Genomic DNA, 144,179 nt, shown 5'->3' with positions numbered 1-144,179 from the left:
TCTACTTTGAAGCTTCTGAAAAGGCTGCTTGTTTATGGAGAGGCACAAGGAAGTCAGCTTTGGGCCTTGGCCTGAGTGGCCTTTCATCAATTAATCAACTGACTTAGTTTTCTTAGTAGGAAAAAAACAAGGTATTAAGATCAGGTGCCAAATATCAGATCAACTAAAAGTGTGTTTTTAAAAACCAGTAACTCCAAAGTAAATACAGTATTAAGTACATGCTTTCTCATCTAAATTGTTTTTCCTGTCTGAAAGGTCTGAAGGCAGGCTGATGGTAGTCACAGGTACAAAGCTGACTTGATCCAGGAGAAGGATGCCTCTGAAAGGTAAGGTTACCTGGCATTAGAATACAATACACAAAACAATTCTGTGTTCTAAAAATTTTACTTAAACTCCCCAAACTTAGTTTAAATCAATGCATCAATTAAGTATTACCCTCATAATATCTCTTATATGAAGTTGCAATGAAAAATGCTTCCAAAATGTGCTGGCTGTGGTTTCTGAGGGCTCCCTTTGCCCAGTTTCTACATCCGAAATGTCAGCAGTGTAGGCTCTAGCTGCTCAGTTTCATAGTAGCCTAGAGCTGTTTGCTGTCAGGACCTACAGCTGATTCTCCAGGACTCAGCAACAGCTTCCAGTTTTATCAGTGGAACGTAGAATGGCATGAAAGACTTGGGATGAGGCCCCAACTCGCATCTGAAACTGTCATTCACCAGATGAGATGTCCTGCTCATTCTTACTGGTTTACAATCCGGAGTTAAACCTTCACCATTTTTTAGAGGACCACTTACACAGGTAGCAAGAAAATAACTGTGTGGTTTAGGGGTTGTTTTTTGGGGGTTTAGTTTGGTTTTTTTCTTAATGGAGGGGGCAGTTCAATTTCTTCATACACTCTAACAAGGCATGAGCAAGCCCCATGTTCCTCAACTGGAAGAGAAATTACTGCAAGCTGGTTCCTCTGCTCTGTACTGACCTCTGCTATGGACAGGTTATCATCCATTTTGCTGAACAGTTTGTTGGGATTAGAATTTTCTTCCCAGTTCCACTTAGTTCAGTTTCATACACACAGTGTTAAGCTACTTACTGCCAGTGGTAAGCTGCTTACTGCTGGGGAAAGTACAAAGTGTTTCTCCACTGTTTCTGCTCTAGCCAGGGGAGCCCTCCCATCTGACAGCACGCGGTATGAAATGCCAGGGGAAGCACTGCCTCTTTTGTCACTACACTTTCCAACCTTCCTGATCTTCCAACCCTCCATTTTCCTGCTTTGTCAGAAGGACCAAGAACACTTGCATATAAATTGTGGAAACATAAATTAACTGCACGCAGGGCCATTCAGAGGCACAGCTGATCGGCTGCATTTGAAGGCATCAGCTGTGCTTGGGGCTGATGAAGCACAGTGCGCTGTCAGTCGCTTCCCAAAGAACATGAAGTTCCTAGGGACACCTCTTCCAGAGCTGACCTGGGTTGCTTTAAAGTGCATGTGCTTGCCCATTCCAGCACTAAATCTACAATGATTTATGAACTGCAGTTACTAATTCATCTTTCTGCCCCTTGCTCTGAGACCTTGCTTTGCCAAAAATATGTCGCTATTGCTGATGACACAGCGAGTGGATGCAGCCCTTACAGGCAATCAGCTTTATTTGTGGCCTCTTGCCACCTCTGCCAGCACCAGTCACTATGGCTTAGAAGCTGCCTATAGAGGTAGGTCCCCCTTGGAGAATTCCCATGCAAATTTGCAAAGCCAAATTTGAGGCCTTTCAGAACTACTGTAAAACTCCAACACAGAATGAGTATGAAAAGATTTGGAGATGTTGGAATTGTTTAGACCTAGTTTCTACGCTTTCTTGGAACTAAGTTAATAGCATCTCACAATGTAGTCCTTAGAAGACTTGATAAAAATTTGGCAGTATGACAGCTCAGCTAAAGACATTTCCAATGAAATACTTTCCCATGTCTCTCTGAAATGTCTATGTGTCAGAAGTGCACTTGGAATGGAAAGTTACCAGTAGCTTTCTCATTGAATTCTTGATAGAACTATCCTACAGAATGAGCCTGCTTCTTGGAAGATTCTTTTAGTCAATATTTTGCCTTCATCAAAGCAAAAAAAGAATTACAAAAATTACTTACTTATTTTCACAGGAAGGGAGAATCAGCTTTAAGACTTTGATAATAAGAGCTGCTCCAACAATTCCAACAACAACAACTTCCATGAAACTAAACAAGATAGGTAAAGATTGAAACCAGAATCTGCACAACCCTTTTCTCAAGTCTTCCACCCACTGGCACATCACCTACAAAACAGGTAAAAATAAAAAGATTGCAAAACAAAGCAACTGCTGGGTTTTGGGTTTGGTTTTTTTTTTGTTTTTTTTTTTTTAACTACTGGTAAATCACATTACATGGTGATAGTTTTACTTCAACTCATGTATGTTTAAACATACATAAAAGCACAATGGAATTGACTGGTGGCTCAGATATCTTTATTGTTCAAAGTTAGAAACAGGTGAAGGTTTAGTTCTTTGTTCATTAAAGGCCACTTTGGAAAATGAAGGACACTTGAACAGAGCAGACAGTGGGTTGTAACTGTGAGTGTTTTGGCCCCAGAGGAGGCCATGAAACCCATCCCTGCCTAAGCTGGAACAGAACTTCTCCAGCTGTTACTGTGTTTCCTACAGCAGGTGAGACCAGTGGTCCATTTCTCAGAGGGGTAAGCACTTGAGCAGAGTCAGGAGAAGATGAAATTAGGTGAAATTTAAAGCTAAACAATATTTGAAATTGTCATAAATGCTGAGCTCAGTATAATGCAAATGTCACAACTGACTATTGTGAAATATCTGTGTGGTCAGAACATGGCAAGATTTAGAAGCCCAATGGATTCCTACTGGACTTGTCACTGCTGAATGGTAATTTAGGAGGGGTCATTTTTTGGTTTATTTAGGGTTTATCTGCAAAAATCCACTGGTCTTAGTGGTTGTCTGTCTTTAAATAATTGTATTTATATACTAATAATTATACTAATCATTAAAACAAGCAAACAAACAGCAAAAGCACCTTGTAAGAAGATGGAGGCTCTATCCTAAGAGGGGTCTCTGGTAACTTGCCAGGTAATGTCTCTTCATCCACTGTAGTTTCTACTTGCTGGATGAGGTACTGACTGGTAGTCTGCAGTGGATCTTGAATATCTGAAGAAGAAGAGCTAGATTTAGGGCAGAGTTTGCTTTTTGTTTGACCCATTCTGAAGGAAAATAAAGACATGCAATGTTTCTCTGCAGAGGGTACAGTTCTCACACATTTACAGAAAGAACACAGAAGGCTTTTTTTGACTTGAGCAGTGAACTTGATAAGAACCAGAAACAGTGTGTTACAGTACAGCCTTTAGCTATGCCCTTAGCTGTAAATTTCAGCTGTCATCAGATTAAAAGGTGACGGACTAGATTAAAATATTCTACTCCAATTAAAGCCTTGACAGTTTCAGATTAAACAAAACTGAAATAAAATTAAGGAATCAAGTAACTACTATTGCTTTTAAGTTATTCAAGTTTAATAACAGAAAACTGTTTGGAATTGACCCAGACAGGTACTTCCTCTACAGTTTTCTCTTTCATTCTCAGGAAAAAGGGGGAGCTGTAGAGAAACTTCCATCACAGATCTGAGAGAGAAATTTATTCCTATCAGATGTCTGGATTGAAGACTGCCAAGTATCAAGTACTTCAAATGAGAAAAGATTTGAAAACAAACAAATAAAATACCTAATATGAAGAGCTGAATTTAGGTGTTTAAAAAAAATAAAAACCAATACATATAAAATAAAACAAAACCCATTCCTGTTAAAGAAGAAACTCTTTCACTATGTAGAACAAGGGATAAATGATGCTCTGTAAAGCAATACATTGAATATGGATGAAAATGCTACTAGACAGCTGAGAGATACCTTTTCCTGAGAGGTTGGGCAGTGTAAACAACACGTCGTTGTCCCTTGGCATGGAGTACAGCATGCTCTCTTTCAAAGGGACGGTGTAGTTGGAATGTCTAAGTACTCTCAGGTCCTTTACTAAAATATCTATTTCTGTTACTTCTTCCTGCTGAACCTACAAAAGATGCAAACATGATATTACTGAGTTTAAAACAAGACTGAAGCAGCCTGGCAGAGGGCAACAGTACATCCCAGAAAACTACAGGCCACTAAGACGTACACATAGAACTGGTATTCTTTGTTTTCACATATCACACTTCTGTAGGCCATACCACATCAGAAGATATGCTGAACAGACTGGGTCTTGCTCCCTGCAAAAGCACATGGCAGTCAATCCATGGGCTTTTCTAATCACTTACATGGTCATCACTGTCCTCTTGCAGGGAGGCCTTTTAGGGCATGGAAAACTCAGGTATGTAGTGAAAGTACTTGCAAACATTGAAATTCTTGCTAAGGCAAGACTGACATTTCTGCTTTTGCAGGAACATTGCTTGTTTTCAACAACTGCAAGCCAAGTGTCACAGCATTTGACAGTGTCCTCTTTGAAATCCTTGTCTCCAACCAAGAGACATGCACTTGACACATGGACCAGGCAGTGGATATGGCATTGGCTGGATGTTTGCACTCTAGAGATGCCAATGGCTCAATATCCAACAGTGACAAGTGGTGTCCTCAGGGATGGGTATTTGCACTGCTCCTGTTTAACAACCTGGCTGGCACTATGGACAGTGAGACTGAGTGCACCCTCAGCAAGTTTGTTGACAACACTGTGTGGTCAACTTCCTGAAGGGAAGAGATGCCATCCAGAAGCAGCTGAACAGGCTTGAGAGGGACCCCTCACAAAGTTCAGCAAGGCCAAAGGCAAGGTGCTGTACCTGAGCTGGGGCAGCTCCAAGCCAAGTACAGGCTGGGCAGCAAATGGATAAAGAGCAGCCTTAAGAGAAAAGGACTTGGGAGTGCTGGTGGATAAAAAGCTCAACATGACCTAGGAATCTGCACCCACATTCCAGAAAGCAAACTCTGTCCTGGGGCTGCAGCAAAAGCAGTGTGGCCAGAAGGTTGAGGGAGGTGATTCTGCTCCCCTGCTGTGCTTATGTGAGACTGCTTTTGACTTAAAGGAACAATCAAGGAAACAGCATTGGCTTTCTGGTTGTTTTTACTAGGTCCCTATGAAAACCTGAAATGCATTGTGGTGTCTAGTTTGAGGCCTGAAATACAATGCCACTGTTGTGTAACAACTGAATCCAACCATGATTCTTAGGCTGTTATCAGTGGGATAAAGACCTCATTGGAAAAGCTACAGACCTCTCAGTGGGGCTTTTCACTAACAGACTAAGATTTGGACATTACACAGATTCCTGTAAAAACTACTATATACTACCATGCAACTAATCAAGAATCAATGGTATTGTGATTATTATCCTTTAAAGAAAGAAAAAGGCAGCAGAACATAAGCCAGCTTCAAAAAAGCCTGGCTACATGTAAGATGCAGACATGCAGAAACAGAAATATGACACAGAAATAAGCCAGTTGCTGGCTTCAGCAGCTGGATCTTTTTTACAGAATCTCTTTGGTTAGTAAATCAACTACACCATACAAGTGATTTTGAGAATTCAGTTCTGCACAATTCAACCTCAAAAAGAATTGCAACCCCTCACATTGATTGACCAAAACTGCTGTTTGTGCAAATACAGTTAGAATCAGAGGGTTGGAGGTGTTTGTTCATCTCAAAATCCATGTTCATTATCAAGATTCAAATTATCTTACATGCAAAGTCTTCCAAGACTAAGCTCTCAGGTGTGGTGGGCTTTCACAGTAAGCATACTTGCCGTAAGAGTATCCTGCTGCAAGCTGTTCCCCATGCTACCTGCTTGAAACCTTTTGCTAGCTTGGAATAAACAATGGGGAAAACCCCAAAACACAGAATGAGCCTATGCCCCTTTTATTAGTTTTGTACATTTTTTTATAAGTCAGCTCTTGCTTGTGAGTCTGGCATTGGTCGCACAAGTTCATTTATTCAAAGTGCATGTGATATAGTTCATGATAATTATTAAAATATGAAAAAAAGCATTAAAACTCGAAGTTTCCTCATGAGACACCCCCACTATTTTGCTGCCAACTCTGCTGTTGTCTCCCTCAGCACTGTTAGTTAACATTAATTATATACTTTGTGTTCTAATCACCAGCCAGAGACATGTAAACCTTGTAATCCCTGGGAACTACTTGCCTCTCCTAAATTAAAAAACAAGCAGAATGTTGTAGCAGGGCCTTTTTTACCTGTTTCCCATCAATTTCTGTCACTTCTTCCTGAATGACAATCAGCTGCAAATCAGATGTGGATGCCAAAGGCCACTCGTGAACCATGATTCGAACGCTGACGGTTCCCAGGTGCTGCTGATCCGGTAAGTTATCCAAGCTTCTGTTCTCCACTGTTAACACACAATGTCATGATTTTCAAAGAGAAACCACCTCAACCAGAAAGCAGTACCCAGCCATCCAGAAAAGAGGTGCAACTCTGACACAGATGCCTCTGCACATGCAGCAGCTGAATGGAGAAGTCAGAGTACCACCAGCATCAAGCCAGAGATGCCAGAACATCTGTGCTATGCTGATGTCCTTAACACTTCCAGTAACTGCTTTTACAGCCAGTAGTAATTTGGGCCAACAGCTAAAACAGGTGCCATGATTTTTTTACCAGTGTACCACCAAATCAGACTCAGAGCAGGCCTCATAACACAGCAGAGCTGTACAGTCCCCTGACTTAGGGAGCCTACAAACAGTGTCACATCCCTGTCTTTGAGGTTTGCATTTAAGCACTCTAAGCAGAGCTCTTTGGCTTGGTTATTGCTGCATTCTTATTTCAGTTGTCCAAAGGAGTTCATGAGAGTACTGTCACAGCCTAGCCAGCCACCTGTGCAAACATCTTTGTTTGCACATTCCCCTTCCTCTGAATACAGAAACAAATGTGGTCTTTTTCAGGCACACTGCATCTCCTGCTCAAGATGAGTGCCAGTTCCCTCCTACGTATTTTTCGTCCCCCTCTCTGTTTTCATATGTGACTGGTGACACCTCAACCTCTCTTCCTACCCAAAAGCTTTCAGCTACTTCAACAACTTAATATTCTACAAGTACACACAGAACTGCCTTTCTACCCTGGCTGTTTCTGCATGGTCCCAGTATCCTTCTCCCAACTACCACACCTCTGCTTCAGGTGAGGGCATGCTAGAACTGAAGTCTGGAGAAGCACAAGAGTGGAGGTGGGGGATCTCTCCAGCATGCAGATACCAAGGGACATGAACTGAGACCAAACCATCCCTGCTGCTAAGCCACTGGTGCTGTGTGTGTGTGTCACCTGCAGTTCTGAGCCTGCCAGGTAATGTGAAATGAGGCTCAACTTGGGTCTCTCAGTCACACAGTAACTACTCAGTAACTACACATTAAAGTGTCCACTACTTTTATGCTGTGATCCCTGTCCTCATAAAGCCATTTTTCTTATTTAAAATATAGAAAAATACTTTCTGGCATAATTTAGTAATGTCTTACAATGCCAAAATAAGTGACAGAAGGGAAGTTCCCTACAGGTGTGAGCCAGGACACTACCCTGGTTGCTGAATGTTGTCTGACTTGGAGCAGCAAGCATGTACTAAAGGCCCAAAGCCTCTAAGATGCCAAGCAGATGGAGCTCCCTGTTTTACCATGCGTCAGGCTGTTCAGCCACCACTACATTCACAGGAGTGAATACACTTCCAAAACTGACTTTTGGGGGAACTTCAAGTGGGATGTAGGTGCCAAGAATGATCTGACAGCGATGTCAGAGTATGTGGTCTCCAATGTTCAAAAGCATTATTATTAAGTTTTGGTTTTATATGCATTCAGGAGCATTTCCGCCCTCTATTATTTCTTTTCTATTATTTCTCCCCTGTATATTTTGTTTAGCATTTTACAAACATTACCTAAATCTGTTGTCAATAATTTAGTAAGTAAATAGTATAAACATTACATTACAGGTAACACAGAGAGGTACTGTGCTGGGGGCTCAGACCCAAACATGGAGATAAAGAGTCTCAGGTTTCTAGCTCCCACATCAAATCAGTATTTTCCTCACTGTTTCAGATTCAAAACCAGTCACTGCAAGCACTACAACTAAAATTTAGGAAATTATAAGAACTACAGAATAGTGCTCAGAAGCTCTCAGAATTAGCCAATAAAATCATATCTATTTTTCTGGATTGAGTTGTTTTGCAATTAAATGACATTTTGCCATGGTTCTGTACCAGAAAAAAAGAATTTGATTACTGCTCTCCCTCTCCAGAAAAGAAATACTGTCAAATTAATAATTGATCATGCTCGGGAAAGAAGGGTTCAAGCAACAAGGTCACAGCTCAGAGAAGCAATTTGAAAAAGTGTTAGTATTCTGTAAGTGCCTGATGAGGATGACCTCAGATATCAACCTAGAGATTGACTGCATCTCATGCAGCAGAAGATTGTTCTCAATACAACAGAAGCTTAAATCAAATAAGCCTAATGGTCCTTGTTTAATTAATTATACAGTATGCTCTGTGGATCTCCAAAAAAAAAAAAAAATCACACAGTACTTTCTGTTTTTCACCAGAAAATGTAGCATTAAATCAGTGGAAAAACAGCAGGTTCAAGACAATTTAAAATCATTAACTACTGCAGTCATTACAGTTCAGTATTTGTGCTATAATAACATATCCAGCAGAACCTTGTTTGTCCAATAGACACAGAAGTGATATCATTAGAAGATCTTCCTGACAACAATTCATACTTTTATTATTGAATCTCCTTCTGGATATATGCCAACCAGCCTAGGGACACAGCCATTAGCAGGGTGGAGTTGCATCCTTCTGTTTACATTGTCTAACTTGTAGTGCAAAAAATGTTTTTGAAAAGATGGGCAGGGTCTGGATTTCAGATTAGACCATTTACACACAAACCTGTTAATGTGGCTTGAGATGAAGGTGGCAAGGTTTTTTTGATCCATTTTAATACCAAAATTGTACTACCTTGGGAAATGTTTAACTTCCACAATGCTCTGGTTTACAAAATACAGAACACATAGTCATTGTAAGCTTCGGTTACCAGACAACAGGGAAGCCAAATACCTCAGGGGAGGGAGGAAAATTTAAAAAAAAAAGAAAAGAGAATACTCACATATTATTGTTTGGCATGTTAGGTGGGCAACCCCGCTTTTCATAGGAAAGTCATTTAGATATACCTGTCCATTAACATAGGTGATGTTAAAAAGAACCTGAAAGAAAGACAGCCAGAATGAGTGTATGTTTCCTGTCCCTGTGCTGCAATTCTGCTCTCAGAGGAACACACTCCATACTGACTGATGTCAGAATAAAGGATATACTTGCAGCTGCTGCATACTTTGTTTCACTGCATATTAAATCGCTGAATAAATAGAAAAACCGGACAAACCTGTACTTTGTGAAGTTCCCCACTGGTGTTCAGCATCATAACACCAACTCTAATTGCTTCCTGGAAAAAAAACAGAAGAGATGTAAGTTTGAAAAAACACATGAGCCACTGCAGGTAACTTCCTTGTACTGTCCTGGCAGAATGACTTCATGCTAACCCCAGAGCGCATTCCCAGGCTTTCTATCCAGCAGACAGAAGGAAAAGGAATATGCTTTCTTGTTTCATGAACAATTAGTCTGTTTTTTTCACCTTTCTTTTTAATAAAGAGGATTGATGAGAAAGAATGACATCTGCATCCCCCTATGTATAGTTTGTGGTTTTTTGTAATAAAGATAAAATAATGATAATTATCACTTCTTTCACACGGATATAATGGAAGTCTCTCATATTAGCTGAAAAATAATAGACCACAAAAGGTAAAAATCAGATTCTCTGTAAATGTTTTTTTAGCACTCCAGTTAGTCTTCAAAGTGAAGTTAGTTTATACTAAAGAACATTCAGTTTTGTCAGCAGAAATTCTGTTTCTTTGATTATGATTCCCAAATTATGCAATATAGGACACCTCAAACTCACAGGAAATGGGGATTTGCTTCTTTCTTTCAAACCCTAATTGCTGTAAATTATTGAATCACTCATTCTGTCTTCTCATTTCTCCCTTGTAATTTTAGGTGCTGCTTTGCAAATGAGACCTTAAGTCTCCCAGGTCTGTCCCTGAAAAAAAACTGCATACAAAAAATCAAATCTTGCTTGCACATAGCTAAAAGTAATGACTGCCACACTGCCTTCCTCAGACACCTCTTCAAAAATAATGTTAAGCTCCATATTTGGCCTGTGGGAGCCTTAAATCATTACAATTTCATTTCATTAACACCTGGACATGGCACTTAGTGCTATGGTCTAGTTAGCTGGGTGGTGGTCAGTCAAAGGCTGGACTTGATCTTAGAGGTCTTTTCCAACCTAAATGATTCGGTGATTCTGTGGATCCATTTTCCTTTGGAAAATATCTCCACACCTTCAGCATCTTCTTTAGCTCTGTAGTTGAGTCATTGTTTCACAACCAACAGTTAGAAAGTGAGTCATGTCTCAATAAAAAGTTGAACATGCTCAGAATTTAAAATAAATAAAAACGTAAACACACAAAAAGACTTTTCATTTCGTATTTTTACACAACACTAGTTTTTCAGCCAGAACATATATGAAATATACAATGCCTAACATAATACAGCCCAGTTCAGGAACAGAAAACTCTAAAGCGTGACAAGAATGTCAAAAAATCATTGAAACAATGAGTGTTAATGAGCATACTCAAGTAGCCAGAACTGTCAAAAAACTGAAGAACAACCTCCAAGTCTGATTCAGCTGGAATCTGGCATCACGAGAAGGATGGTTTCAGACCTAGCACAGATAACCTTTTGGTTCAAAGTGACTTGGAAATAATTCAGACCCATCTGGCATATCAGCAGGAAAACTCTCTGGCCACCGAGACCAAAGTGAAATCTCTTCCTCAATGCCCCTTCTATAAAACAGGTTTTTATACTGACTTTTTTTCAAAACTTAAATCCTAACTATTCAAAGGAAATTGCCAAATTAGTCAGAGAAGTGAACTGTGTAACTGAAAATATAAACTGGATTAACAGTGTAAACATAGGATATATTCTATCCTGTCTTCCTGTAATTTCCTCAAACCACTCATTTCCTTCTCATATTTTAAGAATTGTGTATATTAATAATAAAATAAAAAATCCACCAAACTTTTAGATCTTTTAGCTCTTAGCATTCAGAACTGTAAGTCTTTTACACTCTCAAACTGTTTAACAGATCACCAAAACTTTGTTCCTAGGTTTTTCTGGGAATTCAAAGGCCACAAAAGATGGATTTTCCGGGAAGTCTTAACAGTCCTTCATTTTTAAGCCATGAATTACGTCTGTAGTTTTCTCCCCACAGAAAGTATTTCACAATCATTTTTCAACATCTACAAAGAGACTCACTGAGATTACAAGAAAAAGGAAATGACTGATTGACTGATGAAAAATAGGAAAATCCCCTCCTTTTTTTTTTTTTTAATCAAATGCTTTATTTGAAAGTGGAGGGCATGAAGGAAGCTAGATATGCTCAACAATTGACTGTTAAATGCGCAACGTTAGCTATACATACAATGATTAATTTCCTTCAAAACAGCTGTCAGCTCTGTTGACACAGTATCCACAAGCACAAGTTATGAATTCTGGAACATACTTAAAACTTGCACTTGAAGAACACATTACATGTTTAAGAAATGAAATATTTCAGTGGATCACTTCTGTGCTGTCAAAGGTTCAAAAATCAGATCGTAAGGTGCAGACAAGTAAGACAGTTTAACCACTTGCTGCCTCTGCCACTGAAAGAGAGTGCAGATCTCTCCTGCACATTATCCTTCTCTCTCATCCATCCCAAGTCAGTGAGGTAATTTAGCTCATTAAATTGGCACAAAAACTTTCACTTTTTTGTCAGACCATTTTTCTGTCCGTTGAACAAGGAAGAGCTGGACAAGCACAAGAGATCCAAGAACACAGCTGGGAAGACTGAGCTGGGCTCCTTGTTCTGATGCACAGATTGTCAGACTGCCTCTGCTGCGTGATCTGTCTGTCCTTGCAGCATCTCCTTGGGAGACATCTGTCCTCACCACCATCTCAGGTGATGGTGATGCATCTCCTTAATGGTACAGATTCATAAAGCTCCTCAGTAACTCAGAGCAATGATCAGTATTCCCCTACAGCAGCTGTATCATGACCCTTGCAATTTTGTGTTCACACACAACAGGGAACTCATGCTGTTGCTATTTCTGGGACTAGGCTGTTCACATCCAGATCCAACAAATTCTACTGAGATCTTCCCATATTCTGTACATCCATTCTACTCAGTTGTCATACGCTCTCATTTTGCAATTTATGAACAGGTTGTTCATTACTCTTCTTACTGTCCCACAGAAAACAGCAGTGTTCCAGCTCAGTCTTAACCCTTCCTTGAAGGTGGGTTTCACACTGCTGTCTTCCCATGGCTTTCCACTGGTGTCTCCTGCAGTACCACACTCAAAACTCAATGGGTCCTGCTGTGGCCAATCTTCCTGACCCTACACATACCCCATAACAAAATCTACAGGATGGCAAGAACAAGATGCATGCCAACTGCAATGAAAAGCTGGGCAGGAGTGCTGGGGAAAGGAAGCAGCAGCTCACAGGAGAGCAGAGCTCCATCCCAGCTAAGCCACTTTTACCCACAGCAGGGAAGAAGTGATGCATGGCACTGCCCGTGTCATCACAGGCCTGATTGGTACCCCTTCAATATCTGCATGTTGATAAGTGCTCGGGAGCCATGTGTTATTTACGCCTCCTCAAGGGGAGGGAAACAGATGTGGCAGGCCCACAGCTCTTGTACCAGTCTTTCAGGCTGAAATGCCTGGTCTGGCAAGCCACACTTGCTAGAAATTGCTCCAGTCATAATTCAAACCCCCATCTTTTCAGTCTTAGGGCTGAAGACTCACACACTTACAGAACATCCTTTACGTTCAACAGAGGAATTTATTTTTTTTATGTTACCATAATAAAATTCACAACCTGAGGGTGGAGGGGAAGAAAGTGTTTTATAGTGCTTTGTAGATATGTCTTGTGGCTATGTACTTCAGCAAATAACCCCACATCCCTTATTTTGTAAAAGCATAGTAAGCCAATCCTGCAGTAACAAAGCCACTGAGAGCAGAACAGGGGAACGCTGCAGTAGTCCATACTATTGCACTGTCAGTTTCTGGAGAAGCCTCAACTGTGAGTGTAAAACTTGACTGTATAATGTTCAGTATTAACAGTATCATGCAAGTTTCAGACACGCCTGGAATTTAAAAGGTTCTGAATTCACTGGGATATTTGAAAAAGCAGTACTTTGACAGAGCCAGAATGAAAGGACAGCTCCAAGAAGCAATTCGAGTTCCTAAGAATTGGGGTGTGCTTTCAGCTTACCATTGGCCCCATTCCATACTTTGCAGCCCCTTGTTCCCTCCTGTGCTGGTAAATGCCTTCACACAAAACTCCAATTCGCACAAAAAATGGCCCTATCATTCTTAATGCTCTTAAAGGATGTAAATGTCTCTCCTGAGTTTTCCTATGATTTCTCACCCCTGTTTTAGTGCTCCAGCAGTGATATTTACAGTGGTAATGGCCACAGAACGTGCAGAGGACAGTAAATGTAAGTCATTCTGTTCTAGGACAGCTAGGCAGCAGCACTAACAGTGTGATGGCATAGGTTACGGTGAACTGGTGAATTTCTGTGAGCTTGGAGCAGCAGAGGTAAGCAGATAGTGATGATTTTCCATTCCTTTTCTCTTTCACTGTGGGCTGCAACAGAATCCAGGACTTAACTGGGACAGTATAATCGCAGTAGCAGCAGAACAAAAAGGGGGAAAGATGTCAGCAAAGAATATAAAGCATCTGGCATAAGTTAAAAGGGAATATTCATTAATTCTCAAAGACTAACACCACACAAATCTACAGAGAACATTTCACCTAATATTCTTTTTTTCAAAAAATGCCTCAAAAGAAAAAGCTGATGGGTCCAATCACGCAAGAACTTCAAACAGATCTGATTAAAGAATCATGGAAAAACTTTATCCACAGGCAGTGAATACCTGATGGGGTGCACTGTACAGTTTCTCCCAGTACAGGATAACTGTTCAGTCCTACACAGCTGCATCAGTCACACAAACCCCATCAAGATTCTGCTGCTAGCAGCCGGCCCACTTGAAGCACAGCTGTTCTCCATTGAGGCTCTCCAAACAAGGCCCTTTCTGCTCCAAGGCCTGTGGGAAGCCAAGTGGGCAGCCCTAGAACAGATGGCACAATGCCTTACAAGATGGCCAGCTGCACAAAGACTTGAAAGGCAGACAAGGCCCTCACAGCCATTCACAGGCACTGCTGATATCCTGTTTGCGACCGAAAAATGTCAGGTTGCCAAACAGGTAAAAAACAGACAAAACCAATAACCTGTTTCTAAATTTGAGAACAGATTATGGGAAAAGAAGTGTCTGAATAGACAAACAAAACTACCACACAAACTCATAGCACTTGAGTCCTGGCACTCGCATGGACAACTGGCTCCAAACAGTGTAACTATATATTGCAATCCAGAGCTCCATGATTCATGCTTCACGTAATTCTTTCGTAAGATCGAAACAGAACTATGTTGTAGAGTCTTAACTGCAGTCAGGCATAACTGAATTGAGAAGCAGCCATGGTAAACACTTGACAAGATAGAATTTCACAAGTTTTCAGGACGAGAATTTGTCCCTCATATTTCAGAAAATTTTTGTACAAAATTTTCTCCATTAAGATTTGGCATTATTAAACCACATGGCAATATTTAGGGTAAGATAACTACATCCAGTATTTTCTTAACTAGCTAAAGCTGAACTCTTTCTTAATATAATAATCTCACATAATGCTTTTACTTTACCTTGCTTTTCTGAACAAGCACACTTACTTTCATTCCTTCCTTGTTTTACAATGACTCTTAGAACATGGTTTATCCTTCCCTTTCTCCTATGTGTGTTACTAGAATTAATTGCCTTTGTAACCTCTCTATTAAACCAACCCATACTATCATATTTTACCATGAGTTTTAAAGGTGAATACTCAGGCTCACATCACGGAGCCACAGTTGCATAATACTGCTTTATTTATTCAAATATACATTGGAAGATGATGTCAGCTCCTTTAGGCCCAAAATTCACATGTGCCAGGCTGCTAATAGAGAAACTGACACAAAGTGATGGAAGAAACATTCCAGCACATTTCTATTAACAAGTTTCTTCTTTGATTAAGATACATTGTACTCACTGCATCAAATGGTTGATGTAGTGAAGATTATTTCCGGCTGTTGCGAAACGACCCATCCACACAGAGCTTTCTTGCAGGCAACAAATAATATGAAAACTTTTTTTTTTCCAGGCAACTGAACTAAACTAAAAAGAAAAAAAGTCTGGTAGGCAAGTATGTTATTTAGAAAGAACTCTGCTAGCCTAAATTATCAAGAAGTAAACAGAATAAGCAAATAACATGGTGTTAGCACTGCTTTCAGCCAGTTCCTATCAGCACATTAAAAAATACTCTAAAGCACAAAACCTTATTCCTGACCTTGCACCAGAAACATTACTTTAACGTGAAAGTCAGCTGTCTTGTTGCATCATACCTTTTAATTTTTTTAAAGAAAAAAAAAAGCACAAAACAACAACCACAAACCCCCAATTTTGTCTAAAATCAATCAATTTGTAGTCCAGTTTTTCATATCCAAATTTTCTGAGGAGAAATAAAAACCAGAACAGACATGCTAATGTTAAAAAAGAAGGTCCAGATTTCAAAACAGCTTTTTTAAAGAAATTACAAGTATTGCACAACAGTTGAGGCGTTCACATTCCAAAAGAGCTGAACAAAAGCGTTTTAGTCTTACAAAATGCTATTCCAGTATCTCAAGTTTTTTCCTCAGTCTTTCCACTATGGTTTTTGTAACACCACTGCCATCAGCATGGAAGTAAACTCTGACACCAGCTTTAATCCCCACATGGAAGAGTTAACAAAATGTGAAGCTGTAAGTAGAGTGCAGCCAGTGGGCTCACAGAGTTGCAAAGCACAGTTGTGGTGTCCAGCAAAAGCAAAGCTGACCATGTTGATGCTGCCTGCTCCCAACCAGTCTGCAGTCCCAAGCCATCCTGAGGAAACACCGCAGTATTCTGACCCTATAGCCTGTCACTGTCACTGAGATCATTGCTTCTGAAGACAACTTGACAGCACTCTGCCTATCCTACTCTGCCTATCCCACTGCCCAGGCACTTTTCTTCCTAAGAGGCCACACCAAAAAACAGCTCAGTGTCAAAAAACAGTGATTCTTCTACTCAAACCTTTCTCCAGACACACTGTTCCTTTTGCATCAAAACTGGTCCTGTATGTACAAAACTAAATAGTGCAGCAGAAAACACAGGCTTTTATTTTGCTAAGTTTAACATTTAAAAAGAAAAAAAGCCTCTAAAGTAAAGATTTATGTGTCCCTTTCTGATTCAGAATAAATTTTCTGCATATACTTAGGCCACCAGACCCATATAAAACTAAGAGTGCAGACACTTCCAAACTAGCAAATCATGAGCTCACAAGACCACCTGAGCAGTACGGCACAAATGGACAAACTCAACCCCACTAACAGCACAGCTGAGCCCATAAGGCACTACAGTTGCTAAGTCAAGCCCTTCTCACACTCCAAAACATACCTGTTCTATCTCTGATGCCAAGCTGCCTTACATGGCACTGCCCCAGCACCCCTGTGCCCTGCTCACGCTTTCACATCCCAAGATAGCAGACACAAATGGGCCTCTGTGTCCTTTAAAACTGCCAGCAGTGACAACTTTAACTACCAAGCTGCAGTTTCAGTGTGGAAATGTGACAGTTTCTGGGTAGAAGGTGACCAAGAGCACAAGTCTGCATTACATTGTCACTTGATGAGCCTTTTGGCGAATTCAAGCCTGCACTCCCTTTCTCAGAGGGACAGGCAAAGTACCAAAATACTGAGCCTCCTCTGCTCTCTTTAGCGCGCCTCACTTCAGGCATTCAGGCACTTTTGTAGGAGTCTGAAGATCGAGATCCCTGTTTTGAAATCAGAGCTAAGGAGGTCTCTCTTCAAAGTTCGCAATGAGAAGGAGAAACCAGGAAGTAAGGCCAGGAATGAATCCTGCTTTGCAACACAGGATGTGACAGGTCAGGGCCTCTGCCAGGCTTTCTTGGAAATGTTTTACTTAAATTACACTAATAAATAACTCTGGAGGGGAAAAAGACATAATAAATTTGGTCAGGTAACAGTAACTTCACATTGGCTAGACAAGTTGATTACAAACCCCCCACAACTCTTCCCTCTGTGATCTTACACCTTGGGTTCACAATTACAACAATTTCAGAGAACATATCTGATCATGATTCAAGCTCAGGCAGAATTACCCAGCTCTTCTGTAATTCTAGAGGTCAGAACTCACTTGGTGCGGCAGCAAATCTTTTCATTCCCACTGTAAAGTACTCCTAAGTAGTAACCAAAATATTCCTTCCACTCTTTTAAAAAGCCACCAGATTTAAAACTGATGTCACCAAGATACAGCATAGATATTGGAACAGAAAAACAAACGACACAATGCCCTGTGTGTTCATAGATATACACCAATACATCAAATAGATATACACCCCTTTTCTTGGTTCGAATCACGAGTAGGCTAAGCTCAAGCGTGGACCTAATGCAGTGCGTACTTCTACGGCACCGAACCATGGAGATGCAGGCAGACAAGGCTGAAAATACAATTTAAACACATCTACGTAGCACAGAAGTAAGCACCTTCCCCCTCAGACCTGTCAGATCCGGCACATCGAATCCTATAGGGACGAACCAGCAAAGGGAGAGGGGAAACCCTGTCTGCCCGCGGCAGGGTCGGGCTCACCCTTGTGAGGGAGCGGGGCACAGGCCGGGGCAGGGAGAGGGACAGCGGCAGGGAGAGGGACAAGCAAAGTGGCAGTGGCAGGGCAGGGCTGGCCCCGGCGGTACCTGTCCCAGCGGCGCGGCCGGGCCCAGCAGAGCGGCGGCCAGAGGCGGCAGCAGCAGCGACAGCGGCAGCAGCAGCAGCTCCCGACGTCCCAGCGCCGCCTCCATCTTGCGACCCGGGAATTAAAAGCAAGTGAAACATCAACAGGCGGGGCCGGGAGGAAGCGGGGGAGGCGGCGGGAGGGGGCCGGCCCTGCCCCAGCCCTGCCCCTGCTCTGTCACTGTCCCTGCCCCTGCTCTGTCACTGTCCCTGCCCCTGGCCGGGCAGCGTCGCCTCCGGGAGGTGCTGAGTTCGGCGTGGCGGAATAAGGCGCGAGTACGGAGCTGTGCCTGCAGGAGCCCCTCACGCTTAATAGGTGAATGCAGGGTCTGAAAGCACGAAGGGAGGTACCCGTACAGGCGGTGTTAAGAATTGCAGCTGTTTGTGAAATGTCGTGAGGCTCCCGTGAGGCGCCTGCTTGTTGTCGCCTGCTGTGCGTGGAGAGGGTCGCAGGGCCCGAGCAGTGCCGGGCTGAGCCCTCAGCAGCACCCTGCAGGAGAGGCTTCTGGAAAGCAACGGCAGGCAGAGTACTCCAGGAGGGAGCACAGAGAGTCATCGGAAAGCAAGAAAGCCCAAGATAAAGTTCTCAAGAAAGAGCTAGAGGTCGTCATCCTAAAGAAGAGGAAGCAGAGAGAAGCTTAGTAGTGGCAGTCAGAACCATGGAAGTCTCAGGCAAAGGTGAAGGAAAGCTGGACCACCAAGTTCACAGTGTATTTTAAGATAACAAGTGTTTTATTTGCAACAAGAAAGATTGCCATTACCTATTAGCAAAAAAATGGTAAGCATGGCAAATATATGAACACCTTGTCTAGGGAAGTTTTAATACTGCCATAAATTAGCTGTCCTGTTGAAGCAATCTTTAGCCTGATTTTATATTGCTCTATGACTCCCTATTGGTTGATAATGAACATGAATCATAAAACCCACAGAAACTTCTTGTTTTGTATGCAGTTCACATTCATGAGACACCGATACAAACATCTGGCACAAGGAACAAGGCATTGGAAAATGAGGCCTAAGAGAGTCGTATATTGTGAAGTATGTTTCACACACTTCCATGAAACCCTCAAATACGTAATCCCTAAACGCATCAGCAGGTCCTACTGTTTTAGAGATCACAGAAAACCAGAGCTGATGAATTGCCTTTGTAATATCCACAGATATCAGTAACAGAAGAAGGGATATAAACTGACATCTTAATTTCCACCACCTCTCTTCACTATCACCTAGTTTACCTAACTTCTCGCATACTCGTCCTCAAGATTTTTTTTTAATCTGTTGTGTTTGGTAAATAGAAAAGCAATAGGTAAAGGATCTGTTCACTGGGCAGCCTCATAAGGCAGAGAACTGTGAGGTAAGTGAGCTCCCCAACACGGCGTTTTGCTGCCTCTCCTGACGGCTGCAGGAGCATGTTCAGGGATATGAGGGCTGTCAGAATGCAGCTCTTGTCAGTACTTGCAGTCATTTGCATGTGCTGGTGGGAGGAAGTTTAAATCACTGAGATTCCTGACTATGAGTTGCATTCTCTAGAACTCAGAGTGGGGGTTGCCTTCCAGCAGGAGAATAGTACAGTGGTTTTTGTAATAGATTCATTACCTCAAATGTTTACAAAATGTACCAGAGGCATAATAATTAATGTTATCAGGGTGCATTAAAATGGAGGGAAGCAAAGATCCCTGATCTGCAGAATTTATAGATTCAGCAAAATTCAAGCTGGGTTCTGAGCTGACCTTGAGGAGCTTAGCATCTCAGTGAAATGGAATAGCACTGCTATTCCATATAAAGTACTGCTTTCCTTCTGTTTTTGTTCCCATTGTTCTTTCCTTTTTCTTTCCATCTTTTCCACCCTCTTTTCTTCAATCATCTCTCTTACTCTTTTTTATTCTCCTGGAACTTAATTAAAACTTTGAAAATTATGGACTAAAAGTTCTTTCAGGCATTTCTGTTTTTTTCAAATTTTAAAACTTTCATTAGTCTCACAGCATAACAGATGTCATAACAGTTTTATTTTATGTAAATGGTAAAATTCCTTGCAATAACTAAATAACTTATGATCAGTTTCACAGGTGAACTGTCCTTGGGGAAGGTGGAGCTACTACTCAGTGCTAGGAAAAGCTGGGAGCATAACAGGGCTTTCCCTTTGGGCTCAGCTTTGAGGCTCTTAGGCTCCTACAGTCTGCCAGTGAACAGGTCCTGCCATTTTAAACTATTATTAGAATATATAAGATTTTTGAGTATATGGTATTGAGACTGACTACTGCTTGAGCTGCTGTGTGCCAGAAGTGGTATATTTCACTGGGTTTTTATTTAAGTGGGAAGTGATGTCTTTGTCCTTTCTAAGTAATTGTGAAAAGCCGTTTTTTCTTTGAACCTTCATTGCAGGCATGAGTTATTAGGAGAATAAGAAGCCAGAAGCCAGTGTAAAGAAAGAAATTAGGATTTCGTTTCTTTTATGACTAAAAAGGGTGAGAAAAGCCTGCTCTTAGTAGTATGTTTTCTTACTGAAGTGCAAAGTAAGAGTACTTAGAGTAGCAAGGAAATAATTAAATTTCAGGCAGCACAGGCTTGCATGGGACTGATATAGCATTTACATCCCTCCTAAAGTTTCAGAATAATAAATATAATGTGTGTTGTAGAGCTGTATGGATAGCTTAAAACCAGCCTTGAATCAGTTATGGATTGGCATACAGTCTGGAATAATCTCACAAGAACAATACAACACTGCCAACCACTCGATGACAGCACGAACAGCTTTGAGAATTAGTACAATGTGGAGGCAGAACACGATGCCCTGCAGTGCAGATCTTGGCACCAGGACCAGCCCACTATGTCTCCAGGGCCATCCTGCAGCAGTATAGCATCGAAAAATGAATTCCCTGCTTGGCAGTTTATAAAGGTGCTATTAGATCTGCTGTTACTTTTACTGCTGCTTAAAGAGGAGATCCTGCTCTCACCAACCTACGCACACCTCTGCACTCCCAGCTCCTGCTCCCCACTTTCCCCGTTGCTGGTTCCGTTTTGCTGTACAGTGAGTCAAATCAGGTCACTAATCCGGCAGAAAACAAATTCAGCGATAAAAAAAGAGAAATAGTTTTACAGCAGATTAGTGACTTGGACAAACTCATTATGTGATGACTACCAGAGCATGATCTGGAAAGAAGTGAAGATGGTGGCCTGAAGCAGAAGTTCTCTATCCTGGGGAGCAGGATCCCTTTTTTTGAAGGCAGCAAGCCTGCTTAGATGAATTCAGCTGTAACACATAAGCCCAAGAACACCCTACATGTGTACATGTAGCTACATGTACATGTACTATGCTACATGTAGTGCATGTGCACTACAGGAAGGGAATAAATTCTGTTTGTCCTGACTGTTCTTGTCCTTTCAGAGGTGCTCACAGTACTACAGGTCATGTTGTGACCATGTACTCACAGTAAATATTGGGACTTTTAATAGTTTTGAAACCTTCTAATTAATATCTGTGAGGCGGACTGAGTAAAATAAGCACACAGCCCCTCAGTGTGCACCATGCTCAAAATCTGAGTGATCCACATAAAAATGTGTTCTCTCCCGTAGGAGGTTGCTCCTGGACTGGTGTGGGTGTGTGTCTTTCATTTTCCACATCCCCTTCAGGACAGGCTCCCTGGCAGCCTACTTACAGCATTGTCCACCAAATCGGATGCGTTGCCTGATGTACGACAAGCCTATAGTTACACACTCCAGGCAGGTGCCCTACTTTAATTGATAAAAGGTATGTCCTGCCTTGGAGGTGGAGATAACTCTGAAAAGGCTGTGTCCTATTAAAAAGATTATAGTATTGTAAGTAAGCATCATCTGTTTTACTTGAAAGGTGGCCAGTTTAGGAGTAGGCAGTCTCATAAAAAACAGTCATTCATTGTATTCTAGTGCATATGATCCTGAATGGAGAGGGGGACCCATCCACATCACCATCACCACCTTCTCGTTCCACAGGAGTACAAATCCTGTTGGATGCTATCAAAGGCAGGGAATAGGATAAAATCCTTTCCTTCTCTGTGAATCAGTCCAGTGGCAATGTCCTGCACTGTAGCTGTGACACTGCAGCTGATTTCTTTTCAGCTGCAGTGAATTGAATTTCTTTTTTTTTGTCTTCTCATGGAATGCATCTGAGCATTTCCATGCATATCTATGTAGAGAAAATGCATATTTGGAAAGGAAATTTAACATGAACATAGATGCCAGCAGCTAAATTTAAATTTTTTGTATTTTGCAAACTAACTGTTGTGATACTGAGCACAGTAAGCAGTTAAAGCTCATTGTCTGTAAACAGGACTAATATTTTGGTTTTGACTTCATATGATTGTTGTGAAACTGCATAAGTGAAAAGAATATTGAGCTCCTAAAGACAGACTTTTGTTAAGTGTATACTTAATTTTCTGTGACAGTCAGCCCAAAATAATAATAACCAAAGTAGAATAATTGTCTTGCAAAAAGCATATGAAATGTGAAACTGAGGTGTTCTGGATGCTGTTAGAAAAAATGGGGAACATAAGTAGTTTGGGAGTCAAGGTGAAGATTCTCTGCATGGGAATTGATTGTTTCTCCTTGTTCTGACCTCATCAATCCTGCTGCACTTGAAATCTGTTCAGAGTCACAGAGCAGCCAGGTATTGCTCACCTCGCTGTGACCTGTGCAGTCAAAAGCTGCCTTTTTGGCGCTCAGAAAACAGCTCTTACAGAAGCACACACTACTGAGGCCAGAGCTTATGTTGGGAAATTCAGCCTTCTCCCACCTCCTGTCAGTATTTACCTTTTTGTTTGGATATTGCCTGCTCCTGAGTGTTCTCATTTCCGAACTGCTGGGAACATGAGTCTCCATAGGGCAAAGTACTTAGCAGTAGACCTGGTTAGAAGCTTTTTAGATGGAAGTCAGAGGGAGATTTGTGTTTACTTATTTAGGACTCCTGTGGTCTTAGCAGAATGTGACAGCAGTCCCAGCAACAGAAAACCCAGTGACTCTGGCAGTCTCCTGAGAAATGGGAAACGCAGGGTAGGGCCTGCTTTCCCAGATTCCAAGAAGAACCTTAATGGGAATCTACTAGAAAAAGGGATCGTGTTGCAGAACCCAGTGGTGTGGTAGCAGTGCCAGTGCTGCTCAGGCTCTGCAGAGCCCTGGATGCAGGCACCAGGTGCACTGTCAGTGTTGCCTGGTGTGCCTTTGGGGTGTGTATGTACAGAGGACTGGGAGCCTGCACACTAGGGACTAGGATCTGGGGTTTGGTGCTCATAAAACAAACACTGATGGAGACAGACCAGAAAGAATAAGAAAAGCATTATAGACTGAAACAAGATTCTTTATTTCAGTGCAGAACAGAGAAATGGAAGTTACTTTGCTTTGAATTAAAGTACCAAAACAAAAACAAAAAAAAAAAAAAGGAAGCAGATAAAATACATTTGTGTAGTACTAGGAATCCTTGGATATCAAAGCAGTGAAAAGTTACAGCTATTATGCTGCAGCATTCAAATAAATATTTACATATCTTTAAACGAATGCACTGCTACCTTGATTTATGTTATATCACTGGTAACTTAGCTTCTAGCAGTATAAGATACTACCACTGAAAATGCTGTCTTAGCCATCAGTCTTTTAGCCAGTGATTTCTTTATGTTTGAAATGCATTGGTGCAGAAGTAACACTCTGTACCAAGCCAGCTCTCCAAAACCCCAGCAAAATCAGTCTCTTGTTTTGTTTTTTTTTTCTTCCAAAAGAATGAATTTGATCCATTTTGTTAATTACATTGGCTTTTGGTTATGTATAGTAATACTGTAAATAGTGGGCCCAGTTCACAATCTAGTAGCACAAATTCATATTAAGGTCATGAGAAAGTATTGTTTAAAGGAAAAAAAAAAAAAAAGATTGCTACACTGTCATCCTGCAGCACCAAACACAGGGGCTGCTCAGGATTGGGCTTTTTCAATTACAGCACTGTTTTTCAGCTTGAATCAGAACAGGTAATTTGTTTTCCTATTAGATGTAGATGATTTACATCTTCAAAGATACCAAAGCAGACTGACATAGTGGTTTGCAGCAGAGTCAATAGCCCCATTTACTGATTCAGGGATGCTTTTCTAATAAATAAGCATTAATTACACAGGTGTTGCTGTGAACCAAGCCCATTGTCCAAAGGAAGCACATTTCTTGCCTAATTAAAAGTCTTTACATAGGAATATGTTTTTATAATGGATTTGAGTAGCTGCTGTGCAAGTTATTAAAATCATATGCCTTCCTGATGACACTTTGTACCAACACAAAAAAATGAATAAACATGCAGTAAAATGTAGCACCATTTAGAAAATAATGTGTAAAAAAAGATGGGTATTTCCTAGCACTGTGCTGGGACATCTTGCTTCCTTTGGTGGGGAGGAAGATAAAGGTGTAAGTAATGGAATGGCTTGTCTGTCTTGCAAGTGTTCAAAGAAAATCAACAGATACTTTTTTTTTTCAGGTGCATTTGAGGGAAAATATGGTCTTCTTTTGTGTTCATTGTCTTCTCCCAAACTATAGTGGATGAAGACTGTGTAAGACTTCTATTCTGCTGTAAGTTATGTGTTTGGCTGCTTTTTCAAGGCAAAGTCAATGAGTGTCTCCTCAGATCATGTTGAAAAGGAACATCTTTATTAAAGTGTTTGTGCAGTATGTATGCATGTGTCATGATTTTCAACCAGCCTTTCCACAGCAGCGTTTCCAGTGGCTGCAGTTGCTAATGCTGCTGTGTTGTCCTTTTCTCTTGATCTGTAGGTGGTGAGCTTTAGCCACAGCACAAGCTGCAAGCTCCCCCCTGTGGCACCACAAATTTTGTCGTGCAAAGAACACACTTTGCTTTAAGGAATTCACAAGCAACAGCTCTGAACGTTGAGAAAGTACTTGAGCCTGTGCTGGAATGATTTGGATACAGCTCATCCTCCTGAGCAGACCTCTGCATCAGGGCAGGTGAGCCCAGGGGATTGCTTCTCTAGCTGGGTCTAGCTTAAGTTCTTTTGAATAGGGATGAGGTGACAGACTGGGGAAGCATGAGTGAAGGAGGATGTGTGCTACATCATTATTTAATTGTATTTTCTTTTTAAACAGGTAAGTCGTGTAGACCTTCAAGCCTTAATTTGATTTCCTCTGCCGTGATTGTATCCAATGGATTTGTGTTTAGTTTCCACACAAAAGTGAGAATAAAACTAGGTCGCTCATCTTTCACAGCCCTTCTCCTGTTAGAAATATTCTAAATAGTGCATCTTGTGCTCAGCTATATCTAAGAGAAAGGTAATTTACTGGCCAAAAATAGACATTCACCTGATAATCACTACATGCTGCCTTCTCCCAGTAAAAGGGGAGCAGTTCTTGGGCTGAGATGGCAGTCATCCTGTGTGAAGAGAAGTGTGTTTCATTTGATGTTTTCTTTTGCTGGGTGAGGGTAGCACAGGGTGCAATACATTTTATTTTCTGTTTCACAGCACCCTCTCTTGACAGCAGTGGATGTGGAACTTTGAAAGTCAGATTATGGACAGAAGTAAAATGTAATGATCCAAGCCATGGTCTTCCTAAGCAAGATATGGTGGCCAGCTGTTTCCAGATCTGTGCTGACAGATCTTCATGCCTCATTCCCCATGGAGAGCAGACTTGACTATTATAGATCATTAGGGCATTTCCCTTAAAGAGAGGAATTTTCAGTGTCTCTCCAATAGGACTAATAGATGAAAGTTTACCATATTATAATCCTTATTCTTGGTATTGGTGAATGACTTTAAAATTTCCGAAACAACAAAGTTAGGTGACTTTACAATAAGAGAACAGGATCTTGCTGTTTTTCCATCTGGCAGTTCCTTCCAACATCTTTCACTGGGGTTATTCGGGAACATTTCTCATCTCTAGTTCCATCAGGACTAGAACAGCATCTTGTTAAGTTTGAGCTGCAAGGTATTAAAGACTTTGAAAAATTTTGCTAAAAGGAGCTGGAACTCTCTTCCATCTTTATTTATGGCCATACATATACAGATTGTGTTTCTGTAGCTTGCCTTACTTCAGAGATACTTCTCTGTGGCTAACAGTAGTTGCTGTAGCTTAGATGGGAAAAAAGATGTGATTTTGGCTTGATGCGGTATCTCTAGATCAGGTTTTAAAATCTGTGCCTGAGGTTCTTCAGTAACTTTAGGAGATTTCAGAAATGAATGCTTTGTCCTCTTGGTTAGCACAAGTTAGGGAGAAGCCTCTCTTCAGAGGGTGCTTTTAAACTGAAAAGCACCTTCTTGGGCCATCGCCCTGTTTCTTGCTGTTCTCTCACAACTTCTAGAGTCATCCCATGATTCAGCCTGTGCTTATGATCAGACTGGTTTTGATTTATGTGTGCTCACTGCCACTACTGAGAAGAGAGATAAAACTGCTTAAAATACAAAGTCGCTATTTTATAGCATGACAGTTTATATCAAGTGTAGAAAATGGAATTCAACATGATAAACCTACTTGATGCCTTTTAAAAAATACTATGATGCCTTTTAAAGCTATTTTTTCCAACACTTTGTTGAAGATCAGTGGATTCTCCTGCAGAATCGGGCATTTTTCTATTTTAGTAGTATTGTCTTGAAAACTCCTGTTTTAACTTGATTTGGAGCGTTGTCTCTCCCTGCACTTTAGCCATTTACCAGAAGGTGGGGCTTAAGGTATTGTCAGTGAGCTCGAACTGAAGGAATTTCACAAAGTCCTTTGGATTGGAGAGTTTGGAATGTGCATTATCTCCTCCCTGTTTTGCAGAGGAAATCCTGGATCAGCATGACAGCTCCTCAGGCCATAGCACCTCGCACTCAGGAATCTTAGCGGTCCCAGACTGTCTGGTACCAGCACAATCTAATTAAGCCAAAATATCATCACCTAAGACACATCAAAGAACAAAATGATTGTACAAAAAATGAGTATCATTGTGCCCCTGGAGATGCTAGTGATGTTCTTTGGGATTACTGGGAAACTAATGAATGGGAGAGAGAGGAGTGTTTGCCTCATGTTTCTGCCCCAGTCCCAGCAGGCACCGCTGCTGTTGAATGATAGAACAGTTTGGGTTGGAAGGGTCCTTAGAGGTCATGCAATTCGAGCTCCCATGCCATAGGCAGGGACACCTTCCACTAGACCAGGCTGCTCAAAGCCCTGTCCAACCTGGCCTTGACTTGTGTCCCTATGGGCCAGAAGCTGTTCAGCTTGATTCCTGTTGGGGGGGGTTGCAATGCTAGGTCCCACACACCTCTTGGCAATCTTAGGCTCATGCGAGCTCTCAGGGAAGACTCTCTCTCTGGTACCCAAACCACTGCTGCCTTCATGTGGAGTTAACTTCTCAGCTGCAATCATCACACTGCAGTAGCAGGAAGATTTTGGACAGCAGGGACCCAAACCCCACAGTGCCTCGGGGATGAGTGTCTCAGATGTTGAACCTGAATCAAATTACTGTGAGGCCATGACAGAGCATCAGGGGTACATAAGGGTGTCGGGGTGACGTGTTACCAGGATGCTGCATACCAATGGGCTGCATGGAAAAGAGCATTCTCATGGTTTTCTGCTTATATACACAAGTTAAGTCCAGTCTGGATCATGCTAGGTCATGTTTTGTAGGTAACTGGAAGCTGGATAGATTTGTCTAGCTGCTTTATGGATGTACTGAGGATTAAGACTTCATACTGAACAGTACTTGACTAAAAACAGCATCTTCCTTAGCTTTCCTCAGCTCTAGTTTGGGAGGAAGGATAGCTGCCTTCTCTGCATGATGCAGGGAGTGTTTGACTAGGAGCAGCCCTTGTTCATGCTCTTTCTGGGTCAGAAAGATACAGCTGGGGTCCAGTTATCTTTGGTGAAATTTCATGTAGATCCTTTTCCTAGACCATGTGGATGGGATGAGATTTTGACCCCTGCCTGTACGTGAGCTTTCTTCTGAAACTGGTTGAGCTGAGTAGCTGCTCTCTGTAGTGGCAACTCATGTTAGAGCACCAGAAATGTCTTTTTTGGGGGAAACCAAAGTTTCACCTAGATCCTGTCTTTGTCAGTGTCCTGTCTTTGGGAATGGCTAAAGGCTGATGCCTAGGGAAGAGGAGAAGAATAGAGCAAATGTATAGCAATTGTTCCCTACAGTACTTCTCTGATCAGCAGTGATTTCCAGCTGATGGATTCATTGAACTAGAGATGATGCCTTTATGTTCAATTGCCCTTTTAGAGACTTGGAACAATTCTAATGGGCAGTTTTCCCAGACCCTGTTAGTCCTAAGGCTAAATTCCCACCACCTCAACTGAGAAGCTGTAATGGACCCATTGGAAATCACTTCAGTGTTGAATGTAACAGATTCCCTTGGTTAGCCATCTAGATGCTGACAACACTGATTAGTGAAGATTCAGTTCCTTCAATTTTACACCATTCCAATGAATGATGCACAATCATTTGCTCAAGATAGCAAAACCCAAGAGGGGTGGCAAAAATTTTGACCTATTGAACCAGAATGAGTGGTTCAGTGTCCTCATGAAAAAGAAATTAAAAATAGTTTTCTGCCTATTTTATTTGAAAACAATAGACTTATCTCTGTTTCAATTACATGTCCTTTTTGAACAGTGAAGATAAGTTCTGCTGTGTATTCAAAACATTATCCTCTTTCCTATTCTGAAAAACAATCAATAGGCTCAAAGCACAATTGGCACCTAGCAGAAGCTAACCACAGCTAAGAGTGAGGTTAACAAGGCCAACCCACTTGCTCAGGAAGTTTTTGAGACAAATCTAAAACAGAGTGTTCCTGTTTGGCAACAAAGAATAAATTAAGTGTTTTTCTTAGCTCTTAAATGCATTTAAATGCCAGCATTCTCATGGGGAAAATTGGTTTCTGAAAAGAATTTGCATCAAAATTATCTTTGTACCCACTTCTTTAGAAAAGGAGTTAATTGTCATTTATTTTCATAATCACTGTGCCAAGTATTCCAAGTATGAGGAAATACTGAATTCTGCATCTGACTTGCAGCAGCAGATTTGCTCCAGACAGCCTCATCTCCCAGAAAATTTATGACTGTTCCCCAAGTAGGGCAGCTTGGATGGAGTGCTGCAGCCCTTACTCTGAGGCAGACCTGCTATAGACGTTTTGTTTGTTGTGGTGCTGCCAGAGTCCAACAGGGGTGGTCTGGTTCTTCCAGGTTTCATACAGCAGGAGAAAAGAGATTAACCCTGCAAGAAGTACAGGCAGAAAAAGGAAAGACATACAAGAGCAAGGCAGCAGAGGCTGAAAAGAAATGACCATGATGTGGTAAGGGTTTTTCAAAGGCCTGTGGAGGTAATTTAGATTACCTGGAAGTGTAAATGCAAAGGGAATTAGTTAAATTTCGTCTCTGTCTGTCTGCACAGGTGTTCTTGTTCGAAGTGAAGATGACCTGGTTCATGCCATTAAGTCAGTTTCACTTCACAATTTTCATGAGTTCCACTGGATTTTTTTTTTTTGAGTTTTCCATGGTAGACACATCATGGTACTGTTCTCTTTTCCAAGCTGGGGCTGGAAGAAGGAAGGACAGAAGGAAGTGGAGCCATTCTTCTAAGGGTCAGAAATGAGAGAATTGGATACCTTGTTAAAGAGATGAGGCCTGAGCAGACATCAGCCCTTCAGAGCAATTTGTCACTTGCAGAAAATCTACACAGGAGAAAGCAAGGCAACATGAAAGGCTGAAGGATGACTGTGGGTGAAAATGGTCACCTAGGGAAGGTCTGAAATGTGAAAAGAGAAGCCTTTGATGAGGTATAACCAGTGAGTGCTAGGAAGCAATAGGGCAAAAATAGAGTTAAGAAAATGATTGGGAGTAATGCTCTGAAGGGAGTAGGTGTAAGAGAGGACAAAACTGGAAAGGAGAAGGGCTGTGAAAGGATGTGAGAAGAAATGACAGATATTAGAGAGAAAGGTAGGAAAGCTGAGACATAGAAACAGTCATATCCAGAGGATTGTGTAAGTGAAAGATGATATGCAGGGAAAGGGTGGAGGGGACTTAGAGGAATCTGGTATTGACCAGTCAAACAGAGAGGGCAGTGCTAACATCGTGGCCAAGCAGACCAGCGGGGGGGTAGTCCATGGCAAAGGTGAGATCCATTCCAGTGGATTAATTTCTGTATGAAATACATAAATTAATATTGTAATTATATTAATAATTAATATAATTACTGTGGGGTAAATCAATGAAAGAAAGGTGCCAGATAATCAGACGGGCATCAGTGTGGAGATGAGTTAGTGAGGCTGTGGTTAAAAGGTGATGATGTGAGGGAAAGGTGATGACCTCCAAGGGAGGTCATCCTAGAGTTATCATGGCACAGCAGTGTCAGGATGGGACATGTAGAGAAGTTGGATGAATTAGTGATGATGGGAAGAGGGTGAGAAAGAGTAGGGAGGTGTTGGAATTATTGATAATGAGAAGAAAAGCCCAGCAACCTGTTTCCACTTTTTATCCCTGGAATAATTAATTGCTAAGAAAGATGTGGGAAAGAAAAGGAAGGAGTGCAGCAACCACAAGAATGAAGAAATGGTGAGATGCTATTTGAGGATAAGGAGGAAAAAGTTAATAAAAAGGGAGGAAATATGATTAGGCAAAGGAAAACTGAGGCAAGACAAAACAGTAGTGCTGGAGAGGACAGGGAGGCAGGTGCAGCTGGAAAAGACCTTTTAAAAATGCTGCTTGGACTCCAGGGTTCTTAAAATTCTGAGCAGAAGAGTAGGAAAATGCAGGTCCCCGTGACTCAGCAGTGACTCTGGCAATTGCAGTGTGCTCAAACCACTACTAGTTTTGCCTGTGACAGGCTGAGTTCCCTCTCCCTTTGTGGTGGCTGAATCCAAACAGTCCATAATCCACAATCCCATGCCACATGGCTCAAATAAAAGTACCTTGTCTCTGAAGTAGAGAGAGAACTTCATCAATGCAAAGCTTAATGATAGAACACCCTGAAAGACAAATACCCCAGAAGAGTTTTGCCCTGTGCTGTGTTTCCAAAGTGGTGCTTCAAGTATGCAGAGCCACCATGCATTGAAAAAACTTTCTTCTGAGGCAACAGCAAGAGAGCTGCACCCCTCACAGCACGGTAGTGTCACGTTCAACAGAGCATCCTCCATGCCCAGGGCACAGGCACAGCTGCCCTGTGTTGGTAGTGTCTTCCAGCCCCATTGGGCAGCCCCAGGTGTGCCCAGGGGCAATTCTGCCCTCTGAGCTGCCCCTGTGAGATCAGCCAGGCAACACTGGGCCACTCTGAGGGCATCCATCTCAGGGAAACCTTCAGGTGACAAGTGCTAGGAGCCAAATATCAACAGTGCCTGCTGCTGAGCTGCTCAGGAGCAGGAGCAGCCGGCTCTTGTAGGGCGGCAGCCAGGGCTGCACATGGATCTGGCCTTCCTCATGGCCCTGGTGACAGGAAGACCATTCATGAAGGAATCAGGCACAACCCTTCAATGTTTGGAGGATCTGCTTGTGCAATGACAGCATTGTTTCCAGTCACCAGGCTGACATGAAGATTTAGGCAATGGAGCTGCTCAGCAGGAGAGCCCTTTCTGAAGAAGAGGAAGCACAAACATCTCAGTGCTGCTGGAGACTTGCTTGGAGTGTGTGAGGAACTTATGGGGCTTTGGCTAATTCCTATATACAAAATGAACAGGAGGGAGGATGCTTTGGCCAGGATTCCCCTTTAAAGATAGCCTTAAATAGTCTGCTCTGTGCATGGGCCAGAGAATTTAATAGGTCTGAATGATACTTTATGCTCATCAGGAAGCATTTTGTAAAGCTCTTCGAGAAACCCTGATTTGAAAATATATATACATTGGGGGAGGGGGTAGTGGGATGGTATATAATATTTTGAGGATGATTTCTTGACCTCAGAAAGTTAATTTTTTTTTTCTATTTAATTAATGGAAAATAATGTCTGTTCCACACTTCTTCAAGTATCTGTTTAAGATCTACAACCACAAATATTTTGAGTCTACACAAGTCACCCTAAAGGTTGAAAATCCTTTCCCTTTCTTCCAAATATCAGTAGACACACCCACAGTTAATTTCAGGTCTTAAATACCACAGATGCAAAGTCACCTCACTCTTCAGATCACCATCTGCGCTTTACCATGTTATCAGGGTGCTGTTAGTGAGGGATAATGTGACCTCAGCGATGTAACTGACAGTAAATTCATAGGGTCATGCTGTGTAGCAACTGGAAGAATTAGTCTTGACTAGTGAGATGCCTCTCTGCGTTGTAGCTGTCAAAATCAAACACTAGTTTGAAATTCATTGCACTGGGTGCCTGCCAGAAAATGCAGTGCAATGCAGTTTATTTGAATTCCAAGTATCCTGAGTAGGGCTGAAGCTGGAGTAAACAATATCCCTAAAAAAACACTGTGAGAGCAAGGCAGTTGTAGTCATTAAGGAAACAGTAAGCCTAAGCTGTGATCAATCCTAGTTCTTTTCTTGCCAAATAGAGCCATAACAATAGCCTTCTCTTTTAACAGAAGGATCTCAGAGAACAAATATCCTCTACTGCTATGGAATTACAGTTGTCTTCTCACTCCTAAGTTTCCAGGAACATGAATTTCATGGAGGTGCCTGTCAGGAATGGGCTGTCACTCACTTCTAGTGGTGGAGTAAGGGGAGCGTTAGGGCAAACAAGCTTGGACAACTTTGCAAATCAGTGGAGTTTATAAGGGCCCAGGAGACATTTATTGGTTGGGAGATGAATCCTCAGAGGCTCTCAAATTCACAAAGAACGTCCTCTCAGAATTCTATGACTGCCGACCTTGGTGAGAGCTCCTTCCTCACAGGAGAAGAGCTCCCCATCTCTCTCTCCATCCCCATCCCAGTCACCCTCCCTGTGCCAGCAGCACGCAAGTGTCCCTGCAATCACTGCTCTGAGCTGCTGGCCATGGTCTCATCAGACAAAGAGGAGTAGTAAGGAATAACCCCTCCTGGACTATGTCCTTCAAGCTCCTAGTTTCTATCAGAGTAGCTGACTGCTGTAGGAGTTAAGGAGAGGAGGGTGAAAATGGGGGTCTAGAAGTCCTAAACTCTTCATCACGTAGACAGGCTGTGCTGCAGGGCCCATCCATGCAACTCAGATGGCCTCTACCCCCGGAGTTGTCACAAAAATCTGCTTATTTTTGGCAAAATGGCAAAAGTCAGGGTTTTGTGTAGAGCCTCAAACTCATCAAGTCTCTACTGGTTTTTTTTTTTCCCTTATGTCTCAAAGTTACCACCATCTGCAATGTGGGGAGTACAAGCACTGTGCAGGAATGGCAGCTTAGAATACCTTCACGTGCCTTTCCAGTTCAGTGCTCTTCCTCTGTGGAGGGCTCAATACAGAGGGATGAGGCATTTTTCCTGTTTTAGAAGCAGCCACAATCTTGTTTTATTTGGAAGAACCCATCGTAAGAGTGGCCAAACTGACACACCTTGTATTAGACTGCTGCTTGCCATGATGAAGCTTTCAGGACTCGACACTTCATTGTGCTGACTGAGCTTTAGCAGCTGAAATGGCCTCGAACCTGGACAGACAGTGTTGCATCTCTGATGGCGCCCATCATCAAAGCCTGTGCCAATCAGTCTCTCTCCTGACAGTTCCCAGGGTGTGAACACTGATGTCCAGGCATCACACTGGCAGAGATCCTGTACCACTGGGGATTGCATGCTTCAGGCAGTCAACAGCACCCAGGTTTGACATGCTGCTGGATTTGGGTTTTGTGACACCAGGCAGGAACACAGGGAACTTGTTAGTGAGGCTTTAAATACAAATTTTTCAAAGACTTTCATAAGTAGCACTTATATTCTGCTATTTTAATGCTGAGTAGTCGCAGTGTTGAAAGGTGTTTGGCAAGGCAGCAATGGCTGAGTTATATCAACTCAGTCTCACCAAGAGATGAGGAATAGGGGATCATGACATGGCATTATTACATTCACTGTTCTGACAAAACTGCATGGTAGAATAACACAACTATCTCCATGTGCATAAACACTCAAAGGAAAATATTAATTTGCTCCAGAAGCTGAAGCAGTTTAATGGAGAGGTGCAGCATTACTGCCACCCTCTATTGTGGTATGTGACAAGGAGTGGGAGAATTACAGGCATGGCTTCTGTGAGAAGCCGCTAGAAGCTTCCCCATGTCTGATAGAGCCAATGCCAGCCAGCTCGAGAACAGATCTGCCAGTGGTCAAGGTTGAACCCATGAGTGACAGTGGCAGCACCTCTGGGATGACGTGTTTAAGAAGGGGAAAAAATTGCACAACAGCAGCTTCAGCCAGAGAAATGAGAATATACAACAGAAACAGCTCTGCAGGCACCCAGGTCAGTGAAGGAGCAGGAGGAGAAGGTACCAAGTACCCGAGCAGCAATTCCCCTGAAGTTCCTGGTGAAGACCCCTTGGGAAGCACAGTGGACCCATGGGGGGAGAGAGAGAAGCTCACAGTGGAGCAGGTTTGCCAGCAGGACTTGTTGCCCAGCCCCAAAAGGAGTAGTCTGTTCCTCAAGGACTGTATCCTGTGGAGGGGACCCACACTGGAGCAATTCATGTAGCCTGTGGGAAGAATTAACACTGCAGAAGTTAATGGAAGAGTATCTTCTGGGGGAAAGACCCCACATTGGAGCAGAGGAGGAGTGTGAGGAGTCCTTCTTTTAAAAAGGAAGGAGCAGCAGAGATAACGTGCTGACCTGACCACAGCCTCATTTCCTGTGCCCCTGTGCTGCAATGGGGGAGGAGGTAGAGAAAATCTGAGTAAAGTAAGCTGGTGAAAGAGAGAGGGGTAGGGGGAAGGTGTTTTGGTTTTATTTCTCATTACCCTACTCTGATTTGATTTGTAATAAACTAATTAATTTTCCCAAGTCAAGCCTGTTTGCCCATGACTGTAACTGTTGAGTGATCACTCCCTACTCTCATCTCAAGCCATGAGCCTTTTGCTATATTTTCTCTCCCCCATCCAGCTGAGGAGGGGAGTGATAGAGTGGCTCTAGTGGGCACCTGGCATCCAGGAGGAGCTGCTAAAATGGAGCTTAACAGAAGTAGTGCTGGGCACTCTGTCCATAAAAGGCATAAAATCAGAGAATCATTTAGTTTAGAAAAGACCCTTAAAATCATTGAGTTCAACCAGTGATGATCTTAACACTGAACACTGACATTGCTGTAGAAGAATGGCATGGAAAATACATGTTTTCAGACATAACACAAGAAACAAGGCATGCCAGCTCTACAGCTGCCTTAAAAACTTTAGTTACTCCTTGTTTGTTTGCAGCATTCTTTAATGACATAATCTCCTCTTTAGTTTTTGTTTCAATGAGTCTACCAGATGAGCAGACAAGAATTCTGATTCCACTGACAGTCATCTGGAAATTTCATTTAACTTAAGCAGGTTTTCATTTTCTTCTGGCAGGTTTTTTTTTGTTTGAATCTCTACCTAGAAGCTGGATTGGGTAAACACCCCACATGTCTTCAAGAACACATGCCTAAACCATTTTGTTATTATAAAACCAGAAATCTATCTTTGGGTTTAAGTGGGAGGGTTACCAAAACATATAAATGTAAATAATTAACAGATACATTAAAGAAACTGTTTCCAGGCAAGTAAACCAGAACAAAAGGCAAAATTCAGCAAATAAATTATTGGCTACTTGTGATTTACCCATAACAAGTGTATTTTCTTTGTTGTCTTCTTTTTTAAAAATGAGTATTTATTTTACATGATGCAGCTATTTGTGCTTCTACCAACTTATAACTCACACTGAAATAGGCAACCTGCAAGGAAAAGGAGTGGTTACCAGGTGCTCGTAGTTTTACATTACTGGAAGGTGTTTCCTGTCTCTCTTTCAGCTTCTTTTCTCTCCATTAGTGGCCTTCAACAGAATTGTACACTTAAAATAATTGCATGATTAACATGCTTAAAACTGTTTCTGTTCATTTTGGAGTATAATAGACACTTAGGCTTATGCATTTCAATATTCCTAGCATTTTGGGCAGGTTTAGTGTTAAAGCAGATGCAAAACATTTACAAGACAAGGGTCTCAGATTGTTTAAACAAAAGTGTGGAACAGTGGTTGCCATTAGAGTAAGTGGTCAGGAACTTCTTGGCAGTGTTTGATGTGGCATTCCTCCTTTCTCGTGCATAAATGAAGCAAATGTCACTGGCATTTAGTAAAAGGCTGCTATGTTTTCACTTGGATCTGAAACTGTGATTGCAGATTGAGTAGAAGACACTCCACAGCACATGTGGCTTTAGCTGCTGGGTGCTGAGCCATGCCTGTATTGTAGCCCATGCTGCCATACCTGGGCTCATGCTGGGGCTGAATCCTGCTTGCTCATATCCAAGTGAGCTGCAGCCAGTGCTGTAGAGAATTACAGAGGAGAGAAACTCTCTGTACAGAGCCCTTGAAGTTGCTTATAAGTATCTGACAATTTGGCTCACTAAAATCCCTCCTTTATATGTCTCTGCCTGCCTGTGTCTTCCGTTTGTAAACCTGCCCCTACAAAGTATTGGGAGTACCATTTTTATCTCACAGCCTGCAGCTATCCTTCCTTTGCATCAATGACAAACATTCTTGAAGTCAAGAGTCAGTAAGTTTGTTCACCAATGCAAAAAGCTGATCCATTAGCTGGTATAAATAAAAGAGCTCCACAGAAAATGAAAGGAGGTGAGGCAAGAAGGTCTGCTGGACTGTGCCAGCTGAAGACCTGTTTCAATGAGTTTTCTAGAAATCCTGAAAACAAGCTGCTGGTGCCTTGCATCTTCTCTGGTCAGGATTTTCCAGCATATAGTGCTTATTTGTCTGGTCTCATATGGCTTCAGGAGAAGCATTTGCACAAACGAGAGAAAGAATCAGCAATCCCAAATATCCCTTGTCTTGGTTTAAGCTATAATTTAATCTTAAATGTTACACTAATATCAGCTGGGCTAATTACAGAAAATTCATTTCCTGCAAAGAAACAAGTTTCACATTGCCATAGGAACAAGTCCATACTCATTGCAGTATTGTATCTTGGTTGTTTCCTGAGTAATCCACACTCTCAATGGAATTCTGTCTTTTAAATGAAAAACCTCCAAGACTGCAAAGCCTATACAGGTGATAGTTTCAGCCTATACATGGTGGATAGTTTCATCCAGACAGATGGCTGCACCCCTCATGTTCAACCCTATGTTTCTCCTGGATGCACTTGCATAGAGCAACCAATGAAGAAACAACTGAGGAAAATAAAGCCCCTTCCAGATTTGTGTGCTCTGCAAAGATTCACCCTTTCCAATACACCTATGTACAGTTTTGCCTCCAGTTAGTAAGTGCCATGGTTTTTCCCTTTTCAGAGCTGTGATTTAAAAAGCAGCAAGTGGGCTTGAGCCTACTGAGTAATGTCATCTTCCATGGGGGATCCCTCTGCCACCCATGAGTAGCTGGGGGGTGAGGGGGGCTGTGTGGGTGCTGGAGGGGCATGCTGAGGCCATTCCTTCTGCCTTGTCAGGTACCATTTTCTCTTAGGGCAAGCTCAGATATCCTTGCCAGGCAGTAGTTGCACAGTCACATTGTTCTACTAAGTACATCCACTGCAATTCCCAAATGGCCACCATGTAAAATGATACCCTCCTCACAGAGAACAGATCTTGCTGCAGATAAGAGGCAGAATTTGGATTTCTGTGATGCTGGGATCCCTAATTCTAATACATACTCTTTACCCAGGTTTACTTCCTAATACTTTTGACTTGAATATCCAGATCTCTCAGTGCTGGTGGTTTTGGTTTTTTTTTTCTCTGTCATGCTTTGCTAGTGAAGTGTACTTTCAGAAACAGCTGGTGTCCCACGTGAGAATTATATGTCTTTAACCAGTCAGTGTTCAAGGCAGTCCTTGATTCATAATCCAGAAAAGGCCTTTCAAAGCTGCACTCTGGCACTCCATTCCTCACGATATGACTGGTGCTATTGCACTGGGAACCACATCCTCGAGAATGTCACTTAGGAAGGAGAGAAGCAAAGTTGAAAGGGGATAATGAAGCTGTGATGCTCAGGCAGGAGGGGTACAGTGTTCAGAGCAATGAGGGGTAGAGTGACCAGGATGTAAAGCCAGGAGGCTGCAATGGACAGCAATCTACTAAAAATTTGGTATTACAGATGTGCCTACTCGACCTTCCTGAAATCCTGTCATCTAGAGACTCCTTCTGTTTGCTATGCTGTTTGGTTTTTAAAAGCCTCTCCCAAGCTATAGCAGTCAAGTTCTAGGAGGAAATATTCCAGGAGTGGTGAAAGACAGCCTTCTGGAGATGCCCACAACTCAGGACTCTCTTTGCTTGTCCCAGTGTGGCTTCCTGCTTCAGTTCTGGACTACAGTCCCTACCTTGTGCATGGCTGCTCCAGTCTCAGCTTGCTCCCAGGCTTCCTTACAGAGTGCAGTGATCACCTTGCGATGAAACAAAACCCAGGTGTAGTTCTGCAGGAGGCTGCCCCATACCCACTCTGGTTAAGCAGCTGCCAGGTTTGGCTCCCTATGTCCCACAGACCTCTCCAACGCCATCCCACTGTAACAGGGAATGTAGCCTACAGTGTTCTGCTGTGAACACACATTCAGCTCATCAGTTAACACTGTCTGCACCTCATTTTGGATGCTGCAAACTACGAAAATGCACATATGTAAGATGTAGGCCATGAAGGATACTGTATATTCACTGATACCAGTGAGGACGTGGCCAGTATGCCCCTATGGGCTGTGGGACCCTGAGCAGCTTGGCCAGGAGGGCCAGAGGGGTGAGTAAGGCTAGAGTCCCAGAAGCAGGTATGTCCAGCAGCAGAGATGAAGACTGAGATTTTGGAGCCACTCTGTGCCAGTCCTCCATGCGCTCAGCCATCGAGCTGTGTGGCAGCGTGCCAAAGCCAGTGTCTGGGCAGAAGCAGGTGTGGAGCCAGATTCCTGTGCAAACCCTGCCCCTGTTATTTGCCTTCCTTTGATTTGTACTTTTGTTTGTTTGGTCTGTTTGTTTCTTTGGTTTTGGGGTTTTTTTGTTTGTTTGTTGGGTTTTTTGTTTGGTTTTTTTTAAGGTGTTTATTTTTCCCAGTATATTTCCCCTCCCTTCATAGCAGGCAAGAACTTTTATGCCCATTTAGTTTTGTTTTGGTTTTATTTTTGCTCAATTTCCACAGCAGAGGATCCATTATTTATTGTTACAGAAATATCCTTCAGCAATGCAGCAAAAAGTAGATGGGGGATGTGAGCTGGAGAGTTTTAGGAAGAGCCAGACAAGTCGGACTGCAAAGTGCCTTGTAGATCTAATAGTGCGTCTCTCCAGTGCAAGGCTACTGAAGCAAAAACCCCGGCCCGATATGGGGTGGAAGTTCAAAAAGGTGCAGGTAACACGCGTGGGCCAGCTGAAGTTCCCCTGGGTGCCGAGGGGCAGGCTCGGAGCTCGTCTCTTTGGGGAGATGCTTCCCGAAGAAGCTCAGGTGCGCTCCCGCCAAGGCAGGGGATGCTGCGGGCACTGGCGGCCGGGGCGGGCCGGGGCCACGGGGGCGGAGGGCTGTCTCCCGCCTCCGCGGGGCCGCCCCGCTGCAGTGTCCCGGCAGCCCGGGAGGAGGAGACGGCGGGGCGCGCAGGCAGCAGCGGGGCAGCCCCGCCGAGACGATCGCCGGGCGGGCGGCAGCTCCGCGCCCCGCCGCTCCCGCCGCCCGCGCCCCGCGCCCCCGGCCCCATGGCGGGACCCGCCGCCCCCTGGGCCGCCCTGCTGCTCCTGGCCGCCCTGCTGCCCGCCGCCCTGCCAGGTACGCGGGAGCTGCCCCGCGCGGGGTCAGCGGCTGCCGTCCCACGCGTGTCGCTGCCCGGCGGCGTGGGGCGGGGAGGTGCCGCGGGGCGGGGGGCTCAGGGGCGACACGGTGCTTGGGGATGCCCAGCGGCGCCGCTCTCTGCCCCCGCCCGGCACGGGGACGAGCGCCGCGGCGGCACGGCGGGGGACACCCCGGCCGAGGCGGCCGCCTCCCTGCCCCGGCGCAGGCACCTGCCGCTGCCCCGGTGTGTGCGGGCCCTTCGGCCGGTGCCCCCCGAGCAGGGAGGGGAGCGGCAGAGCCGGGCAAGCCTCGGCACCGAGGGTCACCCGGCTCCCGGAGAGCGGCCGGGACCCTCCGTGGGTTAGCCCGCTGCGGCTCTGCCGCGTTTCGGGCAGCTCCGGAGCGCAGGACTGCAGCCCACAAGGACGCTCGTGCCAGACGTGAGCAGATGGCACCGGAGGGTGACAGCCTCCCGCTTGCCTTCAGCCCGTGGATGCCTTTTTCGCCATGGAACCTCGTGCTGGTTCCATCGTCCCGCCTGGGCTCTGCTGAGGAGCCCCGCTGGCGCGGTTAGCGGCACTGACGCCGGGCAGCCCAGAGCTGCATCTCTCCGGGAAGCCAGGAGAGATCCCTCTTTTCTCTTCGTTGCCGCCGCCGGAGTCCTGTGGATCGAGCCCTGTATCAGCCTGGGCGAGGCTGGCGCTGCTGTCAGAGCTCCCCGGGCCCGCAGGTTCTGGTTTAAGCTGCTCTGGAGGTGGCGATGTGGGAGGCAACGACAGATCTGCCCTGTCTTTTCCCTTGAGGAAGCAGTGAGCGATCACTGCAGCCCCCGCGGCACTTTTTGCACCGCACACAATGCTGAACCGAATCTCCTCAGCTTGTGGCCACAAGGTCTGCACCAGAGCACGCCTCAAGACGGGGTATAGACACACATGCGGAGGCATTTCAGCGCCAGAATGTATCTGTTGGGGTTACAGTAGCCAGAGCGGCACGGGGACACTTGCCCCCAGGCTCCGGATGTGGTGGCTGTCCCATCTCCAGCCCCTGCTGTAGTCGCAGAGGAGCCAGCCAAGGACGATAGCATCCTCCCCAGCTCTCCTGCAGCTCTGGGCTGTGCGGCAGAGCCTGGGACTAAATGTCACCCGTGGCTCCTGGTGAGTTTTAGAGCGCAGCTAAACATCCGGAAAGGAATGATCGACTTAACCTGGAGCTGTAGTCTCTCTGCAACTTGCTATGCCCGTCCAGGTTAAGCTTGGGATCACACTCCTGGAAGCGGTTTTATAATAGTGCTCCCTTGTGGCAGTGGTAAATGGAGGGGGAACTGGATCTCTGGGGCTGCCTGCTGGAAAGTGATGGGAGGAGGGAAGGGAGCAGGGGAGTTTTTGTTTTGCTAGTGAGGGAAACATCGTGAGAAATGTCATAGCCTCTGAAGAAAAGTGTTAGCTGTTGAATGCATGCAGGCTCTTGCTTCCCTGAATGTGTAATGTCTAAAGTGATTCTTGGGGATTCTGATGCATCCCTAAAAATTTTACACGTAATATCCATATAGTCTTTCCTTGTTTGCAGTCCCACACCAATGTGCTGTAAAAATTAGGCCAATTTCTGAACAAACCCAAATGTGTTGGCATAGTGCTGCACAGAGCTCTGCGTACTTCCCAGCTATGGAACTCCGGAGCACACCAAAACCTGCTGGAGTGGGAATACTGAGCTTTTAACCCCAGAGTGGCTGGACAGGACTGGATGTGGGCTGCATATGTACTCCCTGTCCATGCTGGTGTGCTGGCCACATTGAGTGGGCACCACATTCCTTCTCTGGTCTAGAGAGTAGTTTATAAGCTACTAAACACAGACTGTGTCCTGAGCAAGTGCAGTCTCAAGCAGGACGGCTGGTGGGTTCTGGAGTTCATTCTCAGGGGGTAAAAGCCATTGCTGAGCATTTTTGCTGCCCTTGATCCTGTTTTTTTCACACTCCAGCTGTGTTTGAAATGGTCCTGCTGGCCACCTTTATTGCATGTGCTCTGTCTAGGGGACCTGTCCCAAATCCACTCTGTGCTTTGGAGCCTTTGTCCAAGTACCATGTCTGTGAGACAGGGAGGCTGCCTTGGCTCAGCAGTCAGGCTCCAATGAAGTGAAAAAGCCCTTCAATTTTTGTCTGTGGAAAGAAAAGAAAGATTTTTCTCCAGTAAGGGTCTGGCATTGGGCTGGTGCTGTCATTGACTGTGTTCTGTTTATCAAAATAGAAAGTCAATGTGGGGCCTGTGCCCAGGATTGTTGTGGCAGTCCTCGGGCCAAGAAAGCGTAAGAGAAGGGTGTTGTGCTGGAGCCAACTCAGGGGGCAGATCCCATTTGTGTATTGCCAAGAGAGATTTGTTGCTTGCTGCCAGATCTCATGTGTGGAAGAATGGATACTGGCTACAGAAAACAGTAGTCCCCCACCCACCTTATTAGCTTAGACAAACAGTATTCAGGAACCACCTGCGGCCAGTGGGAGAAATTTGGGAGAAACATTAAGAAGAGGCTATGCTCAGAGCAAGAGCCTTTCTGACAGCAGCACTAACTCTCATTTTCCTTCCTTGTCTAGACTGTCTGACACAAACAGAGAAAGCAGAAGGGTCTCCAAGGGAATTTTCCACTTCATTTAGCTCTAAGGAATGTATCTTCTCTGTTATTTAGGACAGTGCTGTAATGGTCTTAACTGTATAGCTCTGTACCAGCCTCTGGGTGTGTCAGATGTATGAAACCTCCTGTGCTGTCCAAGTCTGTGATTCCAGCTCTTCAGACAGCACATGGACTGATTTTGGCTGGACGTGTGGTTAAGAAGATGCTTGCAGAAGCTGATCTATACAGAAAGAAATTAGAAGGGGGGGCTTAGTCAGTGATGCAGCAAGACAAAGACACGCCAGCAGGGGGAATGGGATCTTGTGTCTATGATCCAGTGTCTTGAGTGAGCATTCAGTTGCCCAAAAATATAGCTCTGACATATTCAGTGATCATATTTCCCATACAGGACAGAAAAGTGACTTCCAAGTTCTCAAGATAACTTAGGCTGGACTTTATATCTGCTTCACATTGTATGCAGCTCTCTGCAGGTGGGCTGTTGTCTTCACATGAAGGAAGCACAGCAGTATTTCCATCAGGTGCAGTTTCTGGTGCATGTCTAGGACCCATGGTTTCTCTAGCTGGGAGTTATGTAACACATCTCTGTCTGTCACTGAGGAAGTGCTCAGGAATGTGGCTAAGTTGGCATTGGGAAGTGCTGGCACCAGGCATTAGGTCTCTTAAATTTATGCTGCTGAAGCTCAAGTATAATCAGGACTGGAACCTCTTCCTAACCAAAGACCTCTAGATTGAACTTGTGTTTAGTAGCTTGGGTGTGATCCCAAATATGCAAAAAACTGCAGCCAAATCAACACTTTTCCCCCTCCCATCAGTTTTGAAGTGTCAGGCTCTGCTTATTTTGTTTAACATGAGTTACCTGTCTTTATAAATTAGTTTTCCTTTACTCTCCCCTTCACCTGCCCAAGTGAACCATAGCTTGGTGCATGCACATATCATGGGAACATTTACCTTTTGTTGTGCTTTCTGCTGGGAAAGAGGAGGGAGCGTGGATGATAGTCATGTCTCCCACAGACTGCTAATGCACCAAGCAGGAGAAGTGATCACTTCCCCAGAGGAAATGGTATGGACATTGACGTGCCTTCCTCTTGGGAAGCCCCATGCTGCTATTTTCTCCCCCAAGCTGTAGGTGCACCACACTTTTGTGCAGCATTGAAAAGGTTCCCCTAGCCCTGCAGACTCTGTACTGATCCTTCAGGCAGGTGCCAGCACTCCCTGTCGTCTTTTTCTACCCCTGAAATTGCCACGTGTCATTTCTCTTTTACAGCTCCCTAAAGCAGCAACACTTTCACTGGTCTGCTGCTCTGTGGGAATGTTTTTGTTCCTTTGAATGCACATGAAATTTAATTCACTTGCAATTATGAGTGTTTTCAATATTCCCTAAGATGAGAAAGATGGCTTCATCTCTGCAGCCAGTGCCCTGCCCAGCACGAGAGGGAGGGATGAACTGCTGGGTTGTGCGGCAGTGAAATCCAGAGAAGAGGAGCAGACACTGAAGCTGGGGATATCCTTTCCCTCTGTCTCATGAGAAACCCAAGTATTTTGCTTCCATGTGGGTTGAGAACTTGCATTTTGGCTATGTTTGCAGTAACATCATAGCCCCTGAGGAGTAGTATGTCTTACATTTTCAGGTCAGTAGAGGAGTGGTGGGTGTCTTAAAGAAAGGTAAGGTTATCTGAAAGATCTTTTGTTGTGCATGACCCAACAGAAAACCTTTGAAATCGTGTTTGCATTTTCTTATATGTGTTTGCTATACTGCTGCTTATTCTGATGCACTGTTGGCTGCAAAACCTACAGTCTGTGTTGAATGTTCACAAACTCAAGTGCCAAAATAAGCACTGCCAAGATCAAGACAGTGGCTTAAATTGCACAAGATTTAAAGAAAACCAAGAACTGCTGAGATCTGCTTTGCTGTCTGTTCTCCGAGTCTCGGGACACACGTTTCTTAATTTCCTCCACACCCTGGATGCCTAGGGATATAGAAGGGTGGTGTGGTTTAGTACTATGTCTCCACTGCTTGCCTCTTACCAAAGAAGCATTTAGACCAGCAGGATTTTGCACTGCCCTTTTACCTGGCTAGACTGACTATGCACACTCTGATCCCAACTCTCACATTTATTCTTACTTGAGGCACCAGCAGCTTTTGCCTGCAGCCCCTCTGTAGTTGGATTCATTTCCTTTGGGGGTGTACAAGCACCTGGAAAGTTTCTGCTTTCCCTGGTTCCTCTTTAAACTTTAGACAAGGTTGTAATGAAAAATAACTTTTTCCACAGTGTACCACATGGTTGAGTGTTTAACTGCTATACCGGTAGCAGAGTTAACAAGAGCAACATCAAACAGTGTTTACACAGCATGCCCTTCATTGCCTGGTCTTGATTTGCCTGGGGAGATGAGAGCTTGTGCTGACAGCTCATGTGCTTGTGGTCCCCAGCCAGACCTGTGCAGGCTGCTGAGCTTCCTCTTCCTCCTCTCTGCTGGATGGGATCTGGTACCCACCTCTCTCCAGACCACTTGTCCTGTGTCCTGCCCTCCTAAGGCACATGGCTGCTGGGTCATGTAGCTCTGGAAATGGCAAATTCTCCTCCTCAGTTCCCTGGAACTGCTGTCTGGGATGTCATATAAGGTCTTTTCTCCTACTCAGAGTGTAGGAGCACATTCTGCAAACTTGTGTTTAAACTTCAGCATGTTTTGTGCTGTTTACAGCACTTTCAGGATGGTTTAAAACACTCTGGGTTAAATTGTACCTTTCTCAAGCAGCAGTCACTGTACCTCACTCTCATTGAACTTGCAACTTCTGGCCCACTGTTAGCTCTTCATAAATGACATCTGTGCAGTGGGACACAGGAGCTTTTCCCATGTGCCAGGTTGGGTTGTGTACCCTGGCTTTGTCACATCTCTGTGCTGTGGTTAGAGTTGAGCACTCTTCAGTCTCTCTGAAATCAGCCTGCATGTGTCTCCATTTTGGTACAGGTGCTTGCATTTGGCATGTCTATTTAAAGCAAATAGTCTTAAGGAGTAGAGAATCAAGGAAAAGTGGAAGAAAGACTCAAGGCATATAGAAATGGTGTGCTCTAAACAGAGACTTTTTCCTAAACAAAGAAAAATTGTTAGTTACATCAAATATAATACTGAAATCCAGTGGTAAGGAAGGCAGTCCAAGCTTCTCCTCATCCTGGAAGAACACATAAAATGTACATCCAAATTTGACTATGTACACATTAAAAAGTGGTCTGGAGAAGTGTGCATTTTAAATCAACCCTCTTCAGTGAGTAACTCAGCCATCAAATCAGCTCTTCATTAAACAGAGTAAATTACTCTTTGAGGACTGTGGAGTGTGTTCATATTTCACAGTTCCAGTGCAGCTATTCCACTACTACATAGTTATTAAGTCCTCTTGGGCATCCTGCAATGATCCTGGTTCCAGCAAATCTTTCCGACTGTTGTATTCTCCCTGCGCTAAACTGATTATTTTTCCATTGGAGGAGTTGGTTGTTCTTAATATATACATTTGCTGTAAAATAAGAGGCCACTCTTCAAATGGTTATTTGTCATATTTACTGTAGAGTTGACCGCAATATTTTGGCTGAAACCTTTTTTTGGGAAACAGTGCAGGACTGCTGGAGCTGGAATGTTAGGGTTTCCTCGTCTCTAAAAAAAAAGACAGAAATAAGAGAAATTGAATAGTCAACATAATTTGTTTTGGCTTTCTGTTATGAAGTGCTTAATCCCTTGGTGTCCTTGGAAGGGTGTACAGAAGGGCTTAGCTGGTATTGGGGAAAAACTACCGAGTGCCTTAAAATTCCCGCAATGGAAAGCAGCAAATGTAACTGGCAAAACATGCTGCCATGCACGTTTTGTGGTACCAGAGAACAGCCCAAGCCCTGCCACCTGCCTGGCTAGCCCTCTCAGAGCCCCTGGATGCTCCTGCTGCTGAGGGAGGGGAGTGTGGGAACAGCACCTGGTTCCCAACCCTAGCACCCATCCTGCAGCCTGAGAAGTAGCCAGGCTTCATGTTTTCAGCCTCAGGAAGACAGCGTTTAATTTTACCTTTGCAGCTGAGATCTTGGGGCAGGTCTGAGAGCACTGCAGGACACAGGCTGTAGCCAGATGGATGGAGAGCTGGATTTAGATGCTGTAACTCCTGCTGGGAAGTGTCTTGCTTCGCGTGGCAGTTCCATGGAAGCACCTAACGGCATCAGAATCTGCCCCTGCATGAGTAACTGAGCTGCACTTTCACACAGTCTGCATGACTTTCCCTTTCGTCACTTTTTGAAGCCATGCCGAGCTCAGTGACATAATTGTGTGGTCTTTAGCCTGGGATGCGTTGCAGATGGCCTCAGCTCACGCGCCAGGAGGCTGCAGCAGCAGCGTGAAGCCGACAGCAATCCTGTGACTTGGCCGAGGGCTTGCTGCACTTTGCAGGAGTGGGTGCTCTGGGTTATGTGTTTGCAGCCTTGCTGGCTGCATCAGCTGAGCTTCGTGTCCCAGCTGTGCCATTGGTCTCATGTTTCTGGTCTCCCAAAGCAGAGGTGCTAAAAAAAATTTAAAACCAAATGGCAGTGATGGAAATACGCCATTTGGCTTTGCTGGTCTGAGACCTCAGGCTGATTTCAGGTTGCATGTATTTTTAATATATGTATTTGATAAATGTCTAAGGTTGTGTTACTGGGGAGATGGTTTGAGATCACAAGGCCTGCTTTCATTCAAAAGTCTAAGACAGACTTTGAAAGTGACATCTCACCTTTCCTGAGCTCCACTGGCCCTGTTTTAAAAACTAGTTGAATGTTTTTTCTGTGCTGTGCTGTGCTGAAGAACTGCCCAAGCTAAGACTCTACTCTCTTCCACTTGAAATTTTCCAAACAAGAAGTAATGACTGATGTCTTGTGAATTGCCCAGTTGCCCAAAGCTGAATGTGTGCAGAAGCAAAATTGCTGTCTGTACAAAGAAACAAAGTCAAAAGAAAATGAAAGTAACCAGAAAAACTCTTCTGTGACAGCACAGCAACAGTATTGAAAACCTAGAAAGTCCAAACCTTAAACAGCAATATTAGAAAGCCAAATTTCCATGTTACATGTGTACAGTGATGTATTATTTTGTTTGCAATGTGGTGATTGCTCTGCCGGGGTGCTGAGCTCCTTTTCTTCACTGGTAATGACTACTGCAAGTCAAGCCAGTCCTCCGAGAGCCTGACTACATGCTTAAATGGGAGTCAGGGGACTGAATGCTCAGTGGGCAATGTACATGTTTTCATGAAAGCCCTTCCCAGTCAGGTCAGAGCAGCTGTGTTTCGGTTGCTGAGCACAAATTTATTACTACAAGAAGTCTCAGACCATATGTGCTCGTCATCTGCCCTCCCTGGCAAGTCAGCCCCCCGTGCAGGATGCGCCATGGCCTTGGAAGTGCTGATTGCTGAGGGCCAGACAGCTCTGCGAACACACTTTCTTTCCTCTACAAAAACACCTGTTTAAATTACCCTCAGGGAGGGATGATGAGTGGTACGAGACATTGTGGGATTCTGGTTGTGCTTTGGTATCACATTGTGCAGGTCGGGCTGGAAACCTGCAGCTGATGATGTGATGTGGGAACAGGAACAAGTGTGAAACCTTGGAGGGATGGAAACTGATTTCAAACCACTACTTAAGTGAAATTAAAAGAGAAATGGCTTTGAACTGCCTTAAGTCTTTCCTTGTGGTGGCAGGCCAGCTGTCCCATGTTATGCTAGCACAGGGTAGTCACAGGCAACGTGATGTGGGCACAGTGGGAGTGTGTCTGGGAGAGGATGGTGTCCACACTCCCACTGGCAGTGGAGGGAAGGAACCGTCCATGTGTGTGTCAACAGAAGAAGGGAGAAAGAAATACAAGAAAAAACAAGATTTTTTTTTTCTAACACCAGCAGGGAGAGAGGAAGGATTCAGCCCAGTGGAGAGAGCTGAAGTGAGAGCTCAGATTACTGGTGGACCTCAGGGTCTGGTGGGTGTAAGCATCAGAGTATCTGATGAGTTAGTGTGGATGTTTCTGAAAGAAGGTGGTGTGTTTGAAGATGGGGGAGTTATTTTTTAGCACATGCCTACTCTTCTACCTGTTGCTTTCCTTTGGGACAAGCAAGATTTTTCTTAGGACTGGACACTTACAGAACAAGCTGCTAGTAATTGTAGTGAGGATGGCAGAAACAGACCCTATGAATCCAAACATAAGAGCCTCATAAAATTAGACATAGAGTTTGCAAGATTTTTGGCAATATGAAATGAATCATTTGGATTTTTCAGCAGTTAGACCTTTTGCAAATATATTTTTTTCTCTGCTTGTGCTGTATAAATATATTTTTTAAACCCCCATACTTTTGTTATGCTTGCAAGTAGTCCCCATAAAAACCAAGAGGGCAAATAGTGAAATTTCAAAATGCCTGTAGGAGCTTTTGAGTAATTTGAGACCTATTTGTATGGAAGGAAATCACTGTGTTTCAGGAAACTTTGCAGCTTCAGCAAAATGTTTGTGCTACTGAATGGTAGCAGATCGCCAACCCACAAAAGGTTAGCAAGGTGCTTAAGTTACTTGTAAAATAGTGTAAATTTCCTTGCCTTGCTCTCAGCAGCCAGGCTTGGTTTGAGAGATCCAAGCTCGGACCTTGTCTCTGCTGTTGCGGCAGGGCTGCTTCCCCAGCACTGGCCACACAAACACCCATACTCAGGCTGCCCATAACTCTCTTGGGGGGTAACCTGTCCTTGCCATGCACATCTAGTCAAAGCCCTGTGACAGCTACCACTGCCTCAGAAGTAAGGGCTGGTTTTCACCAGAAGCTCAGGTTTGAAGGGAGGGGGAATTATTGTTCATCACCACATCGTTACAGGTCGCCAGCATTGGTGATGGGTGGGTCAGAGCTCACAAGCAAAGCGGGCAGTGCTGGGCAGGTGCTTTGGTACTGGAAAGCTTCATTCCTCTGAACTGCACCAGTGCCAGCTTGGTGTCACAGGTCACCTCACAGCGGTCACAGTGGGCTGATCAATACACACTTCCACTGCATTCTTCCTTCCAAATCTCCTACTTTGAGTATTCAAACACCAAGCACGAATAGCATTAAATGGGAGTCCAGGTACATTGGTACATAGCTCTAGCAGCCTGCTAGCTATGGCATGTTAAAGACTCTGGAAGTCCTTTCTGAGACTTGCTCACCTGGTTTTTGCAGAGGCTTTGTTAATGGGAAGGATTGATTTTCTTCTTCCCCAGAGGCTCCTCTTGCTGTACATCCCACTGGTCAGGGATATTCTGTGCTCTGTGGGGAGAAGCTGCAAGTCTTGAACCTCAACACTGGAGACAAAACCAATGTAGATATGTGAATTTTCAGTTCTAGATATCCCTGGGCTAACCCAAGGAAGATGGCATAGATTCTCTTTTACAAACCTGCAGAGCTGTCACTGCATCTTTCTTATATGCTCAGATGCTTTTTAAGGTTATTAATAGGGTAAAATCTTTGCCATCTGTCCCAGTACGTGACAAATTGTGATGAGCTGAATCCAAGTGGCTGCTGCTGTGTGTCTCAGTTGTGTCTGCCCAGCTGTGATAGAACTGCTTATAACATGTGAAACCACCCAGGGCTTTGCATGAAGACATTGCTTTGAATACGACTGCAGAAAGTTGCTCTTTGGAAAAGAAATGAAATAAGAAAGTAATTTTCCAGTAGTGAAGATCTGTGCCTATTGAGCCCAACCTAATACAGAGCTCCGAATAATAGCGATCGTAGTATTCTGTCCGTTTCTCTGGCATGCACTTTATCTGGGATCTATGAGTTTTGCACTTTCGGAGCCTTGCAGGGTGTGCCACCAGCTTCCCTTTCAGGGTAGAAAGCTATATGTGTACTTTTTGAAAGAACTTCTGCAATAAATATTGTGGAATATAGTTAGTTAGAAGAATCAGAGCAGGTATTGCTTCAAGACATGAACTGTGAACCGTTTCATATTAGAGATAGATAAATAATATTTTAGTGGTTTTTATTTGCATTTTCCATTAAGAGGAAACAGCAAAGGCTATGTTATTTTAAGATTTATGTTTTCCAGTCTCTGTAAAGAAACTTAATCTCTGACTGCTGCTAATGAAAGAGCAGAGACTAATGCTGAGCCTGAGTTTTGTTCTTAGCAAACCTGCACCTTGGGAAACTAACTTTTCTGATTTATAAAAGGCTTTGAATGGGAAATAAAAATAAAGAGTTTTAAATTTTATTTTCCTTCAATGCACGATGAAGCTTGAATTCCTACTCTCTGACTTTGAAAGTCTGAGGCATTTTTGGCAGTTTCGAATGGAAAGTTGAACATGCACTTCAACTAGAGATGGAATGGAAAGACTTTACATAAACATGTGAATCTCCAGCAGATTAAAAAATCTGTGCTATTTCACTGGGTAAGGGAGCAAATTTATCTATATTGAAGTGGTTTTGGAAAGAAGTGTAAATCAACCATCCCAAATGTAAGTAGGATTCTTGAGGATGATTTGGTGACATCTGTGGTATGCATAAAGGAATGAACTAAAAGTGGAACCACGGCATCCAGATTGCCAGAGCTTTGGATTCAAACCCAATCTTCATTTCAGAAGTATCCTACTGATCATATTTTCCCTTTTTAAAATTTTTTTTTGTATAAGTGAAAATCAGTTTTCTGAAATTTTTGAAATCCTAGATTTCTGAATAACAGTGGAAGCCATGAGGTTTTTTTTCCTAGTTGTGGCTTGGTTAACACTTGTTGCTGTGTCCACAAATGGCTGATGTGATCCATTTGCTGAGTGTTAAAGTGGGCAAGATTAACAGGTTTTTCAGGGGACATGAAGGTGACTGAGAGTTGTCACTTTCCTCCCACAGCCTGTCACAAACCAATACAGAGTATTTGTCTCCTGCTTTGAGGATGGGCCATGAAACATCCGAGCAACCAATAGCTGGGAGAAATTTGGAAGGAAATTGTGTGTTTGCATAGAAGTATTTAATTGAAAATAAAATTCACAGATGAAGTTAATAATATGAGCGAAGCATGCGAAGCTTTGTGCTTTATGGATGTTGGTAACCACTGCCTGATGAGGTTGGAGTGAAAGCTGGTACAGAAAGAGAGCTGTGCTGCCTCCTGTGATTTCCCCTAAGCCCAGTCCATATCCTCCATCAGGATAATTACATACAATAGTTTCTTCAGCCTTTGAGCGTGCAGGGCCTCATTCTTCACTTGAGTGCTTCATAACATGCCACTGGTTTTAATGAGATTGCCCGGATATGAAAGGAGAGCAGATTTAGGTTCATAAGAAATGATCCAGGTGCACAGCATAAAGATGCTGCCACGGTTTAGTTAGCCTCCTAATGAGCAGTGCAATTTTAATAGGTGTGTTTTCCTTTCTGGAGATCTATGGCCATAGCTGTGGGGAGCAGGACAGAGGTTGGCTCACAGAAGCTCATGCTCTGGCTCTGACTTTTGTCCCCTGCCAAACCACTTCAAAGCTGCCTCAGGCTGCGGGCACAGGGGGAGGGAGCAGTGGTGGAGGGCATGCCTGACAGCCTAGAAACAATACTCTCTTTTTTTACTACCTCACCTGTGGGCATCCTTTGAGGTCCAGCTAGAGGGAAATAAGCTGTCTCATCTGCAAGCCTGTGTGGGGTAGACAGTAAATGTCCAGGGTAAGCTGCAGTGCAGTAACTCACACACCCAGGACCCTTGTCCAGTCTGAGCAGAGCAGCATTGTGCAAGCTCCATGCTGGTGTTAGTGCTGGAGAGAAGAGCATTTGTAGGCTTGTATCCTGTCATCCTTCCCATCTAGCCATACCTTTTTGGCCATCAGTTGTGGTTGGGGTTTCACCTTCAACTTAAAGAAAGTTCTGCATATATTTCCTCATGTGGAAATGAAACATCTCCTCGGTGGTAGCTTCACAGAATGTGAGAAAGCCACTGAGACTAAGTCAATCTGAGCAAATATTCTGTCTTATTCCAGGTTTTCATGAATAAGTGTTGCTGCTCATCATGGGTTGTGCAGCCAAAATCCTGCCTGGGTTCCGAGTGGCACTTAAAGTATCCCCACGCCTCTGACAGCCTTTGAGGGACAAGCAGTAGACTGGGGTAGTGGTGAGCAAAGGGGAGTCCTGCTCTTCAAGAGCTTGCATGGAAGAGCCTGTTGAAACTCATGAGTTCACCCCAGGCACCAGTGATGGATGGATGCGTGAGTGTCCTTGCACTGCCCTCAGGAGCCACGGAGCTGTTCAGGGAGATCCTACTGCCTTTGGAATCTCTCAAGGATTTCTTCTACCTTCTCCTGCAGTCAGAGAGAGCAATATGAACTGTGCTTAAAACCCACTTCTCCCCACTAAGGAGAGCGTTGCCACTTGTGATACCAACGGGCTTCTTTAACATTGATTAAGCTATTTCCAGGGCCAATGCTGTTAAAGGCCACAGCCTTTGTAGAGGTGGCTATAAGGAGAGTGTGAGGATGGTGCATGTGTACAGGTGCAAGTCAGGGATGTCCCAGGGAAGATGTGGCTTCCAAGCATTCAGGACCACGTTGTGGGTCTCTCTTCTATTCTGCCCTCTTCTCTTAAATGAACAGTGTGTTTTCAATACCTTCTTTGACAACAAAAATACACATTAGAACATAGCATGAGTCCAGTGTTCCTAATTTTAAAGAGGAAACTAACCAAAATTGTAGGTCTGTGGCAATGTTTTTTTTTTTGCTCTTAACTTTCCTGACATGGTTTTGATGTATTGTGTGCTTCATCTTAGACTGTTAGAAACAAAGAAGTTACCACAGTTTGTAGTAAATCAAGAACATGAATATGAAAACAACAACAAAGTGTAGTATTGTGAAAACAATATGGTGACTACAGTCATGAGCACGGTGTGAAAAGACACAGACTTTGAAGGGGGGTCTTTTATTCCTGACAATGTCTTGCCATGGCATGAGTTGCTTGGTGTGGGTTCATGTTCTAATTTTCTCAGGCAGGTTTCCTTCCTGTCACTGAACTTCTGACTAGGGCTAGAGCACAGCCTGTACAAGGATTATCTTTGGAAAAACAAGTTCATTTCTAACTTTATCCTGTGCTTTTGTCATGTTTGTGATTACAGTCAGATTAAATTCAGACTGCACCATTTAAAGCAGCCTCAGGCTCTGATTTACCTCAGAAACAGGGCTTAAGATGTTGAAGGTTGATATTTGTGCTATTTCTACAACTGAATGTCCAGTGAAGCCAAGAGATGAGAGTTTCTTGCACACTAGGAAGAATCTGAGTGTCACAGGAGCTGCCAGTTGAGTCAGCCAGGAGTCTTGTGAGGCAGTGTGGTGTCAGCACTGGGAAACCTCAGGTGCATTTCAGTGGAGAAGCACTAATATTCCCTTTATCCTGCAGATGAGGAGTTGAAGGGGTGCATATGGAATCATTTGGAATCAATGGCTTTATCAGATCCATCGACACCTCAAGCTATCCCTCCTTGTTGATGTAAAAGAAATGAGTGAGCTTTGCTATAAACTTCTTTTTCAGTAAAATCAGTGAGTCCCCCTTCTTGCAAATCAAATTTCCAGTGACAGGCCTCATGAAGTACGGGTTTCCACTGAAGCCAGGGAGCTTCTGGTCAAACTGGAGTACCACAGGCATCCATTCCCTCCTTACAGTCTTCCATTTTTAAGTTTAGAAAAGGTTAGACTTGACGTCAGTAAACAAAGATTGGAAGGATACCTGTATTAACATTTGAAACTTTGTCAAAGAGTATAGATCTGATTTTTATTTGTTATCAAAAACTTAAAGGCCATAAGCCTAATTATGCTGATGGTACTACCTAATCCTCAGACTGTTTTCTGGACTCTCGAGGAACAGCTGGAGTCACAATTTTGATTCTGTCCTGCATAGGAAGAAAAGTCCTTTGGTTGTCAGTCGTTTTGGCAGTACCTCTGGCTGATATGGTTAAGCCATGTAAAAGAGAACAATCCACCAGAAACAAAATATTTTCACCAGATGAAGAACTTCAAAGACTTCAAATGTAAGCAAGCTAATATTATGAGGACCTTGAAAGATGCATTGATGAGAATCCAAAAGAAAAATAGACTAATATCAATGTGAATGAGGATTAGACATCCAGGTGGAAGAAATGTATCTAGACAAAGGGATAGTTTGAGTGACAGGTTTAAAAGCCACCTTTCAGTGCTGGTTTTGGAGTAGCTGGTTTTAAAAACACTTCCAAAATGGGTCTGCCAAATGTTCAACTTTTTGCGTATTTTACTTATTAGGGAATTGGGAATAATTAAAGTTTTTATGACATACAAAGTACATTCTTCATAAATGCTGCTCCCTTTTCTGTTAGCAATTGAGGATTTTATTTTAGAAGGGTCACAGCCCTACATACTGTTCCAGATTTACAGAGTATGCTATATCCATCCATATCCATCTCACTGCCTGATGTTTGGAAGCTTTCAGGAGGCCTGCTGCTGGAATAGGTTTCATGTTTTGCACTCCCAGAAGTGGCTGCTGAGTTGAGCAGTGGGCTGTATTTCTCCAGGAGCTGAAACAGTGGCCTGATGTAAGCCATGTGTTTTGGAGCCCAGGCCTTTCACATTAGTGTGAGTGGCAACAAGGAGCCCCAGGGCCAGAGCCAGGAGAGCCTGAAAACCACCTGCTCAGTTCTTCTGGACTGTCAGGGGTGTCTGTCCTCTCCTTGGACCTAAAGGAGCAATGACTTGGTGCCTCTACCTCTGGAGCAGGAATAGATTTCAAAATGAGTTGGAGACAAAGTGTGCTACGAAGGCTTGAGCTGGGAACTATGAAGGTTTAAGCTGTGAGAGCAGTGAAGAGCTTTGAATGCAGTCTTGAATCAAAGAACTCAAATGCATGTGGTGAGGGATATATTTGAGTGCTCATGAGACTGATATCAGTCTCAAGGTGACAATTATAAGTGAAAAACATGCTGTACTGGCACAGCTATGTAAAATAAAGCAAGGGGCTGTTTTTGAGGCATAGCTGTCCACAGCATCTCTTGAGAAGAATGTGGAAAGAGAAGGATGGAAAATGCAAGTTTTCAAATCATAACAGTGGTGTTCTGGGAGCTGTATGGCTCAGAATGGACGACTTTTGCTGTTGGAGCTCTGGGCCCAGTTGGAACTGTTTCCATAAATTTTTGTTGCTTGGTTAAGGCATGCCGCAAAGCACAGCTTACTGAGTCTCAGTTCTCCCTTTCCAAGTGCCATGATTTTCCCCCTTGTCATGCTGGCTGGAGACACTATCCATGTCTCTGTAGTTGTCATTTTAGAGGGAGCCACTGGTGGGCCCTAATCTATCCCTGCATTTCTCTATGTGGTACCTTGTTGGTCTTCTCTGGAAGCCTTGACTGACAAGCCCTTGCCCAGCTATGTGGCATGGATGGTTGCACTCATACAAATGATGCTTTTCCATCACCTGTGATGCCTGTTCAAGCCAACCAGTCACACCTACAAGGCAGGAGGGTTAGAAGGCAGCTCTGTCCTCATGGTGACTGGCAAGAGGAAGATGTCCTTCCAAGGAATATGCACAACCACATACCTGCTGTCCATACCTCACATGTGGCTGCAGTGACTGTGCACTTCATCTGTTCTGTTGGTGGAGTTCTTTGTAGTGCCCATACCTGCCTGGTGAGCAACATGGTCACTGAAGATGTCATGCAGTTTAAAGGTTTTGGCTGTGTAAATATGCTAGGAGATGTAGATAAGCAACTTCATGATTAGGGCAAGATACCAAGGCTGCAGTCTTCTGGGAGAGCAGACAAATATAGCCCAATAAATTAATGAAAAGGAGTCCCCCAACTCAGCCTGTGGGTGAAGACGGTAAATGGTGAGGGCAACCCCGTACCTTTGCCAGCTGGTTTCACCTGCTCTGTCCCTGCAAGGAACTCCCTAAGCTGCTGTCACTCTAGTACTGCCTTTTCTCCAACTCAGTGAACAGGCAGGTGTTGGACAACACCCTGAATGGGCACTTGCAGACCAGGGCCATGGCTGCAGTGTGCTCTGACAGCCGTTGTGAGGTTCCTGGGGGCCTTTGCACAGTGGTTTGATCACTTTAGAAGCTCAGATGTGAGACATCCAAAACCAGTGGGTGTGAGAGACAGACATAGCCCAGCTGGAGAGGGCTCCCTTCAAAGGTCACTGATGCAGAAGGAAGCCTGTGCATTGGTGTCAATGGGAGAACGTGAAGCCTTTGATAACTCGCTGTTGATTTTTCCTAAGTCGTAATACACGTGTTAATCGTGTAGAATTACATTCCTGAGTTTGAAAAGTGCCCTGGTCCACTGTGTGCTTAGCATTCAGAGGGCTCTTCAAAGGGAGCACTGGAAACTTCTGTTGATGCTGTCAATTTAAAGAATGTCCTCCGGATGCCAGGTAACTCCTCTACAGATGTATAATGAATCGCTTTCCTTAAATCAGACATTACCGCTGGATACTGGTCCTCTGCCCAAAACTCCTGACCGGAGCCCAGTGAATTATGGCACAGATTCCATTGTGCTTTGCAGGAACTAAAGCGTTCCAGTCCCTGCTCTCTGTGCCAAGCAGAAGTGTGTGGAAATGTGCTAAATGATTTTTTCTTTTTTTCTGCAAGAAACAAAGGATTTTTATGTCGCTCGCCTCTACTGCTTTAACTGATTAGCTTATTTCCAGGAGGAGGTCTGATGTTGAGTGTATAAATTAGTGGCATGACAAGAGTTGATCAGCCCACACAGGGAAAAGTTTAACAGTGCATTTTAAAATGCTAGGGGACCCACCAACCCAGTAAGCCTCAGGGTGGATTTGTTTTTCCCTTTCAGTCCTACTTTCTCTGATCATATACTGAGGCTTTTACACGTGTTAACTGCTGCAGTACTCTGAAGATCCTCACTAGAGCTCGTGTTCTGCTCTGTGCCAGGGCAGGTCTGAGGGAAATCACTGAGCCCAGAGTCTTGTGCATTTAGAGCAGTCAGCACATCGCAGTTCGGAGGGCCACATCAGCACTGTTTGAGCTGGCTCACCCACTGCAGGAAATATCTTTGCAGAGTGAACTCTTCTTGGGATGGCCCCAATCCAGCCCTCATTGAAGCTGGTGAATTGCTCACATTTTCTTAACAAAGCTTGGGTCATTAACTTAAAAAAACCCCATCAACTTAAAAAAAATCCAGTGACACTTAGACAAAGTGACATGGGACATTAATTTTTGGGTGGAAAACAACTATCTTCCTGTGGTGATGTGTTTGTCTTCTTTCTTCTTTTCTGTTGGTGTGGCTTGGAGGTAGCTGTATGGTGACAGGTAACAGTCAGAGTAGGTGAAGGTGAGGAGGAGAGCCGCCACCCCTGTGTGGATTGCTGGATGAGAGAAGTGAGACGTTTTCTTTCCCCTTTGCTTTTCAGTTATGGTAAAATGACTTTTTTTTTCCTGTTCATGAATAATCAAGAAAGGTTGAAAGCCTTAAGTTGCACAAAGGACTACAAAGTTTAGATGCCTGGCTTTGCTGGTAAAGCTCTGCCTTCACCTTGCCAAGTACACTCTGTTTCATAATCTATTTCAAAATGGGTGAAAAAATAAGATGATGTATCTGAATTGCCCCAGCCCTTAAAGCCAATACACAAAGTGATTTACCTACTGGAAGATGGTAAAGCACCATGTGGAAAACAGTACCTGCTTGGGGCATGAAGAAGAAAGAAGCAATGATGTTGCAAAGTATTTTTGAAAACAATATTTTTTTTCCTGGTGAAGGTCTGGCCATGATACAGGCAGTACATAAACACTGCCACATGGATGTGGGTCTTTGCTCTCTGACTTCCCTAGTGTTTTCTGTGGGGCTGGTATTCCTCAGTCTTTCTGCACCCCTGAGCAGGATCCTGTCTTGTTTTCACAAGCTGCCCAAAAAGGGCACCTGTAGAGTTGCCTTAGGATGCGTTTGCCATGTGTACCCTGAACTTGAGTGTCACAGCTCAAGCAGTTGAATTTAGGAGTGGCCAGTACAATTGGTTTTATGAGTATGAATGTTTTACAAAGAGTCTTACCTCAAAAATGGAACTAAATTTAGAATTGCCAGGTAAGGAATTGAAATATAATGTCTCTTTTCCCCTGTTCTTTAATTAACTATTATTTTTTTTGCTGCAAGTAAAGCTGACATTTTCATGGAGGTAGGGCTTGGATGCTTATGGAAATGCATAGTATACAGAGTTCTGTTTCCCGCAGCATCTAGGAGCCGCATCTGGCTGAGGTACTTTTCTAGTCCTGGTGGTGGTTTCGAGTGGAAAAGTGCAGGGTGTCTGTAAACTGAGTTGCTCAGCTCTGAAATTGAATTGCAGATTGCCAGTGGTGCAAGGTTTTTACCTGAAAGGACAATTAGTTGAGCTTAGGGAGCAGTTAAAGGCTTCTTAAGAAAGGAATCTGCTTTTTGAGAAGGATAAATGAAGTGAGCACTTCTTTTCTTCTGAACTGCTCTTCTGAGTAGTACTTTTTCTTTAGTCTTTCATGCTATTTTGTCTGGTAAAGCAGCAGTAGTCTCAAGTACAGGGTTCAGAATCAGTAACTCTCATTTTATGCTTAGGACTTAATTTTAAATAATAATAAAAACCAAAACACCACCTTTCCCCTAAAAAAACCTGCAAAAATACTGCCAATGTGCTGTTGCAATGCAGATTCTGATGATTTTTGGTCAAGTTGCCCATTGCAGAATTTCTTTTACCAGCTACCATTTTTGGTCTTTTCTGATTACTTTGTTATCTCTTAGCAGCTACAGTTTCTGCCTCCAAGCTGTTACTTTGGCCACGGCTGGGTCACTGTACTCAGTCTCCCAGACTTCTGCCTGAAGTGAAAAGAGAGACTGATAGTTGCTTATAAACTATATGGATGTTGTCTACTGGCTGTGCCAAGTTATGTGTTATCTCTGTAGCAGTACACATTTTGTAGGTCCAGTTTTCCAGTCCTGAAGTTATGGCATACAAAGTGTAGAAAATTTTTTGTTGACTATGGAAGGCAAAAGGAAAAATCTGTACCTAGACTTGTGGTGGTAAATTGAAGTGCCTGATTTTTTGTGACCTCAAATTTCAATGACTTTTTGTACTTGTGTCTTAATAGGTTTGAGTTGTTTGGTATGTTTTCCCCTGCAGTTATAGAGTGATTGCTAGGGGTCAGTACTTCCCTTTTCTTCTGGAACTATTTTGTGTTTTCCTTTGCTAGATAATTGATGAGACCCTCTGAAGAATCTGTATGATTTGGCAAGTGCAAGCTGTCTCCTTGTGTGGTTGTTCAGAGGATGTTTTACCCTCAGCTTAGACCTTGTGCTTTGGGCTTACATAATTTGTAAAATGCTTTCCTACAGTACAGAGACATTTTGGCAATACTAGTGGACGTTTCATCTGTGAGAAGTCAAACTCAAGGCTTTAATCAGCCCTGAATTTTTAGGGCCAAGATACTGTACACAGATTCCTGCAGTTCTAAGTAATGTTGAATTTCTAGACTGAGGAGAGTGAAAGGGAGTGACTTTTCTCATTTTTGAGACTATAGAAAAGCATTTTATTTTAATGTAATTGCAGGTAGATCTTTGGATGAGTTCTGAAGATGATTACCAGTTGATTTAGTTTGACCAGAGTGGAAGTCCAGAAAGCTGTTAAATCAGTTTTGGAACAAAAGAGAAAATGTTTACAAGGGTAAATAATGGGCAGATGAGGAAGATTCCACCTTAAGTTCAGTAAAGTACTTGGTAGCTAACTCTTTTAAAACTGTTTAAGAATATTGTTCGTGGAGAATTCAGTATCCCCACAGGAAGGGTCATCATTGGGAGCTGAATGACTTAAATTGTGCATGACATTGATCACTTCCTCCTCCTATCCCTTCTCTAGTGAGCGTAGCTTGTTTAGAACAGTTCTAATTTTTTGGTTTGATTTTTGTCAGTGGTGGTGGTGGTGGTTCTGAGGGATTTTTTTGAACATGTGTAAGCCTGGTTAGGAGGACAAAACTCTGGTCTTTAGGATACAATGAGATTTTCTTGTTGCTCACTGTCTACAGTCCTAGGGTTGTTCTCCTTGTGGAAATTCAGATTTTTTTTCCCTCAGCTGAGAGCAGGAGACCAGGACAAGGGGATGCTGAGTTCAGGGGCTGTTACTGCAGAAGACAGTGACTCTGTCGGGGACTTAAGGAGTGTGAAATGTCCTTCTGACTGGGAAGTGCCAACCCTTTGGCATGGCTAAAATTTGTGGGACAGCAACTTGGTAGGTACTTCTATGGGGAGGTGTGAACCCAGCTTCATCTTCCCCTGTGTGGCTGAGGTCAGGGCCTTCAGCCTTATCCCAGACCAGACAGATGGCTCCTGGGCTGTGGTAAGCTCCTGCTGCTGCTCTTCATTTTTAATGAGAGGTCCCTTTCTTGTAAAGCCTGGAACAGACTTCACACAAAAATGCTGGTTTTGATGGATCAGCAGTTATCAGCAATGCCATTTTAACCATTGCTGATAACTCCATCTTGGTTGCCTTCAGACTCCTGCCGGTCAAACTCTGATGAGGAATGATAAGTAGAAACTGGAACTAACTAGTGAAATAGGAACAATGGTAGTAGAGTGTGGTGCTACCATGAGGAAAGTAATTGAATCCTTGGAAAGCCCTGGTTTTAAAATCTCAGCTGATCCCCTGCATTCAGCCTTAGGGTCGATACAATTCTCTTTGCCTAAAACCACATTTGTTTCAGATTGAATACTTTCCATATGGCTCTCTGGCTGGGCTGGTTCCTTTTGTATCCTTCATCCCTTGCAACTCTCTATTTTAATTGCAAATGAAAGCTGCAGCTTTGACTGGGGAAGCAGAGCTGTTGGGCTGCAGTGCTCTTACCAGAACATACAGGGCAACGTGCTTCCACTGCAGCCTGGAATAACTGCAGGCACCTGGGAGAGCATGGCTGGTTGAGGAGAGATGTTATTCCCCTTAGCCGGGGCTGGGATGCTCAGGAGAAATGTTGAGATCTGGGGATGTGGTGGCTGCCAGTGGCACATGGGCTTCATTGAGAACCTAAGGGAATGGGGTTGGCTCAGTTGGACAATCAGGAGCACAGGGAAACGTCTCTCAGCAGCCAGCTGCTTCTTGATGGGAGACTGCAAAAAGTCACTTCTTGGTGGGAGCAAAGCACATGTAGTGCTGTAATGCTGGGCAGCAGCTGCAGGCAGCTGATTGGGAGTTTTGTGTTGGACATGAGGAGAATATATGAAAAATATCATGGCAGCAGGACCAGGAAAGGGATCATACCCCTGTATTTGGACTGATGGCACTCAACTACTTTGAGTTCTGTGTCCAGTTTTGGGCCCCTCACTATAAGAAAGTTATTGAGGTGCTGGGGGAAGTCCAGAGAATGGCAGCAAGGCTGGGAAAGTTCAGGAGCACAGGTGTTATAAAGGAACGCTGAGGGAGCTGGAGTTGTTAAGCCTGGAGAAAAGGAGCAAAGGTCTCAGGGGAGACCTTGTTAATCTCTACAACTGCTTGAAAGGAGGTTGTAACATGGTGGTAGTCAATCTCTTCTCCCAAGCTGCAAGTGACAGAACAAGAGGAAATGGTCTCAAGTTGCCCAAAAGGATACTAGGATTTTTTTTTTCCACTGGAAGAGCTGTCAAGCCTTGAACCAGTGTGACTTCTTAAAAAAACTCTGCCAACTTGTCAGCAAATGTTAAAAAATACCCAACTTGCATGAGGTACCTTTTGCAGTGCTCAAGGGATCATATAATGGGAGTTTGGGAAGTCAGGAATGAAGGCATGTGCAGAACAGACATTTTAGATATGTGTCTGTTGGAGAACAGAACAATTAGAGATGGGTTTAGGAGAAAAGAACCTGCTTTTAATAGTAAAAAACTGTTTTGTGCTTAATTTTACACTGAACTTTAGCTCTTCCCAAAAAAATAATGTACCGGTGTGCCTGAAGTGGGGAAAAGGGGTTTAAAAAAAGAAAAAGGAAAATATTTAAACAGGAAAGCTACAAGACATCCCCAATTTCTGGCAGGAGTCCTTGTATTATGATATGTTTTCACTTTCAAGGTCTTGCACCAGTCTGTCTGAAGGGCCTGGGAAAAGGCACTGTTGAGTATTGTACATCCCGCTTGGAAAGCTTGTTGTTACTCCAATTTGGTTTTACAGAAACAATTAAAAAGCTGTAAAATTATGCCCTTTGTTCTGATCTTTATAGATGCGCGTCCAACAGACATATGTGGACTGCTGATATCATGTGCTCCATAGTAACTATCATGGGGTTTGTGTGTGTGTTTGCTTATTTTGTGAAGAGAAAGGCATGCCAAGCAGACCTCTGAGAGTGCGATCTCAGTCTCCAGACGGCAAATTACCTTTTCGGTGGAAACCACCTTATGGAGCAGGCTTCAGAGGTGCACCCAGCAGATCCCAAGGCTATCCCCGTGCATATGGAGAGAGCAACCGAAGGATGAGCTATGCTCCGATGCCACAAGAGCGACAAAACCAGGAAGCAAGAAAACTAGGTGAGTCAAATTTCCCTGATAGCAGCTGGCTTAGCTAGCACACTTCTATAGTCCCCTGCAGCTGCTAGGTGAGCACACATCACATGCTGTCCTAGGTATCAAAAACCCTTCTTCCTATAAATGAAAACACTTGTTATAATTGTGTTCCCTGTCTTAGCAGAGTGAGGGTATTATGTAGAGAATGGGGTAAAAATTGTAAGAGAACTTGATGCTATGTTAAAGAGACACCATGTGCAAGTTTGTCATATTAACATTAGAGGGAAAGGGTGGAGAGAAGAGCCATAGCTCAGATTCTGCTTGCATGTGGTGAGACCACTCTGAAATCCATTCTTTCTTATAAATGAAAAAGGTTAGAAGAAACCTTCTGTTTTTTTCCCTGCATGCACAGCCTCTGAATCAGTTCATGTGGTTTCACTGCCATCAAGGAGCTCACAAGGACGGAGCCAACCTGTCTACAGGTCATCTTTAACTAAAAGAAAAGTCACAGGTATGTTTCTTTCACATCTACTGTCAATGAGTGGAGACAATTGCATGCAAAGAAATAGCTTTGTGATTTTTACCTGAGAAGTCTTTTGGTGCTGGAGCTGCTAGGTTTTTCTCTTTGTGGTAAAGAGCTGGATGGATGTCTCTAATTCTCCAATTCAAGCAGGATTAATAAAACAATACAACTTTGTAACATGGTTGGTTGAGTTTCTGAGGTCCTGTTTGGTTTGTTTTTTTTTTTAATCTTCTCCTCTCTATCTACTGACAAATGTTATGCATTGTAGTAACTGCATGAGAAGACTTGATAGCCAGGTCCCCCAAAATGATATGCCTTCTTTCTCTCAGATAGATCTTTAAACCCCTTTTTGAAGGGTTGATTACCAGAAGCATCAACCCAGCAAAAGTTTTCACTTTCATTGGAAAGAAGTGATTGCATGCTGCTGCCATGGTTAAAAAGGATGACTGAGATCCTGAGTCATCTCCACGCCAGTGTGCTTTTTCACCCCCTCACACTGTGATGTGAATGGCATGAGAATGGCAAAGTGTTTAGGAGATTTTGATGGTGATAAACACCTATGCCAGAACTGAGAATTGTGGTTGAACTGTACTGAAATCCCATCTCACACCTTTTCCTTTCTCCTGCTCACTTTCTTTCTTCAGGTGCTCCCATTGCAAAACTTTATAAATAGGCCCCCTAAGCTACTTGTGAGTAGTAGATGGGTCCTCTTGGCCATTTTTATATAGTAGCTGTTTGGCATGGAAAACCTGGAACTGTCTGAAAACCCTGTGTGTTAAAAACCTGTTTGGAAGAGGGGAAATGTGCCTCCCTACTGCCTGCCATTTGTGCAGAGAGTGCTGGGTTTTGGGCTAATGCCCTTCTCTTGCTGAAGAGAAGGGCAATCTCTCCCTGAATTTCAGTCATATATGAGTAAGATCCCTAGAGAATGAGATCATCCTCCAGAGTTTACTGGCTTCTTTCCTTTCCTGAGACATCAATATTTTTTCCAATGTTACTTGTCTATAAAACTCTGTAAGGTCGTGCCTTGTACAGTCTGTGCCTTTGGGAGACTTGGAAATAGTTGCCATTACACTAGTAAGGAAAAGCAATAAATCTCTCATTAGTCGATAGACTAGACTAAAAGAGTAGATAGACTAGACTAAAAGAGTAGATAGACTAGACTAAAACAATGCTGATGGACAGATGGAAAAGGGAGCCTCATCAAAATTTAAGAACTCAGAATATCAAATTAGTTCACTTAATTTTAAAATTTTGTAAATTATTTGCAAAAGGTACTCTGATATGTCAAAACAGCCCACTTTAATGATTTATTTCTTTTTTTTTGTATACCATAAAAAAAATTAAAGCTGAATTCAAACAACCTGTTTGAAGCACTCAAAACCATAAAGTATAAACTGATTATCCCTTGTGAAAAAAGTTTTGAAGAAGGTTTTATTGCCCTTCAAAATGAAACCTGATTTTAAAATCGCAGGATTTTCTTTAAGACAAAATTTCTGCTCTCCAGGTACCTCTAGCAGTGCATTTACCAGAGATGGTGAATATCAGTATGTTAATAAAACATTTGCTGTGAGTAACAATTTGGGGATGAATAGAATATTGAAGGACTGTGGAATGTATTAGTACTGTGGTCTTGCAGGCAAACAGCTAACAAAAGAAACTATCTTTCCATGAAATACCATCAGTAATCAATGTAATTAGCTTTCTACTCCCACCTGTGTTTCTAAATCAACTGTGCTGTGTGAATATTATAGCATCAGTTGAAGACATTTGCTGGTTTTTAAGAGAACTCCAATGTTGTTAATGATACGCTGTTTTTTTTTTGCTTTTTCAGAGGAGGAAGAGGTGGAGGTGGCACAAGACGTAACTGTTCGAGTTATGTCCTCTCAGTCTGTGCTTGTTACTTGGACAGACCCACTATATGAAAAGAGGAAGGTTGCAGCAAATAGGTACTTAGCCCTGGGTTTTTTAATGGGTACTGAGGGGGAACTGCTGCCGACACTCTACTGAATGCTTTTGCATTTATTTAATGGCTTTTGGTTATGAGAATAATTTAGCTTGCCTCCTAGCACCCCGCTCGTTAGCTTTTAGAGATCTGTGAGAGTGTTGTACTACAGGGGTTTGCATCTCTTCTGAAGTGTTGCCAGCACCAGCTCTGGTATTTGGCTGTTCCAGTGTTGGTGTATCACCACAGCCAGCAAATCCCCAAAGATGCATGGGCAAAGAAGGAGCAGGGGACAAGGCACAGCCCACAGAGGTGAGGTGTTGAGTTGAGTTGTCAAAACAGACTACAGCTTTGAGATGACCATGCTGTGTGTGGTGGAGTGGGAAAAACACACCACTGCAGTGGGAAAGACACCCATCATTGCACCCTGCATCCTCTGAGCCTCCAGAAACCCCATGCAGCTGAGGCTGAGCAGGCTGAGGCTCCTGTGAGTGAGAGCTTGGCTTGTGGCAGCATGCTGCAGCAGCTGGAGACCCAAACAAACAAGGAAATGGGCTGGAAACTGCCAAAGATTTGAAAGCACTGGATTGTGTTGCTCAGCCTGGGAACACTGAAGAGCTGTGCAAACTGGTGCTGAAGTGTCCTGAGAGTCATAGTAGGAAAACTAGTAATTTTAGATGTTTTCTGTTTCTTTGTGGAAGCAGTTTTCTAGGCAGACAGGTGGGAACTGAGCCACTGGTGCTGCTCTGGGAGCAAGGGCCTGCCAGCAATCCAGCCATGCTCATGGCCATGGGGCCATCTTGAAGAGTCCATCCTTTGGGGTGAAAGCAATCACACTCCGTTAGAGGAAGGAAAAAACACGCAGGGTTTTGTTGCTGGTGCTTTGTTGTTTGCACTTTGGTAGGTTCCTCCCTAAGCCCCAGCAGGCTACTTGAGAGCAAAGCATCCCTGTCCCACTCTGGTTCTGCTAGTGCTAGGCTCCCACATGCTCACTTATCTTTTCCTGTGTTTCTGGTGCCAGGCAGTATAATGTTCGCTATCGGGAAAAGGGGGAATCGGCAAGGTGGGATTACAAGCAGGTGTCCAACCGGCGGGCACTGGTGGAGAACCTAATGCCAGACACTATGTACGAGTTTGCCATCCAAATCTTGGAGGGAGAAAAGGAAGGCAAATGGAGCGTGTCTGTTTACCAGCGGACCCCAGAGGCAGGTATGCATTCAAAAGGTCCTTGGGCTAACACAAGTCACAGGGTTTGAGCTGTGGAATAGGGCTGACTTGAGGGAAAGCCAAAATGAGCCAAGTGATTGCTTGGGGCAGCAGAGGGTTGAGAGTATGGGAAAGGTCTCAGTGCTGCTGCCTGCATCCCTGTGGTAGTGAAGCACACCAGGGGAGCATACCCAGCTGCTCTTGTGGTGCAAGGAGAACAAGGGAAGTGGCTTAGGCATTTTTGTGGGACGGTTCGACACCTTGGACCCCTGCAGCTAGACATGCTCCTTCCTTTGAGAAGAGCAACCTGACTTCCATTCCTCTTTGTGGACAGCAAATTTAAATCCTCCCTCCACCATGGAGAAGCTGTCAGGCCCCTTTGGTACAGAGAAGTGGTCCATAACAAACAAATTACCCTGTCATTCTGGCTAAGCCACAATAGCAGTCTTGTGCAGACTTCCTGTTCTTAAAATTATGGAATAAAATTTCACTATGGCAGTCTGAGAGAGAGAGATGTGACAGAGACAAGCATGGACATGAACCATGTGTACTGTTCACATTTACCTTTGAAGTAGCTGTGTAGGAATCTCTGCTATGGAGCAAAAGGTGTATGCTGTGTTGATTCTTGCTTGCCTCTTCTGTGTATGGCTGTTTCCCAGCTCCTGCCAGCGCACCTGAAAATTTGGATGTTTGGCCATTAAAGGGGAAACCAACCTCTGTAGCAGCATCCTGGGATGCTCTTCCAGAGAGCGAAGGAAAAGTCAAAGGTGAGTCTTCACTGTTGGTTTCTAACTGCCTCAAGGAGCTGTTGTTCTCAAAGGCAGACTGCTGCCCCTCAGTAAGCTGGAACCTTGGCTGTGCCAAGATTCTTTCACTTCATTAAACCCAAGCAAGATTTTCATGTTTCCAGCCCAGTGTCTCCACAATGCCACTGAGAAGCCACTGTCACTGTCTGCCTGGGATGTCACAGAGGTTCCTGGGGTATCATGCATGCACATTTTACCTCTTCTTCCATTAACAGGCAGGTCAAAATGAGGCTCAAGAAGGAAGTTTCCAGAAAGATTTAAAAGAATTAGTTGCAGAGGAAAAAGCTGGGTAGTTGCCAAGAAAGTGAGTGGGTTTATGTTGTGTTTTATTTCTAGTTTGTCATTAAAGGAAATCCTCAGCTTAAGAAGCAAACACAAACCTGATTTCAGAAGATCTCATGCATAAATCTTGTGTACTATAGTGTTATTGGACATAGTCATAAAGATAGTTTGCCAGTTGGCTAAGATTCGCATAGAATTAAAGAAAAAGAAAAAGCTCTTTCTGGGAATTTTTTTCTGTTTCCCTCTGAAAATGAGGCTGATTTTTTAGCTTCCTGTGCCTCAATGGTTAACAAGATTGTGTTCTCAAATTATGCAAGTTTTTGGAGGTCCCTTATCAGCCCTACAGCATCTCAGGGTTTGAAAAATCATTGGCCTGGAGGGAGGTACACCGTGTCTGCAAGACTTGCTTTATGTGTTCTTCAGGACAGTGGTGGAATTCCTTCCTTTTTTGAAGTCAGTATAAGTCTTGCCAATTACTTCAATGGAGCTGCAGTTGTGTCCAAGAATCATTATTTCTGTAAGAAGGGTCATGCAGGGACATTGTCTGATATTTCAAGTCTGCTCCTAATTTTGACTAATCTGTAGCCCTTTGTGCAGTTTTGTCTGCATTGTTATTAGATTATTCATCCAAGGCAATCATTTTAAAGATACCTAATATTTAAGGGCTGAATGCTTATACACATCTAATATATTGTTGTTTGAGAATGAAGTGTTACAGGAGATGTCTTATTTTCAAACTAAAAAAATGACAAGATATTTTTACTGGCTAAATAAAATCTATGAATTAGCATTTCATGGTCATTTTGATACCATGTGGTAATCAGGAATCTTTTGTCTTTTGATCCTTTTGTTTTTCAATCCTGCCTTTTTATGTATTTATACCACATATGAAAATAATGGGAAAAAATGTTCTCCAGTAGTCATTTAAGAGTTATCAGAAGCTACACCCGTGTCTCTGCCCTGAAAGCAACGCCTGTGTAAAAAGAAGGAAAAGAAAAATAATTCAAAGAAAAAGGATTCATGCCTTCTGATACCTTGATTTGTTTTTTCAGTGGAGCATTAGATGTATTTGCATATAAAATATGCAATTTTTTTCCTCAATTTTGTTGAACTGTGCATGGGTTATTTCTTAACACAATAAATATGGGCTCTCTTTCAGAAAAAAAAAAAAAGCCATTATGTTTTAGAGTTTTCTTATTGTGGCACTGTGGCTCCTCAGGTATAATTGTAGGTTTTTGTATAGGGAGAGAAAGCTGGCAGCCTATGAAATTTATTATCAGAACCCTGGTTTTGTCTGATACCTGTGCCTCTCATAGAGGATTTGAAAAGAAAACAGAGCTTACACATATCTGACATCTCACCTGCACTTCTTGGGAGTATAATGGGAAGATTCCTCTTCATGCCCAGAATTTTTCCTGTAGGGGTAAAATTTCTCTCAATACAGAAAGCTAAGACAGAGCACAGGTATCACAGTAATTTAAAACTTGAAGGTGAGAGTTGGATGAGTTTCAAAGAGCAGGATGAGTTTCAAAGTGGCAACCAGACCTCGCTTTGCTCTCTCTGCCATGGTGTTTGACCCTAGCTCTGGCTAAGCATAGTGTGTCACATCAGATTTTGTTGGACAGATGTGATGTTGCTGCCATTTGGCAAATTTGCAGTGCTGATATTTTCTGGTAGAAGTATCTCTTCTGAATAAGAACAAATATTCAACTTAACCTACATATATACGTGTATCTCTCTCTCATGTCTTTATACTCCAGCTGTTGACTCGGCGTGCATTGCCAGTGTATTAATTTTAGTAATGCACGTTCTAATTCATCCTACCCATACAGTCTGTCCGCTGGAAACAGGACTGTTTTCAGTTTCCTCCTTCCAACCGTCTGCCAAATCATTTCAGAATACATTCTTTCATACGCCCCGGCTCTCAAGCCATTTGGAGCAAAGTCCATCACCTACTCTGGAGCTACAACATCAGCCATAATAGATGGTCTGCAGGCTGGAGAGCGCTATATTTTCAAAATTCGTGCAGCAAACAGGAGGGGACCGGGTCCTCAGTCAAAAGCCTTCAGTGTCGCCATCCCAGCAGGTGAGCACCAAGCCATGAACCAATGCTGTAGTTCACCCACTCTTGCCTTGGTCCCAGTTGTGTTAATCTTACTGACTCAACTCCTCTGCACTCTGTCTGACCTGTGGGATTTGACTTCCTTGATATTGTTTTTTGCTTGCTCTTTTCATTATTATAGTGTCCAAATAAGTCTTTGTCACTCTGCAGCATGCAAAAGGTCATATTTTTGGACATTTTAGCCCCTTAAATAAATATGTGCCATAATCTATGACAACATTATGTGTTCTTCTTATCCAAAGGCCAAAGAATGCAATGCTCTGGGTTTTTGGCTGCTTTGTTCCTGACAGCTCCCACTCTTGAAAGTCACTTAGTGTGTTACTCAGATACTACTCCTTGTGTTTGGTTCTTGCCAAAAAGTTACTGTTGTAGGGACAGAATATTTGCTGGGTTAGCCAAAAAGGTAGGCCATAGCCTTGCATGGGATAATGCAGAACCATGCCATCAACATGACTAAATTCTGCTGAAGATTTGGTTTCCCTGAAAGGGTGTTGCAGTCCCTGATTTTAGATATTTGATTTTAATTGGTCTAGGTTTTACCCAAGCTACAGTAATTCCACATAGGTACCTTCCTACAACCCAAAACTTATCTTGGCTGGACTCCACAGCCTGGTTAATACAGAAATAACTATTTTCCCATATTCTCATAAGTTTTGTTCTTGCTACCTGGGTGTTTTCTGCTTTTGGACAGTTTTTGTGAATATTCTATTGTTGTGAATAAACACTTTTCTTTTTGCCTCTAGCTGCTCATGAGGATTCAGTTGCTCAGCAAAAGACAAATATCCAAGATAATTCAGAGGCTAAAAAGACTGGGAATGCTGGCTCATCTCCTTCTCAAAGTTCTTCTGTTTCTTCAAAAGCCCAGCTGTCACCTTCTTCTAAGCAGCTGTCTGTTCATTCACCTAGCGTTAGCAATAAAAACAGTCTTCTTTCTGAATATAAGAACAAAATCTTGACTCGAGGGGTCCTAAGTAAATCTCAGTTACCTTCTAGAAAAACAGGAGAGCTGGAACCTGACCTCCAGTCCACTGAGGTGACAGATGAACGTGATTCCTCCCAGGAAGCTACAACATCACCGCCAAAAGCCCAGGACCAGAGGAGGAATGTTAAACCCTTGTCTCCTAGTCGGCCAATCCACCCTGTCCTTGCCTCAGGGAGGATGTCTGTTCGAACCCACACATCAGAGGTGTCAAGCCAGATGAGCACAGAGGAACGTGAGCCACCAGCACTGTTACCGTCATCAGCACAACACTCTTCTGCCTCATCCGTTACCAGACACACAGATAATGAAACCAAGCAATCAAGGCAAAGCAACAACAATGTGCCTTCTAAGACCTCTTCCCAGCCTCTGCCCTCCAAAAGTAATGGTCTTGTGAGTAAAGTGGAAGGGAAGCCTGACCCCATGCTGGTGAAAGTGCCTTCTAAAGCTTCAGAGCCTGGTCGCCAGGCCTTGCCATCAAATCGGCAGTCTGCTGTCTCTCATGAGGGCGTCTCAGGCCATCGCAGTAGGTCTGGCTCTCTAGGTCGTTCACACCAACCTGCTTCCAAATCAGCAGGTTCCCATGCTCATAATAGCCATAATGAGTTTGACAGTGAAGAAGCAGAGGACAGAGCAGGACAGCCAAGTTCTAGGTCACAGCAAACAAGGCTATCCTCAGGCTCCAGTTCCCGCACATGGAAGGATTCAAAATCAGCTGTGGCAGCAGTCTCATCAGGATCTGCTGTTCATGGTTATACTTCACCTCATTCTCAGTCCTCCACCAGTGCCAAATCCAAGGGAAAGGATGTTGATAAGAGTTATAGGGAGGACTCACAGGATGAAAACCCCTTATTTCCTTCTTTGCCCTCTTCCAGGCAGTCTTCTTCAGCAATCTATTCCAAGAGAAGAAATCCTCAGGTCGGTCCTGATTCTCGCTCCAGAGAGACACATGGTGAAAAATCACCCCACTCTGACTCAGAAGAGCAACAAAGTCAAACAGCTGCTCCAGAAAAGCATTCTCTTTTTCAGTCTTCTCTTTCCAAATCCAAACCTGAAGAGCAGGGCAATCGAGAAGTAAAAGAAACACTTGCTCGATCAAAACCCAGCGAGTCTTTGCCTAGAAGAACACTCTCTTCTCGTCTTCCAGTGGAGAAGACCTCCCACTCAGAGCCTCCACAGAGAGCACAAACCAGTCCTTCCATACTGCATTCAAGAGGCCGTCGCCTCCCATCTCACCGTGCAGTCTCATCCCAAAGTAATGAAGAGTTGCAGGAAGAGTATGATGAGGATGAAACAGGGGGCAGTGACAGAGCAAGCAGGCACTCTGTGTTTCTTAAAGAGGTGTCCTCTTCTAGGGGATTATCTGCTTCTTTCTCTCAGGGAAGCTCAAGTTCATCTCAATCAAAGCAGCAGCCGCCAGGTTCTCAGGTACCTTCCTACAAACCAAAACACACTCAGCCAGACTCCAGTTCTGCCAGTGACACAGCAAAGGACAACCAGTATAATCAAAGGCTGTCACACACTTCGAGACAAACTCGTCCTTCATTACCTACTCGCTCAGGAACTGCTACAAGAACAGTGTCCCAGACAGAGAAAAAAAAGGGCCTGTTACCCTCAAAAATGTCTAACACTGAACTTCCTCAAAAAGTTCCTTCCCCCTCTTCATCTAAATCTCATCAGTCAGTTTCTAATGAAGAGGATGATTATTACAGTGAATATGATCAGAAAGAAATGGAAGAGAAACCCACATCTTTGGCAGCAAAATGGTCCCCTTCTGTTTCTAGAGGTAACAAAAATGCAAAAGAAGACACTGCTAGCAATAAAAGAAAATCTATGGACACTCTTCTAACTCACAAAATAAGTTCTGAAGAAGAAGAGATGGAAAAACCTTCAATATTAAAAATGTCTTCTCCTGAATCACCAAGAAGCTCTGCCATAGCATCACAGATTACTCAGTCCTCTAACAAACATACCCCATCTAAACCAAGCTTTGTCTGGCCACGTTCTTCTGCATCTACCACCACACACACTATTTCTCCAGCAGTTTCTTCCACTTTGTCTCCTCGTCAGCGACTACTGAACTCCAGGCTAGGGAGCCCTTCTCAGCGCCAATTTGTCAGGCCTCCTCATAGACCAGGTATCCTGCCTTTGTTGTATTAACATCACTAACTGGGTTTTTCCTAAGATCAGCAGTTAGATGAAAAGTCCTCCAGCAGGATGCAGGTTCAGTTATTTAGTATAATGTGTTGCTTTTTATTGTGGTGGTTGCCGGGAAGCCCAGTTCTTGAGGACATTGCCTTTTGGTGTAATGTTGTGCCCCAGACCCTTTCTCCTGTGGTCTGATCTGCACAGGATCCCGTGATCCACAAAGAGGGTGACAGGTGCTAAATTGGAAAAGTTCCTTATTGAGCAATGACTTCACCAAATGCTCATTGAAAGCCCATTTGTACTCAGAACATGCCAGCCTCTCAGGTACATAGCTCTTCATCATGGATTGCTAAAATACCTTCCTAGGTTCCATAGTACCACATTGCCCATGCCTAGACTGTGAAGTGTTTCCTCATGGTTTCTTTGATGAATTTTTAAGCCACTTTTCTCTTTTTTCTAAGTGACAGCTCAGGGTTGCCCATACCTGTTGAGGACTGTGCCCATCACAGCCAGGCCACCTTTATGGCTGTGATTTACCCCAAAAGTTAGAGACTTGTTTCTGACAGAATATCTGCAGACCTGGGTAGTAGAATAGAGGGCGGACTACACATCAAGGTATTTATTCCTCATGTCACCCATGAAAATCCCTGACAGCCTCAGTGACTGCTAGGTAGAAATACCTTTTCTCTCTCCAAGGCATGGACATCCAAAATAGTATTTAGTGACCTGAATTTTTTAGTAAATACCTTCTGTGTTATCTGTAGGTAGTAATGGTTCAAAGTGGCCTCCCTATTACACAATGAGGACTGTGCAGCTGGGCTGTTGCATTTGATATGCTTTAGTCAGACTCAGTGTTGTGTAGAGAGTCACCAGCTTAAAGAGCTTTAAGATAGGAGCAGACCTTGAATAATACCATGGGGAATGAGATGTATGGCATGAAAAAAATAACAGATTTCTGTATGGAGGTTATTTAAGGTTACTACTAGCAATGCAATTGTGAAGTTACAACCAACAAGTGTTCAGTTAATTTTTTTCCCAGTCTGTATTTTTTTCCTATTATATTTTTTCTGGAGGCAAGTGTCTGAGATAAGATGTGAAAGTTGCTGCCCTTTCAGATCTGGGGGGCCAACAGCTCAGTGCTACTGCTTCTCCACTTCTGACATGAGTGTACTACTGTTTAGCAGTGTTTTTTCAGCTAAAGGAGATTCCTTCATTTTCCAGGTTAAAAATATAGGAGTAGAGATAATTCCTATGCTCTCTCCTTTCAATTTGTCACTACAGCTTTGTTTAAGGATAGGATTGAACAAGTGGTTGTGTTTAATAATGGTTTCTTCCTTCAACCCACTTCTGAAAGATCACTTACAAAGCTCACAAATATTTTAATGACTGTAGTGCCATGAAGAAATGTTGCCCTGCTTTCTTAAATAAAATAAAAAAAAACATAGAGAGACCAAATAAACAAGATAGAGATGAACAATGAGTTTTTAACCTCTTCAGAAAAACAGTTTCAGATTCTTGTGTCAGTTGCAAAAATCTGACAGTGTCACAACAGTTGGTCCAAGAAGCGGAGTGCCTGGTTTGTGGAGTGTGATGAGGCCTCTTTCTGTTCTTGTTTATACTCAGATCAGCCAGAAAATGCATTTACTTGCAATTTAAAATATGACTTGTAGACTACACAGCTTTCTTCAGAATAGTGTGTTTTCTTCCCTGTTTCAGGTTATAATGGCAGACCAAATCTTACAACGAAAAATGGAAATGGAAATGGAAAAGTAATTGCTGGTAATAATGGAAAACCAAGTGGACAGAAAGTAATCAATGGCCCTCAAGGAGCAAAGTGGGTAGGGTGACCTTCTCTCTAGATTCAAGATGTTTTGGCCTTTTATTATAATTGTATTTTCATTAAGAAAAGACAGGCATGCAGTGTCCTTAGTCAATACAGCTTTAAAGTGAAGCTATACTTAGTGATTTAGTTTCCACTGTTCCACTGAAATCTAATGACAAATTCTGGGTTTTGTTATTTTAACATTTTAAATTTACAGCCTGATGGGTTGAATTTTAAACTATAACATTACTCCTATAAAATTTAGAGAAACATTTTTTCATCAAAGTCAATGAGATTTGTGCTCTCAGTGACTCGAGGACTCTTTACACAGCGGGCTGTTGTCTGCTGTGCACTGTGAGTGGAGACTGCCTGGAATAGCTGCTGTGAAAGATGTGTTCAGCAATGCTCCTCCCAGACTTGCACCTCAGGTAGAAGCTCCTGAGCAAGACTTCTGAAATAAAAAGTGCCTCCATAACTGTCATGATGCTTTAAATGCACTTATGTAGGTTTTTGTTTCCTTGTGTTTCCAGAGGTATATGCAGAAGGGCTCAGATGCCATTGATAGGAAAGCCCCACAAGCTGCATACATACCCACACATTGTCTTTTAACATCCTTTACAATGAGTTTTTAACCAAGGAAAGCAAGGGAAGGAACTGGTGCTTCCTGCATGTTTTCCCAAGTGCTGAGGAGTAGGATTCTGTGATCAGCCTCCCTGGCATCAGCAGAGCTGCTTGCACATGGCATGGCACATAAAGACGTTTATTTTATGGCCACTTCAATCTTACAATTTTCATTAGAGGAACATTAAAAAGTGCATCAGGTGTGTCACATTCAAGAGAGGCATTTTGAGAAGCATGCCCAAAGTCCTTCAAATGGATTCCAGAAAGTGGGCTAGGAAAGGTCCTTGGAATGCCATGGGACATTTCTCTCCCTCTTGAGGGGAAGGCATTGCTGCTAGCAGGATGAACACCTTGCAAAGCAAGAGGATCTATGCCAAATCTGATGCCTGGAGGGCTTCAGAGACTGATCTCATCATCTGCTGTCCTTCCTGCTGCAGTCTTTTTCTCAGCACCAGATGTAAGTCTGTCTTGCCAACCTGGAATTGCTGTTTCTGTCTCCTTCCCAGTTTCCTCACAGTACTTAACACCTTTTGCATTTTTGTGTGCTGTGGCTGAGTGTCTGTTACCTCAGGTTAAAACAGCATAAAGTTCAGCTATTTTGGGTTGAAATAGCAAAAAAGACTGAATTTTAACTGCAGTTAGCTCTGGAATTCAGTCCAAGCTCTCAGACATATTTTCTTTACGAGACAGAGGCTTTTCTTCAGTCTCCTACCCCAATTAAAATCTTAGCTACTTTGTTTTCACTGCCATTTCAAAATAAAATAACTAGCCTAATATTTATTTTTTTTAGCTAGACATAACTCTAAATCCCATCTTCAAAATGGCTCAGCATCATACCGAAATCAGTATTACAGGAATTCACCTTAGGAGTTGCACAGCCCAAGAAAATCAAGGGATTCGCTCATTTGCACACGAGAGCTACAGTAGGTGATATGAATGTGTGCAGCTGTGCAGCTCTGGCCCCCAGTTCCTGGGAATATGCTTTCTTCAGCAATGATATTTCAGTGATTACTGTACACTTAGCTTTAAAAGTTCGAGTGTGTTGTAGCTATTCCTGAACATCACACTTAGTGTCTGAATTTCCCCAGGATTTCTGTTGCTGTGAAATTTCATTTTACCTCCTCTTGGGTTAGCTAAACTTGAGTCCATCTATTGCTTTTAGATTGTAGATCTTGACCGAGGGCTAGTGTTAAATGCTGAAGGAAAATACCTCCAAGACTCCCAAGGCAACCCTCTCCGAGTGAAATTAGGAGGGGATGGACGTACAATTGTTGGTAAGTTATGACTTCCTTCTTACAGAAAAAAGCTCTATAGTAGTCATACACATGGTACAAATCTTTGAGCTGTTGAATGCTTCAGGCATCCCCAGGTCCCATGCAAGCCATTTGGAGTTGCTTGTACCTCAAGTCTCCCCAGACAGTCAGCACATTGCAGGACCTGGGGAGGCTTTGAGTCACCCTGTGAGACTCCAGAGTGCGAGGCAGCAAGAGTCACTCAAGTCCATCTCACTTGTATCAGCGTTAGAAAGGACTGCAGAACTGAGCCAGAATAAGGACTGATGAGCAGAATAAAGGGTGATGATTGTTTATATCTTTGTATACATAGGAATAATTATTCCCCACTGCTAGCACTGTACCAGCCATATGGATGTGTTTATTTCATTTTTTTTCTTCTAAAGCCGACCACAAATAGTAAGAAACCCTGTTTGTGTTCTCTGAAGACACTGCTGTTTGCATGTCAGTCCATCTTTACAGATCTCTTGAATACAAATTCAGTGCCTATTGTTAACCTGTCTACCATGAATATTTACTGTACCTAGAATTTGGCACACAAGTTTATCTGCAATGACAGCATCTTGCCAGCTCATCCCAGATTTTCCTTGCACATGTTTGACATTAAGGAGCAGAATATGGATTCATCATACATTTCATCAACAGTTGATGAGAGTGACTTAGATGAAATGCCATCATTGTGTGCATATTATGATTCTGAAATGAAACCTCCCTGGAGTGTTTATCAAACAGCTGAAAATGTGAACACCACTGTGGTTTTTTTGAGGTTCTTCTGAACCAGTTTCCAGCTTCCTTAGCCCTGGCTCTTTCCTAAGTAACACTCCTTCTCTGTCAGTTTACTTACAGAAGGCTTCATTCACTCTATTCAGTGCTTTTGCGGCATCTACTGTGATAAAACAGTAACGCTTAATGCTATAAGCCTGAAGTGGATCAATGATGAGATTTTTTGATTTTGTTCTTCTCTCTTAGATGAAAAGGGTGCTCCAATGGTGAGTCCTGATGGATTGCCTTTGTTTGGACATAGCAGATTCAGTAAACCTGTAGCGAGTGCACAAGATAAACCAATAATAAGCCTTGGAGGAAAGCCTCTGATTGGTCTTGAAATGATTAAGAAAACAACCACTCCCTCAACTACTACTACAACAATACCTACAACAACTACCACGACAACCACCACAACCACTACAACAACTGTTGCTACAACCACCACCACCACCACTCCTGAACCAACCACCACTGAGCCGCCCACCGAGAAACCCGCACCAACCTGTCCTCCAGGCACCTATGGAGAGTATGATGATGAAGGCAACTTGCTCCTGGGGTTTGATGGCCTGCCAGAGTGCAATGCAGAAGGTAATTTCCTTTTGTGTGCTGTTTGAATTTCCGTGGCAGTGCTGTTTGTACAGCACAGTTACACAGATGTGGAATGGTGGAGAGTCTGCCTCTGAAGATTTTGATTCATTTGATAAGGTAAGAGCTGAGATTAGAGCTCATGAAGGAGGCTTTGGGTGTTAAATGGACTTTTCCTGGAAAACACCAACTTTCACCAAAGCCGAGGTTTTTTGTGAAATTGTGTTGTTTTCAGCAAATTTCTTACGTTGTGTTGGATCCACCTTTATCACATATGTTCACTCACAGAGGTACAAGTGTAGGCAGTAGCTTTGTGGTCAAAGCGCTTACATATAAATTTTTCTCATTCCTTTTCAGGCCAGGGTAGGAGCTGGAGAAGCTATACATTTTGTCTATTTTGTGTTCACTTATCACAGTGAATTCTGAAAAGTCTCTCTTTTGAGCCATGGTGGAAACAGCATTTACAAAGTGAGATTCTTGTTCTCTTGCCAGCCCTTGGAGATAGATTGTCTAGCAGGAATGCAGCACAGCACAAATGAAGCTGGTGAAAGGCAACCCAGGCTCTGTACAGATAAGGCAGAGAGTTGTACACTGATTTCTTTAATATGTGAAGATACAAACCAGTGTCAGTGCATGTCATTTTTCCCTGTTGCAGTTATACGAGCTTAGGTTGTGGTGCCAAACTGAAATCCAAAGTAAATGCATATAAATGCACTAGAGTCTTTCAGTGTTGATCCTGTTCCCTATCGTGTTTTGAGCTTTCAGCACCTGGATTGCAAGTGAGCTAGCTGCTTATTTTGCTAAACCAGATCAGGGTGCACCATGGTAGCCCCTTACCCTTCCCATTTGTAGGTAATCCTCAACTCATTCTACCAATGGGCAATAGCAGCACAGCCATAACTTTAGCAGCATGTTGGCAGTCAGACATCTGACAATTGCAGCAGCCAGTTTTAATGGGTAGTGAAGCCCCTTTACCTTTCTTCTATACACCTGTATCTCTTAAGTCAAAGTACATTTACAAGTAGGTCATGAAACCATGGTCTAGGAAGCTGAACTATCACTTTGAAAAGGGCAGTGATATAGAAAGGTGTGGCTCCTGCAACTCACAGCGAGTCTAAGGATGGAGAGACTTGGGAGAAGATCTCAGAAGCAGAAAACAAAATTCCCTTACCAGCGGCCCATGACAGTTAATGAGTCAGAGATGTCAGCTCCTTATGCAGGTGAAATTACAATGAGTTATAGTGTTAGTATTTATTAACAATTAGCCATGTCTGACACTGTTCAGTTATAGAAGTGTGCTTGCACAGTGTAGGTATGCACAGATGTGTACACACACACACATATGTATGTATAAATCATATCATCATTCAATATTAATATGAAGAGTTTTGCTTTTACCTAAGGAAAGTTCATAGTTCTTAATTGTACTAACCAAAGTGTTACAAATATTGTTATATATAGTCACTCTCATACTTTCAAAGTTGCCTAAAGGGAGCCATGATTTTTGCTAGTTAGACTCCCTCCCACACCCCCCAGCTCCTTTTGCTTATCTTAAATGTTGATTACATGCCATAACGTTTCCTCTTTTTTGGCCTGTGCTGTTTGGTACCTGGAGGACCTCTTCTGAGAATACACATTGTAAGAACAGTAGAAGTTCATGACGTATATCTGGGGTTAAACTGAAAGTAGGCTCCAGAAGCTGAGTAACAAAATCCTTTGCAGTGTTACATTTAGCAGAGTTGTGGGCTGGGGAATTTTCATGTGATTTTCTGGACATTTAAAAATTTCTGCTTGGGCTTTTTGCCTTCTACCAGATGGGCTTGCTGAATCTTTGAACTTGATAGAGGCACAAATGGAAATTAAGTTTTTATTCAGGCTGTGTGTTCAATGAGAATGGCCTTGAAGTAACTCATAAACTGCCTGACATTTTGACAGTGAGTCTGCCGGTGCCTCACAGTGGAAGACTAAAAGGATGGTGCTGGATTTCTGCTTCTTACCTGGTTCTTAAGGCTAATTACCTTATAGCTTTTGCAATATTAGTCCCTACCTGGGAATTTTGAAAGCTTCTCTGAAGAGTCTTTTTCAGTTTTTTAAAATCTTAGTGACCTGCTTCAGGATTAGATAAACACAGGAAAACAGTCTGCCTGTTCCACAAAGGAACTTGCTAGAAAAGTAAAGATCTTTGTGGTGTTTATTTAATGATGGTTGTTATTGTTTAACAAGGGAAGTGTGTATTTCAAGAGGGGTAAACTACTGCTTCAATTATCAAAACAATGCAATTTTCACTTGACCACTTCCAAATTACTTTAAATTATATTTTTATCTTGTCTTTCCCTTTAATCTGAGTTGAGAAATTACTCCACATTTAGTGAAACACTTTTTCCGCCAAAGCTTGATATTTGTTGCTAAGTGCTTTACTTACAAACAGACAGGGTCTGCAAGTGCCAAAACCCAGCTCCAAATGTTCTATTTAAGCTTTGGCAAATTCTGTTATCTCTGGCAGGATTTTTTCTTGATCCAGCAGAATTTTTTACCAGCTTTTCACTAGATTCATCAGTCTTTAACTTTCAAGGAGGAGTTTGGCCACCCAAATGTGATTTGTCAGTGAAATAAACTAAACTTTTTTCATGAACTCACAAAGGAAAAAACAGGTGGAGACTTAACCACATGTTATGTGTGATAAAATCAAGTGATGGAGTTTGTAAGACGAGTAAGACAGCAAGACTGTCCTTACAGATGCCAAAAGTCTGTGGCAAGTGGTCATAGGAAAATTTGGCCCCATTTGTTACAGGCAGGGTTTACTCAAGAGATTCAGCCAAGGGCGATGGAGCAAGGTGAAGAACTGCAGCTGGAGTATGTACAGAAAATAACAAAATGAGAGGTTTGTTGGGAAGTACTCTTATTGTCACCGTGACACAGCTAATGCTAAACAAGCACAGACATTGAAATTGAGTACAAAAATAGAAAATGAAATTTGGCTTTGCTGGACTGTACATAGGCCAAGGACTTAATAGCTAATAAGCATGGATGAGTTGCAATCTGCCCATGAAAGATTTCAAATTTCTGCATATCTGATCCTCTTGGTTACTTGGATGTAGGCAGTCAAAGGTAAGTGCATACATTATAGATGTTGGTTGATGTTGGCCCATTGAGGGTAGATCTGCAGAATTCAGCAAAGAATCTACTTTGGGACTGACTACCTTCAGAGAAATCAAGTGACTTCCAAGGGGATCATCTCCTGAAGAGTGGCTGCAGAAGTCTACCATGAGGAAATGTCAGATTATCATATATGAAAGAATATGAAAAAAAATATTCTGACAAGAATAAACCCATTTCCTGTGTTTTAAAGCTTATTTTGACATTAAAATCTCACAGTGTATTTAAAAATAAAATTATTTTAGGAGAAAAAAATCAGTTATACAGTAATTGTTGGTTCTAAAAAAAATCAGCAAAATTAAAATGTATCATTCAGATTATATCTGTGAACTATTTAACATTGGTAGTTGAAACTTTGCACTGTTTGCAGTTCTGGTTTAGTGAAAATAACACTATTGCTTCTATATTGAGTTTGACAGGAGTGCAACCAATGTATGTGATGTGTCTGGAGGTCAAAACTGTCTTTCTCTTGTCTTTGTTCACATGCTGGCCACTCCCCAGCCTCAGCATTGCATTGGAGACTTCTGATGGTACCTGCAGCAGGTTACAGCACAGTGCTTTTGCTTTGCTTGTGTGGCTTTTTATGACTGTGCTGAGCTTTTTCTACTCTTTGGCTTCCCTGAAAAATGTGGATAAACTCTTTCCTCAGAATGTGCAGGAAAGCCTTTGGGATTCAACAGATGAGGTACTTGGTGGTTGATGTATCTGGTGCTGGATTCATGTCCTGCAGACATAATGAGATAATATCAAGGAATAGTCAGCAGGGAAGTCTATTGGTGCATCTGCATTGGGTTTTGGGGTGGATCAGTAGAGATTTTTTGATGTGCGCCTCATAATCATCTGTCCTTGCTATGCTTTCATTGGCATCCTGGAGCAATCTCACTCTGATTTCCTGAACTGAATTCATGCTGGATGAAACTAATGCAGAGCAGTGCTTCAGGATTACACCTATGTGGCCCAACCTGTAATGGGCAGCCATCCCATAGGATCAGGGTAGAGCTAGTGCAGAGTAAAATCCCAGAAAATCCAGCACTAATTACTTCATTCTACAAATCCATTCCTTTTGGGCTACATTCCTTGCAAGACCATTGACATGGCCTATAAATGTCATGGCTCTGTGGGCTGTTTGTTTTTATACCTCCACAAAAATATTTGGGTAGAAATATTTAATTCCTTGGTTGGTTTTTTTGGCATATAATGTTTTCACATTTGCTGCTTCTGAGACTAGAAAATATTGTCAAATCCAGATGTGATCATTATATAGTTGCTGGCAGCCTACCTTTGCTCCAGAGCAGCTGCGGCCTGGGGCAGGCTTCTGGAAGGTGATTTCTCTTAATTTTATGTAGCAGCCCTGAACTTGTTTTCCTCCAGCAAAACTCCTGACTACTGCACTTAGCTTCTCATCTGTTATTCTCAATGTGCAAGGCATATTGTCACAGCATTATTTGGAAACCAGGAAGTTATCTTTTTCTTTACAATTCCACTGGCTATATATTTTCTATTAAACTTTATTCCAGAATTGTTTTATTGAATTCTTACAGCATTTTTTTCTTTCTCTGTCAATAGATACATTCTCAGGACTGGATTCAGATGTGACAGCAACTCCAGAAGCTTATGTGATATATGATGATGGTATGGTTTGACTATAGGAGTCTATTGCAAGTGGCATGTTGCTTTTTTCTGTCTTCTTTCTTTGCAACTGGGTTCAAGGAGGCAGATTGGTAAATGGGATCTTAAGCAAATGATGGTGAGCTGGAAAACAGTTCTGCCTCATATATGAAGAGAAAAGGTCCAAAATCATCTGTTTCTGGACATAAAAGTCCCTTTCAATCTGTCCTGCAATCTGACAGGAACCTGTTGAGGAAGCTGTGTCATACAGACACTGCTTCAATCTTAGATTTACTTTCTCTGGTACAACTTCTAACTCCAGACTAGTCAAAGTCAATTACCTCCTCTAAAATACAAAGTCCAAATAGCATTCAAGCCCTGAACAATTGAAATACCTTAGCGAGTTGTTTCTTCAATGTGCAGTCTGCATTTGGACAATTAAGCATGCTCATACTGAATAAGATCACCTACATATAAAGTAACTAATCTGCTTAATTCATATGGAATTTATATAGAAGAGATTTGAAATCAGATGAAAAGAGGGAAATTTTTTTTAGAGTTATATTCATGCCATCTTGATATTATAATCAAGGACATACAAAACTTAGCTAAAGAGGAAACGTCAAGTCACAGCATTTAATTGTAAGTTTGCATTCTCAGTTACTGGAACTGAAATTCGCTTTCTGCCATCAGTGACATCAGATGTTCTATCCCTTTTAGTCCTCAAATTCCTGCTCCTGCCCTCACATATGGAAGTGGATTAGTACAGACCTCAGTTAAACAAAAAGTTTTTTAGTAGAATTTATGGCTCTGGAGCAATGAAAGTTTTTTTCTTTTTTTTTTTTTTTTTAAATTTGTGGTTGTAGCGCTGGATCTTAAGTCTAATCAACAACAGAAAAGCATTTAAAAAGAGAGTGCAGCAGCTGAGTGGAAGATATTACAGACATTTGTACTTTTAATTCCGATCACTTCATACTGAAACTGACATTTAGAATGTGGAGAGGAGGGGATGAATTAGAAACTGCACAAGACATACATCCCATTTCCCTTACATCTCCATGGATGCAGAATATCCTCAGTGCACAAGTCTTTTGCCAGGCCTCCCCTTAGGTACAGGTCACCTGCAGAAAACACACTCTTTAGCAGTTTAAGCACTCAAGATATGAAAACACTCAAAGATATGAGCTGAGTTCCCCAGCCTGCATGAGGTCATGGCAGAGATGCCAAATGCTACTTTCCCTTCATTTTGTGTGCCAGTCAGGTAGCACAGCAGCTTTTCAAAGAGCACTGAGTTTAATAGGACTGAACATAATGTGGCTCATGTGGGACAGTTTGCCTTCCTTCATGGCCCTGCAGGGACCACAAATGGAAAGTTCCAGACTCTGCACCTCCCATCACAGGAGGGTTTGACAGCAATATTGAACTACTTCTAGGGCTTTAGAATTGCAACACAAAGTTTTCTTAGCAAGTCTTTTTTTTTCCTCTCCCTCCTCTACTTCCTTTGGCATCTGAGGGCTTTGGCCAGGGATTCAATTACTGTCCATCTTCTCTTGGGGTTTGTGAGTGGAGATGGCAGATACCTGTGTGGGATACTGCTGTACAAATACATCTGTTAATTTTTGTCCTGTTTAACTGTGTGAGTGAGGTCTAAATCAATAGTGACATGAGTATTCTGGGGCAAAGACTGTTCCCCCTGTCCATCGGTTTGGTAGAAACCATTGCAAGGCTGAAGTTTGACCAACCTCGACATAGAGCTCTGTAAGGAGTGTGTAGTGGCCCCACTGGGCGGGGTGTGTTGCACTTCTTTGGGACTGTGGCTGGTGACAGAATTGTTTCCCTTCTCATACTTAAGCAAAAATTAGATGAAGCATGCTAACACTTTCATCTTGTGTTTCCTCTGAAGACTACGAGTTTCTCGAGAGCACTTTGCCACCAACCACCACCACTGTCACCACTACCACTGCTTCTACGACGACAGAATTGGCAGCTGTCTATCCGGAGACCAGTGTTGGTGGCACTGGTCCTGTGTCAGAATATGACATTGCTGGGAAGAAACGCTTCACTGGTAAGGATGCCCTTTGGATTATCTAGCTTACTACTTGTGCTGCAAAGAATTCTTGTTCCAGCTAGGCCACCCCTTCAGCTGAGAGCATTGCACAAACACATCCAGTAGATGTGTGTGTGGGCCTTTTAAGGATTGCCACCTTGGAAACCCAAACAGCAGTACTTTTTTCCTTGCTTCAATGCTTGCATGTCTATGCATGGGCCCACAATGATTTTGTTGAACCACTAAAAACCTCTTTGTACTCTTTCAGTGTAAGTGCTCTGTTCTGTGTTCTGCATTGTGTTTGGTCTAGCTGAAGTTAGTAAGAGAGCAAGAGTGTCTACGCCAGTTCAGCTTAGCTGCATCTGACTTCACACCAGCAATTCCAGCAGGGCAAGTCTCCACGTAGGTGTGAGTCTTCCTCTGGGGGACCTGATTCTTTTCCAGTTATTTCATCCACCTTGCACAAGCATGTGTGCTTCAAGGGGTACTTCAAAGTCAAGGAATGAATGGTACTTTGGATATGAGCTTTCAAAAAAAAATAAGCCCAGTAGAGATAAATATGATTTTGGTATTTGAACATTTTCTCAGTAGAAGGCATTTGGTGAAGGAGCCCCCATTACATGAGCCATGTCTTGTGTGTACATGAGCCATTAAACTGTGTAAGTTGGTGTTGCAACACTGACTTCAGAGCATCTCTGCTTCTATGTCAGCTGGGGGCCAGAAGAGAGGGATTTGGAGATTGTAGGGAATATTCCAGCCTCCACCCCAGGCTGGTAACACCCCCTGCAGCCCTTTACATATTTCTGGCACTTGAACTGAGGTCAAGTCAGCTGCTGACTCACCTGGCATTTCAGAAAAGTGTTCAGGGGATGGAGAATCATCTTTGATATGTCTTGGCTTCCCTTCCAATATCCACAAGCTTCATGTGGCTTAGAGTGAAAGTCTGCTTCTGGAGTAAAATATTTGGTTTTATATATGCCAAAACTTTTTCCAGTGCATCTTCAGTTTCCCTGTCCAAACAATTTCATGATGTTTCTATTCAGCTCTCTCACTGACAGTGCTTCTTGATTCATTTAGCTGGAGAGGCTAAAATTAACTTCATTGCAAGATCTGGAAAAAATTCCTTTAGGGCATGAAATCCAATAAGATAAACCAAGAAACGTTGGTTTATGAACATTTCAAGGCGCTAGGGAAATAATATTACCATTCCAATGAATTGTATTATTGCAACTGAATAAACATTTCCAAAGCAAGTTTTATAGTCCTTCCTTTGAATGTTACGGTGACTTTTAAGGCAATAAAAAGATGGTTTAATCTTTTCCTGAACTGAAGTGCAATTCCAGTCAGTATAAAGCTTTTAAAAATAGGAGTTACAGGTTGGGAACACATGCCTGGAAGGTAAGGACTCTTGGCTCTTGGTCCCTTAGTACCCAGGGGACCACAACAATCCGTTAAACTAGTTGGACTTCATCATGGAATTGCTCTTCATGTGTCTTTTGTTGTTTTGCTCCAGCTCAGGATGTTTGTGTAATAACCAACCACTTGGGCCTGTAAAGTCTTAGGTGATTGAAGGCCCTCGCAGGGATCTGCTCCCATGTTGGAAAGGCAGAATTTGGATGACATTTTCATCCCACCTTCCAGAGCAGCTGAAGGTAGCATGCAGAGAGTGCTGCAGTCAGACTGCTCTCTTCTGCCTCTTGTAGCAAAGTCAGTCCTTCCATCTTTGCAAAATTTGGTACAGTTGTAGGTGTGGTGTAGGTAAACCTGAATGTTGATATCCCATTTTCCCCGCTCATCAATCAATTTGGCTGTAAGCCATGCTTTGCTGGCAGTGGTCTCTGGACTGGAAGGTGAGGAATTTTAAAATGCACCACAAAACTTGACTCTCTTTAGGAAATTGCCAGCTTGTGTGCTACTGTGGGATACCTCAAACTCCTTACTAAATGCTGCCCTTCCCTGTCTTTTCTAGCTCCTTATGTGACCTATCTCAATAAGGATCCAGCAGCCCCCTGCTCCTTGACAGAGGCCCTGGAACATTTTCAAGTGGAGAGCCTTGATGAAATCATTCCCAATGACTTCGGAGAGAAAGATCAGCGTCCCTTGAAAGCCCCTCACAACATCACAGTTGTGGCAGTTGAAGGCTGTCACTCCTTTGTCATTGTGGACTGGGCCAAACCTGCCCAAGGAGACATGGTAACAGGTACTCTCCTGAGGGTTTCTCTCTCGGTGGGAGAATGGAGAAGGGGAAGGTTTTCCTAAATGACCATTTGTATTGGTGTCTGCACAGTCAATGTGTCACTTAAAACAGTGAATGCATTACCTCTGTCATCTTTTTGCCTTTGCTGTTTTTTAAATCAGAATTCACAACTGGGTGCTGTCCTCTGATAATAATGTTCCATCATTATTAGCTAATGATAAGAAATTCTTACAGGCCAGGATTTTCCAGGAGAGTTAGGCATGGAATCACTTTCATATTCAAAGATGTTTCAATTCCTTTTAATCCTTAAAATTTACTGTGACACCTAGGGATATAATTTATTTAAAATTTAATTAGAATCCTCACAACTATTTCTCTTTCCTGTTTACAGGCTATCTGGTTTACAGTGCATCCTATGATGACTTTTTAAAGAATAAGTGGTCAACCAGGACTGCAGGGTCTACTCACTTGCCCATTGAGAACCTGAAGCCCAACACACGGTAAGGATTTGACCCTCTCCTTTTCAGTTCTGTTAAGGAAATAAAACAAATTTTGAGAATTGTCAGTTGTTTTTCTTGGTCTTAGTATAAATATTTACATCTGGTTTAGATTTTACTCATTCTGTTGGACAGCAAATTGTTCTATAAACTGCACAATAACAGCCTGATATATTTACTGTATGAACCCTGGAGCAGATGGCAGTGTGTACATGTATATATGTTTGTGTGTATGAAAACACATTTCAGTAACAAAGAAAATATTGTTTTAAAATGCATTTTCTAATCTTTTGGATAATCAAATGTTGCAGGGGAAAGTATACTAAAATATGCTAAAATATACCCATCATGTGGGCCATTCCAAATATGTGTGGCCAAGATTTGGTGCCTGAAGGCTGCTGGGGAAGTGCTGCCCACTGGTCTATTTTTGCTTTCTGTTCACATAAATGTGCTGGAAGAGAAGGCTTGGTGGTATAAGGTGAGGCTGTGACAATTGCTCAGAAGTCAGTTTAGCAGGAGCTTTAGCTCTTTATCTTACAAAAAATCTGACTGAAATTGTGGAACAAGAATGCATGCTTCACATGGTACTGGAATGATTTGTGGCAAATTAAACAGGTACAGAGGGACTGCATTCAAATTACTCCTTTAGAGGGATGCTCAGTGTCTCACATATTTGTCTCTCAAATTTTGAGCCTGAAATTCCTTTGGTGCTCCCTTGGGCTCGGCCCCTCACATGCTGCTGTCTGCAGTCTCTTAGGTGCTGGTGGAAGGTGTTGCTCACGCAGTGGAGAGACACACTGGGACTGTGGGCTGGAATTAGCATGTCTTACTTGGTGGTAACATTCAGATCTGAGCATTGACTGCTTGGACAGGCACATAGGGTTTGTGCTAGGACAGCACAGGAGAAAGAAACAGTGTCAGCCAAAATATCTTTTCTTTCCAAGACAATTCATAGGCAAAGGGAAGGTTCTGAGCGTTAAAAGTAGTTGATTGAGAACCTCAGCCTAGAAAACAGAATTGTTTGAGCATGGCCTTCATCTAAAACCTTAAAAGACAAAATAAGATAAATAAATTATGAAAATCCAGTGCAGTGTAGCCAATTGGGGAGCATATGATGAGGTATGTTTTTCTGACCACATCATGACACCTCTCCAGACTTCAGCGTAGACTCACACAGGTTTGCCCCAGCAGCTACTCTTGCTGTCTGGGAAACATTCCAAGCACCAAGAAATCACGGTATGTTTAAAGAAGGGTGTGCACTCCCTTCTCTCCTCCACAGAAACTTCTCCCCCTCCAACTAAAGAGTTCTGAGGACATGACATCTCCTTGGGAGGGCCAGGACCTGAGCAACTTCTGCAGCAGTTCCTTACGCAGCTGCACAAGGGCCATGTTCAGCAGAGGACACCTGCAGTGTCAAAGACCTGGAAAATTAGCAGGGGAAAGCTAATTATGGAGAAGCAGGATAAGCACATTCAGAGCACCTACAGAGTTAAAAGTACAGAGATAAGATGTTACAGGAAAACATGGTCCATCTTATCCTCTCCTGTTCTGTCTACAGTACTCTCAATCACACGCTTCATGAGGCATTTTCTTATATATCCAAGAGCTAGAAAAGGTCACTTATTCAGAAGATTGGTAATCTAGACCTTAGTGACAGTCTTTGAGGCTGGTTCATGGTGTGTTAAAGCAAAATTACTTCACAGTGCAGAGTTTCAGGGGTGTACTCTGCATCTACTAGTGCTCTCCTTATAAAAGGTTGCTACAAATGTATGGAGGGTGGTATGTGGCACAGCTCTCTGTAGGTTTCACCTGTTACAGCAAGAGGGAAGAGGTTTGAGATCTCCTGTTCCTAGACAGTGATGGAACCACTATGGAATGCAGACCATTCTGCCTTTGTACATCTACATCCTTGTGACTTGAGGACTCCCTTTCCCTAAACAACTCTCCTCTTGCTGCTAGAACCTGTTCCTGCCTCCACATCCCAGATTCCTCTGTGTGCCCAGCCTTTTTCCCCTTCACCACTATTCATTACTCCACTCTTGCTTTGTCTCCCATGCAGGCCAGGAAGGCATTGCCTTTACACCCCTGCTTCTCCTGGCTGCAGCCCTCCATTTCTTGCTTCTGTGCCATTTCTACCTTCCAGCTGAAACTCCTCACCTCTTCAGTCTTTCAGTCACCTCTTCCTCTCCTGATGCTTAAAGGACAGGGTTGAATTCCAGAGATAACTCTCTGCTTCTCACACCGACACCTAAAGGGCTCCAGAGCACCAGAAGGAGTGGTTGCAGTGAAAGCTCACAGGAGTTCTGCAGCTGCTGTCCATGCTACGCTCAGTGCAGGGGAACTGGTGGGAGTGGAGCTGCCAGCATGTCTGGGATGTACATTAACTCCAGGCTTCAGGTCACAATTTGTCTGTATTTGAATGGAGTTTTATAGGAACAGCAAGGTTGTGGATTCATGCATCTCCATGAACCTAGTGACTGTCTTGTCAAATTAAGGTTCTGTTTCATGATAGGGAGATTCAAGCAGGTGCTATGTATTTAAGCATATTGTTTCTCCAGCATCTTCCTGAAGATGGTATAATCCATTGGCCCCTATTGTATGCTCTGTGAAGGCAATAAAGGCTTCCTGTGGGGTCTGTGGTGGAGAACGAAGGAGCTTTAGAACAGAGAAATTTTATGTATCAGCCATTCTCTTTTACATTCTCCAAACCCACAGACTGAACTGATTTTTTAAGACTTTTGTCTTAAAAATAACTCCCTAATCACTAGGAAAAGACACCATGCCTAAGAAAATATGGCGTGAAAGCTGAAGTTAATCTAAAAATTTTGTGTCTACATTGTTAATGCATTTTGTGAGAAATGTCTGATTAAGTAATTTACTGTAAGCAGATGCTGTTGGCTACTGGATGTCCCACAAAGGGGCTATGGGCGGTGCAATTTTGCAGCATGCACAGTGTATGAGAAGCAGGTTGGCATCCTGGCTGAAGTCAGCACCAGAGAAGATTTCAAGCTGTCAACATATCCTGGAAAACATCTGCCTGTTATTTAGGTTCTACAAACAAAACAGAAATCTATGTTTAATCCATGTCATAAATTTTCTCCTGAGGCCTGGTCTGACCTCCATTTGCGAAGTGGAAGTTTTTCCATTAGTGAAACTCTGGTCAGCTTCAGTGGGTACAGGAGCTGCTTCCTTGTGATTTGTGATTGTAAACGCTAAAATTACTTTAAACTTTATTAAATCTTTAAACCAGTAGTTTTGACAAGGTCCTTTCCCTAACTTTAATTCTCAGCAGTCACAGAAGATCATGCAAAGGGCTGGACAGCATCTGCTCAACCACTAAATCAGTCTTATGCGGTCAGAAACATTATAATCCTTGCCATAAACATTTCAGTCCCCTTCCTGAGCATGGTTAGACTTTTTTTCTGCCTTTTTCAGGAATGCTGTGTCAGTGCCTGATGGGAGTAGCTAGATAGTCTCATTATTTAAAACACTGTCCTTCACCCCCATATCTCCATGTGTTCTGAAATTTTTCTTTTGGGTTTTGTTCCATCTGGGGATATTTTGATCCCACAGCGGCTGCTACCAATCCAGTGTTGTATGGAGTACTTCATAAGAGGTTCTTAAACATTTACTCAGGGCTTTCAACTGCAAGCAGAGCCCGGTTCTTCTGTTTCAGGGAGCCAGATGCACAAAAAATTTTCTATTTCCTTTCTATAGCTCCATTAAAACAAAGCCACAGTATGTCTAACAAGCAGCATCAACCACAGGTGGCTGCTTTGTGCCACCAGGGCCACACAAAAGAGCTAAGACATCCATGAAACCGTTGCCCTGCGCAAGTGGCAGACCTATGTTGCACATACCTACTTCATACCAGCTCTGTAGGAATTGCACTGCCAGCTTGGCTCTAATGTCTTGTTATAAAATTAGTTGTAAATGTTGATAAGGGATGTAGTGGTGTGCCATTTTAGATGGAGGGAGACACTTTGCATTAGCCCGTGAACCTGCGCACACTGATTTACACATTTTTCTTATGGAAGAATGGTGTAGTTGTAGGCAGAGGACTTTAGCCCTTGCTGTGGGGGTGCATCCTGCCATCTCAGCCTGCCACTGAGCAGACTGCAGAGCTGAGGATCCATGCAGGCATGCCTTTGGTATGTCTGGAAAAAGGAATTTGCAGCTAACTAATTTTTTTTAAAAGCTGCTTCCCTAATTATCATGCTGAGTGATTTTCTCACTTTGTGCTGTGAGTGCCAGCTATTTAATTCCAACAGAATAGAGACACCTTGAATTAAGTCAAAGAATAATTTTGCTCTAAATGACAGGTATGTTGAACAATTAGTCATGAAGCCTGAATGAAAAAACATGTTATGTATTCAATGCCCTGTTACACTATGTCCTTTCTTGATGTATCACTAGAATTGGTATATAAAATCTCAAAGGAAGTTTATTCATTGGAGAAAAAGCCTTTTTGTTGTCTGTATTGAAAATTAACAACAAATGGTACTGCATCTGTTGTGATTCTTCTGTGCCTAATGGTAGCAATTCATACAGTTCTGCCTAAGCAAAGTGTAAATCAAATTTATATTGCAAATTTTCATGTTCATGTTTCTATGTGATGAAAGCCTGTCAAGTTATACTAATTTGAGATTTCTTGGCAAATTCATCAGCTGAAGGATTCTGACTAATGAAAATGTCAGATTCCTGGACCTAGAATGGCTTTGGCAATTTATTTTTTTTATTTGTCATGTCTGAGAAAGAAATATATCCCAACTGCATTATTTTATTGACCTTTGTAATACAGCAGTCATAGCATTGTCTGTGTTTAAATCACAGGTCAGAAAATCATGAGATCTGGCTCTCTTTCTGGTACAACCAGAGCTTTCTTCTGTATATGAAGGCTTAGAAATCAATTTTGCAATTTAGCGAAGAAAAATGTGAACTCATGACTTTATCACTGTTTTTGTGTTTTTTAGATAGTCAGGCAGGCAACATGAACCATCATATGCCCTAGACAGGCTTCTATGTGTGTAACAGGACAGCTGAATGCACAGTTATGCTGATTGCATAGGTAATCAGTTCCTGCATTATGCATTGGCTACAAATCTGTGTGGTTTTCCCCACTTAAAGATGTGCACAAGGTTCTTGGGCTGCTCTCTCTCTGTTTTGAGGGGGATTATGGCACTCATATGTCTGATGGGAATGCTTTGAGGCTGCCATTAATACACGTGTATTAAGTGTATTTAAAGTTACCCAGACAGTGACACTGTCTTGAAAGGTGATATCTGATTATACTTCTTTGGAAGCAGTGGGAAGTCAGGCATCCATACTTTCCGCTATGCTTTGAAGTGTTATGGGAAAGGTGTGGACTGGAAGACATTTTTCTCCTGCTCTTCTGAAGTAGTTACAGCAAACACTGAGCTAAGTCAGTTAAGCTTGGTGCTGTGTTACAGCTCTTTCAAGAACACAATGAGGAATTGCTGCCTATAGACAGGCTCATACTGCTCACCCCTATCCCGATCCAGGTGACAAAAGTGCTGGTGAGGGAGGTATGGATGAATGCAGGTGCCCGATGAGAGCATTGGCAATTTGGGATTAAAGCAGTGCTCAGGCTGCCATGCTCTGCTTGGGTGGCCAGAAGTGGAGAAGCACATGGGAGGCTTTTTGCTTTCCCTCTCCTCTTTCCCCAGACATGCTAAACACCCTTTTAAGCAAAACATCTAGGTCAGTAGTTAAAAGCAAAGCGGGGGCAAATTTTTCTGCCAGCAAAAGGATTGCACTGGGCATGAGCAAAAAGCACAGACTTGCTGAATTCTCCTAATTATCATGTTTTCTTCTTGTTGTTTCTGAGCATCATATACTCATTCATTGAAGGCAGAACTGGCTGCAAAAAGCAATAGAGGAGTAGTTTTCTGGTATCAGCTGCAGGACACAGCAGGGACAGGGGAAATGCGCCTCATGCAGACGTGGGACTGTGTCCCACAGAGGGTCTGACCATGCATGTGCTCCACGTCCAATGAAGATACAAGACAAAGCTGTTGCCATGGATGAAGTCCAGAATATTTCAATTCTGGTAGCTTCAGCATTAATTTCATCTAGATAACATACCTGCAGTTTTTAAGGAATAGATGAGATGCCCTGGCCCATACCCTGGAGATAACCACCTTGCTTCTTGGCAAAACCCAGTGTTCACGTGACTACCACCCTTCGGCCAAAGAAGAAGGATTTGCACATCTCTCCTACTTTTTCATAAAGATCAGTTTGATTTTAAGGCAAAGCAGTTCACCTTACTTGTCAAAACACATTCCTTTTAATGAAAAAATAAATCCATTTTGCCAAAGGGCTGGTTCAACCATGTCCCCTCTGGTTTGTCACTGTGAATGGTTTCAAATGCACTGAGCTTAGACCAGAGAGGGGCCTTTCAGGAGGGACCTTCAAGCCCTGCTATGTGGTTAAGTCTGAGAGATCTTCACCAGGAAGAGCAGCCTGATGTTTTTGATGGAGTAGACTCCTTTCACCAGCTGTGATACATCAGGCCTGCCATTCACGTGTTGACACTGTCATGTGAGGTAATCCAGTGGTTGGTGGCAACCATCCATGCAAGTAATTACTTGCCCTGTTATGTGTGTAGAGAATTTGGACATGTCTGCTTTTGGATGAGAGGCTAAATCAAGATCCAAATGCTATATGGATATTACAGAGGCACAGTAGATTTTAAGTTTTTTTATTAATTTCTTTACAAGAATGAAATTGAGCAAGCAGGCAAGAAAGGAAAACCTAAACTCAGGAATTTAAAAAATGCTGTGCTGGAAATTTTTAAGTAATCTTCCATTCTAGTTGGCTTCTGTTGAACCGATACAAAAATAAAAGGAAAAAAAAAATTAATCTGGGGAAAATGTCACGGTAGGCATCAACTAAAAGTCACCGTATTTGGAAATGAACTAAAAATTTACTTACATGTATTCTTCTCTAAGGATGAGGAAAAATTTGATTCTACTGAGCAAAGAATGGAGTTCTAGTGGTGATTCATGTGCTTTGAGTTAAGCATGTGATTTAAATACTTTGGAGGAATCAATAATACATCATGTGATGCTTTCTTCTTTTGCTCAAGTATTGTGATCTTAATGCTGCTGGAGTTTTTACAGAAAGGTCAAAAGCTTAGCTTCTGATCTCATGTAAGTCTGATGCAGTTTCTGTTTGCAGTGGTGTTTACACCAATGCTTCCCTAGGAGTTAATCTGGTTTAAAACTGTTCCTGAGATCAGAATTTTATTTCCGTGCAACTTTTTCTTTTAGTCTTTTGCTATTAGTTGTTTCATAGAAAGTGGATGTCGTTGTATTTGGAAGGAAGATGATACATAAATAAGTGTTCCAAAAATATGCATGGGAGCAATTGCAAAAAGGAGACATTTGTCTGTAACAGCCAGCTCATACTCTGGCTCAGTATCCAACTCCATTTAATGCAAAGGATACTCAGTGGAATTCTTCTGCTTTGATTCTTACCCTGTTTTAGTATTGTTTATAATTTAGCAATTGCAATGGAATCTGTTTCAATATTATTTCCCCTCTCTTCTTGTTTCAGGTATTATTTTAAAGTCCAAGCAAAGAATCCCTTCGGTTATGGACCTGTTAGCTCTTCAGTCTCATTTATCACAGAATCTGGTATGGTTTGCTTTTTATTTTAATCTCAAAACTCATAATAACAGATGTGGCAGGACAGTGACAGAAACCAGCATGCCAATAACAGCGATTATTCTGGAGTTGCTGCTTTCATTTTTGGGGGGGGGTTTTAAACTTTAATTATTTGCTTTCAGTTAAGGAAAGAAAATAATATGTGCTCCTAATGCCACTATGAAAATGTAAGTGATGGTAAAGTCAGCTCCAGGGGAACAGGAAGTTGAATTTCAAATTCAACAATACAGAAACAATGGGAAGTTTAAGGTCTTTGATAGATTGACCAAACATTTAGTAAATTAGTTTCCTAATTGTGAACAGCTAAACAGTTGGAAGCAGTTGTCTCTGGAAGAAATACAAAAAGCAATAGTTCCATCAGACAGGCAAAGTTCTCTGTTTTTTGGTTTTTTTAAATATTTTTGACAAGGAATGCTGCTCTTTCACAGTGTTAATAGTACATTCAAAAGCAACACCCCCTTCTAAAAATAGTAGGTTAAATGAGCTAGTTTTTTGCCTGTTTCTTCTTCTACTTCCATTGAGACAGAGGCCAGTGACTCCACTGAATAATAAAGAACAAATTTTTCAGTCTTTACTTGAGTGAAAGGTCTTGTTGTTTCTTGCAAATTTTGCCCTTTCAGTGGCATAGGGTTTACAGTCTCTGCTCTGCTCATTGACTTCCCTCTGTGGGGCTCACTTCAGAAGCTCCACTAAGAACTGTGGAAGTAAATCATCACAGAAGGGAGACAGAAATGTGAGATAAGTCAATGGTCCTGGATAACATATTCAGATTTTCATTAAATGAATAAGAAGCTCAAGTATTAATCCAAGGAAAATATTTGACATTGCCCCAGATGGCCAAGAAGGTCAATGGCATCTTGGCCTGGATCAGCAATAGTGTGGCCAGCAGGACTAGTGCTGGACCAGCTGGACCAGCAGGACCAGTGATTGTGCCCTGCATTTGGCACTGGTGACGTCGCACCTCATGTGCTCTGCTCAGTTTTGGGCCCCTCACTACAAGGAAGACTTTAAGGTGCTGGAACATGTCCAGAGAAGGACTGTCAAGCTTTGGAACAGGCTGCCCAGGGAAGTGGTGGAGTCACCATCCCTGAAGGTATTTTAAAAAAGTGTAGATGTGGCACTGAGGGACATGGTTTAGTGGAGGACTTGGCAATGCTGGGCTGGCAGTGGACTCACTGATCTTAAAGGCCTTTTCCAACCTAAACAATTCCATGATTCTGTGCTGTATCTTCCAGATCATTTTTGTGCTGCCAGCATATGGGCCTGAATGCCTAGTTTTCCCATCCAAAATCAGCTCCCTTGTGAGCTTTATTTAACACATTACATACACCAAATTTAAAGTTTTGTTTGCAGCACTGATCTTTCATTTGTCATGGCCAAAGGTGGCTTTGCAGCTGGCACAAGTTCAAAAAACGGTTGCTAAATGCAAGGCCATGTGGTATAGTTACAGTGATGGAATAGGTCATAAAAGGAAGAAATTGCTAATTCAGAGTGCTCTTCTAATGCAAGTGTAAGGTTTGAGCTGATGGGAATATTCAATAAAGAATGTCATCATAGGATGAAGCACCTTATCGAAAATGTTCAATCAGTGACTCCGTATGTTTCATGTTATAAAACAAGGTTTGGAACAAAATACTAAATTTTTAATGTGTTTTTTTTCTTTTAGACAATCCTCTCCTCATTGTTAGGCCACCTGGTAAGTCTTACTCTGTTGTTTCATTCATGAAGTGCATAAAGCCTCTGCAAAACAGTTCTAATATAGGAATTAGAAAAATTTAAACATGCAGTTTTAGGTACAGTTTTAAGTGGGAATAGGTCGTAACAAATGCAACTAATTCAGGAAACATTTTTGGTCCTAGGATCCCTTATTCTATTTTCTGAAGAAAAACCTTGTAAAGGTGTTTTCAAATAAGTACTTGATTTTGACCCATCTTTTTCCCTGGTACAACAGCTTTAATTGCTTGTTAAAAAGCAGCAAACTATGTTACTTCAGTATCTGTGTCCTTCAGTTGCCTAAGCGTAGCTTGAGTAGCAGGATCAGGTTTCTTCTCTAGTTCTGGTGCTCATCTGTACAAATCATCATGCCCTTATAAATGCTAAAAAATTCAAGGATTTGTTACTGACCTGAATAATATGCCACAAAGCAGTTTGGATTGCTTTGTATTTCCAAATTTGCAATAAGCTAGCTTGGCCCATAATCAGAAGATCTGATTTCCTGGTGCTGAGGCTAACCTTGCTGACATGAACATTGGTAGTGTAACCCCAGTCAGTACGTGCCCTTAGAAGAGATGTGGGGAAAAAGACCTCATGGTTACTACACTCTGTCAGCTTTCCTAAGGAGTTAAAATGGTTGGTTCTGGATTTTTTGCTACACTTTTCATGAAAACAGAGTCCAGTATATCCCTTCCTTCTCTATTTTATTGTGCTTGCTAGTCTGGTTTCTTTGTGTCCTTGGACGTCTCTGAGGATTGCTGATCAGCGATTGCTTCTCACATGCAAGGCTTTGCAGGATTTGGTCCATGCGCCCAGTGAGAGGAAGAGTGACTAACAAAAGCAACTTCCAATCTCATTTGTAAACCACCTAGAAATAGCAGAGTGAAAACAGATCTTCGGGCTGTAGCTAGAGAGAAAAATACCAATTATCACATTGGAAGCTTTTTGTATCATTCTGTATACATTAATACAACAGCAATTTCAAAATAAATTATATTGTCTTGGCAGTGCAAAGCAAATATTTAGGTAAGCCAGTAGGAATATTTATTCTTTTGCAATACAATTAAGCAGTCTTATCTGCAGCAATGCTCTGAACTGAGTTCCGCAGGAAAGGTCTCGCTTGTCTATTATTGGAAACTAACCTGTTTTGATGTAATCTGGGAAAAGAAAACAGAAAAGTACATTTTCGATATGATCTTTGAAACAAAATAGCAGCAAGAGACTTCACAGGCTATTGCTCACCACATAGTTCTTAACATCTGTTCTTCTGTAAAAGGGTTATGTTTTATAATCTTAAAAGGCAAGTCACCGTCAGACCTAAGATCAGGCTGTGTTAAGAAGAGAAACTGTGTAATACGAGGGAGAGAAGAAGTCTTACTAAAACAATTAAAACTGTTTACTTAAAGCTGTGGTTCAGTACATGAAATCATATTTTAATCATTTTAACAGTTATTTTTGTCTACTGCCTAGGAGGGATTTAATAAAGTTTCTAACTTTATTTTTAATAATATTTTTTCTTGAAGTACTATTTCTGAATATAAAAAATTCATGCATTAATCTGTGGCAGCATGTCTTCTGAAACATATTATTAGATGTTACACTCTGCAAAACTTGGACTGGTGTGTTAAAATCTGTCCCTAATGTGGAATTTATTTTTTTCTCCGAGGTGGTGAGCCTATCTGGATCCCATTCACTTTTAAATATGACCCCACCTACTCAGACTGCACTGGCAAGCAGTACGTGAAACGAACTTGGTACCGCAAGTTTGTAGGAGTGGTTCTTTGCAATTCCTTAAGGTACAAAATTTACCTCAGTGATGACCTGAAAGGTAGGCACCAAGATTAATTTCCTGCTACATGATTAATTGTCTCTTAATCTTCTGGTTTTATTCATTTCATATGTGTCAGAATTGTGTGACCCCTATGTGACAGTCTTTCTCTTGAGGAGAGTTAGTAGTAGCTCTTACACAGGTGCATTGCCTGAGAGATAGTGAAAAAACTTTCCATATTACTGAGCTGGGGTAATGGGATCATCTCAATGGCCTTCCAGACTATGCTAATGACTATTGTAGTGCCTGGGTAAAGTTTCAATACAGTGTTTGAAATATAAGAGATAAAGAACCCAGTCTGTTTGAGAAAGAGAGCTCCACAGTTTTTAATTTTCATTTGAGGCTGAAGTCAAACTAATTCTATTGACATATTGAGAGTTTTTTACTTTCACATGATACATCTCAACTAATCCAGTTGAAATTCTCTCCACCTGTCACCTGTAGACTTGCCCATGGACTTGCAAAATGGGGACTACTCCTTACTGAGCTGTAACCCATTTATTTTCCATAATTTCTGCTTCCATACTGTGAAGGTCGCATTCTCCCTCTTTCCGGTCGCTGTTTGTTCATTGGTCATACTGTGTGTGTCACTGCAACATTCTTCCTGCTTTCTTCCACACCTACTTTCCTGGTGGTAAAGAGTATTCCAGACATAAGTATTGCTGAGTTAAGTAATCTGCCTCTATCACCCTTCAGATACCTTCTACAGCATTGGGGATAGCTGGGGAAGGGGTGAGGACCACTGCCAGTTTGTGGATTCACACCTGGATGGAAGAACGGGACCTCAGTCATACATTGAAGCCCTGCCCACGATCCGAGGTACAGCAATGGGGGAGTGGGATGCTGGCCAGGAGCCTGTTATTCCATCTGTAGGATTAAGGGGTAAGGAGCAGAGTAGGGAGTGGAGCTCTGTCCACAGCTGCTGGATGTTCTCTGAGGAGTCCAGCTGAGAACAGATTATGCAAGTCCCAGAGGACTTGTGGGTGCAGAGAGAGAGACAGAGACAGAAAAGAGCATATGATGCAAATACTATGCAGCGATAAAATGCAAAAATGAAACAAAATATAATTGTATAGGTCTGTGAAACCTTTCTCTTATTGATAAGACCTGCTTCATTGAATCGAGATGCAAAATCTCTTCCATGTGCCTAAAGAGACCAGCTACATCTTTGCAAATATAGCTTTTGTTAATGATTTCTAAGGAATATGTCGAGTGACTTAAGGTCAGTACTTTTATTCTGGCCTGGTAGACACCTGTCTCAGAGGGAAAATTCTTACCTTGAAGGAGTTCCTCTGAGCAAATGGCTCACCTCACATCAACAGGTTGCTTCCCAAAATGAAACCAATCATAGAAGTCAGCCAATCTTTTCAGTAAGTCTGTTGGTTTAAATTATTCTGTTAGCTTTAGTGGTTTCCCTGTTAAATTATGTGTTGGTATTCTTTCATGGTGCCGTTACCGGGAAGAAACTGAAATAGTCATTGATATTTATATATCATGGTGAAGTACTGCACTTCTTAGCTCAGAAGACAGATGATTAATCCAGATGTGTACATACTAGGTCTAAGAGATAGAGAGCACACAGAAGTTTTATTATTGGCACAAGCCATGGGTGTTTCAGATGTTCCAATGCACGAGGTATGCGGACAAGAATGCTGCACCTCTTCTAATGCTTTAAGCAGTCACATTCTTTCTGCAGATGAATTAAAAGGGGAAGGGAGGCCTTAACTCAGTATTTACTGCATGAAATGATATCTTTTTGTTTTGTGAAAAGCTGACTTCTGCTGATAGTCTCTTAATCCCTGTGAGATAATGTGATTTGATGGTATTTTTCGCCTTAGAGTCCTTCATATATTTAAATTGACTTAGAAACTTCATAAACACAGCTGAAATAGGCCCACCTTTTGGAGTGAAATGCAGAAGTTCTTTGGCAGACCATAGCATTACACAATAGTTAAAGAGATTTTGAGCAGTAAAACCAATCAAAATGACAAGAAATATAAAAGACCAGAGTTAGATCATTTAAGAAAGATCTCGGCCTAATACCAGGGCTAGCCAATACCCTTTTGATACACCTCCCTGCCAGACAGTTTATGAATTTTCATTTGCACTGTGGAATTGACTCTCACTGCATCTGCTGCTTTTGCTAAATTACTGTGTCTGTGTCCTGGAATACAAATGGGTGTTTTTGTCCCGACAGGGTATTACCGCCAGTACCGCCAGGAGCCTGTATCCTTTGGACGCATTGGATACACAACACCCTACTACTACGTGGGCTGGTATGAGTGTGGTGTGCCCATCCCAGGGAAATGGTAGCAGTCTGCTTTCCTGTCTTAGGTAGACCATGCTTTTCAAATGATTTCTACCAGAGGACTGTGAGCAACTGATTTGGAAAAGGAAAAATAAAAAGATAAATGAGGCAAACCAGTGAAGACCAGCTGCTCAAGAAACCATCGTGAAGACAAACATGGACACCCGTTACCAGCCTAAATCTGTGGTGCTACTCGATTTCTGCTTGGAAGCAGGGACAGGATATAAGTTTCCTTCTTTCCTTCCTCTTCTGTGTCTTCAAGGCACAAAGAGAAGGTTGCAATGTGTGCAACCTGTGAAAATTAGAACTGTATTAGCCATGAAAATTTGGAAGTTTATTATATCTTACAGGAACGACCTAAGCATGCTGTGCTTGCTTAATGGGATGCTAAACTGTCTTTTGCTGCCCGATGGGGCTCCCCTATGCAATCATGCCATGTAACTGGCCACCCACCAAAGGAAGTATATTCTCCTGAAGACGTACCCTGTGGGTTCATCCACTGCTGGACTAATCACCAGGTCACAGTGTAAATTCACTTTGAGATATATCTGTATCTATATCTATATAAATACAGTACTGTACATCTGCAGAAATACTTCTTAGAGATGCTGAGATCTTCTTGTTTACTAGATAAATATGTTTGGAATTTTTATGTAAAAGGTGCTGTTAATTCTTTGAAATATCGCTATGCACAATATATTAACTGAGGAAAGAGCTGTTTTCTTCTTGTGAGTACTGTTGATGTCACATTTGAATTATTGATCAGGACCTGTGTCCCACTTCCTTGGCAGCCTTTGGACTGGATATTCAATGGGTTTCTACTCCTCTATCCATGTTAGAGTGGCACTGTATAGTCCAGTAAAAACACATACACAGCAGTTCATCAGCATCAGTTAAGCCTTCTATACTTTACTATTTAAAAGTTTTAGTGCAACTTTCCTTCAATCCATTCTCATCTTATTTTGTATGTTATTTATTCCTTGTCAGTATCTTTCATGTTACTGTGCAGAGGCATAGGATGAGTAATTTGGAAATTAGAAATTGCTTTTAACTTATTTGCTCTCCAAAAAGAAGTCAAAGCCACCAACCCAGGAGTCAACTAGCAGGAAGCTCATTTGACCACGGGGACAAATTGGGATACACTTCTTTTTAAATACTACCAACATCTCTTCCAAACAGACCAGAAAGCAGAAAGTGACATGAATGAAAGGTGTACTGATTATTTTTTTGAAGGCATTTGGAAGCTTGCAATAATGTTTCATGGTAACATCTCAAGAACCTTTGCTCATGTTAGTAAGACTCACCTGTTCTGGCAGCCCAGGAGAGTAGCAGTAACCTGGGGGACAGATCCAGTCCCTGGTCCATCTTTCACTCTTGTTCCAGCTTACATGTAGCATAGGTCTAACACCTCTTGAGTTGCTTCCTGTAGTTATTTTAAATTGTATGGGGGCAAAAAAGGGAATTAAAATGATTAAAAGAGCATTTTCTTTTTCATGGTGATTTGGGTTTTAACATTTTGATTTTGCTCACATATTTTTGCTTCAGTACAGTGCCAAATATATGGTCTTGAAGTATAACTTTTTTCCCTAATAAACCTATGATACATGGTTCAATTTCTATTTCATCCCTTCTGGTCATCTGTGTTAAGTAATCTACATGACAAATTGTTAGCTTTCAAAAAGTCCTCCTTGGGACAGGACTAAGGGTCAACTTTTTGTAAGGGACTGGGAGTATGTGAATGTGTTGTTCTCTTTAGAAGATGGTTAGCAGCTAGTGTGGAGTTACCAAGGGCAAATCATGCCTGACCAGCCTGATCGTCGTCTTCGTTGAAACAACTGCTGCCGTGCACAGGGGAAAAAAGGGAATGTCATTGGCTCCCACTGACTTGGCATGGTTTCCCACTGTCTGCTTATAGTGAAACTGGTGGAATATGGCTTGGAGAGTTGATCTTTAAGGTGGATGTGAAGTAAGCTATGTTAAGAGGCTCAAAAGGTTGTGATCAAAAATAGTGCAAAGGCCAGATGACAGCTGGTTGCAAGCGCCACCCCCGTGGGTGCAGTACTGTCTAATGACCTGGACTGTGGGATGGAGTGCATGGATGGAGTGCATCACCAGCAAGCTGATACTAAACTGGGGCTGGAGAGTGGTTTACGTGCACAGAACTGCTCAAAAGAGGGACTTCTATGGGCTGGAGATCCTGAAGTTCAGCAAACGATAGTGAAAAGTCCCACATGTTGGTCCTTGTGGCAATACAGGCTGGGATGACTGTCCACAGAGCAGCTTTGCAGAAGAGCTACATTGTACCTTCAGAGAACACAGAATTTAATCAGGTAAATTCTGATTTGTTCATCTGAAGAGACACGGTTCCTTCATTCCCTGCTGCAAGTACCTTTGGGGTGGGACAGTCCCATTCAGAGATGTCACTAGGGGTGAAAATGTGAGACAGTGGTTTTTTCTGCAGCCTCAGCTGAGGAAAAACTGGGCGGTGCTGAGGTTGGAGTGGAGGGCATTGTGCACTCTTCCCCTCCAATATAAATCTTCTCTGAGGCTAAACCAGCCAGGGCAGAGTCAGCAGTAGGGCACAGCAGGGAAACAGATGAAGTACAATGGTATACAATCTGTTGCCTTCATTTTGAGGTCTGCGTAAGTCCTCTGTGCTGTACGAGGTGACATGATTGACATATTTGCATCCTTTGCCCTGCATGTAGGGTAAACATATTATCATGACACTAGGTAGTTTCTTGAAGAGGTGATACTGATCTTGCTCTTTGCTCATCTAAGATGTGGTGGGGTTACAAAAGTGGCTAAAAGCCGTGTGGGTTAGGAAAGCCATGTCCCAGTCGAGATCCTCTCTCCAAGGCCCTGTCAGTGTCCTAAACAATGAGCAACCCTCCCCTTTCGTTCCCTATTTCCCTGCTGTCCCATGATGCACTGGTCCTGCCGTGCCAGCACAGAAGAAGCAGCACACCCCCTTGGGAGATAAACTGCCTCTCAGCTGAAGTAGCTGTACAGCTTTGTGGCTGCCCTGGATATCAGGGAGTGTCATACGACTTTGGGTACTGCTAATGGGAGAGAAACACATCTTTTCCTTTCTCAGCTCTCCTCCCATGCCCCTCTTACTGGCAACACCACATCTGCATCTGGTTTTCAAGCTCTTGGCGCCAGCTCAGAGAATGCCATGTCCTTTCAGAGGCTCTGAGGGGTGTTGCACCACCCCTGCTTTCTTGTCTAAGTGACCTTGAGGGAACAGGATGGAGGAGAAGGAGGATCCCCACAGAGAGAAAATTCACACAGCTTGGGCCTGCATTGCCTCCGGTCCAAGTCTCACAGGGGTGGAGGGATGCCAGGGCCCTGCCTAGTGGGAATTGTACAGAGCTGAAAAAGAAAGGGATAAAAACACAACAGAGGAAGGGGTGGGGAGGAAAAGACAAGAAAGCTGCTCAAAGCATTGTCTGCCCTGGTCAGTTCCAGATGCAAATCTCTGATCACTGTACCGTATTTTTGTGAGAATTGGGATTTCTGCCTCAAAGGCAGCAGAAACAATTGCCAACATGTGACAAACGCCAAGAGTTTTCAGGGGCAGCCAAAGCCCTGCATGTGGACCCAGCATGTGAAAAGAGGAACTCTTTGGTGATGAAGGAAGCACTGAGTGTCACTTGGAAAGATAATAGAAGGCCTTTGTGGGAGGTAACCCAACCCTCTGAGCAATGTGAAATGATCCTTGCAGTTCCTCTTTACGAGGAACTATACAGTTTTCTGTCTGCAGAACCCATGTCCTCTTTTCTTACCAGGCATATAGATGCTATTCAAGTGAAGAGCTGTCTTCCTCTGGCAGAAGAGAAAGAGGAAAATGCAGAAGGGAGTGAGGTCAATGTGGCAGTAACCTAGCTCTGCTTCCTAAGGCAAAACTGGCATCCATGGAAATTTAAAGTCCCACCCAAAGAACTGTGCCAGCCTGCCTGAGGGCCCTTAGCTGGTAACATTTGAAAACAAAGCCATGCCTTGTACTGCTGCTCTCTTTCTCATCATGCTTTTGTGTCCCATAAAGCAGGAAGCACTCCCACAGGACTCCTGCCACATCACTCAGCCAACTGCATCACAACAGTCAGTGAAATGTTTGAGCCTGGTGAGAATGAGCACTCGGAGAGAATAACACCGGAATGGTATCTGAGTGCAAAAATCCTGATGTCAACCCTGGAGGTCAAGTGCCAAAGGCACTTGGGGGACCTGGCTTGGAGGCCAGGTCCTCAGGTACCATCATTTGCCATAACTCCTCAGGGCCGTTGTGTTGCCAGTGGCAGTGTCACCCAGCTCCAAACATGGCCTGACCAGCAGAACATCTGGAGAACCTCCACGTGTCACATGCCAAGGAAGCATATTTGTGTTAGTGAAGATGAGCCACAGACCGAGCTGTGTGAGCAAGGACACAGCCAGTGGGCTCAGGGATTTACTTCTCTGTTCAGCAGAGGAGAGCCTGCACATGGAGTATCTTCTGCCCTCCTGAACAAGGCCAGCTGGGGGACATCAATGACAGGATGACCATGATGGTTAGGGCACTGGTACACAGACATACAGGGAAAGGCTGAGCACTGGATTTGTTCGGACTTGGGAAGGGAAGGCTTGGCTGGCAGTGGTTTGATATCTCAAATGGTCAATGGAATCATAAAGAAGATGGATCCACAAATTTGTGAGTCATACGCACACTGAAAGGCTGAAGGGCAATGGACATAGACTGCAACATGAGAAATCCAAGAAATATTAAGAAAATGTGTGTATCATCAAACTTATCAAGTACAGGGTGGCAGCCCAGAGAGGTAGGGAAACTCCATCCCTGAAGGTGCTCGTGACTGGACTGGACAGGGACATGAGTAACCTGATCTAACTTTGATGCTGGCCTTGCTTTGAGGTTCAAGTGTGCTGGATCTGATCTTCAAAGCTTCCTCCAACCTGGAGAATACAAGACTGTGAATGATACCAACTACTCTATTATGCAGTCAGATAAAACAAGAAGGAAAATTTCACAAAAAACAAAGTTCAATCTCCACACATTTTCCACAGTGGATTTATTTATTGGACAAAAACAATCATAAATTCACAGAATGGCTGAGGTGGGAAGGGACCATTGAGAAACATCTAGTCCAATCCTGCTAATTGGAGATTCTTTCTTGGAACTGAGTGTCTTTCCTTAAGCACTGTGTCTTGAAAGTATGATCTAAGGTATATCCAAAAATATCTCACAATTTTGCTCAGAGGTTATTGTTCCTCCCTGGCACCCATGGGCATGATCTGTATCATCCCGCTCAATGCCTGCTAGTAGATATTTAACCTGCCTTGCCCACACATTTCTGTCCTGCATAAACATAGCAGATGTTAATGCCAGAAACTCCAAAACAAATGTAGCAGCATTTCCCCCTTCCCTCTGGTGAGTAGTATCATGAGGGAATAAAACAGAGGCAATAAAACACAGGAGAGGGCCTGAGGTCAGATCTTCTCTGCTCCTCCACCTCACCCAACATCTTTGTCTTCATGCTGGCTCCTGTCTTGCCTGGTCCATGTTGCAGAACCACTCCTCCTTGTGCTGCCCGTGGGTGTCCCTGATGAGCAGGGGTGCCTGCATTGCAGGTCTTGCTTGGGGCAAGCTCATGAGCTGGAGCCAGTCACCAGTGAGTCACCTTCTCCCAGACTACACGTGCCATCACACTGGGTGATGAGGATCGTTTCAGGTTGCCTTGGAAGGTAATTCATTGATCAGCTTTGGAGGGGAGGGAAGGGGCTGTTCGAAACGGCTCCTCAGAGTGTTGCAGCTGCCCTGCTCTTTGGCTGGGAAAACCTTGAGAAAGGCAGAGGGACAGTCTGAGAAAGGCAGAGGCCATCTGCACAGCTGCACCTGGCAGCCCGACAGACATATGTGAGCAGATACTGGGAGTCCCTTCCCACAGGGAAGGGCAGGGTGAGAGCCCAAACCTGTGCCATGGAGACCCATACAGACAGAACTGCCTAAAAGGCAAGAGCATACACAGGAGAGGCTGCCCAGAGCACATACACTGTGTATTTTTTTGTTCTGTACTGAATCAGCAGAGTATGTAAATACAAGTCAGCTGAGGTCTGTTTAGTTTATGCTGCTAATCAGCAGTGAATAAACAAGAGAAAATTGTTCCAAGCTCTGAGTATATTACAATTTCCTCTCCCTAAATGTGAGAAAAAACAAAACCTACAAAATGAATAGTATTGTCAACGACAGCCTTAGGCGGTGCAACCTAAACAAAACAGAGAAGTAACAAACCAGAATGAAGATTTGTCCATTCATTTCAAGCAGCATTATGGAGTATTATTACGTCTACTCTTCATTTTTTGGTACTCTCCTGCTCCAAAACTTTACCTTGCAAAACTGCACGCTGATGGTCTTGTCCAGTGTACAGCATCAGCCTGGCTCCTGCACAGATCATCCGTGGTGATGCTGCAGCCCCTTTGCTCTCCTACCAGGTACTCTGCAGGTCCTCAGTCTGCAGAGGTTCAGAACTGGTCTCACCAACAAACATGGAATAACTTTCAAGATGATGGGGAATCTTCCTCTGATAGGAAGGCTGGTGATTCCTAGTTTTACTGCTTGCTTTTTGCACAGAAATGGTCTATGTTAGATCAGGGCTGGCCAACCATTTCCCAGTTACCTTCACTGCTGCTGCAGCTCTTATTTTACATTTTACAGTTATATTCTTTTTCTAGATTTTTAGCTCCCCTACTAGAAACATGTTTTAGGAGCTTTTATTACAAAGAAAAGTCTGCTTTTTTTTTCCTTTTGAAATTTTCTTCTGAAAATTATTTTGAAATACTGTGCTGAGAAATCTGCTTAGACTGTTTTTCCTTAAAACACCAAAGGTTCAGAAACCAGAAAAAGACCCGTGTTGCTCAAAGTAACTGACATGCCATTTTTTCATACAGTTAGTGAATTCTTATATTTATTATGTAGTATATTATAATATTTTATACATTAATCATTATATCACAAGACATTTGAGTAACCTGTACTGAAAACAAAATTGCTTCAAAGAGACAGCATATAAGATATAGGGACAAAATGTTTTATGAGAGTTGAGTTGCATCTGAGGAGAAAAATGTATGACACTGAAGGATATAACATGAAAAACACATGGTATATAGCAAACTCTTAGTGAGTTCTAGCGACATGCTGATGTTTCTAACAAGTGCATTAAGTGGGTATTAGAAGAGTTATGATGCTTACAACTTGGAAAATTCTGAAGACATTTGGAAATCTTCCACTGGTTCACCTTTTACAGCACTCAGGAAACTGAATGTCCCTTGGTACTGCCAGTTACTTCAAACAGCTTGAGGTTAATTGAGTGATCAAAATGTGATGCACTTTTTGTGATCCCTCAAACTTCTGAGATTCCCAGGCCTTGGCTTCCTTTGCAAAAGGAGACGGACCACAGTCTGCCAATGGAAATGTTCTTGTTTCAGGAATCTTTGTTGTGTAGCGAAAGCAAGCTGCTGAAGACAGGGGTCTAGTTTTGCTGTGCTGGGGAGTGTTCCTGTCATCTTGGTGTATAACTGCAGATTTCCTTTCTCATCATCCAAATTTTCATTTTTACAACCATTCTGTTCACATGAGAGGTCAAAGCTCCAAAGAAGAGTTTCAGGCTTGTGAAAAATGTTTTCTTGAAATAATCCTGTAATGTGTCACTTGGGAGGTGAAAATGTTGCGGTGTGGGTTAATATCTGCACCACATAGAATGTTGAGATTTTTATAGCTTTTTATAGCTGCTGTGTGAAACAAGTGAGATTGCCTAATGTGCCTCTCTCCCTTCAAGGCTTGGGTTGTTGGCTCCATTATTGTGGAGGTGAGCATGCTTCTACATGGTGGGCCTTCACTTTTCTACAGCTGTTATCTTCCACCAGCCACATCAAAACCAACACGTTTGTTTTCCAAACAGAAAAAGAGGCAAGAATTGGTACGATGGCCTGGTGCCCTCTGGGGTTTGTCTGACTTTGCCAAGTCGTCCTTGTTCATCCTTTGCATGCAACTGAACCTGAGGTGTCCTTATGTTAAACACATTTCATTACGTAGCAGTGCACCAAACCAATGCCAATTTGATCCCCTGGGTTCTCACTCTGCCAAAGAATAACAGGAAAGGAGATTGCAAGAATGTCAATGGAACAATCTCTGAGGGTTTTCCTCTACAAGAAAACCCCCTGATAAATATTATCCTTGTCTTAATGTTGCTTCATGCAATTACAGAAGTATGAAAGGGACTCTTTGGAATCCTCACTGACTCCTGATGCTTCACAGGACTGGATTTCAGATATCTTGGGGATCTCTCAGCATGGGACAAAATCTGGTCATGGGTTTCTAAGTTTCACGGCTCCTTAGAGACTTGTGCATTGTTTAGGAAGCTCAGTTATAGGAAAAGACCCTCAGTATGGGGTCTTGTTTTCAATCTTGCATCTTTTCTGCAAGCTTTTGTTTCTGTTGTTGTCACTGAGCCTGAAAAAACTTTGTAAAAAGGCACTTGGTACAGACTCCACACATTTCACACACGGGTCTGTAGTCCTTTCCAGGGTCTCAACTAACAGCTGGAATTGCAACTTCCTCCTTCATTTGAGCCATCAGGGTGTGGGTTAGCCAGCTGCCAACAGCTGCAAGGAGACAGTCTGGAGCTGGAGGCTTCAGACCAGATGATTAATCCCCTTCCTATAAACCCCCTAAACCTCCTTTCCTATATTGCAGTAGAAGACCTTTTCACTTATTGAAAATGCAAAATCTGCCTTCTGAAAAGCTGAGGTTTCCTATTCAAAAAAGGGGCATTAATTAGTAGTTCATCGACTCATTACTGGACTGGGGACAAGTTATAGTTACATTTCAGTTGTCAGCCTCCACAGAAGAACACTTAGAGATCTTGAATTTAAAATGGATATAAAATTGGACAACTAACTGTTTACAGATGCAAAAAATTGAATGCTTTTGTTCGGTCTCACGTTGTAGTTTCTGCCCCCATGTGCTGGCAGGAGAGCAGGGCAGCTCTGACCACAAACTCACACTGTGGGTCAGCAGAGATGCCTCTGTCGAGCTTCACCTGAGAGGGCCATTACTTCGAGGCCAGAAGTGACTAAAGAGAAATTGATATTTTTAAAAGAATGTACAGTGCCACATAAGGGTCTGCTTGCCATTTTCCCCCTTCCTGACTTATTCTAGGCATCTGCTTTAGTCACACAGCTAATGTGGCCCTCTCTTCATGCAAACTATTGCTGTGTTTCCCTATTTTATGAGAAATGTTTATTTGGCTACTGTTATGTTGCTTTGTGTTTTATGATGTTGAACTGGGAAGTGGTTCTCCTTCAAGATCTGAATAGATCTAATGGGAAATAATGCACGCCAGAATATACAGGCATGGTTTGACAGAAACAGTCAACCCTCAGATAAATTGCAGTTCTTGCACTTAGGTAGGAAATGGATCCACAGAGACGCCAACAGAGCAATGCCAGGTTTACATTTGGCTCCCCCTTGATGTGTGGATGGTCTAGTTGATGTCTGCATTGACATGGACAGCTGAACCTGCTCTTGAATTCCAGGAAGAACTCAAGGAATGGTGCATCCACATCTGAATATGTCCTGCTTGCTTAGACTTGTATTCCAGAGCTGTCAGCTTTTTGTACAGAGCTTGAGTAGTCACATTCAGACACATGAATTTGCTTATCCAGTTTGTCCCTATGAAGCTAGCAGAAGCTAGCCAGCTGTCGAGGGGCTGGGAGCCAGCTACAGAACAGACTCTACTGTTCCTGAAAACAGCCAGTCAATCAATCACATGCTTTTTTTTCAATGCTGTATGATGAATGCTTCATATGAACCAGCTACAGGGGAAACTCCATATAATAAATGTTGGCACCACTACCAACATTTGATATTTTCCACTCGCAAATGGTCTTTGAAACAAACTGTGCTGTGCTTCCAGAGTTTCTGAGCAAACATGCTCAGACAGTAAGTAACTATAATCTAGAGCTGCAGGAAAAGGAAATGGAGGGTAAAAATGCTTTCTCATCCTCCAGAAAATAAAAGGGGCACAAAACAAATTAAGAAGGTGAATGTGGGCGTTAAAAGAGACCTTTTGGAGGTGTGCCATTAACGAAAGAGAGATGTGAGCTAGGGCAGTGCTGGGGTTGTGTCACAGGGAGATGTGGGAGCTACCTGAGACCAATGGACTTTGTTTTACTGTAACCTCTCTATGTGCCTGACACAAGGCAAAAGAGCCGCCAAATGCCAAGACCTTCACTAGAACTTTGCTTCCAGTGGCCAGAGAGTTTCTCTCTAAGCTGGTAGCACAGATGGTAGTAAGAAAGAGGAAGATATTTAGGTATGGTTAAGACATATTCCCACAGGAGAAAGTTGAAAGCAAGGAGATTTGAGTGTCCTTCAGTGGCCAATAAAATTGGGACAGGCCCATAGCAGACTGCAGCTGTCCCAGGAAAGATTTGGAGATGAGAAGACTGTCCAAGGACGGGATGGTTAAAAATCCATTGTCTTTTCCTGGAGGTTGGTGAGAAAAAGAAGTATCAGAAAACTTGGCATCCAGTGTGTGGAAAGCCAACTTCTATGCAAGTGGGAGGAAGAAGAGTTAATTGCTGAGGGAGGGAGGCAGAACTTCACACTGGGAGGTTTTACTTATTTTATGGAGCTTTTTCTGGGCTGTAGAACTTTTATGGGTCTCTGAGGCAACATCTGAGCTAGCTAAAAGTCCTGCTGAGCTGGAAAGAGCACAAAAGTGCAGTAAGACAGAGATAAGAAAAAATATTTAACCCAATTTATATTTCCCCTTTTTGTAATCCACACGTTGTTCACACACCGATATTTGCTCTTTCCACCCCATCCCCCACCAATAAACCTTTCAAAGCATGGAAGCATCATCAGAATTTTTTTTCCCTAAAGAACATTGCAAAGGTCCTTAATATCTTACATGAAAAATAATTTTGCATTCCTAAGCCTTGCTATTTCCAAGATGTTGGGGACAGGGAAAAAAATCCATCAAGAAATGAAAAGTCTTCAGCATGGTTTGGGGTTTCAGTGGTTTCACTGTTTAGCCTGTTCTGAGAAGGCATTCCAAAGTACACAGCTCCTGCTAATGCCACTGCCAGAAAACTACTCCCTCATCCATGTTTTAAATAGTCCTCCCAAATATATGAAGTAGGAGAAAGGGCCAAGTGTGGAAAGTGCAAAGCCCTAACAGAGCCAGAACATTCTGAGGTGGGTATCTACGTTACAGCCAGACCATGGCTGGCCAGGATGAGTTCGTGTCTGCTCTGAACTGCCAGTACAGCACACACTGGTGATATGGGGCAACTCTAATGCTGTGCTTTTCAAGACAAATCATTTTTCTCTGTGATTGAGACATCCTATTCCAGGTCCAGGCCTCCCTTGCCTTCTGCAAGTCACAGCTAAGTTTCCTGTAGTAAGTAGTTTCTACAACTGTAGTTCATTTTCCATTTTATAAATACAACACTGAAACTAGAAAGCTATTGAAATGCAGACCTACACTAAACACCCTGTCTGGCACTTCGAGGTACTATAGCAAGCCCTTTAGAAATCTATGGAGTGCAGCAATCACCAAAAGAGCTCCAGCACCCCCATCTCTCTTAAGTCTCACTATGAATCCAGTGTTTACAAAGACTTGTTCTGAATTTAGTATCTTCTATCAAGGAAATGCTGAGTTATATGAACGCTTTTGAAATGTGATGTTTTCTTCAGGGCAGGGGTGAGGAACGTGTTCCTTGCTGAGAGCCAAGTAGGCCCAAGCACTCTGGCAGGCCAGGTTCCTTAATGATGTCCAGTAATGGCATGAGCATGGAGGGAAGTCAGATGGCTGGGGACTGTAACACTGATGTCACAGACCACAGCTATCCCCTAGCCAACCTGGTCACCCATACCTTCCTTCACAAATTAGACACAAGAAGGTACGGGGGGCTGCTCTCACATCTCACTGAAACTCTCTTCTCCAGGCTGAGCAAACCCAGATCACTCAGCTTCGACTCACAAGGTAAGTGTTTTAGTCCAGACCATACCAGAGGCCTTCCACTGAAATTTCTTCAGCTTATTGATGTGTTCCTAGCATTGGAAACTTCAAAATTCCACGTGGTATTCTGCATGTGGTCTGTTCAGTGCTGAGTGGAAAAAGCAGCCACTTCCCTTAATCTGCAGGCTGTGCTTCTGCTCACACAGCCCAGGGAGCTGCTGGCCTTCTCTGCCACCCTTGGTCAGAAAGGACAAGAGAACAGTCCTGATTTTGCTCATGCTTAAATTAGTCACTAATTTTATCCTGGCAGGCCTGAGAGCAAGACTTGGATCAGAATAAACAGCTTTCAGCCTCAGTACTTGGGCTTCATCTCCCATCATGAGCTAAGGAGAAGAGCAACAGAGGGATGCAAAAAACCAATTAAAAAATAGCTAAAATACCTTGAACCAAAACCCAGTGAATCTGTAAACTGCTAACTACTAAAACTTCAAGGGATTAGTGTAGAGAAAACTGCTGTTTATCTGATTCACACAGCTAAATTCACCTCCCAGCCCGGCAGCAAGACCTTTCTGGGCAGGCACCTCCTCCCGGTGGAGGTGCAAGACCAAAGTCCATGGTGCTGTCAGCCTGAATCTTCAACTGCTCATCCATTTTCCTACACATCCATGTGACTGGTGCACAAAACACTAGCCATGAGTTTTCTGGGACTTAAGGGACCTGCACCACCCCTCTAGGTTTCCCTCAAAGCTCTGCCCTGTGAGGCCCCCATGCTCCCCTGCAAGTGTGTCATACACAGAGCTGCATGACTGTACAGAGTCCCTGCTTATAGTGGAGCTGTATCCAGCATTGCAAGACACAAAAGTGATACAAAAATTCAGAGAGGTGGTGAAATGCTGGCTGTAAGAAGTCAGTGAGAGCCAAAGGAAAATGTTTGTATTCCTTCATCAAGCTGAGCAGACTGTTTACATCTGTGATTCCTTCTTCACATACTTTGCACTTATGGTCATGGTGCTGCTGGGGAAACACTTGCATGGGCTTGAAGTCAGCTGCCTACAGGATCCTGGAGGCCAGGGGGGACTGTTGCCACCAGCCAGCAGGAGAATGGCATTACTCTGATCAGAAGCTTGGAGCAGTGACATGCTGCATTTCAGGAAACAAGAAGACTGAAGTTGCAAATCTGCTGAAGGGTTGACTGCAATGAACCTGGAAAAGGTTGGCCATTTCTGGTAATGTATCATATTCTTTCCATCTGCAACTACAGATTGCATTTTCAGCAAAGTTTGCTTAATTTAATTTCCAGTGCTTTTTTTTTCTTCTTCGTGATGCTCTTTGCTCTTCAGGGGTCTGACTAATAGCAGAAATGTTACAATTCTTTCCACTTTCTTACTGCTCTCATTTGCAGCCAAGCATTGTCCATCCACAAGGTTTATGTAAGTAAACATTTTGGCAATGTTTAGCATTTTGCTGACCATTGCCAAAAATATCCTTACAGGTAAACCATCTGAAACACTAATGCACAAGAGCAATTTCCACAGGTGATTTCTGTGTGGTCTTGGGAATTCGCAGAGGTACCAGCTGACTGGAAGCTGGTGAACATCATCCCAGTATTCAAGAAGGGAAAGAAGGAGGAAGCTGTACAAGGAGTGGCTGAGGTCACTTGGTTTGTTCAGCTTGGAGAAGAGGAGACTGAGGAGAGACCTCATTGTGGTCGTCAGCATCCTCACGAGGGGAAGCAGAAGGGAGGTACTGATCTCTTCACTCTCGTGACCAGTGAGAGGACTTGAGGAAACAGCGTGAAGCTGAGTCAGAGGAGGTTTAGGATAGGTATCAGGGAAAAGTTTTTCACCTTTTGGTGGGTGGTTGGGCACTGGAACAGGCTCCCCAGGGAAGTGGTGACAGCACCAGCCTGACAGAGTTCAAGAAGAGTTTGGACACTGCTCTCAGGCACAGGGTGTGACTCTTGGGGTGTCATGCACAGGGCCAGGAGCTGGACTCGGTGATCCTGACGGCTCCCTTCCAACTCAGCATATCCCATCTTAAATGGAGGAGCTATGTTTTTATGAATCCTGGAAAATATTTCAGGTCATTCAAGATAAAGATTCGGAACATTTTTCAGGGATGAGAATCCATTCCTGGACAAGGAGACCACAAGCACAAACGAAGTAATGACTTAATTTAGAGGAGAGATTGGAAAGAGAGAAGAGCTTAGATAGCCTTAGAGTGTGCTATTTAAATATTGCAACTCACACAAAATCACCAAGTGTTAGTCTACTTCTCACCCCAAAGGTAGTTGTGTAAATTAAACTTTTTTTTAAACAACAAATTCACATTTCTCTTCATTTGCATTCTTGAATTGGAGCATTTTGCTCTCACAATGTTTCCCATGAGATTGCAACAGCTGAGCTCAAGAAATGGAATGGCCCTAATACACTTCTGCTGCTTTGATTTCGGAAGATAGATGGCAAGCAGAACACCCAGCACTGCGAGAATTGTCCTCAAAGATGGCAAACTTGTCCCTAAGAGCTGACAGTGCTTCATTTGGGCAGTACTGTGCTCTTGCATGACAGCTCCATCTTCCACTGAACTAACTGCATCTGTCATCCCTGTAGGGGTAGCGATGGTTCAGTGATCACAGAGAGGACAGGGCTGCAGTGTCTTCCCTCTTTGGTGCCTGCTCCTCCAGACAGGAATAGTCCTATAAATTACAATTAAAATGAGCCTGAACTACTGACTCCCTTCTAGCTCAGTGGAGAGATTAGATGATTTATGTTTTTCCAAGCTGGATGAACTGCAAGCATCCTGGTGGGTGTTACTCACATCCCAGCAGGTAGCTCTCAGCACCTGAGTGCAAGCTGAGCTGCTGCCTTTTCAGCTAGGCTTGTTAGCACTGATCTGGGAGAGGCTGCTGGAAAGGAGCTTTTTTCCTCTCCCTTTCTTAACAATGACAGCTTAATGTTTAACTAATTGTTGATCACTTCCTGCACACTACTTTCTGTACTCACAGATGTTTTGGATGGGTTGGATCAGCATGGTTTGCTGTGGCTTGTTGAAAAAAATTCAGCTTGTGGAGCTGAATACAGTTAATGTCCTAATAGCAGCCACATCCAGCCCTGCAGGCTCATTTCACTTCTGCTGCCACTGACACTTCCTGAGCAGTGTGGCTGTGCCTAGGATCACTGTGGTTCTGTCTGCTGTAATGGGGGCAAAGAGGGAAGTTACTCTGCTGTCCCTGCATTACAGAAACCTGTAATGGGCTGGGCTGACACCAGCATTCAGCTGCAGCAGGAGTATGTTTTTGAGGTATCTGCCTTCCCCATGCACAATCTGCAAAGATTTGTACTGCAGACTGGCCTCAGGGAACTCAGATTGGCAGCTAAAATGAGGCTGAGAAGGGTTCCTGAGAGTCCTTGGAGCATGTGCCACATCTTCATGGGCATCTGAACCAGGCTGGAGGAGAGCTGAGTGATGTGAGGTGGGTCCTCAGCACTGACCCACTCCCAGACCTATTCCAGCTATGCTGCACTGCATGTTGGTGCAGACAAAGTCATGGCCTCCTCAAAAATCCACCTTGCTTATTAAGCACAGAGTTTTGAAAATAGCTGAGCATTCCTTGGAATGATTACATACAGCAACAGGAAAGCTAGGAAATAATAACTGAAAAATAATCCCGCACACTGAGAGTGAATCTGGGAAATCTGGTTTGGATAAAGGCAGCCCAGCCCCGAACTTTCACCGAGTTTCAAGCTGCAGTCTCATGCAGTTTAGAGAAATATGTTCACCTTGCCCTCCTCTGACCTCCTCCAGAACCACTTCTATTCCTGAGAGCCTCCTGCAGCTTTTTAGAGCTTTACTGCTGTAAAATCCCCTTGTAGCATCCCTGTGCAAGCATGTGATCTTTGTGGGTATTTCTGCCCCACTTTAAGATCCCAGAGCAACTTGTCTGAATTTTTGCTGTGGTGCCTGATCTAGTCCAGCTAACAAACATATGCTGGAGAGCTAGAGTCCGTGGAAATATTTTGATTACAAAAATTAGGGGTAAAATCTTGCCCTTACTGATGTTCATAGGAGACTTTCCATAATTTTTGGCTGGGTGAGGTTTCAGCCTGCAGCAGTGCTTGCCTTTAACATCACTATGAGGAATGAATGTGGAGTCACAAGGTTTTTAGCAGACCTCAAAACTAAAATGGGAAAGAAATGCATGCTAGTCAGTGTTAAAGAAATTTGTCAACCTGATATTTATCTTAGAACAAACAGAATTATTTCCCTCTGTTCTCCCCATCTTAATTGGCTAAAATATTTCCTTGCAAAGAAATTAATATTTCCAAATAATTTTGCCACACAACCATGAAGAACCTCAATGTTCACCTGTGTGGTGGTCACAGCATTCTCCTCGACAGGGGGTCCCCAGCACCTGCAGCACAGCTGGGTGGATTTCCTGCGCAAAGAAAAGAAATTGGCAGGTTTCGTGAAAAGACTCATCCCATCCTCAAGTGGGGGAGGGATGTAGCTCTAGGCAAACACCTGAGTGTTGGTGCCTGCTGCTTCCTAGACGTAGGATTCAGATGCCTAAACACAGGCCTCTCCCTAAGGTGCAGAAGTGTATATTGTGTGGTCCCTAGACGTGAGCGTGGGAAGCTGTGGGTCACCTGTAGGTCTGCTGTTTTACCCCCCAGCCCCACAGCGTGCCTGTCCTTAGGCACCTATATTTAGGCAAGGGAGTGAAGGTGAATGCATGGGGTCTGCAAAGCTAAAATTCTTCCTGGCAGCACCCCTGACACTCAGGGAGCATCACTGTGAAACCTGCACTATGGTAGGATCAAAATATTTGTTGTGGTTTCAACACATTTGGTGTATCAGATGCACAGTGAGAATAAAGGCTGGGTAATTAAGCCTGTATTTGCCAATAGCCTGGTCAGTGAAACCAAGAGATATCCCAGATTGTTGCCTCCACGGGGTCAGAGAGAGGGCACCAACAATACCTTAGAAATCCCTGCTTGTCAGAGGTTCACTTTTGAAATAGAGATGTCTTAAATTTAATGCCAAGGACAACAAACACATTTAGGCTAAAGGACAAATTGCTGGATGATTGCAGACACAGGCTTTCTCCTTTATTTCTGAATCAAAATGCCATAAGTTTTGTTATGAGTTTCAGACTTCAGTGATTTGATTTTTTTTTTTCCTTGACTGGAGAGGAATGATGAAAAGCAAGAAATTAGTAATAATATTCTGCATCTGTTTGACAACCAATTTCTCTTTGCTTTAAGTGTGTTCAGCAGCTCTACATCTCTGCTGAGTCAAGGATATTTAGTGAGCAGCAAGGGTGAAACACATTAACTTCTAAATAACTCCATTAACATTGCAATGAGAAAAACAGTGAGAGAAAACTTCAAAGTTCTAACTCTTGTATGAGTTGGCATATTCCCCTTTGTTTATTATCTGTACTGGTATAGTGCCTGCATCAGGGAGCAGTAGCCTGCTGTGCTTTGGAAAGTGGCTAACAAATGTGCCCCTGCTCTGTGGCCCCCACAAGCAAAGTCAGAGAGGAAGTGTAAAACTGATATAATTCAGGTGACACCTAACTGAGAGAAAGAAAAGCTTTAGGTCAAGCTTGTGGAAGAGAGAGAGGATAGAATTTTTGTTCTCAAATGACAAAGCTGTAGGAAATGGAATACAGTGGAAGCCATTTTCAGCACTGATTTTCTTTAAGAATGAAACAATAACTTTTGTTCTCAGCATCTTTTTCTACTCTGGTGGTGGTTTCATTTTGGAAGCAAATTGCTCAACTGGTTTATGGTCCAAGGGTCCATTCCTGATATGAATGATGTGTGCACACAAGGGCTGGGTCGGAGAGGCTCCTCCAGCCCTATAAGGACTGTCAGGATCTGACATTCTTTTCTGACCAGGAAAGAAGAAATGTTGAAGTCCTGGAAGAAAAGAAAAATGATACATAACCATTTCAAAGGAAATGAACACTTCACACTGAGTGACTGGATTCTCTATTTTCCAAATCTTTATTTTGATTTTGACCTTTTAAAAATGTTTCCAAATGTTTTTTTATTTTTTCTCAAATAACAAATCTTTCAAAAGGGAATGACATTTCAAATGCTAGAAAGGAAATCCTTGGGATGCCAGACAGTCCAAATGTTCCAAGTATTCCCCTACTTTTCTTTTTGCGCCGAGCTGCACAGGGGTGTGAGGACTGTGTGCAGTGGCAGCTCCCTGTCAAGATGTGGGGAAGGCTAGAGACAGGGGTTTGCCCATGGCATGGCTCTGGTGGCCAGGCTGGTGCTGGCTGCTCCTACAAGGGCCAGCTTCAAAAGGACCCTCACCCACCACCCATGTTGCCTCCCACTCCAAGCAGAAGGTACGTGTGAGTGAGGTTTTGCCCTAAAGCCATAAGGACTTGTCATTCTTCCAGCAGCTGTGTCAGCAGTGACAGCTGGAGGTACTTGCGGTCTTCAACAGCCCCATTTTGTTCCAGTTTGCTTCTGACCACATCAACTCCTCTTAAAAGACAGGTGTTGGATCCTGTTCTTTTCAGACAGGACTCATATGTTCACTCACTGTAGAGATGGGGGTTTCTCTGCTCACACTGGCTGCCACTGTATCGTTTCAGAGAAAATTGGTGCAGAATGATCTGGTAGCCAGCAGAACTATGGCAAAGCTGCCAGAGAAACATCCTTGGTTCTTAGGGAAAGGTAACCACCTGGACAGTTTTAATGATATGAAAGACTTTCTGAACTGATCCTCAAATGGGATTTCTTAGCTTTAGGATTGCATCTCAGAGTGGTATGTAAAACAATTCCATTTTTTTAATCCACCAGCCTACCAGAATCAATGATGCTCCACCTTGCCTCCTCTGAAGTACAATTCATGACATCTTGAAAGCCCTAAACTGAGTTGGATCACATTCCCAGCATCTTCCAAGCATCCCAAATCTGAGTTCCCAGAACTGCTCTCCCCTAAATCCTTCCAAGCTGGGCTCCCTCACTCAGTGGTTTTGGCTGCCACAGGGAATTTGTGGCTTGAACCTTGATGGAGTCTGAGTTCTGCTATCAATCAAAAGAACATTTTACTGACACTGTGAAAAAAAAAAAAAGAAAAAGAAAAAAGATAAATGGGAAAAGGAAAGAAAAAAAGAAGATGAAAAAGTAAAAGGAAAAAATAGGGGATAGCATGTAAAATTTGGAAAGTATTGTGACTTGGGAAGGAAATATAGATTGGAGATTTAAGGAAAATCTCACAGCATTTATGTCACAACACTTCACCCTTCCGAACTGGAAAGGACAATAATGACAGAATGAATGCTGGAAAGAGCTACTGGCTGCGAGGTGTTTATTTCCATTCCATCAAACAAGTGAAATACTGGACTGCAGTCATTTCCATTCCAGAAAGCTTATCTCTGCAAGTAAGTGGGAGAAACTCAAGTCCACCAGAGGAGGATGAGTCCTTACAGCAATCAGCGGTTTTGTAGCTCATTAGCTCTTTTTTTCAGCTCATAAGATTGTTTTCCCCATAAATATTTCAACATCCAGGAGAATGTGGTGGGAAGCCAGAAGCCCAGCATGCATTCAAACCTTCTGGCTTAAACTTGGTCTCACGCTGAAGTTGTCCTGAAGCCTGACCCAACTGTGAGTATCACCTTACACAAGCTAGAAGACCGGAGGACAGCTGGACACCTTCAGATGCCCCGTGTAACTACCTTAACCATATAGTCTGATGCACAGAGATGGAAGGGAAACCTGGCTCCCTCCATCTGGACAGCAGAAGTGAAACCAGGCATTTGCCCGCTGCTGCTGGTGGTAAGGGGAAATAATGTCACACGCTTTCACATTTTATCCATGTGGCCACTGAGAAGCAACATTCCTAAACAGGCTACTTCAGATGCTTAGAAACAAGCTCTACAGGGGAAGCACCAGGATATTTTTGCATTAAAAAAGTAGCTAAGCTTTCTCCCTTTCCTTGCAGTGGATGCCCTGCTCCTGCTCACCACCTCACTCTCCTTCCATTCCTTTCCAAACTTTCATTTTTCACAAAACTATACAAGCAGTGTTATTCCTTACATGGAGCAAGAGTGCAACAAGCAAAAGAACCTCAGTTATGACCAGGCATCCTTCCAAGGAAGATGAAAATTAACAACTGTGGCTCCAAAACTCTTGGAAGGGCTGTGTTGAACATATGTCTGTGGTAAACAGAAATTTCCAAACCTTAATAAAACACCTTCCTTCTTATAACACAGATGGAATTACTGGAAACTTACTGTGCTTGGTAATTGATCAAGCTGTTTAAAATAGTAAGAGAAAACATCAGTTGCAATGTCAGTGAAAAATAGTTGCAAAAGTGCTGATGAATATGATTTTAATCCCAATAAAATTGTGGTGAGAAAAAGGAAATTTCTATTGGATACTCTCCACAGTAAACCTCAGCTTTTGCTTGGTATTAACCCACCCTGAATAGCTTCTGATCTGATTATATTTTACAATAATGTGGGAAGGCACACCAGGCAAATCATTCACTGTGCTTTGTTCAGGTACCTTTTCCCATTAAAAGAGAACAGGAAATTAATGCTGGGGGAAAAAATATATTGATGGACTTCCCTGATCATTTTAAACCTTCCACAGTCCTAGAGGAGAAGGTGGTAACAAATGAGTGGTCCTGCACTGGGAGACTGGTACATTTCACAAGCAAGACCTAGCCCTGCCAAACCCTTGAAGAAGGCAGAAATTTCAAAGGCTAGTTTAAGATTCTGGTTTGGTTTTTTGTCCTTGGAGAGGCTGTGGGGTGTAATTGCAGATTCAGCCGAGTTTTTGCAAAGCTGATGCATAACTAAGTATAACAACAGAGTAAATAATAACGGAGTAAATTCCAGAAAAGTTTAAGTCTGGCTTCCATTTTTGTTCTCCCAAATCAGGAAATTAGATTTCCGTGGGAACATCTACATAGACCTTGGTTTATTCAACCTAGAGGAGATTGAAGGGAAAACTCATACCAGTCTACAGCTTCCTCACAAGGGGAAGGGGGAGTAGGTCTCCTTCTCTCTGGCCACCAGCTGTACGACGTGAGGGAATGCTATGAAGCTCTGTCTGGGGAGGTTAGGAAAAGTTTCTTCACCCAGAAGGTGGCTGGGCACTGGAATAGGCTCCCCAAGGACATGGTTGCAGCACCAAACCTGACAGAGTTCAAGAAGCTTTTCAAGAAGCTCTCAGGAACACAGTGTGATTCTTTGGGTTGACCTGTGCAGGGCCAGGAGCTAGACTCAATTAATGACCATTGTGGGCCCCTTCCAACTTAGGGCATGCTGTGATTGAATAATGATTCTATAATAGAGCACTGTGAGTACAGAGATAACATAAAATTACCTGAGCAAGGTGACCTGAGTACCAGAAATATAGCGCAGCCATTGCAGCAGGAAGGTTGCCATCAATTGCTTTGAAGATGCCTGGCTCAGCTGAGGTGAAAGTGACTGTCTCCCCCTGCCTCATAAGCTCTGGGGCAAATATACTCCACTTCAGTCCCATCAGCCCCTTCCTCAAAAGCAGAGGCTGGGGTGTGGACACCAGACTTTTCTGTGGAAAGATCCCTGGGAAAGGTTGTAATTACAGGATGCAAAGACACAGCAGTCAAATTCTTTGCTTCTAGAGCTGTTGTTTGCCTGGCTCATCTGAACCTCAAAATATTGAGCATCACTTCTCATTTTTTGTGGCATTCCTACTAGAAGCAGCATTGTTATGGGCCCCACTTATTTTAATGATGTAAAAAGCTCCATTTGCAAAGCAATTATGATTTGGGTATCTAAAGCAAAGATGAGAAAGTGCACAAAAAAACCCACCCTCAGCCCTCCCAGATTTAAATACTTCTCATTTTATGCTCTGGATATGAAAAGGAAACTTGGAGGAGATCAGATTGGAAATGACAGTGTTCTTTCGAATTATAAATTACAATTTGTTACAGGGGCACTGGAGAGACATTATCAGCAGGGTGTCTATAATTTGTTGACATGTACAACAATTTGGAATTAGGTACATTTTAATATACATGCTTACTTTAATCACAGTGTGCTATCAAGGATTTTCATGCTGGGATTTGATCTCTTCTCTGTTTGAGTTTTGTGTTCTCTAGTACCAAAATGGTTTATAAACACTTTTAGCTGCCCTCAGAGGTGGAGCTGATGGTTCTGCACAATGGTGGAGGAAAGATCTATGAAGAACCATGCAGCCCTGCAGATCTTTGACTCCAGGCACCCCTTTCCTTTCCATTACTTTTTTCACCTACTTGTGCAGTTTCAGTTTTCTTTTATTAACTTTTTGCAACAGCTTTTCTGCAAGGAAAGAACAGAGTAGGAAAAAATCTCTTTTGTAATACCTGTTAGAACCTCCTTCTACCATGCAAGCTGTGACCACTTTAAATTCCCAGGGCAAAGGATGAAGTTTATCAGGTGAAATCACAGGTGTTTCTCCTATTGTTTAAAGTATTGTTCTTGTAACAGAATCTGAGAGAGAAGGGTGTTCAGAGCTGCATCTCAGATTTGGCCTTTTGACTAGCGTACGTCTGCAGGGAGTTTTGGTTTCTGTTCTCTGTGGTTGTTTCATATTTTCACACACCACATGCAGCATTAGAACTAGTATTGGAAAGAGTAGACATTGAGCCATTTGATAATATGACATGGTTTATCTTCTGCATTTGTGTGACATCCATTAAAATGTGCATTTGGCCTGGGATTGTCTAAGAAGTGGGCACTGCAAGAGTTCCAACCCTGCTTCAGGAAGAGAAAAATATTCAGAAAGTTAGTTATGAGACCAGCTCCTGAGTAGTGTGCTCCTGAGGTGGCAATTCATATTGAACTATGGTGGTGAAACACACAACCAGTCCACATATCTGATCACAAAATTACCAGGAAAAAGTCAAGTAAAAAAATTGTCTCAAGATCATGCCTCATAGGGAAGTAATTCTCTATTCATTCTTAGAAATATGTAGGTCGGCATGGGGAAATCGGGAAATTGCCATGGGGAAACTGGGGATGGGGAAATCTATTGGAGGCAGCAAAAATCCATGCCTCAGTTGTCTGAGTGTGGCTCATTGCCAACCAACCTTCACCCTATTCCCTCAGTGTGGCAGAAGAGTCTGAAAACAGAGATGAAATCTGAGCATTCCTAAACTACTTGAAATGTGAAATTGCTTTAGAGGACATTTCTAAAGAAAGAGGCGGGAGAAAAGCAGTGCCCTTTATAAAATTATCTTCTTTTTCCCAAACTGGGATGGCAATAGTCAACTTGATTTGCCTTGCTAAATCTCTAAAGGACTCTGAAACAGTGAAACCCACCTCTGGTGTTGTCTGGGACAAGTAAGCAATGTTGGGTCAGGAAAAACTTGGGCTTTTGGGTCCTGTCCTTGGGACTGGCTGGTGACCAGGGCTGGGCTGTGTGTGCTGGGATGGGTGGCAGACCCCACATACCAAATGCTGGTAGCCACAGTGCACTGTACAACACCTTACAGCAAATTTCAGACCTTCAGCAGGTAAAGCCAGAAGCCAGAAATTCATCATATGCCTCAGGAAAGCAGAAGCAAGATCAGGTACTGTCAATATCCTCAGCCCACATAACAGCAGAGTATTTATGAAGTTAAAATGAAGATGGGCATTTCACCTTTCTCTAGAGTTGCAATGAAGCAGTCTGTAAAACAACAGGAGTTGCTGTAAAACTGCTGTAAAACAGCAGGAGTTACCCTTCTGTCACGTCAAAATTTCAAGCCTGGAGAAAGCAAGGCTGTGATACTGATGCTCACCGAGCTAGGCCCACAGTGGTCTGTTCAGAAGGGGGTTTGTTTCCCTCTCTTTGCCTCGGACATCAGAAATAGATGATAGGGCTGTCCTGCAGAGACCAGGAGCAAGACTTAACTCCACATTGAAGTGCCCTGGGGAAGGGTGTGACACACACTGTGAGTGTACACATGTGCCAGACTGTGGCTAGCCAGGTATGGTGCAAATTCACCCACGTGCATCTGAGCCTGCTCAGTCTCTCCAGATGCATGAACTGGAGGGTGGAGACTCACACAGGCACAGTCCATCCCCAACCTGCTCCCTGTGGTTTTCCTCTTGCCAGAGGTATGCTGCCTCTGTATGCCTTGCTGCATTTCATCTCTTCAGGTGCCAGTGAACTGGGGACAGCCACTCCTGCACGCTGCTGGACATTGCTGGCTGGCAGCCCCTTGGCCTTCTGCTGCGGTGTGACCAGTGGGTGAAGTCATGCAATTGTCTGCAGCAAGAGAAATTTGAGACACCAGCCCAGCTCTAGGCTGTAAACACATCCATCTTAGAGCTGTTGTCACTCACATGATTAAAAGGGGGAAAATGGAAAGAGACAAAATGTCTTTGGAAGACCAACTTAATGAAATGGGAAAAAAAGATCAAAAAGGAGCTTGATTAATGGACTTGCATCCAGGCCAAGCACTGAGAAGTGCTTTGACTTATTCCTGTCCACTTCCCATTTTGAGGCACATCGAGGTAGAGCTTGACTGGCTTATGCCACGTGCACACTGACCCTGCACCACCAGTGACGAGGAGATTTACACAGACTCACATTGCTTTGCCATCTCTCTTTCCTTGACTTTCTCAAGAGGGATCTGGACAGGGATGGGAAGCAGATTCTGATAAACTTTGGCATTATGTCTCCATTCCTGTCACACTAGTTTCCACTTTCTTGTACCCCCGAAGTGACTATGGCCCAGGATGAACAGTCAAAACTGCTACAGCAAGTAATGAAGTGAAAACTTTGCAGTCACTGAAAGCTGCTTCTCACATTTAGGGATCGTACTCTCTTTTTCCCAGACTTGGCAGTAGTATGAAATATTACATGTCCAACAACACCTCAGCAGTGATGAAAGTGCAGAGCTCTGTGCATTGCTTAGTAAAACCTTCAATTCTGCTGTCCAGGAGAAATTCTGAGCCTTCATTTGGAGAAGATTAGCAATAGATAATCTGTCAGCATGGACTCTCCTGCCTGCCTGGATATTAACGGCAACGGATAAGGTGGGCTCTTTCTGTGTGAGATTTACTAAAGGCTAAAAGCAATACTGTCAAAGAGCTCCATGGGTAAAGCTTGGCTGGACAGTGAAGGAGTGACAATCTTTGTCACAAAGCTTTGGCTTCATTCCCATACAGCTGTTGAATACTTTCCTTTGCAGCTATAAAATGTAAGGTTCTAGTTTTACTAGCTAGAAAATGCCACCAGGATTTTATGCAGAGATTTTGCTTGCAGTTTTGCCTTGTTAAAAGTTTGATTTGTTTTCCAAGTCAGAAGACCTTGTTCTAATGCAAGTCTAAAGAGCATCTAGGCTGTCAGCACTACCCAGAACTATTTTTTCAACTTGTCATGTACTAGAAGGACTGACTTCTCCAACCCCTTCCCCAGGGGAATTCTGCTGGTGGAGTTAGGACAGAAGAAGGGAGAGTAGCTTTAGAGTGAATGGACAAGCTGTTAACCTATTCTTCTTGCAGCATCATATCAGAAATACATCAAGGGCCTGTTTCACTAATTGACTCAATCCCTGGAAGACATCCAGTAATTTCTGAAAAGAGTATGTCATGGCTTTTGCTTTTAAGAATCTGCAAATGGTCTGGATGCCCAGAAGAACAGATGCTAAGGCTCATCAGTAGCTTGAAAGCAAGGAGCTACCACTGGCAGGCAGAGCTGTGAAAAGTTAACATAATGGAAAAAACAATACATTTTCCATGTAAAACTTCTCTGTTAAGTAGAACATGGCTGCATGAATTTTTTAAGCATTAAATAGTCTTCAAATCTCATTCCATCTCCCAGAAAAGAGGAAACATAAACAGGCCAAATGCTGGGAAGATGGAGCAGATAGAACTGGTGACTTGCAATTTGGTTGCAAGGAGACCTTTGCACCATGGGTGATCAGAGATATTGTGTTGAGTACACACTGTTGAACTTCTTATCTGGCAGGCACAAGCCATGGGGCTGAATTCTGGCTGATGTGAGACTGGCTGAAGCAACCGTGTTCGTGCCAACATGCAGAGCCATGTATTTGTACATGGCAGCTAGTCTTGGCATAGCATATGGGGTCAGTCCTGCCTTCCCCTCCACACCCCAAGGTACATAAAATCTACATTCCTGTAGGCTGAAACACATCTGAATAAATGAAAGAATGAATGAAAGAATGCATCTGAAGGGCATTGCATTGCGTTGCATGGCCAGTGACACTGTCCAGTTGATGTGACTAAAGGAAGTCACTTGGAGGACAGTTTCCCTTAGGGCAAGAACCAGTTATAGAAATGGAGGATATCTGACATCACCCCATCATGGACCCCTAGGGAGAGATGGCAGCCCATTTCCCAAAGAGGCAGGAGTAGCAGAAATGCCTTCCAACTCAGCTGTTCCCAAACTTGCTGGCACAGCAGCCTGTCAAACTCAAGCTGCCACCCACATTGGGCATTAATCCCTCTGGCTTTGCCTTTCCAATACACATCCCAAACCTGTTTCCAGAAAAAAATCTCTGAGGCTGCCTACAGTATTGCTTGCACCAGCCTGGGCCCCTGATTCTTTTCCTTAGACGAAAGGGCTTGACAGCTCTTCAGTCTGACAGCTCATTCTTCCATGGTTTTAATGAGGCCTGTAATTGTTATGGACTACAGTAGTTAATTTTGGACTGTCGAAGCAGCCAGTAATTGGATAGGAAAAGAAGGGGTATTTATATTGCCTGTCAAATCGACCTCACTCTTCCTCTCCCTCTCTCTTCTCCCACAGCGTCTCATTTGTGACTTTCCTCTACTTCTCTCCTCATTGGCTTCAGGCACCACCTCATCCTCCTGCGGAGATCCATATGGCTTTTCCTTCCCCTGCCTCCCCATAATGCCAAATTTCTCCTACACTCTTTCTTAGTGGTACCAGATGCCATCTCCCTCCCTGCCTGGTGCACTCCCCCTCCCAGCACAGCCCCAGCCCAGGGCATGCAGTGGTAGCTGGGCACTGGTCCTGCCATGGCCAGTGGCCCTGCCTGCAGAGCCAGGTCAGCCAAACAGGAGATGTCAGTCTGAGTGGATTTTTAAATCGCTTTCATTTTTCAATCTGACTGAATAACACAGGCACAGTTCCACAGCAGAGGAGACTCATGCTGTTCAGCAAGCAACAGCCCAAGGAAGGCCAGGAGCCTTCCCAAGTGCAGAAAACAGTTTCAGCTCAGTGAAGCCATTTCAAATGTACTTCAAGTCAGGGAAGTGGTTAAGTGGTCTGCTGTGTCAGAGCTTCAAATTCTGCTACTTCAGGACAGAAAAGAAAGACATTTCAACAAAATGGAGCCAACTTTCTTTCATGAATTTCTTTCTTGGGACATTCTGGATATAGTCTCAGAGAACAGCTGCCAAGCATGAAGGCATATATGACTGCATGTTGATATCAAGGTGCTTATACATCAAGCCCACTCCCTCGTGGGGTTTGCTTGCCCTGAGATGATTTTTAAAAGTGAGAATTCTTCACAGAAAGGAAAAATTTTAATTCTGCTTGAAGCAAGTTATCAGAGCAGAAAAGCTAATTTCACATGCAGGGTCAATTGCCAAGCTATGCTTTTCTCTGCTTTGGGTTGGAAAAATGAGTAGCAGGTCTGTGTTAAGTTTGGGGTTGCCTTGCATCCAAAGCCCTCAGGAAGGCAGCAGGGGCAGTGCTGAGGCATGGCATGGTAGGCAGAGCTGAGCTCAGAGGTCTCCTCTGCCATCAGAGGCCACAAAGCACCCACAGCTTTCATGGTGGGCTGGTGTGCTGCTGATCATGTCTCTGGGTTTTAGTCTGGGAAATGCTGGTTTCTGCTCCTGTCCCAATGGCCTAGTGCTGTATTTTGTTGCACAAGACAACATTTTAAGGGACCCTGCAAATTTCTTTTTTTCATCAGGCCCTGGCAATCTCAGTGCTGAGACCTGCTGATGGTTTGCTCAGGTACACTGAACTCAACCATAATGATTGCAACAGCTTGTCTACCAGGCTAAATTAGGCTTGTGCAGGTGCCTAATTTTTATTTTTCCTTCTGGGCCTTTTGTATAATAACAGGGTAACAGAAATATCCCTGTAGGGTCCGAGGCCAAGGCAAGATTTTTGCATTATAAACTCCCACAGTTTCAGAGCAAGGAGGTTGCTCTGGAGGCTTTGAGATGAAAGGTGCTGGCTGAGCTGACAGGTGCATGCTGACACTCAGTGCTGTTTAAGCCCCCAGGACTTCAAAGGACAGAGACAAACTAGGAGTCGAGGAGAAGAGGGAGTGTGGAAAGCAGCTTAACCAGCTGTGTCACTTGGAAAGGCATTTTATGGGCAGCATCACACACGAGCCTGGCAGTACAAAGCAGACAGGATTCTGCTCCTGCCCAATGCAGAACTTTTGCAATTGATAGGGTGGCTGTTTCTGGAGTGTCATGTTGATGCCCTTTAGGCTTGTGTGGCTGGATCCCTGGGCTGGTGCCTCAGTTGGAAGGTGCCAGCCATCCCCCAGACCAGGAACAGAACACACCTCTGGTAACAAGGCTTTTCCACGCCTGCCCTGTTCCACTTTGGTGAGTAAAGTACCCTCTGTCCTCATGTTAAAACTCTGAGTTTGTTCTTTGCTTGCGCAGCAGCGGCACCGCAGGCTGGAGCTGCCCCATGCAAGGCAGAGCTGGACCAAACCCCTGGGCCCTGGTTTTGCCAGCTCTGACAAGCAGGCTTTTTAGCAGTTCTCCATCTGAACAGCTGTGTTGTTACTCCCAGTGAAACAGAGATGGGGGACACACTGAGGGGCAGCAGTAGCTTGCCTGCAGTTTAAATCTGCTGGGAGCTGAGGTGCTCTGGTGCAGAGGTGTGCAGGGGGGAAAGCCAGCCCCAGCAATTTGCCAGGCAATCAGCGAGGGCTGAGCTGCAGCCAGTGCTGACGCCCAGCTCAGTGAGATGCTCTGCACTCTCCCCGCCACAGGGAACAGCTAGTTCCTGTGAGCTAGTTCCTGCTCTGCACTTCCCCCCTCTGGCCAGGGAACAGCCCGGCTCTGAAGGCTGTACTGCTCCTTGGGCATTATTGCGTGGGTGTTGTGGGTTTTTCCTCATTTTTAATTTGCTGACAGGTTGGTTTCCGAAAGTTTGAGTGACTATCTTTGCCTGCTAGTGTCAGTCATTTATCACAAAGCACTCTTGTGTAAGGTGCCTGTTGCAGAACTCACACTCTCTCAGTGCTGCATGAACACATGGCCTTGGTGGCAGTACTGGAGTCAGATCTCTGGTTTCCAAGATAAATCCATGCATGGGTATGTCTGCTTAACCTGTTTTCTTCTCAGCCCAGCTGGCACACAGGAAGCATTTTTCTGCCTTCATCATGTCCTGTCAGCAGATTCATTGATCTCAGTTCTGGAGAGCATAATCAGATTTGATCTGTTAATTTTTCATGGTTGTTTTCCAAATGGTTGTTTCCATGGTAGAGAAACATGACTTCTTCCAGTTCTCCTCACAAGTATTTTTTGTAGGACATATTTAATTATGGGCCAATAATTATCCAGCAAGACACCCCTGAATCAGAGTATGAGTCTTGGATTCCTCACTAACAAAGGATGCTGGTTTTTGCAGAGGTATTTCAGCATGAAGACAATCAATATCCAGCCTTAACATTGAGGAATGCCTTGTTTCTGGATGAGCATCACTTTTTCCTGTATGCTGTAGTCTCATGGCTCCCAAGCAGACAGGAAAGTTTGGACTCTGGGAGTGGAATATTTTGCTGTAAGGAAAGACGTGGATTACTAGAGACATATGACATTGGATATCAACATGTGAAGGGTAAAACATTAATTTTTGCTTTAAAAACGTGCTGTTAGAAATGGCTCTCCTAGCAACAAACCACCTTAGTTTGCCAAATGCTGAACCTTAACAGCACCATATTTGTGCTAATTCCATCTGTTTCAGTTCAAGACAAGAGTTACTAAGTGAATCAACAGCAAGCAGTACCAGTGTAATAAAAAGTATAATATCATTTTCATGTAACCTGTCATTTCTTTGAAAAACTGAAATGCAGTGATTGTCCCAAAGCTTCTGGATCACAGGGAAGAAGCAGAGGACCCCTGGTATGAAGTGTTACTGACTTTATGCTGCTCACTGATACGCTGTTGGGCTTAATGCAGCTATAAATCCCCATTTTTTATGTATTTCCCCAAAGTCCTGGTTAATGTAAACAGAAGAAGCTGAATGGTTAGATGCATTGAATAAATGCTTTCCTCATCTTTTTACAGTGTTTCTTTAAATAGCTTTGCATCTCTGCTGGCTATGCATTCTTTCCTCGAGGAGAAGAGACTGGGCTGGTGGTTTCTAAAGCCTGCAGAAGTGAACATTGCTGCAGATACCTTCAGCTGTGGGCAAGGCTACATCGCCTACTTCCCTGGGAACCCACTGTGGCTGAGGGGCATTTGATCTCACCAGAGACAATTCCTGTTCCTTCCTTCCATCTTCTCACAATTTCACTTGCTAATTTCATCTATCAACAAGCAACTTCCTTTTTTGATCTATAGTGGCTGGTGTTCCTTCTTAAACTGCAACACATATTGTTCTGAAAAGAAATGAGGATGGAGTAGGAAGTTGCTTTCTTGTGTAAATGTTAATACTTACCTGGCTTTCCTCTAAGGCCTTGGGTACATCTTTTAATGATTCTCTTCATATTTCCTGTCTGCTGGATGGTTTCTCACACACAAAGGCCTAATGAAGAACATGAGGGAAAAAGTTTTCAAAATACGTGTCAAGCCTCTGGATAGATCCATTGAGGACAACAAGGATCTTCTTCTAGGTCTGCTCTACCGAGATGCAGATTTTTCTCCTTGGGGTAAACTCATGGAACCAGAGACACAGGGGTTGAGGAAGATCTTGGGAATTCTTCACTGTGAGAGTGGTGAGGCACTGGAGGAGGTTGCCCAGAGAAGTTTTGGATGCTCCATCCCTGGAAGTGCTCAAGGTCAAGCTGGATGGGGCTCTGAGCAACCTGGTCTAGTGGAAGGTGCCCCTGCCCATGGCAGGGGGGTTGAAACCAGCTGATCACTAAGGTTTCTTCCAGCCCAAACCATTGTATGGTTCTATGAATTTAGTTTGAGATGCAACAGAGACCACATCCAGCTGTAGCACACCTGATGCCTGAGCAGCCCTTGTCAGCATCATGTCATCAGATAAGAGAGGCAGAAAGTGTCTGAGTACTTGCAGAGCTGAGGAAGGGAGTGCATGCCTGTGGCATCTCCAGAGGAGCAGATTTCACTGTTGGTGTCTACTATAAACTTATGTTGTTATTGTTGGGTTTTTTTCCTTTTAAAGCATAGTTTACAGGGAAATTATTATAAGCCTAAAAGCTTTGCTTGACATTGTCAGTGTCCACAAGCAGGTTCAAATATTTCTCCTTCCCTCTTTTCTGTCACTGTCCTTCAGTACAGTTTGGATGTTTTTACACAGAGCTGAGTGTGTTTCCATTTGGTGTGACTGGCTTCATATAAGCAGTAAAAGAAGGTGCTAGGATCAACTCTAAGCCCTATTCTCTCCCTATTCTCTTGTGCTCACCAAAATTTACTTAAGAAATATTTGTAAAGTACACAAAGTCATAGGTCAGGGAGTGATTTTCAAGTGTTCATACGTTAAATAATATGAAGATACTTAAAAATGCAATCTTTAAAGAGTATCTTTTTCCATAGGAAGACATGGTTTGGGGTTATTTATTTATTTAGAACAGACATTTAGAAATATACACAGCTGAAAATGTCAAGAGTTTTTAGAGAAGTAATGCTGGTCATGTCAGAACCAGTAAACACATCTCACCCAACAGAAACAGACTGCGGCTGGCATAATAAAACAACCACAGTTGTTCTCATTCCAGATGAAGCTCAGTTTAGTCATAATGTTAGCTGTGCCTTCCATCATATGGGCACTAATGTCTCCAAAAGAGCATTTGCAGAGAAATAAAATAAGCAGTGGATTACAAGGAAACTGATTCATACGTTTTCCAGAGAGCTGAGCTTGCAGTGAGCACTGACTGCAGGTCACTTAGGTTTATATCAATCTGATTACACTGATTTCCACAAGGATAACTGAATTTTGTTCCTGCTCTGATATCCAAAAGCTCTTCAGTAGTTAGCTGAAGTGCAAAAGACTGTAAGCATTTTCACTCTCTCATGTTTCAAGTAGCTGAAAGAAAGTTTGTCAGGAAAGCTGGTTCAAATTACTGTAATTATTTCTGACACAGCTTATTACACAAACAGGGTATTTAGCACATGATAGGACTAGAGATAAAATTAATTAAAGGAACCTAGTCTAAATTTATTCTCTGGTCTCAAGTGTTTAGTTATATTCTTCTCAAAATGAAGATGCAGAAATGGGCTGCAGTAATTTTCAGTGGGGAGAGCTTGTTGTGACATACCCTGAGAAGCATTGCCCAGCTGTCAATGTGTGACAGCCACAACAGCCAGCATTGCACAGGTGGGATGTAGAATGCTTCCAAAAAAGCATTCCAGCTCTCTGAGGTGGAAAACAACTCTTCCGGATATCAGAAGGCCCTCAAGGCTAGATCCAAAAGGGGTTTAAACAAAGTTACTCATGGGCTAAAAACCAGCACAGGATCACATGTTCCTATTAAGGAGTACTTCAGCTTTGTAAGTAATAGGAACTCTTCTGAGTACCAGCCTGCACTACTGATCTGACAACTGTCTTTTTCTCCCAGAACTTCTCAGATTTTAGGCCCTTGAAATAAATTTTCAGGTCTTTCCCAAAGCTATTTCCCACCTTTTCTTGGCATTCTCTTTGTATTTTAAAGTTGTTTCTAAGGAACAATTCTTTCCCATTTTCTCTCACTTTGTGTCATCACACAGTGATTAATAACAGTGTCCAAAAACTCCCCTTTCTAGGTCACTTTATAGCCTACATGCTAAACTTCATACCAGCTGAGTTAATAGAGTGCATGTTTTTTCTCTCATGAGGCAGCTCCCAGTAGGTTGTAGGCAAGTATTTGTGTTTCACAGTATGAGGACTTCATAAGCATCCTTTTAATTGAACACTGGTACTCAGCAGAGATCACTCAAGACTGTTCATTTTAGGCATTGTGGCATTGCAAGAATAAATTTTTCATTTATTCCCATCTGTATCCAAAATTGTTTTTTCTGGAAAAGTGATAGGGGATTTAATGAAGCCTGTGAAAGGTCAAAAAACAACATCTCTAATTGAATGCACTCTTGGGAATTCACTTGGAAATAATCTTCTTCATTTTTTGGTCTCCCTTTCTGGCTGCCAGTGTTGAACCACAGAGTTAATAGCAGCCCTCTAAAATATGCTGGCTGGTGTGCTGGGTCAGGCACAGCCATCTCTCTAAACCTTTCCATTTGCTGATACCAGAAGAACAATGGAGGAGAAGCATGCAGTTGTGGTGGATGTGAGAAGTGCCTTCCTTTGGGCAATAAGCTCCATACACAAAGGACCACCGAGTGAAAGGGAAGGGCAGATGAGGGTTGTTTCAGAAGAAAGCTCTGCAATTTGCTCCCCTATCCAGGGCTCCCAGGGTATAGCTTTTCCTCCAGGTATCCCTGCTAGTCTCACCTTGAAAAATCTCAGACTGAGGGAGACAAGCATGTGGGGTTCCAAAACCCAAAGCAGTGGATGATGAGCAGTGAGCAGCAATCACCACCTGGCCAGGCAGGAGCAGAGGCACCAGTGTGGTCTCAAAGGGAGGGAAGTCATGCCGTGCTGTGGCTGACTCAGGCTGGGCTTACCCTGCCTCTATCAGGAGCAGTCAGCTTGCAGGACTGGTTCACAGCAAGCCTCTTGCCAAGTTTGCCAAGAGGCTGCATAAACAGTAATTAGCACCTTCCCCATAGCTTAGCTTACAGTGAATGGGAAAGATGGCCAAATCCCACATGATTTCCTGCAAACCCTCATTTCAACATTTTTGGTGCTCCTCCAGCTAGTGACAGCTACTGAATGGCCTCCTTTGGAGCCATAACTCCAACTTCAGTGATGAGCTGAGTTCCAGACATGAGGATTTTATGTCATCTACTGGCAAGACCCTGGAGACACCCAGTCACCCGTAGGCACAGCCATGGAGACGCCATCCTCTTTAAATTTCAAGCTGGCAGACCAGGAAAGAAATGTCATTAAATTAGAGTATTTTAGTGTGCTGCCAAGTTTTCTACAAACTTGAAAAACTTAGCTCTGAATTAATGAACAACCATCTTCAGATACCAAAATGGATTGCATAGTATTTGAGACAATCAAGTTCTAAAGAAACCTTTTTTTTTTAAACAGGTGATATTGGCCTGATGTGCTTTCCTCCAGCTTGTTTGCTCTCATTTTTAAAAATATTTTTTAATATTTTGGTGGCAAACAGGAGAAGATTAATACTAAAGGAGTATAATGACCAGATGCATAAAGGAACACAAAATAAATGAAACTTTTGTTAATTGTAAGAACACAGGGATTTATATATGCAAAGGCTGCTTTCTTGTGCTATAAACTTAATGGAATAAATGAAAGATGGTCTTCACAGCCTTATTTGTGTTGCTGTAATGATTCAGTTCTGTGGGGTTTTATACTCCACCAATCCTAGCAGCTTGGGAATGGTTTATCATTAAGAGCAGTAAAATGAGAGTGAGTTGTATTAATCTCTTCTGAGCCACTGCAAGCATTCGGACAAGCAGACTTTTCCTCATCAGGGAACAAAAGAATTCTTCATTTCTACAGAGAGGTTAAAGCTGTGGTGTCTGTTCTGCGTGGCAGAGCTCTTGCCACTCCCCAGGACACAAGATGCCAAACCCTGCTGTTCCAGAATTTCCTATTTGAGGATGCTGACAGCCCAACGCAGAAACACCATTCCTTCAGAGTGTGATACAGCACTTGGAAGCTACTCAGCCAGGCATCACGCACATGCTATTTGCAGCATTTGGTTTTGGTGTCCCATTGGGAGCTTTCAGAGAGCCAGCACTTGGCATTGTAGCCTGCAGTTGGGCTCTGATCATACAAATGTTCCAGTAGGATTTACCGGCCATAATTCATAATTCATCAAAAAAGAAAGTGGGACAAGTCAGACTCTGGACACAAGTAATGGAGACCAGCAGTCAAGTGAAGATAGAAGCCAAGTGGTGAAGGCTCCATTGGGCATCTTTTTCAGTGCTGTGTCTGCCACCTCTGAAGGGATGTGATAGGAGGGATGAGAATGTAACAGACATGGGGATAAGTGCTCGCCATCCCTTCTCTTTCCCTTTTTCTCTTCTATGACAGGCATGATAAGGTCTCATGGCTCCAAACCTGTCCCTCCTTCCTGTGGCAACCACTTTGAATCTTCCTCCACTGCTAGGAAGCACAAGCTTCAGCATGAAAAGTTCAGCCAGTGAAAATGCTGTCTAAGCTGATTTGCTCCATCTCTACAGCTGCCCTGAGAAGGTCAGTGGGGTCTGCAAAATGTCCACTTTTATTCACTTCTCTTGAAATGGCAACTAGAAATATACCTAGTGCCATGTACACACATGAACATACCTGTGAAGAATTTTTAAATTAATACAATCATACTTTAATGGCAGAAGCTTTTCTCCTTGACCAAAGTGTAGATGAAGCATGATTTGTTTGCCTCTGTGCAGGGAGAGATGGGAAATACTGTCTTTTCCAATAAAATCCAGCTGTTGATTTTATAATATGGTCAATAGCTCTGCAACTTCAAGAGACACATGTTCTTGCTGCAGCTGCTGGATCCACAGCTGTTCTCTTAATGTTCTCTTAACCATTGGAATGTGGGACTGATTTAGCCCTGGGAGATCAAGCCTGACAGATGTTCATCACATCTGCTCTTCAGAGCTTCCAGTAGACAAGATCCCACCATCTCTCCATCACAATCTTCACTCATTTTGATCCAAAACCTCCTTTGCCACAAATCAAGTGGATATCTTTTTGTCCTCAACTAAAGTTATATAGGGAACTTGTGAAAGAGAAAGTGTTATGAGGCAGAAGTGAAAGGCACAGAAACAAAGACAAAAGCATTCAGCCAGGCAAGAATGTAACAGAGAAAGGTCAAATTGCTATACACAATCAAAAATAAAAATTATTCTAATGCAATTTTGGTACTGTTTCTCTTTTTTATACAAATAATTTTAGATTTGTTGCCTGCTCTTGTTTGTCTTGTGAATAAATTTCACAGGACCTCTCTCTATGCCAAGATCCAAATAGAAAATAGAAAAAGATACAGATCAGACCTTAGGATTTCTTTTTTGAAGGTATCTGTTTCGTTGGACAGCATGACACACAGATGACTGCTCCTTGCACATGGTTCTAAAACCGGTTGTGTATGGTGGTTCAACAGGGACTATTTCACTTCTTTTCTCAAAAAGAAATCAGGGTGGAGAGTGCAAAACACTCAAAGCAATAAAATTTTGCTTTTTTCCCCTTTATTCTCCAGATGGCTTATCCCTTCAGAGGAAGAAACTAGCTTGGTCTGAGGCAGCCAGTTCTTGACAAGGTCATGCTGATGCTTTTATATCCCATCATTCTCTTTCAACCCTTGTTAATTGTTTTGTTAACATCCGTGGTGGGATGGACATCGTGCTGATGTCTGAGTCATGAAAAGAACGTATGATTGTCTGCTTCCCACTGCTGTCCTTTGATGAAGGGGTCTGAGTCTTCCGGGTCTAAGACAACAGATGGTTGTGAAACACCTGCCAAAAGAGCAGGAGGGGATAGAATGATGCATCTGGTCGTATCCTGCACCAGAAAATTAATAAAACCCAGAGCTTGACTGTTCATTGCTTCAACAGAAAGCCACAGCTTAAATGAACATCAGAGAGGATCTTAACACATTCTTGTGTGGCATCCCAAGCATACTGTGAGTGTCCTTCCAAACTGGTGAGCTCTCTCCAGAAGGATGATGTCTTGGGCAGTGTCTCTCAGTAAACACAATTTTTCATGCCACAGATGACATGTTCTCTGAGTCACTCCAGTACAGCACACTCATCCAGCTTACCACAAATCCACTGCACTGTACATCCTGATCTGTGGGGAGGGATCAGCATGCTCGTGGCCCCCACGCTAAGAAGGAAGGTGAGGAGCAGCAAGGCTGGGACTGGGCCTCTGCCCTCTCTGTCCAAGCAGTAAGGTTGTCCCTCAGGTGACTTTCCCTTCCTGTCCCCTGGGGTTCCTGGAAGAGCTGGGACGGCAGTGCAGGGATGAATCCTGTAACAGGAACTACTGAATGCATGTGGATGGGGCTGTGAGAGCATGTCCTTCTGCCCAAGGAAGAAGCACACCTTCTATCAAACCAAGGGGAGCAGAATAACTACCAGATTTGTAGATGCCCCTTGGCTTTACCACCTGGGGACACTCCAGACTGGAAGTGACTGCTTTCCCATGCACCACAGAACAAGACATGAGCAATCTGCAACCCTTTTTTATACCATGCAACAAAAAGCTGTCCTGGTCCTCACAATTTCCCTTCTTTTGTGCCCTTCTTAAACTCAGTGGGCTCCCTGCTGTGAGTGGTTTGAACTCCCAAAGGTTTGTTGCTGGCAAATACTCTCTGTCACTTTTTTGCTGAGGCTGAACAGTGAAGTTGAATGACTGGCTTTCAGGCTGCCAGCACCTTGGCAAAGCTCTCAGAGGATAAAACCCAGGAACGTTTAATAACTGAAATCCAGACTTTTCAAAATGACTCAGAAATGCCCACATGGGTGTGGAGAGAATGGGAAGGGGACCTGGAGAAAATAAAAACAAAACTAAAAAGATGTCTCTAGGGAACGTGTCAAATTCTGCTGCTGGGAGCTTCTGGAGACATGTCTCTGCAGAATTCTCTAAGATTTTCTCAATTTATACATTCTCTGATGCAGATGCAACTGATCTGGTATCTTTCTGAGAGGAACACTAAAATGAGGAGCACTTCCAAAATAAAATTGCTAATATTTCAAACAGTAATTTTACTAATGTTCACTCATAATTACTTAGCCATGAAGAAGCTGGAGGTCCAATTTATGCTTAGAGATTTTTAAAACCATTGTCCTGAAGGTGTTGCAATACCTTTGCCCTCGGGTGCTGACATCACCATATAATAATAAGACTTGTTGTCATCAATGTACCCAGCCCCCTGAGCTGCAAGACAGAGACAGGGAGCAGAATGAAGCCTTCACAATCCAGGAGGGAATGGTCAGTGAACTGCAATGCAACTTAGACCAGCACAAGTCCATGGGGCTGGGGGATGAGTGGCTGGAAACCTGCCTGGGGGAAAACGACCTGCAAATGCTGTTTGGCAGATGGCTAACCATGAGCTAGTGCGTGCCCAGCTGGCCAAAAGGCCAATGGTATCCTGGCCTGTGACAGAAATAGTATGATCAGCAGGACCAGGGCACTGATTGTGCCCCTGTATTTGGCACTGCTGAGACCACACCTCAACTCCTGTGTCCACTTCTGGGCCCCTCACTGAGGCACTGCAGCGAGTCCAGAGCAGGATGACAGAAAAGCTGGGGAGGGGTCTGAAGCACAAGTCTCATGAGGAGCGGCTGAGGGAGCTGGGGCTGTTTAGCCTGAAGGAAAGGAGGCTCAGGGAAGACCTTGTTGCTCTCCACAGCGACTTGAAAGGTGTGTGTCAGTCTCTTCACTGAGGCAACTAGTGACAGGACAAGAGGAAATGGCCTCAGTTTGCATCAGGGGAGGATATTAGGAAAAAAATTTTTGCCAAAAGGGTTGTAAAGCATTGGAACAGGGAAGTGGTGGAGTCACCATCCCTGGAAGTGTTCAAAAATGAATGTACATGGTACTTAAGGACATGGCTTAATGGTGAATATAGTGGTGGTGCTAGATTGATGGTTGGACTTGTATATCTTAAAGGTCTTCTCTAATCTTAATGAATCTATGATTCTACCTTCTTGAAACAGTTTCTGGGCCAAGTTCTTCTCTAATTACATCATTACCTGTTCTATTCACTTTAATGGGTTGGAATGGGCACAGTTCTGCCTCCCGTAAACCAAATTCAACCCTTGCTTTCAGAACATAGATTTTGAAGAACCGAGAAATGCCAGTCTGTCACATTGGCAGTTCCAGCAGTTCAAGAAAACCACCCAAGGCTCCTGTCTGAATAAGTATGCCTTACTATCTCAATAAGTGTGGTAAAAACATGGTAATATTTAGAGAAGGCTGGGAAACTTGGAAAGCAGATTCCGACATGAAATTTTAAAAAATCTTTAAAGGCAAGATTTAACAACAAAGGAGGTTCAGTAGTTCATTTCATAGGTCATGATGTCCTAAAACTTGTGTAATAATCAAAAAGTTGTTTTAAGTTTTTAGGCAAACTGGAGTAATATAAACTAACACTATAAAAATGTGGGTGAGGTTTTCAAAAATACTTGAACAGGGTTTAACAGAGTTCCTTCCTGTATTGCATCGCATTTTGATGCACGACAAGTCAGAGCCAGACAAGGATTTTGAAAAGTCCTTCATCTTCTCTCCAGCCTTTAGTTTCAGTGCTCCTGTGTAGAAAAATATATCCTTTCTTATCTACAGACTGTAAAAATCATGTCTTTCAATCATGCTGATTGAAAACAAGCCTATTTTGGCTGAAAATAAAGGCTATCTTGTACTTCCTACCATTAAAGCAGATGCTGGATGGAAAAGATGCTCAGATGATAACTCAGCATTTTACTTCAATCTCCAACACAATTTCTAAAACATAACTTTATCTCATCCATACTGCAAGAGCACAGGGGTTTCATACCTCTGTTCCTTCAGCTTCTGCTTGTGGCACTTGAAAGGACAAGTATCCATTCTTCATAAAGTCTTTTATTACAGGGTTGCTCAAGGTGCATTGCTGAAAGCCCATAGATGAGAGGATGCATGTGATATTGGCAAAGGACATTGAAAAAGCATATGTAAAGGCTGGGGCATTATAAAAAAATAATAAAAAAATCTGAAACAGAACATATTTCCCTTTCCTAAATTAAATCCGAGTTTGCACCTAGTCTGTATGCTGCAAATTAAGATAATCCATCAGTTGGTGGGTTGGTGGGTAATAGTGCCAGAGAAACTTAATTTGCTTCAAATTGCTGAGGCTTCAAACTTTCTGGGCTCTTTCTAGTAAGGGAAGGGTTATACTGAAGTCTTGTCTTTTTTTGGTGGCACTAATAAATTCAGCAGCTCTGGTACAGTCATGTCTTTCCCTGAAATATGAAATTTGTGTCTGCATCTCGCCTCTGTCAAATCTGAGAAAAACTGGCTAAGCAATTCAAGACTTATTAGGGATACATATGCAGAGCTATACACCTACATTGCTATGACTACAGAAGCCTTAATTCTTTATGAACACAGGTTAAAAGTGTGAAAAATTAGGCTGAAAGCAAAGTTGAGTGAAGAATTCTTCTAAGATTTTGGTCAATGCTAAATCTATTATGATTTTGTTTCCTAATATTGCAGTCACTGGTGGGGTGAGCTTTTGTTTCTGACAGCATTTGCTGCAAGCCAGTGCTGATAAATCATGTAAATACAATATTTTCAACAAACCTGGCTGAAGAGACACACAGTGCCATGTGACTTTGGCTAACTAATTGGGTAGCTCAGATATTGGAACTCAGATACATGAACAAATAGCTGTGGTGAACAACTTGTGAGCCAGTCACAGACAGATGTTTACTTGTGGAAAACTTTCAGCTAACAATATGTATTTCTGGATAAGTCATAGTCTGTTTTACAGGCAATTTCTGGCATGAAGGGACTATATTCATCAATTAAAATGTTTAGTCTGAATTAGTTTCCAACTCTAATTGAAACTAAATGAAGAACCAGCTAATCTGGGTTGCAGTACTTTTCTTTTAAAAAGCTCCAACGCATATGCCTCTTCTTGATGTATTGGTAACTATGCATGAGTTTGTCCAATTTTGTCTTTTCTCAAGGGTGTGGTAAGCATGCTGCTTTTCTTGACCTTCTGTGCTGGTTGACAGGTTCTTGGTCAAGTCTCTCAAAACTTGAGAAGGAAATCAGTAAGAGCAGGAAACTGAAGCTTATCCAAATAATGCTAATGATATTGCATAGGTTTGCCAAACCATGGCAACTCACAGCTGATCACAGAGTGGGTGTTCAGTTTAAGTAGGAACATCCTTACCTTGTGCTTTCCATGGAAGCTTCTCTCTAACAGGAGCCTGGCTGGGACTCCTTGGCGGGCTGCCCCACTTGCTCTGCCAGCAGTAGCTGTTACACAGCCAGGGAGACCCTACTTTCCCTGGTACATTTCTCCAGTTTCTGTTGATGCTTTGTCTTGTGAAGGACAAAACTCATGTAGACACATAATAAAAATAATCCACTGGATTTCTGGTTGGCTGCAAAATCACTGTAAATAGAAAAACGTTGCTGGCAATAAGAGCCTTGGGGTAGGAGGGCAGAAGACTCTGTATTTCATGGATGTTGCCAAAATTCTTGGCCATCCATGAAATGAGAAACCCTTTGAAAGATCTGTCCTGAAGGAGAAAAGGCATTTGGGCTGTGGAACAGAGGTGAGAACACCACCAGAACGCTCAGCCAAGGACATGGTATTCTTCACTGGAAAAGTCCAAAAGCACTCCCCAGGTGAGGCCAGGCTGGACCAAAATGAATGGGTGCCCCTCCTGCTTGCTCTTGCTTTCATGCATGAGGCCTGGGTCAGGTGGGAGACAAACTGTGCACTCTCAAGATAGTTTAGGCTCTTCTCGTTTCCCTGCCTGTAAAACCGAGCTATCAATGGTTCATATAGGCTGGTTCAAATTAGTAGCATTGATGAAACTAACTATTGTGGTTGCTCACTCTTGTGATTTTCCAGGCTTTTGAGAATTCTGGATCAGTCTATAAGGGAAATGTGACACACTGTCTCTTAGTTTTGCTGTTGTTTTTGGCAACATGGAAGTATCTCCAGCATGCTCCATTACCCAATACCAGAAGACACACAGCCTTCTCACAGATGATATGGTTTCAGCTTGTATCTTACTCTATAATGAGCAAGACAGACTTGAAAAATATTACATTTAATGGCAGGTTTTTGATGCTTTGGAAAACATTAACAGCAAAACTGAAAACAAATATTGGTACTCAAATGTCTCTAAAACCATGTGTAGCTTGTGACTGGAGCCAAGAAATAAAGCCAGTATTCCCACTCTGTGTGGAATTAAACAAGAGCCATTTGGGATCCATGGGTGTTGACCAGGGTGTTGCAATGAAAGAGGGTGCTGGACTAGTCACAGACAAGTTAATATCTCATAAAACAAAAACTAGTTGGTGCTTTTTGGATAAACTTGTTACCGAAATGTTGGAAACCTCTTTGTCTTCTTTTTCTTGTGTTTTAGCAGGAAAGCCAGTTGCAGTAAATTAGGCAGGTTTGCTGGGTGCAGATCTCAGAACAAAGGTTTTCCTTTTGGCCAACCTTATTCATGCCAATGATGACAAATACCAGAGGTCTCAGCTGACTAGAGGAATGTGACTAATCTTCCACAATGTGTCCCTCGACTCCACAGTGAAAAATTAATAGAGGAAGAAGCAAGAGCAGTGACTATTTTAGTGCAAGATACAATGTCATTTTTCTCAAGACACCGTTTCAGGAGAGTGAGGGAATTCTGGCCTAGATCTTCATTTAAAGGTGATTCCAGATCAATGCAGGCTTGTAAAATATAATCTTGAAGACTCAAAAACCTTGAGGCACAGAAACAAAAGCAAACCACCACATATATAGTATTATTATTTCTGAATTCCCATCATCTCCTAAACTGATCTGACCTCAAACTTTTGGGCATTGGGACTTGGCTGCAGATTAGAGAAAGAAACAGAAGAGGTGGCAGAAGGTGGTTCAGTTCCCTCTCTGAAGTTCCAGCGGAGGTGGCTTGGCTCCTAACACAAACAGAAAGCAAACAACACGCTGAGCCCCTGCTGGTAAGTGGTGTTGATTTATGCCAGTGGAAAGAGCAGACCTGAGCTCAGTGTACACTTCTGGGCGAAGACAAAAGAAAAAAGCCTTCTGGGCAGAACTAGTAAACTAAGGAAAGTCAAAGAGGAAATTCCTGTGGGAGTGCTGTCAGCATTACTGTGATGGATGGTGACTGTGGTCCCAGGCATGGGCCCCATACAGCTCAGACACAAACACTCCTCAGCCAAACACTGTCCAAATGGTGGTGCCCTGTGCCCCTAGAGAGCCCCAGTGGCTGTCCATGTAGTGGTTTGCCTCTACTGGTG

The 144,179-nt window shown here is 43.0% G+C and overlaps 2 protein-coding genes across 3 annotated transcripts in view; one reads left to right on the top strand and one right to left on the bottom strand.

Moving 5' to 3' along the window:
• GINM1 (glycoprotein integral membrane 1) overlaps positions 1 to 18,193 on the bottom strand; it is an 18,816-nt gene extending 623 nt beyond the window's left edge. The window contains exons 1-8 of the mRNA XM_038130750.1: positions 18,017 to 18,193; positions 9,422 to 9,481; positions 9,149 to 9,245; positions 6,251 to 6,402; positions 3,932 to 4,088; positions 3,052 to 3,182; positions 2,128 to 2,291; positions 1 to 319 (exon numbers count right to left, since the gene is read on the bottom strand). The exon at positions 1 to 319 is cut by the window's left edge and continues 623 nt beyond it. Coding sequence (XP_037986678.1) covers positions 211 to 319; positions 2,128 to 2,291; positions 3,052 to 3,182; positions 3,932 to 4,088; positions 6,251 to 6,402; positions 9,149 to 9,245; positions 9,422 to 9,481; positions 18,017 to 18,121 — 975 coding nt within the window. The 5' untranslated portion in view covers positions 18,122 to 18,193 and the 3' untranslated portion in view covers positions 1 to 210. The remainder of the gene's footprint in view (positions 320 to 2,127; positions 2,292 to 3,051; positions 3,183 to 3,931; positions 4,089 to 6,250; positions 6,403 to 9,148; positions 9,246 to 9,421; positions 9,482 to 18,016) is intronic.
• A 21,433-nt stretch (positions 18,194 to 39,626) lies between these two features.
• Positions 39,627 to 102,586, top strand: FNDC1 (fibronectin type III domain containing 1). Of its 2 annotated transcripts, none has more exons than XM_038133185.1 (20): positions 39,627 to 39,813; positions 62,661 to 62,870; positions 63,259 to 63,357; positions 65,204 to 65,318; positions 66,336 to 66,523; positions 67,180 to 67,287; positions 69,506 to 69,694; positions 70,474 to 72,846; positions 74,574 to 74,695; positions 76,463 to 76,574; positions 77,562 to 77,945; positions 82,665 to 82,730; positions 84,610 to 84,771; positions 86,723 to 86,953; positions 87,342 to 87,450; positions 95,026 to 95,105; positions 96,802 to 96,831; positions 98,515 to 98,676; positions 99,373 to 99,495; positions 100,874 to 102,586. In XM_038133185.1, exons 1-20 carry the CDS (start codon positions 39,744 to 39,746, stop codon positions 100,987 to 100,989), a joined length of 5,049 nt encoding a protein of 1,682 aa, XP_037989113.1. In that variant the 5' UTR covers positions 39,627 to 39,743; the 3' UTR covers positions 100,990 to 102,586. The 2 variants fall into 2 exon arrangements, with proteins under 2 accessions (XP_037989113.1, XP_037989114.1); XM_038133186.1 differs by lacking the exon at positions 39,627 to 39,813 and adding an exon at positions 44,074 to 44,097.
• The last annotated feature ends 41,593 nt before the right edge of the window (positions 102,587 to 144,179 follow it).

This window comes from Motacilla alba, chromosome 3, assembly GCF_015832195.1.
Source record: "Motacilla alba alba isolate MOTALB_02 chromosome 3, Motacilla_alba_V1.0_pri, whole genome shotgun sequence".
Lineage (NCBI taxonomy): Eukaryota > Metazoa > Chordata > Aves > Passeriformes > Motacillidae > Motacilla > Motacilla alba.
Note: the sequence above shows the minus strand (reverse complement) of the source record. Positions and strands in the feature narration are given on the sequence as shown.

Bases quoted from the DNA above. Each gene is read 5' to 3' on its own strand.
- FNDC1 (XM_038133185.1), top strand. From the start codon at position 39,744: ATGGCGGGACCCGCCGCCCCCTGGGCCGCCCTGCTGCTCCTGGCCGCC. The intron at 63,358-65,203 runs GTATGTTTCTTT...TTGCTTTTTCAG, and splicing joins AACTAAAAGAAAAGTCACAG to AGGAGGAAGAGGTGGAGGTG. The intron at 99,496-100,873 runs GTACAGCAATGG...TTGTCCCGACAG, and splicing joins AGCCCTGCCCACGATCCGAG to GGTATTACCGCCAGTACCGC.